This window comes from Muntiacus reevesi, chromosome 14 (genome assembly GCF_963930625.1).
Source record: "Muntiacus reevesi chromosome 14, mMunRee1.1, whole genome shotgun sequence".
In the NCBI taxonomy this organism is placed as follows: Eukaryota; Metazoa; Chordata; class Mammalia; order Artiodactyla; family Cervidae; genus Muntiacus; species Muntiacus reevesi.
Window position 1 is genome coordinate 66,922,735 of NC_089262.1, and position 143,114 is coordinate 67,065,848.

The window sequence follows — 143,114 nt, forward strand, 5'->3', positions numbered from 1 at the left end:
CGTGAGCTGGGACCCCAAGACTCATAGGCTAACAGGTGCGTTCTCGGGAGATTGTGCCCGCAGGCTCACAGGCTCCCAGGCGCGTGCACGTGAGCTGGGATCCCAAGGCTCACAGGCTACCAGGCCCCCAGCCTCCCAGGCTCCCAGGCTCCCAAGCTCCCAGGCGCTGCTAGGGTGCTGCGGACCCCAGGCTCCCAGGCTCCCAGGCGCGGGCTAGGATGCTGCGGACCCCAGGCCCCAAGCCTCCCAGGCTCCCAGGCTCCCAGGCGCGGTCTATGGTGCTGCGGACCCCAGACTCCCAGGCCCCCAACCTCCCAGGCTCCCAGGCTCCCAGGCTCCCAGGCGCGGGCTCGTGTGCTGCGGACCCCAGGCTCCCAAGCGAGGGCTCGGGAGCTGAGGGCCCCAGGCTCCCAGGCTCCCAGGCTCCCAGGCTCCCAGGCGCGGGCTCAGGTCCTGCGGACCGCAGGCTCCCAAGCTCCCAGGCTCCCAGGCTCCCAGGCGCTGCTAGGGTGCTGCGGACCCCAGGCTCCCAGGCTCCCAGGCGCGGGCTAGGGTGCTGCGGACCCCAGGCCACCAGCCTCCCAGGCTCCCAGGCTCCCAGGCGCGGTCTATTGTTCTGCGGACCCCAGACTCCCAGGCTCCCAGGCTCCCAGGCTCCCAGGCGCAGGATAGGGTGCTGCGTACCCCAGGCCCCCAGGCTCCCAGGCTCCCAGGCTCCCAGGCGCGGGCTCGTGATCTGAGGGCCCCAGGCCCCCATCCTCCCAGGCTCCCAGGCGCGGGATACGGTGCTGCGGACCCCAGGCCCCCAGGCTCCCAGGCTCCCAGGCGCGGGCTCGGGAGCTGAGGGCCCCAGGCTCCCAGGCTCCCAGGCTCCTAGGCGCGGTGTAAGGTGGTGCAGACCCCAGGCTCCCAGGCTCCCAGGCTCCCAGGCGCCGGCTCAGGTGCTGCGGACCCCATGCTCCCAGGCTCCCAGGCTCCCAGGCGCGGGCTAGGGTGCTGCGTACCCCAGGCTCCCAGGCGCGGGCTAGGGTGCTGCGGAGCCCAGGGCCCCAGCCTCCCAAACTCCCAGGCTCCCAGGCGTGGTCTAGGGTGCTGCGGACCCCAGAACCCAGGCTCCCAGGCTCCCAGGCTCCCAGGCGCTGCTAGGGTGCTGCCGACCCCATGCTCCCAGGCTCCCAGTCGCGGGCTCGTGTGCTGAGGATCCCAGGCTACCAGGCTCCCAGGCTCCCAGGCGAAGATCGAAAGCTGCTGAAAACCAGTATCCGGCCTCCCGTGTGTTTGCTCGGGAGATGCCTGCCCCAGGCTCCCAAGCGCGTGCTCGTGAGCTGGGACCCCAAGGCTCATAGGCTAACAGGTGCGTTCTCGGGAGATTGTGCCCGCAGGCTCACAGGCTCCCAGGCGCGTGCTCGTGTGCTGCGCACCCCAGGCTCCCAGGCGCGTGCACGTGAGCTGGGAACCCAAGGCTCACAGGCTACCAGGCGCGGGATCGGGGGCTGGGCTTCACAGGCTCCCAGGCGCGGGCTCGTGTGCTGCGCACCCCAGGCTCCCAGGCGCTGGCTCGTGAGCTGCATCTCCATGGCTTCGAGTGCAGGCCCGGGAGCTGCCTCCCCCAGGTTCAAAGGCAACCAGGCGCGGGTTCCGGTGCTGCGGCCCCAGGATCCCAGGCTCCCAGGCTCCGTGGCGCGGGCTAGGGTGCTGCGGACCCCAGGCCCCCAGCCTCCCAGGCTCCCAGGCGCGGGCTCGTGTGCTGCGGACCCCAGGCTCCCAAGCGCGGGCCGGGAGCTGAGGGCCCCAGGCTCCCACGCACCCAGGCTCCCAGGCTCCCAGGCTCCCAAGCTCCCAGGCTCCCAGGCTCCCAGGCGCTGCTAGAGTGCTGCGGACCCCAGGCTCCCAGGCTCCAAGGCACGGGCTAGGGTGCTGCGGACCCAAGGCCCCCAGCCTCCCAGGCTCCCAGGCTCCTAGGCGCGGGCTCAGGTCCTGCGGACCCCAGGCTCCCAAGCTCCCATGCTCCCAGGCTCCCAGGCGCTGCTAGAGTGCTGCGGACCCCAGGCTCCCAGGCTCCCAGGCGCGGGCTAGGGTGCTGCGGACCCCAGGCCCCCAGCCTCCCAGGCTCCCAGGCTCCCAGGCGCGGTCTATTGTGCTGCGGACCCCAGACTCCCAGGCTCCCAGGCTCCCAGGCGCGGGATAGGGTGCTGCGGACCCCAGGCTCCCAAGCGCGTGCTCGGGAGCTGAGGGCCCCAGGCCCGCAGCTTCCCAGGCTCCCAGGCTCCCAGGCGCGGGATAGGGTGCTGCGGACCCCAGGTCCCCAGGCTCCGAGGCTCCCAGGCTCGGGCTCGTGTGCTGCGGACCCCAGGCTCCCAAGCGCGGGCTCGGGAGCGGAGGGCCCCAGTCTCCCAGGCTCCCAGGCTCCCAGGCTCCCAGGCGCGGGCTCGGGTGCTGCGGACCCCAGGCTCCCAGGTTCCCAGGCTCCCAGGCTCCAAAGCGCGGGCTCGGGAGCTGAGGGCCCCAGGCTCCCAGGCTCGCAGGCGCTGGCTAAGGTGCTGCGGATCCCAGGCCCGCAGCCTCCCAGGCTCCCAGGCTCCCAGGCTCCCAGGCGCGGGCTCGTGTGCTGCGGACCCCAGGCTCCCAAGCGCGGGCTCGGGAGCTGAGGGCCCCAGGCTCCCAGGCTCCCAGGCTCCCAGGCGCGGGCTCAGGTCCTGCGGACCGCAGGCTCCCAAGCTCCCAGACTTCCAGGCTCCCAGGCGCTGCTAGGGTGCTGCGGACCCCAGGCTCCCAGGCTCCCAGGCGCGGGCTAGGGTGCTGCGGACCCCAGGCCACCAGCCTCCCAGGCTCCCAGGCGCGGTCTATTGTTCTGCGGACCCCAGACTCCCAGGCTCCCAGGCTCCCAGGCTCCCAGGCGCGGGATAGGGTGCTGCGGACCCCAGGCCCCCAGGCTCCCAGGCTCCCAGGCTCCCAGGCGCGGGCTCGGGATCTGAGGGCCCCAGGCCCCCATCCTCCCAGGCTCCCAGGCGCGGGATACGGTGCTGCGGACCCCAGGCCCCCAGGCTCCCAGGCTCCCAGTCTCCCAGGCGCGGGCTCGGAGCTGAGGGCCCCAGACTCCCAGGCTCCCAGGCTCCTAGGCGCGGGGTAGAGTGGTGCGGACCCCAGGCTCCCAGTCTCCCAGGCTCCCAGGCGCGGGCTAGGGTGCTGCGTACCCCAGGCTCCCAGGCTCCCAGGCGCGGGCTAGGGTGCTGCGGACCCCAGGCCCCCAGCCTCCCAAACTCCCAGGCTCCCAGGCGTGGTCTAGGGTGCTGCGGACCCCAGAACCCAGGCTCCCAGGCTCCCAGGCTTCCAGGCGCTGCTAGGGTGTTGCCGACCCCATGCTCCCAGGCTTCCAGGCGCGGGCTCGTGTGCTGAGGATCCCAGGCTCCCAGGCACCCAGGCTCCCAGGCGAAGATCGAAAGCTGCTCAAAACCAGTATCCGGCCTCCCGTGCGTTTGCTCGGCAGATGCGTGCCCCAGGCTCCCAATCGCGTGCTCGTGAGCTGGGACCCCAAGACTCATAGGCTAACAGGTGCGTTCTCGGGAGATTGTGCCCGCAGGCTCACAGGCTTCCAGGCGCGTGCTCGTGTGCTGCGCACCCCAGGCTCCCAGGCGCGTGCACGTGAGCTGGGATCCCAAGGCTCACAGGCTACCAGGCGCGGGATCGGGGGCTGGGCTTCACAGGCTCCCAGGCGCGGGCTCGTGTGCTGTGCACCCCAGGCTCCCGTGCGCTGGCTCGTGAGCTGCATCTCCCTGGCTTCGAGTGCAGGCCCGGGAGCTGCCTCCCCCAGGTTCAAAGGCAACCAGGCGCGGGTTCCGGACCTGCGGCCCCAGGATCCCAGGCTCCCAGGCTCCCTGGCGCGGCCTAGGGTGCTGCGCACCCCAGGCCCCCAGGCTCCCAGGCTCCCAGGCTCCCAGGCGCGGGCTCGTGTGCTGCGGACCCCAGGCTCCCAAGCGCGGGCTCGGGAGCTGAGGGCCCCAGGCTCCCAGGCTCCCAGGGGCGGGATAGGGTGCTGCGGACCCCAGGCCACCAGGCTCCCAGGCTCCCAGGCTCCCAGGCGCGGGCTCGGGAGCTGAGGGCCCCAGGCTCCCAGGCTCCCAGGCTCCTAGGCGCGGGGTAGGGTGGTGCGGACCCCAGGCTCCCAGGCTCCCAGGCTCCCAGGCGCCGGCTCAGGTGCTGCGGACCCCAGGCTCCAAGGCTCCCAGGCTCACAGGCGTGGACTAGGGTGCTGCGGACCCCAGACCCCAGGCTCCCAGGCTCCCAGGCTCCTAGGCGCGGGCTTGGGTGCTGGGGACCCCAGGCTCCCAGGCGCGGGCTCGTGAGCTGCATCTCCCTGGCTTCGAGCGCAGGCCCGGGAGCTGCTTCCCCCAGGTTCAAAGGCAACCAGGCGCGGGCTCAGGTCCTGCGGAACCCAGGCTCCCAGGCTCCCAGGCGCGGGCTCGGGTGCTGCGGAACCCAGGCTCCCAGGCTCCCAGGCTCCCAGGCTCCCAGGCGCGGGCTCGGGAGCTGAGGGCCCTAGGCTCCCAGGCTCCCAGGCGCGGGCTAGGGTGCTGCGGACACCAGGCCCCCAGGCTCCCAGGCTCCCAGGCGCGGGCTCGTGTGCAGCGGACCCCAGGCTCCCAAGCGCGGGCTCGAGAGCTGATGGCCCCAGGCCCCCAGCCTCCCAGGCTCCCAGGCTCTCAGGCGCTGCTAGGGTGCTGCGGACCCCAGGCTTCTAGGCTCACAGGCGCGGGCTAGGGTGCTGCGGACCCCAGGCCCCCAGCCTCCCAGGCTCCCAGGCTCCCAGGCGCGGTCTATGGTGCTGCGGACCCCAGACTCCCAGGCTCCCAGGCTCCCAGGCTCCCAGGCGCTGCTAGGGGGCTGCAGACCCCAGGCCCCCAGCCTCCCAGGCTTCCAGGCTCCCAGGCGCGGGCTCGTGTGCTGCGGACCCCAGGCTCCCAAGCGCGGGCTCGTGCGCTGAGGGCCCCAGGCCCCCAGCCTCTCAGGCTCCCAGGCTCCCATTCTCCCCGGCGCTGCTAGGCTGCTGCGGACCCCAGGCTCCCAGGCTCCCAGGCGCGGGCTAGGGTGCTGCGGACCCCAGGCCCCCAGCCTCCCAGGCTCCCAGGATCCCAGGCGCGGTCTATGGTGCTGCGGACCCCAGACTCCCAGGCTCCCAGGCTCCCAGGCGCGGGCTCGTGTGCTGCGGACCCCAGGCTCCCAAGCGCGGGCTCGTGAGCTGAGGGGCCCAGGCCCGCAGCTTCCCAGGCTCCCAGGCTCCCAGGCGCGGGATAGGGTGCTACGGACCCCAGGTCCCCAGGCTCCGAGGCTCCCAGGGTCGGGCTCGTGTGCTGCGGACCCCAGGCTCCCAAGCGCGGGCTCGGGAGCTGAGGGCCCCAGGCTCCCAGACTCCCAGGCTCCCAGGCTCCCATGCACGGGCTCAGGTCCTGCGGACCCCAGGCTCCCAAGCTCCCAGGCTCCCAGGCTCCCAGGCGCTGCTAGGGTGCTGCGGATCCCAGGCTCCCAGGCTCCCAGGCGCGGGCTAGGGTGCTGCGGACCCCAGGCCCCCAGCCTCCCAGGCTCCCAGGCTCCCAGGCGCGGTCTATGGTGCTGCGGACCTCAGACTCCCAGGCTCCCAGGCTCCCAGGCTCCCAGGCACGGGCTCGGGTGCTGCGGACCCCAGGCTCCCAGGCTCCCAGGCTCCCAGGCTCCAAGGCGCGGGCCCGGGAGCTGCGGGCCCCAGGCTCCCAGGCTCGCAGGCGCTGGCTAATGTGCTGCGGATCCCAGGCCCGCAGCCTCCCAGGCTCCCAGGCTCCTAGGCTCCCAGGCTCCCAGGCTCCCAGGCGCGGGATAGGGTTCTGCGGACCCCGGGCCCCCAGGCTCCCAGGCTCCCAGGCTCCCAGGCGCGGCCTCGGGAGCTGAGGGCCCCAGGCTCCCAGGCTCCCAGGCTCCCAGGCGCGGGCTCATGTGCTGCGGACCCCAGGCTCCCAGGCGCGGGCTCGGGTGCTGCGGACCCCAGACTCCCAGGCTCCCAGGCTCCCAGGCGCGGGCTCGTGTGCTGCGGACCCCAGGCTCCCAAGCGCGGGCTCGGGAGCTGAGGGCCCCAGGCTTCCAGGCTCCCAGGCTCCAGGCGCGGGCTCAGGTCCTGCGGACCTCGGGCTCCCAAGCTCCCAGGCTCCCAGGCTCCCAGGCGCTGCTAGGGTGCTGCGGACCCCAGGCTCCCAGGCTCCCAGGCGCGGGCTAGGGTGCTGCGGACCCCAGAACCCAGGCACCCAGGCTCCCAGGCTCCTAGGCGCGGGCTTGAGTGCTGCGGACCCGAGGCTCCCAGGCGCTGGATTGTGAGCTGCATCTCCCTGGCTTCGACTGCAGGCCCGGTTGCTGCCTTCCATGTTCAAAGGCAACCAGGCGCGGGTTCCGGAGCTGCGGCCCCAGGATCCCAGGCTCCCAGGCTCCCAGGCGCGGGCTAGGGTGCTGTGGACCCCAGGCCCCCAGGCTCCAAGGCTCCCAGGCTCCCAGGCGCGGGCTCGTGTGCTGCGGACCCCAGGCTCCCGAGCGCGGGCTCGGGAGCTGAGGGCCCCAGGACCCCAGCCTCCCAGGCTCACAGGCTCCCAGGGGCGGGATAGGGTGCTGCGGACCCCAGGCCACCAGGCTCCCAGGCTTCCAGGCTCCCAGGCGCGGGCTCGGGTGCTGCGGACCCCAGGCTCCCAGGCTCCCAGGCTCACAGGCGTGGTCTAGGGTGCTGCGGACCCCAGACCAGAGGCTCCCAGGCTCCTAGGCGCGGGCTTGGGTGCTGGGGACCCCAGGCTCCCAGGCGCGGGCTCGTGAGCTGCATCTCCCTGGCTTCGAGTGCAGGCCCGGGAGCTGCTTCCCCCAGGTTCAAAGGCAACCAGGCGCGGGCTCAGGTCCTGCGGACCCCAGGCTCCCAGGCTCCCAGGCTCCCAGGCTCCCAGGCGCGGGCTCGGGAGCTGAGGGCCCTAGGCTCCCAGGCTCCCAGGCGCGGGCTAGGGTGCTGCGGACCCCAGGCCCCCAGCCTCCCAGGCTCCCAGGCTCCCAGGCGCGGGCTCGTGTGCAGCGGACCCCAGGCTCCCAAGCGCGGGCTCGGGAGCTGATGGCCGCAGGCCCCCAGCCTCCCAGGCTCCCAGGCTCCCAGGCGCTGCTAGGGTGCTGCGGACCCCAGGCTCCAAGGCTCCCAGGCGCGGGCTAGGGTGCTGTGGACCCTGGGCCCCCAGCCTTCCAGGCTCCCAGGCTCCCAGGCGCGGTCTATGGTGCTGCGGACCCCAGACTCCCTGGCTCCCAGGCTCCCAGGCTCCCAGGCGCTGCTAGGGTGCTGCGGACCCCAGGCCCCCAGCCTCCCATGCTCCCAGGCTCCCAGGCGCGGGCGCGTGTGCTGCGGACCCCAGGCTCCCAAGCGCGGGCTCGGGCGCTGAGGGCCCCAGGCCCCCAGCCTCCCAGGCTCCCAGGCTCCCATTCTCCCAGGCGCTGCTAGGGTGCTGCGGACCCCAGGCTCCCAGGCTCCCAGGCGCGGGCTAGGGTGCTGCGGACCCCAGGCCCCCAGCGTCCCAGGCTCCCAGGATCCCAGGCGCGGTCTATGGTGCTGCGGACCCCAGACTCCCAGGCTCCCAGGCTCCCAGGCTCCCAGGTGCGGGCTCGTGTGCTGCGGACCCCAGGCTCCCAAGTGCGGGCTCGGGAGCTGAGGGCCCCAGGCCCGCAGCTTCCCAGGCTCCCAGGCTCCCAGGCGCGGGATAGGGTGCTGCGGACCCCAGGTCACCAGGCTCCGAGGCTCCCAGGCTCGGGCTCGTGTGCTGCGGACCCCAGGCTCCCAAGCGCGGGCTCGGGAGCTGAGGGCCCCAGGCTCCCAGGCTCCCAGGCTCCCAGTCTCCCATGCGCGGGCTGAGGTCCTGCGGACCCCAGGCTCCCAAGCTCCCAGGCTCCCAGGCTCCCAGGCGCTCCTAGGGTGCTGCGGACCCCAGGCTCCCAGGCTCCCAGGCGCGGGCTAGGGTGCTGCGGACCCCAGGCCCCCAGCCTCACAGGCTCCCAGGCTCCCAGGCGCGGTCTATGGTGCTTCGGACCCCAGGCTCCCAGGCTCCCAGGCTCCCAGGCGCGGGCTCGGGTGCTGCGGACCCCAGGCTCCCAGGCTCCCAGGCTCCCAGTCTCCAAGGCGCGGGCTCGGGAGCTGAGGGCCCCAGGCTCCCAGGCTCGCAGGCGCTGGCTAAGGTGCTGCGGATCCCAGGCCCGCAGCCTCCCAGGCTCCCAGGCTCCCAGGCTCCCAGGCGCGGGCTCGTGTGCTGCGGACCCCAGGCTCCCAAGCGCGGGCTCGGGAGCTGAGGGCCCCAGGCTCCCAGGCTCCCAGGCTCCAGGCGCGGGCTCAGGTCCTGCGGACCCCGGGCTCCCAAGCTCCCAGGCTCCCAGGCTCCCAGGCGCTGCTAGGGTGCTGCGGACCCCAGGCTCCCAGGCTCCCAGGCGCGGGCTAGGGTGCTGCGGACCCCAGAACCCAGGCACCCAGGCTCCCAGGCTCCTAGGCGCGGGCTTGAGTGCTGCGGACCCGAGGCTCCCAGGCGCTGGATTGTGAGCTGCATCTCCCTGGCTTCGACTGCAGGCCCGGTTGCTGCCTTCCAGGTTCAAAGGCAACCAGGCGCGGGTTCCGGAGCTGCGGCCCCAGGATCCCAGGCTCCCAGGCTCCCAGGCGCGGGCTAGGGTGCTGCGGACCCCAGGCCCCCAGCCTCCAAGGCTCCCAGGCTCCCAGGCGCGGGCTCGTGTGCTGCGGACCCCAGGCTCCCGAGCGCGGGCTCGGGAGCTGAGGGCCCCAGGCCCCCAGCCTCCCAGGCTCCCAGGCTCCCAGGGGCGGGATAGGGTGCTGCGGACCCCAGGCCACCAGGCTCCCAGGCTTCCAGGCTCCCAGGCGCGGGCTCGGGTGCTGCGGACCCCAGGCTCCCAGGCTCCCAGGCTCACAGGCGTGGTCTAGGGTGCTGCGGACCCCAGACCAGAGGCTCCCAGGCTCCTAGGCGCGGGATTGGGTGCTGGGGACCCCAGGCTCCCAGGCGCGGGCTCGTGAGCTGCATCTCCCTGGCTTCGAGTGCAGGCCCGGGAGCTGCTTCCCCCAGGTTCAAAGGCAACCAGGCGCGGGCTCAGGTCCTGCGGACCCCAGGCTCCCAGGCTCCCAGGCTCCCAGGCTCCCAGGCGCGGGCTCGGGAGCTGAGAGCCCTAGGCTCCCAGGCTCCCAGGCGCGGGCTAGGGTGCTGCGGACCCCAGGCCCCCAGCCTCCCAGGCTCCCAGGCTCCCAGGCGCTGCTAGGGTGCTGCGGACCCCAGGCTCCAAGGCTCCCAGGCACGGGCTAGGGTGCTGCGGACCCCGGGCCCCCAGCCTTCCAGGCTCCCAGGCTCCCAGGCGCGGTCTATGGTGCTGCGGACCCCAGACTCCCAGGCTCCCAGGCTCCCAGGCTCCCAGGCGCTGCTAGGGTGCTGCGGACCCCAGGCCCCAAGCCTCCCATGCTCCCAGGCTCCCAGGCGCGGGCTCGTGTGCTGCGGACCCCAGGCTCCCAAGCGCGGGCTCGAGCGCTGAGGGCCCCAGGCCCCCAGCCTCCCAGGCTCCCAGGCTCCCATTCTCCCAGGCGCTGCTAGGGTGCTGCGGACCCCAGGCTCCCAGGCTCCCAGGCGCGGGCTAGGGTGCTGCGGACCCCAGGCCCCCAGCCTCCCAGGCTCCCAGGATCCCAGGCGCGGTCTATGGTGCTGCGGACCCCAGACTCCCAGGCTCCCAGGCTCCCAGGTGCGGGCTCGTGTGCTGCGGACCCCAGGCTCCCAAGCGCGGGCTTGAGAGCTGAGGGCCCCAGGCCCGCAGCTTCCCAGGCTCCCAGGCTCCCAGGCGCGGGATAGGGTGATGCGGACCCCAGGTCCACAGGCTCCGAGGCTCCCAGGCTCGGGCTCGTGTGCTGCGGACCCCAGGCTCCCAAGCGCGGGCTCGGGAGCTGAGGGCCCCAGGCTCCCAGGCTCCCAGGCTCCCAGGTTCCCATGCGCGGGCTCAGGTCCTGCGGACCCCAGGCTACCAAGCTCCCAGCCTCCCAGGCTCCCAGGCGCTGCTAGGGTGCTGTGTACCCCAGGCTCCCAGGCTCCCAGGCGCGGGCTATGGTGCTGCGGACCCCAGGCCCCCAGCCTCCCAGGCTCCCAGGCTCCCAGGCGCGGGCTACGGTGCTGCGGACCCCAGGCACCCAGCCTCCCAGGCTCCCAGGCTCCCAGGTGCGGGCTCGTGTGCCCCGGACCTCAGGCTCCCGAGCGCGGGCTCGGGAGCTGAAGGCCCCAGGCCCCCAGCCTCCCAGGCTCCCAGGCTCCCAGGCGCGGGATAGGGTGCTGCGGACCCCAGGCCACCAGGCTCCCAGGCTCCCAGGCTCCTAGGCGCGGGGTAGGGTGCTGCGGACCCCAGGCCACCAGGCTCCCAGGCCCCCAGCCTCCCAGGCTCCCAGGCTCCCATTCTCCCAGGCGCTGCTAGGGTGCTGCGGACCCCAGGCCCCCAGGCTCCCAGGCGCGGGCTAGGGTGCTGCGGACCCCAGGCCCCCAGGCTCCCAGGATCCCAGGCGCGATCTATGGTGCTGCGGACCCCAGACTCCCAGACTCCCAGGCTCCCAGGTGCGGGCACGTGTGCTGCGGACCCCAGGCTCCCAAGCGCGGGCTCGGGAGCTGAGGGCCCCAGGCCCGCAGCCTCCCAGGCTCCCAGGCTCCCAGGCGCGGGATAGGGTGCTGCGGACCCCAGGTCCCCAGGCTCCCAGGCTCCCAGGCTCGGGCTCGTGTGCTGCGGACCCCAGGCTCCCAAGCGCGGGCTCGGGAGCTGAGGGCCCCAGTCTCCCAGTCTCCCAGGCTCCCAGGCTCCCATGCGCGGGCTCAGGTCCTGCGGACCCCAGGCTCCCACGCTCCCATGCTCCCAGGCTCCCAGGCGCTGCTAGGGTGCTGCGGACCCCAGGCTCCCAGGCTCCCAGGCGCGGGCTAGGGTGTTGCGGACCCAAGTCCCCCAGCCTCCCAGGCTCCCAGGCTCCCAGGCGCGGTCTATGGTGCTGCGGACCCCAGACTCCCAGGCTCCCAGGCTCCCAGGCTCCCAGGCGCGTGCTCGGGAGCTGAGGGCCCCAGGCTCCCAGGCTCGCAGGCGCTGGCTATGGTGCTGCGGATCCCAGGCCCCCAGCCTCCCAGGCTCCCAGGCTCCCAGGCTCCCAGGCGCGGGCTCGTGTGCTGCGGACCCCAGGCTCCCAAGCGAGGGCTCAGGAGCTGAGGGCCCCAGGCTCCCAGGCTCCCATGCTCCCAGGCTCCCAGGCGCGGGCTCAGGTCCTGCGGACCGCAGGCTCCCAAGCTCCCCGGCTCCCAGGCTCCCAGGCGCTGCTAGGGTGCTGCGGACCCCAGGCTCCCAGGCTCCCAGGCGCGGGCTAGGGTGCTGCGGACCCCAGGCCACCAGCCTCCCAGGCTCCCAGGCTCCCAGGCGCGGTCTATTGTTCTGCGGACCCCAGACTCCCAGGCTCCCAGGCTCCCAGGCTCCCAGGCGCAGGATAGGGTGCTGCGTACCCCAGGCCCCCAGGCTCCCAGCCTCCCAGGCTCCCAGGCGCGGGCTCGTGATCTGAGGGCCCCAGGCCCCCATCCTCCCAGGCTCCCAGGCGCGGGATACGGTGCTGCGGACCCCAGGCCCCCAGGCTCCCAGGCTCCCAGGCGCGGGCTCGGGAGCTGAGGGCCCCAGGCTCCCAGGCTCCTAGGCGCAGGGTAGGGTGGTGCAGACCCCAGGCTCCCAGGCTCCCAGGCTCCCAGGCGCCGGCTCAGGTGCTGCGGACCCCAGGCTCCCAGGCTCCCAGGCTACCAGGCGCGTGCTAGGGTGCTGCGTAAACCAGGCTCCCAGGCTCCCAGGCGCGGGCTAGGGTGCTGCGGAGCCCAGGGCCCCAGCCTCCCAAACTCCCAGGCTCCCAGGCGTGGTCTAGGGTGCTGCGGACCCCAGAACCCAGGCTCCCAGGCTCCCAGGCTTCCAGGCGCTGCTAGGGTGCTGCCGACCCCTGCTCCCAGGCTCCCAGGCTCCCAGTCGCGGGCTCGTGTGCTGAGGATCCCAGGCTCCCAGGCTCCCAGGCGAAGATCGAAAGCTGCTGAAAACCAGTATCCGGCCTCCCGTGTGTTTGCTCGGGAGATGCGTGCCCCAGGCTCCCAAGCGCGTGCTCGTGAGCTGGGACCCCAAGGCTCATAGGCTAACAGGTGCGTTCTCGGGAGATTGTGCCCGCAGGCTCACAGGCTCCCAGGCGCGTGCTCGTGTGCTGCGCACCCCAGGCTCCCAGGCGCGTGCACGTGAGCTGGGAACCCAAGGCTCACAGGATACCAGGCGCGGGATCGGGGGCTGGGCTTCACAGGCTCCCAGGCGCGGGCTCGTGTGCTGCGCACCCCAGGCTCCCAGGCGCTGGCTCGTGAGCTGCATCTCCATGGCTTCGAGTGCAGGCCCGGGAGCTGCCTCCCCCAGGTTCAAAGGCAACCAGGCGCGGGTTCCGGAGCTGCGGCCCCAGGATCCCAGGCTCCCAGGCTCCCTGGCGCGGGCTAGGGTGCTGCGGACCCCAGGCCCCCAGCCTCCCAGGCTCCCAGGCGCGGGCTCGTGTGCTGCGGACCCCAGGCTCCCAAGCGCGGGCTCGGGAGCTGAGGGCCCCAGGCCCCCAGGCTCCCAGGCTCCCAGGCGCGGGCTCGTGTGCTGCGGACCCCAGGCTCCCAAGCGCGGGCCGGGAGCTGAGGGCCCCAGGCTCCCAAGCACCCAGGCTCCCAGGCTCCCAGGCTCCCAAGCTCCCAGGCTCCCAGGCTCCCAGGCGCTGCTAGAGTGCTGCGGACCCCAGGCTCCCAGGCTCCAAGGCGCGGGCTAGGGTGCTGCGGACCCAAGGCCCCCAGCCTCCCAGGCTCCCAGGCTCCTAGGCGCGGGCTCAGGTCCTGCGGACCCCAGGCTCCCAAGCTCCCATGCTCCCAGGCTCCCAGGCGCTGCTAGAGTGCTGCGGACCCCAGGCTCCCAGGCTCCCAGGCGCGGGCTAGGGTGCTGCGGACCCCAGGCCCCCAGCCTCCCAGGCTCCCAGGCTCCCAGGCGCGGTCTATTGTGCTGCGGACCCCAGACTCCCAGGCTCCCAGGCTCCCAGGCGCGGGATAGGGTGCTGCGGACCCCAGGCCCCCAGGCTCCCAGGCTCCCAGGCTCCCAGGCGCGGGCTCGGGAGCTGAGGGCCCCAGGCTCCCAGGCTCCCAGGCTCCCAGGTGCGGGCTAGGGTGCTGCGGACCCCAGGCCCCCAGCCTCCCAGGCTCCCAGGCTCCCAGGCGCGGTCTATTGTGCTCCGGACCCCAGACTCCCAGGCTCCCAGGCTCCCAGGCGCGGGCTCGGGAGCTGAGGGCCCTAGGCTCCCAGGCTCCCAGGCGCGGGCTAGGGTGCTGCGGACACCAGGCCCCCAGCCTCCCAGGCTCCCCGGCTCCCAGGCGCGGGCTCGTGTGCAGCGGACCCCAGGCTCCCAAGCGCGGGCTCGGGAGCTGATGGCCCCAGGCCCCCAGCCTCCCAGGCTCCCAGGCTCCCAGGCGCTGCTAGGGTGCTGCGGACCCTAGGCTCCCAGGCTCCCAGGCGCGGGCTAGGGTGCTGCTGACCCCAGGCCCCCAGCCTCCCAGGCTCCCAGGCTCCCAGGCGCGGTCTATGGTGCTGCGGACCCCAGACTCCCAGGCTCCCAGGCTCCCAGGCGCTGCTAGGGTGCTGCGGACCCCAGGGCCCCAGCCTCCCAGGCTCCCAGGGTCCCAGGCGCGGGCTCGTGTGCTGCGGATCCCAGGCTCCCAAGCGGGGGCTCGGGCGCTGAGGGCCCCAGGCCCCCAGCCTCCCAGGCTCCCAGGCTCCCATTCTCCCAGGTGCTGCTAGGGTGCTGCGGACCCCAGGTTCCCAGGCTCCCAGGCGCGGGCTAGGGTGCTGCGGACCCCAGGCCCCCAGCCTCCCAGGCTCCCAGGATCCCAGGCGCGGTCTATGGTGCTGCGGACCACAGACTCCCAGGCTCCCAGGCTCCCAGGCGCGGGCTCGTGTGCTGCGGACCCCAGGCTCCCAAGCGCGTGCTCGGGAGCTGAGGGCCCCAGGCCCGCAGCTTCCCAGGCTCCCAGGCTCCCAGGCGCGGGATAGGGTGCTGCGGACCCCAGGTCCCCAGGCTCCGAGGCTCCCAGGCTCGGGCTCGTGTGCTGCGGACCCCAGGCTCCCAAGCGCGGGCTCGGGAGCGGAGGGCCCCAGTCTCCCAGGCTCCCAGGCTCCCAGGCTCCGAGGCGCGGGCTCGGGAGCTGAGGGCCCCAGGCTCCCAGGCTCGCAGGCGCTGGCTAAGGTGCTGCGGATCCCAGGCCCGCAGCCTCCCAGGCTCCCAGGCTCCCAGGCTCCCAGGCGCGGGCTCGTGTGCTGCGGACCCCAGGCTCCCAAGCGCGGGCTCGGGAGCTGAGGGCCCCAGGCTCCCAGGCTCCCAGGCTCCCAGGCGCGGGCTCAGGTCCTGCGGACCGCAGGCTCCCAAGCTCCCAGACTTCCAGGCTCCCAGGCGCTGCTAGGGTGCTGCGGACCCCAGGCTCCCAGGCTCCCAGGCGCGGGCTAGGGTGCTGCGGACCCCAGGCCACCAGCCTCCCAGGCTCCCAGGCTCCCAGGCGCGGTCTATTGTTCTGCGGACCCCAGACTCCCAGGCTCCCAGGCTCCCAGGCTCCCAGGCGCGGGATAGGGTGCTGCGGACCCCAGGCCCCCAAGCTCCCAGGCTCCCAGGCTCCCAGGCGCGGGCTCGGGATCTGAGGGCCCCAGGCCCCCATCCTCCCAGGCTCCCAGGCGCGGGATACGGTGCTGCGGACCCCAGGCCCCCAGGCTCCCAGGCTCCCAGGCTCGGGCTCGGGAGCTGAGGGCCCCAGACTCCCAGGCTCCCAGGCTCCTAGGCGCGGGGTAGAGTGGTGCGGACCCCAGGCTCCCAGTCTCCCAGGCTCCCAGGCGCGGGCTAGGGTGCTGCGTACCCCAGGCTCCCAGGCTCCCAGGCGCGGGCTAGGGTGCTGCGGACCCCAGGCCCCCAGCCTCACAAACTCCCAGGCTCCCAGGCGTGGTCTAGGGTGCTGCGGACCCCAGAACCCAGGCTCCCAGGCTCCCAGGCGCTGCTAGGGTGTTGCCGACCCCATGCTCCCAGGCTCCCAGGCGCGGGCTCGTGTCCTGAGGATCCCAGGCTCCCAGGCTCCCAGGCGAAGATCGAAAGCTGCTCAAAACCAGTATCCGGCCTCCCGTGCGTTTGCTCGGCAGATGCGTGCCCCAGGCTCCCAAGCGCGTGCTCGTGAGCTGGGACCCCAAGACTCATAGGCTAACAGGTGCGTTCTCGGGAGATTGTGCCCGCAGGCTCACAGGCTCCCAGGCGCGTGCACGTGAGCTGCGATCCCAAGGCTCACAGGCTACCAGGCCCCCAGCCTCCCAGGCTCCCAGGCTCCCAAGCTCCCAGGCGCTGCTAGGGTGCTGCGGACCCCAGGCTCCCAGGCTCCCAGGCGCGGGCTAGGATGCTGCGGACCCCAGGCCCCAAGCCTCCCAGGCTCCCAGGCTCCCAGGCGCGGTCTATGGTGCTGCGGACCCCAGACTCCCATGCCCCCAGCCTCCCAGGCTCCCAGGCTCCCAGGCTCCCAGGCGCGGGCTCGTGTGCTGCGGACCCCAGGCTCCCAAGCGAGGGCTCGGGAGCTGAGGGCCCCAGGCTCCCAGGCTCCCAGGCTCCCAGGCTCCCAGGCGCGGGCTCAGGTCCTGCGGACCGCAGGCTCCCAAGCTCCCAGGCTCCCAGGCTCCCAGGCGCTGCTAGGGTGCTGCGGACCCCAGGCTCCCAGGCTCCCAGGCGCGGGCTAGGGTGCTGCGAACCCCAGGCCACCAGCCTCCCAGGCTCCCAGGCTCCCAGGCGCGGTCTATTGTTCTGCGGACCCCAGACTCCCAGGCTCCCAGGCTCCCAGGCTCCCAGGCGCAGGATAGGGTGCTGCGTACCCCAGGCCCCCAGGCTCCCAGGCTCCCAGGCTCCCAGGCGCGGGCTCGTGATCTGAGGGCCCCAGGCCCCCATCCTCCCAGGCTCCCAGGCGCGGGATACGGTGCTGCGGACCCCAGGCCCCCAGGCTCCCAGGCTCCCAGGCGCGGGCTCGGGAGCTGAGGGCCCCAGGCTCCCAGGCTCCCAGGCTCCTAGGCGCGGTGTAGGGTGGTGCAGACCCCAGGCTCCCAGGCTCCCAGGCTCCCAGGCGCCGGCTCAGGTGCTGCGGACCCCAGGCTCCCAGGCTCCCAGGCTCCCAGGCGCGGGCTAGGGTGCTGCGTACCCCAGGCTCCCAGGCGCGGGCTAGGGTGCTGCGGAGCCCAGGGCCCCAGCCTCCCAAACTCCCAGGCTCCCAGGCGTGGTCTAGGGTGCTGCGGACCCCAGAACCCAGGCTCCCAGGCTCCCAGGCTCCCAGGCGCTGCTAGGGTGCTGCCGACCCCATGCTCCCAGGCTCCCAGTCGCGGGCTCGTGTGCTGAGGATCCCAGGCTACCAGGCTCCCAGGCTCCCAGGCGAAGATCGAAAGCTGCTGAAAACCAGTATCCGGCCTCCCGTGTGTTTGCTCGGGAGATGCCTGCCCCAGGCTCCCAAGCGCGTGCTCGTGAGCTGGGACCCCAAGGCTCATAGGCTAACAGGTGCGTTCTCGGGAGATTGTGCCCGCAGGCTCACAGGCTCCCAGGCGCGTGCTCGTGTGCTGCGCACCCCAGGCTCCCAGGCGCGTGCACGTGAGCTGGGAACCCAAGGCTCACAGGCTACCAGGCGCGGGATCGGGGGCTGGGCTTCACAGGCTCCCAGGCGCGGGCTCGTGTGCTGCGCACCCCAGGCTCCCAGGCGCTGGCTCGTGAGCTGCATCTCCATGGCTTCGAGTGCAGGCCCGGGAGCTGCCTCCCCCAGGTTCAAAGGCAACCAGGCGCGGGTTCCGGTGCTGCGGCCCCAGGATCCCAGGCTCCCAGGCTCCGTGGCGCGGGCTAGGGTGCTGCGGACCCCAGGCCCCCAGCCTCCCAGGCTCCCAGGCTCCCAGGCGCGGGATAGGGTGCTGCGGACCCCAGGTCCCCAGGCTCCGAGGCTCCCAGGCTCGGGCTCGTGTGCTGCGGACCCCAGGCTCCCAAGCGCGGGCTCGGGAGCGGAGGGCCCCAGTCTCCCAGGCTCCCAGGCTCCCAGGCTCCCAGGCGCGGGCTCGGGTGCTGCGGACCCCAGGCTCCCAGGTTCCCAGGCTCCCAGGCTCCAAAGCGCGGGCTCGGGAGCTGAGGGCCCCAGGCTCCCAGGCTCGCAGGCGCTGGCTAAGGTGCTGCGGATCCCAGGCCCGCAGCCTCCCAGGCTCCCAGGCTCCCAGGCTCCCAGGCGCGGGCTCGTGTGCTGCGGACCCCAGGCTCCCAAGCGCGGGCTCGGGAGCTGAGGGCCCCAGGCTCCCAGGCTCCCAGGCTCCCAGGCGCGGGCTCAGGTCCTGCGGACCGCAGGCTCCCAAGCTCCCAGACTTCCAGGCTCCCAGGCGCTGCTAGGGTGCTGCGGACCCCAGGCTCCCAGGCTCCCAGGCGCGGGCTAGGGTGCTGCGGACCCCAGGCCACCAGCCTCCCAGGCTCCCAGGCGCGGTCTATTGTTCTGCGGACCCCAGACTCCCAGGCTCCCAGGCTCCCAGGCTCCCAGGCGCGGGATAGGGTGCTGCGGACCCCAGGCCCCCAGGCTCCCAGGCTCCCAGGCTCCCAGGCGCGGGCTCGGGATCTGAGGGCCCCAGGCCCCCATCCTCCCAGGCTCCCAGGCGCGGGATACGGTGCTGCGGACCCCAGGCCCCCAGGCTCCCAGGCTCCCAGTCTCCCAGGCGCGGGCTCGGAGCTGAGGGCCCCAGACTCCCAGGCTCCCAGGCTCCTAGGCGCGGGGTAGAGTGGTGCGGACCCCAGGCTCCCAGTCTCCCAGGCTCCCAGGCGCGGGCTAGGGTGCTGCGTACCCCAGGCTCCCAGGCTCCCAGGCGCGGGCTAGGGTGCTGCGGACCCCAGGCCCCCAGCCTCCCAAACTCCCAGGCTCCCAGGCATGGTCTAGGGTGCTGCGGACCCCAGAACCCAGGCTCCCAGGCTCCCAGGCTTCCAGGCGCTGCTAGGGTGTTGCCGACCCCATGCTCCCAGGCTTCCAGGCGCGGGCTCGTGTGCTGAGGATCCCAGGCTCCCAGGCTCCCAGGCTCCCAGGCGAAGATCGAAAGCTGCTCAAAACCAGTATCCGGCCTCCCGTGCGTTTGCTCGGCAGATGCGTGCCCCAGGCTCCCAAGCGCGTGCTCGTGAGCTGGGACCCCAAGACTCATAGGCTAACAGGTGCGTTCTCGGGAGATTGTGCCCGCAGGCTCACAGGCTTCCAGGCGCGTGCTCGTGTGCTGCGCACCCCAGGCTCCCAGGCGCGTGCACGTGAGCTGGGATCCCAAGGCTCACAGGCTACCAGGCGCGGGATCGGGGGCTGGGCTTCACAGGCTCCCAGGCGCGGGCTCGTGTGCTGTGCACCCCAGGCTCCCGTGCGCTGGCTCGTGAGCTGCATCTCCCTGGCTTCGAGTGCAGGCCCGGGAGCTGCCTCCCCCAGGTTCAAAGGCAACCAGGCGCGGGTTCCGGACCTGCGTCCCCAGGATCCCAGGCTCCCAGGCTCCCTGGCGCGGCCTAGGGTGCTGCGCACCCCAGGCCCCCAGGCTCCCAGGCTCCCAGGCTCCCAGGCGCGGGCTCGTGTGCTGCGGACCCCAGGCTCCCAAGCGCGGGCTCGGGAGCTGAGGGCCCCAGGCTCCCAGGCTCCCAGGGGCGGGATAGGGTGCTGCGGACCCCAGGCCACCAGGCTCCCAGGCTCCCAGGCTCCCAGGCGCGGGCTCGGGAGCTGAGGGCCCCAGGCTCCCAGGCTCCCAGGCGCCTAGGCGCGGGGTAGGGTGGTGCGGACCCCAGGCTCCCAGGCTCCCAGGCTCCCAGGCGCCGGCTCAGGTGCTGCGGACCCCAGGCTCCAAGGCTCCCAGGCTCACAGGCGTGGACTAGGGTGCTGCGGACCCCAGACCCCAGGCTCCCAGGCTCCCAGGCTCCTAGGCGCGGGCTTGGGTGCTGGGGACCCCAGGCTCCCAGGCGCGGGCTCGTGAGCTGCATCTCCCTGGCTTCGAGCGCAGGCCCGGGAGCTGCTTCCCCCAGGTTCAAAGGCAACCAGGCGCGGGCTCAGGTCCTGCGGAACCCAGGCTCCCAGGCTCCCAGGCGCGGGCTCGGGTGCTGCGGAACCCAGGCTCCCAGGCTCCCAGGCTCCCAGGCTCCCAGGCGCGGGCTCGGGAGCTGAGGGCCCTAGGCTCCCAGGCTCCCAGGCGCGGGCTAGGGTGCTGCGGACACCAGGCCCCCAGGCTCCCAGGCTCCCAGGCGCGGGCTCGTGTGCAGCGGACCCCAGGCTCCCAAGCGCGGGCTCGAGAGCTGATGGCCCCAGGCCCCCAGCCTCCCAGGCTCCCAGGCTCTCAGGCGCTGCTAGGGTGCTGCGGACCCCAGGCTTCTAGGCTCACAGGCGCGGGCTAGGGTGCTGCGGACCCCAGGCCCCCAGCCTCCCAGGCTCCCAGGCTCCCAGGCGCGGTCTATGGTGCTGCGGACCCCAGACTCCCAGGCTCCCAGGCTCCCAGGCTCCCAGGCGCTGCTAGGGGGCTGCGGACCCCAGGCCCCCAGCCTCCCAGGCTTCCAGGCTCCCAGGCGCGGGCTCGTGTGCTGCGGACCCCAGGCTCCCAAGCGCGGGCTCGTGCGCTGAGGGCCCCAGGCCCCCAGCCTCTCAGGCTCCCAGGCTCCCATTCTCCCAGGCGCTGCTAGGCTGCTGCGGACCCCAGGCTCCCAGGCTCCCAGGCGCGGGCTAGGGTGCTGCGGACCCCAGGCCCCCAGCCTCCCAGGCTCCCAGGATCCCAGGCGAGGTCTATGGTGCTGCGGACCCCAGACTCCCAGGCTCCCAGGCTCCCAGGCGCGGGCTCGTGTGCTGCGGACCCCAGGCTCCCAAGCGCGGGCTCGTGAGCTGAGGGGCCCAGGCCCGCAGCTTCCCAGGCTCCCAGGCTCCCAGGCGCTGCTAGGGTGCTGCGGATCCCAGGCTCCCAGGCTCCCAGGCGCGGGCTAGGGTGCTGCGGACCCCAGGCCACCAGCCTCCCAGGCTCCCAGGCTCCCAGGCGCGGTCTATGGTGCTGCGGACCTCAGACTCCCAGGCTCCCAGGCTCCCAGGCTCCCAGGCACGGGCTCGGGTGCTGCGGACCCCAGGCTCCCAGGCTCCCAGGCTCCCAGGCTCCAAGGCGCGGGCCCGGGAGCTGCGGGCCCCAGGCTCCCAGGCTCGCAGGCGCTGGCTAATGTGCTGCGGATCCCAGGCCCGCAGCCTCCCAGGCTCCCAGGCTCCTAGGCTCCCAGGCTCCCAGGCTCCCAGGCGCGGGATAGGGTTCTGCGGACCCCGGGCCCCCAGGCTCCCAGGCTCCCAGGCTCCCAGGCGCGGCCTCGGGAGCTGAGGGCCCCAGGCTCCCAGGCTCCCAGGCTCCCAGGCGCGGGCTCATGTGCTGCGGACCCCAGGCTCCCAGGCGCGGGCTCGGGTGCTGCGGACCCCAGACTCCCAGGCTCCCAGGCTCCCAGGCGCGGGCTCGTGTGCTGCGGACCCCAGGCTCCCAAGCGCGGGCTCGGGAGCTGAGGGCCCCAGGCTTCCAGGCTCCCAGGCTCCAGGCGCGGGCTCAGGTCCTGCGGACCCCGGGCTCCCAAGCTCCCAGGCTCCCAGGCTCCCAGGCGCTGCTAGGGTGCTGCGGACCCCAGGCTCCCAGGCTCCCAGGCGCGGGCTAGGGTGCTGCGGACCCCAGAACCCAGGCACCCAGGCTCCCAGGCTCCCAGGCGCGGGCTCGGGTGCTGCGGACCCCAGAACCCAGGCACCCAGGCTCCCAGGCTCCCAGGCGCGGGCTAGGGTGCTGCGGACCCCAGAACCCAGGCACCCAAGCTCCCAGGCTCCCAGGCTCACAGGCGTGGTCTAGGGTGCTGCGGACCCCAGACCAGAGGCTCCCAGGCTCCTAGGCGCGGGATTGGGTGCTGGGGACCCCAGGCTCCCAGGCGCGGGCTCGTGAGCTGCATCTCCCTGGCTTCGAGTGCAGGCCCGGGAGCTGCTTCCCCCAGGTTCAAAGGCAACCAGGCGCGGGCTCAGGTCCTGCGGACCCCAGGCTCCCAGGCTCCCAGGCTCCCAGGCTCCCAGGCGCGGGCTCGGGAGCTGAGGGCCCTAGGCTCCCAGGCTCCCAGGCGCGGGCTAGGGTGCTGCGGACCCCAGGCCCCCAGCCTCCCAGGCTCCCAGGCTCCCAGGCGCTGCTAGGGTGCTGCGGACCCCAGGCTCCAAGGCTCCCAGGCACGGGCTAGGGTGCTGCGGACCCCGGGCCCCCAGCCTTCCAGGCTCCCAGGCTCCCAGGCGCGGTCTATGGTACTGCGGACCCCAGACTCCCAGGCTCCCAGGCTCCCAGGCGCTGCTAGGGTGCTGCGGACCCCAGGCCCCCAGCCTCCCATGCTCCCAGGCTCCCAGGCGCGGGCTCGTGTGCTGCGGACCCCAGGCTCCCAAGCGCGGGCTCGAGCGCTGAGGGCCCCAGGCCCCCAGCCTCCCAGGCTCCCAGGCTCCCATTCTCCCAGGCGCTGCTAGGGTGCTGCGGACCCCAGGCTCCCAGGCTCCCAGGCGCGGGCTAGGGTGCTGCGGACCCCAGGCCCCCAGCCTCCCAGGCTCCCAGGATCCCAGGCGCGGTCTATGGTGCTGCGGACCCCAGACTCCCAGGCTCCCAGGCTCCCAGGTGCGGGCTCGTGTGCTGCGGACCCCAGGCTCCCAAACGCGGGCTTGAGAGCTGAGGGCCCCAGGCCCGCAGCTTCCCAGGCTCCCAGGCTCCCAGGCGCGGGATAGGGTGATGCGGACCCCAGGTCCACAGGCTCCGAGGCTCCCAGGCTCGGGCTCGTGTGCTGCGGACCCCAGGCTCCCAAGCGCGGGCTCGGGAGCTGAGGGCCCCAGGCTCCCAGGCTCCCAGGCTCCCAGGTTCCCATGCGCGGGCTCAGGTCCTGCGGACCCCAGGCTACCAAGCTCCCAGCCTCCCAGGCTCCCAGGCGCTGCTAGGGTGCTGTGTACCCCAGGCTCCCAGGCTCCCAGGCGCGGGCTATGGTGCTGCGGACCCCAGGCCCCCAGCCTCCCAGGCTCCCAGGCTCCCAGGCGCGGTCTATGGTGCTGCGGGCCCCAGGCTCCCAGGCTCCCAGGCTCCCAGGCTCCCAGGCGCGGGCTCGGGTGCTGCGGACCCCAGGCTCCCAGGCTCCCAGGCTCCCAGTCTCCAAGGCGCGGGCTCGGGAGCTGAGGGCCCCAGGCTCCCAGGCTCGCAGGCGCTGGCTAAGGTGCTGCGGATCCCAGGCCCGCAGCCTCCCAGGCTCCCAGGCTCCCAGGCTCCCAGGCGCGGGCTCGTGTGCTGCGGACCCCAGGCTCCCAAGCGCGGGCTCGGGAGCTGAGGGCCCCAGGCTCCCAGGCTCCCAGGCTCCCAGGCTCCCAGGCGCGGGCTCAGGTCCTGCGGACCGCAGGCTGCCAAGCTCCCAGGCTTCCAGGCTCCCAGGCGCTGCTAGGGTGCCTCGGACCCCAGGCTCCCAGGCTCCCAGGCGCGGGCTAGAGTGCTGCGGACCCCAGGCCACCAGCCTCCCAGGCTCCCAGGCTCCCAGGCGCGGTCTATGGTTCTGCGGACCCCAGGCTCCCAGGCTCCCAGGCGCGGGCTAGAGTGCTGCGGACCCCAGGCCACCAGCCTCCCAGGCTCCCAGGCTCCCAGGCGCGGGATACGGTGCTGCGGACCCCAGGCCCCCAGGCTCCCAGGCTCCCAGGCTCCCAGGCGCGGGGTAGAGTGGTGCGGACCCCAGGCTCCCAGGCTCCCAGGCTCCCAGGCGCGGGATACGGTGCTGCGGACCCCAGGCCCCCAGGCTCCCATGCTCCCAGGCTCCTAGGCGCGGGGTAGAGTGGTGCGGACCCCAGGCTCCCAGGCTCCCAGGCTCCCAGGCGCGGGCTAGGGTGCTGCGTACCCCAGGCTCCCAGGCTCCCAGGCGCGGGCTAGGGTGCTGCGGACCCCAGGCCCCCAGCCTCCCAAACTCCCAGGCTCCCAGGCGTGGTCTAGGGTGCTGCGGACCCCAGAACCCAGGCTCCCAGGCTCCCAGGCGCTGCTAGGGTGTTGCCGACCCCATGCTCCCAGGCTTCCAGGCGCGGGCTCGGGAGCTGAGGGCCCCAGGCTCCCAGGCTCCCAGGGGCGGGATAGGGTGCTGCGGACCCCAGGCCACCAGGCTCCCAGGCTCCCAGGCTCCCAGGCGCGGGCTCGGGAGCTGAGGGCCCCAGGCTCCCAGGCTCCCAGGCTCCTAGGCGCGGGGTAGGGTGGTGCGGTCCCCAGGCTCCCAGGCTCCCAGGCTCCCAGGCGCCGGCTCAGGTGCTGCGGACCCCAGGCTCCAAGGCTCCCAGGCTCACAGGCGTGGACTAGGGTGCTGCGGACCCCAGACCCCAGGCTCCCAGGCTCCCAGGCTCCTAGGCGCGGGCTTGGGTGCTGGGGACCCCAGGCTCCCAGGCGCGGGCTCGTGAGCTGCATCTCCCTGGCTTCGAGTGCAGGCCCGGGAGCTGCTTCCCCCAGGTTCAAAGGCAACCAGGCGCGGGCTCAGGTCCTTCGGAACCCAGGCTCCCAGGCTCCCAGGCGCGGGCTCGGGTGCTGCGGACCCCAGGCTCCCAGGCTCCCAGGTTCCCAGGCGCGGGCTCGGGAGCTGAGGGCCCTAGGCTCCCAGGCTCCCAGGCGCGGGCTAGGGTGCTGCGGACACCAGGCCCCCAGGCTCCCAGGCTCCCAGGCGCGGGCTCGTGTGCAGCGGACCCCAGGCTCCCAAGCGCGGGCTCGAGAGCTGATGGCCCCAGGCCCCCAGCCTCCCAGGCTCCCAGGCTCTCAGGCGCTGCTAGGGTGCTGCGGACCCCAGGCTCCCAGGCTCACAGGCGCGGGCTAGGGTGCTGCGGACCCCAGGCCCCCAGCCTCCCAGGCTCCCAGGCTCCCAGGCGCGGTCTATGGTGCTGCGGACCCCAGACTCCCTTGCTCCCAGGCTCCCAGGCTCCCAGGCGCTGCTAGGGGGCTGCGGACCCCAGGCCCCCAGCCTCCCAGGCTCCCAGGCTCCCAGGCGCGGGCTCGTGTGCTGCGGACCCCAGGCTCCCAAGCGCGGGCTCGTGCGCTGAGGGCCCCAGGCCCCCAGCCTCCCAGGCTCCCAGGCTCCCATTCTCCCAGGCGCTGCTAGGGTGCTGCGGACCCCAGGCTCCCAGGCTCCCAGGCGCGGGCTAGGGTGCTGCGGACCCCAGGCCCCCAGCCTCCCAGGCTCCCAGGCTCTCAGGCGCTGCTAGGGTGCTGCGGACCCCAGGCTCCCAGGCTCACAGGCGCGGGCTAGGGTGCTGCGGACCCCAGGCCCCCAGCCTCCCAGGCTCCCAGGCTCCCAGGCGCGGTCTATGGTGCTGCGGACCCCAGACTCCCAGGCTCCCAGGCTCCCAGGCTCCCAGGCGCTGCTAGGGGGCTGCGGACCCCAGGCCCCCAGCCTCCCAGGCTCCCAGGCTCCCAGGCGCGGGCTCGTGTGCTGCGGACCCCAGGCTCCCAAGCGCGGGCTCGTGCGCTGAGGGCCCCAGGCCCCCAGCCTCCCAGGCTCCCAGGCTCCCATTCTCCCAGGCGCTGCTAGGGTGCTGCGGACCCCAGGCTCCCAGGCTCCCAGGCGCGGGCTCGTGTGCTGCGGACCCCAGGCTCCCAAGCGCGGGCTCGTGCGCTGAGGGCCCCAGGCCCCCAGCCTCCCAGGCTCCCAGGCTCCCATTCTCCCAGGCGCTGCTAGGGTGCTGCGGACCCCAGGCTCCCAGGCTCCCAGGCGCGGTCTATGGTGCTGCGGACCCCAGACTCCCTGGCTCCCAGGCTCCCAGGCTCCCAGGCGCGGGCTCGTGTGCTGCGGACCCCAGGCTCCCAAGCGCGGGCTCGGGCGCTGAGGGCCCCAGGCCCCCAGCCTCCCAGGCTCCCAGGCTCCCATTCTCCCAGGCGCTGCTAGGGTGCTGCGGACCCCAGGCTCCCAGGCTCCCAGGCGCGGGCTAGGGTGCTGCGGACCCCAGGCCCCCAGCGTCCCAGGCTCCCAGGATCCCAGGCGCGGTCTATGGTGCTGCGGACCCCAGACTCCCAGGCTCCCAGGCTCCCAGGCTCCCAGGCTCCCAGGTGCGGGCTCGTGTGCTGCGGACCCCAGGCTCCCAAGTGCGGGCTCGGGAGCTGAGGGCCCCAGGCCCGCAGCTTCCCAGGCTCCCAGGCTCCCAGGCGCGGGATAGGGTGCTGCGGACCCCAGGTCCCCAGGCTCCGAGGCTCCCAGGCTCGGGCTCGTGTGCTGCGGACCCCAGGCTCCCAAGCGCGGGCTCGGGAGCTGAGGGCCCCAGGCTCCCAGGCTCCCAGGCTCCCAGTCTCCCATGCGCGGGCTCAGGTCCTGCGGACCCCAGGCTCCCAAGCTCCCAGGCTCCCAGGCTCCCAGGCGCTCCTAGGGTGCTGCGGACCCCAGGCTCCCAGGCTCCCAGGCGCGGGCTAGGGTGCTGCGGACCCCAGGCCCCCAGCCTCACAGGCTCCCAGGCTCCCAGGCGCGGTCTATGGTGCTTCGGACCCCAGGCTCCCAGGCTCCCAGGCTCCCAGGCGCGGGCTCGGGTGCTGCGGACCCCAGGCTCCCAGGCTCCCAGGCTCCCAGTCTCCAAGGCGCGGGCTCGGGAGCTGAGGGCCCCAGGCTCCCAGGCTCGCAGGCGCTGGCTAAGGTGCTGCGGATCCCAGGCCCGCAGCCTCCCAGGCTCCCAGGCTCCCAGGCTCCCAGGCGCGGGCTCGTGTGCTGCGGACCCCAGGCTCCCAAGCGCGGGCTCGGGAGCTGAGGGCCCCAGGCTCCCAGGCTCCCAGGCTCCAGGCGCGGGCTCAGGTCCTGCGGACCCCGGGCTCCCAAGCTCCCAGGCTCCCAGGCTCCCAGGCGCTGCTAGGGTGCTGCGGACCCCAGGCTCCCAGGCTCCCAGGCGCGGGCTAGGGTGCTGCGGACCCCAGAACCCAGGCACCCAGGCTCCCAGGCTCCTAGGCGCGGGCTTGAGTGCTGCGGACCCGAGGCTCCCAGGCGCTGGATTGTGAGCTGCATCTCCCTGGCTTCGACTGCAGGCCCGGTTGCTGCCTTCCAGGTTCAAAGGCAACCAGGCGCGGGTTCCGGAGCTGCGGCCCCAGGATCCCAGGCTCCCAGGCTCCCAGGCGCGGGCTAGGGTGCTGCGGACCCCAGGCCCCCAGCCTCCAAGGCTCCCAGGCTCCCAGGCGCGGGCTCGTGTGCTGCGGACCCCAGGCTCCCGAGCGCGGGCTCGGGAGCTGAGGGCCCCAGGCCCCCAGCCTCCCAGTCTCCCAGGCTCCCAGGGGCGGGATAGGGTGCTGCGGACCCCAGGCCACCAGGCTCCCAGGCTTCCAGGCTCCCAGGCGCGGGCTCGGGTGCTGCGGACCCCAGGCTCCCAGGCTCCCAGGCTCACAGGCGTGGTCTAGGGTGCTGCGGACCCCAGACCAGAGGCTCCCAGGCTCCTAGGCGCGGGATTGGGTGCTGGGGACCCCAGGCTCCCAGGCGCGGGCTCGTGAGCTGCATCTCCCTGGCTTCGAGTGCAGGCCCGGGAGCTGCTTCCCCCAGGTTCAAAGGCAACCAGGCGCGGGCTCAGGTCCTGCGGACCCCAGGCTCCCAGGCTCCCAGGCTCCCAGGCTCCCAGGCGCGGGCTCGGGAGCTGAGGGCCCTAGGCTCCCAGGCTCCCAGGCGCGGGCTAGGGTGCTGCGGACCCCAGGCCCCCAGCCTCCCAGGCTCCCAGGCTCCCAGGCGCTGCTAGGGTGCTGCGGACCCCAGGCTCCAAGGCTCCCAGGCACGGGCTAGGGTGCTGCGGACCCCGGGCCCCCAGCCTTCCAGGCTCCCAGGCTCCCAGGCGCGGTCTATGGTGCTGCGGACCCCAGACTCCCAGGCTCCCAGGCTCCCAGGCTCCCAGGCGCTGCTAGGGTGCTGCGGACCCCAGGCCCCCAGCCTCCCATGCTCCCAGGCTCCCAGGCGCGGGCTCGTGTGCTGCGGACCCCAGGCTCCCAAGCGCGTGCTCGAGCGCTGAGGGCCCCAGGCCCCCAGCCTCCCAGGCTCCCAGGCTCCCATTCTCCCAGGCGCTGCTAGGGTGCTGCGGACCCCAGGCTCCCAGGCTCCCAGGCGCGGGCTAGGGTGCTGCGGACCCCAGGCCCCCAGCCTCCCAGGCTCCCAGGATCCCAGGCGCGGTCTATGGTGCTGCGGACCCCAGACTCCCAGGCTCCCAGGCTCCCAGGTGCGGGCTCGTGTGCTGCGGACCCCAGGCTCCCAAGCGCGGGCTTGAGAGCTGAGGGCCCCTGGCCCGCAGCGTCCCAGGCTCCCAGGCTCCCAGGCGCGGGATAGGGTGATGCGGACCCCAGGTCCACAGGCTCCGAGGCTCCCAGGCTCGGGCTCGTGTGCTGCGGACCCCAGGCTCCCAAGCGCGGGCTCGGGAGCTGAGGGCCCCAGGCTCCCAGGCTCCCAGGCTCCCAGGTTCCCATGCGCGGGCTCAGGTCCTGCGGACCCCAGGCTCCCAAGCTCCCAGGCTCCCAGGCTCCCAGGCGCTGCTAGGGTGCTGTGTACCCCAGGCTCCCAGGCTCCCAGGCGCGGGCTATGGTGCTGCGGACCCCAGGCCCCCAGCCTCCCAGGCTCCCAGGCTCCCAGGCGCGGTCTATGGTGCTGCGGGCCCCAGGCTCCCAGGCTCCCAGGCTCCCAGGCGCGGGCTCGGGTGCTGCGGACCCCAGGCTCCCAGGCTCCCAGGCTCCCAGTCTCCAAGGCGCGGGCTCGGGAGCTGAGGGCCCCAGGCTCCCAGGCTCGCAGGCGCTGGCTAAGGTGCTGCGGATCCCAGGCCCGCAGCCTCCCAGGCTCCCAGGCTCCCAGGCTCCCAGGCGCGGGCTCGTGTGCTGCGGACCCCAGGCTCCCAAGCGCGGGCTCGGGAGCTGAGGGCCCCAGGCTCCCAGGCTCCCAGGCTCCCAGGCGCGGGCTCAGGTCCTGCGGACCGCAGGCTGCCAAGCTCCCAGGCTTCCAGGCTCCCAGGCGCTGCTAGGGTGCCGCGGACCCCAGGCTCCCAGGCTCCCAGGCGCGGGCTAGAGTGCTGCGGACCCCAGGCCACCAGCCTCCCAGGCTCCCAGGCTCCCAGGCGCGGTCTATGGTTCTGCGGACCCCAGGCTCCCAGGCTCCCAGGCGCGGGCTAGAGTGCTGCGGACCCCAGGCCACCAGCCTCCCAGGCTCCCAGGCTCCCAGGCGCGGGATACGGTGCTGCGGACCCCAGGCCCCCAGGCTCCCAGGCTCCCAGGCTCCCAGGCGCGGGGTAGAGTGGTGCGGACCCCAGGCTCCCAGGCTCCCAGGCTCCCAGGCGCGGGATACGGTGCTGCGGACCCCAGGCCCCCAGGCTCCCATGCTCCCAGGCTCCTAGGCGCGGGGTAGAGTGGTGCGGACCCCAGGCTCCCAGGCTCCCAGGCTCCCAGGCGCGGGCTAGGGTGCTGCGTACCCCAGGCTCCCAGGCTCCCAGGCGCGGGCTAGGGTGCTGCGGACCCCAGGCCCCCAGCCTCCCAAACTCCCAGGCTCCCAGGCGTGGTCTAGGGTGCTGCGGACCCCAGAACCCAGGCTCCCAGGCTCCCAGGCGCTGCTAGGGTGTTGCCGACCCCATGCTCCCAGGCTTCCAGGCGCGGGCTCGTGTGCTGAGGATCCCAGGCTCCCAGGCTCCCAGGCTCCCAGGCGAAGATCGAAAGCTGCTCAAAACCAGTATCCGGCCTCCCGTGCGTTTGCTCGGCAGATGCGTGCCCCAGGCTCCCAAGCGCGTGCTCGTGAGCTGGGACCCCAAGACTCATAGGCTAACAGGTGCGTTCTCGGGAGATTGTGCCCGCAGGCTCACAGGCTCCCAGGCGCGTGCTCGTGTGCTGCGCACCCCAGGCTCCCAGGCGCGTGCACGTGAGCTGGGATCCCAAGGCTCACAGGCTACCAGGCGCGGGATCGGGGGCTGGGCTTCACAGGCTCCCAGGCGCGGGCTCGTGTGCTGTGCACCCCAGGCTCCCGTGCGCTGGCTCGTGAGCTGCATCTCCCTGGCTTCGAGTGCAGGCCCGGGAGCTGCCTCCCCCAGGTTCAAAGGCAACCAGGCGCGGGTTCCGGACCTGCGGCCCCAGGATCCCAGGCTCCCAGGCTCCCTGGCGCGGCCTAGGGTGCTGCGCACACCAGGCCCCCAGCCTCCCAGGCTCCCAGGCTCCCAGGCGCGGGCTCGTGTGCTGCGGACCCCAGGCTCCCAAGCGCGGGCTCGGGAGCTGAGGGCCCCAGGCTCCCAGGCTCCCAGGGGCGGGATAGGGTGCTGCGGACCCCAGGCCACCAGGCTCCCAGGCTCCCAGGCTCCCAGGCGCGGGCTCGGGAGCTGAGGGCCCCAGGCTCCCAGGCTCCCAGGCTCCTAGGCGCGGGGTAGGGTGGTGCGGACCCCAGGCTCCCAGGCTCCCAGGCTCCCAGGCGCCGGCTCAGGTGCTGCGGACCCCAGGCTCCAAGGCTCCCAGGCTCACAGGCGTGGACTAGGGTGCTGCGGACCCCAGACCCCAGGCTCCCAGGCTCCCAGGCTCCTAGGCGCGGGCTTGGGTGCTGGGGACCCCAGGCTCCCAGGCGCGGGCTCGTGAGCTGCATCTCCCTGGCTTTGAGTGCAGGCCCGGGAGCTGCTTTCCCCAGGTTCAAAGGCAACCAGGCGCGGGCTCAGGTCCTGCGGAACCCAGGCTCCCAGGCTCCCAGGCGCGGGCTCGGGTGCTGCGGACCCCAGGCTCCCAGGCTCCCAGGCTCCCAGGCGCGGGCTCGGGAGCTGAGGGCCCTAGGCTCCCAGGCTCCCAGGCGCGGGCTAGGGTGCTGCGGACACCAGGCCCCCAGGCTCCCAGGCTCCCAGGCGCGGGCTCGTGTGCAGCGGACCCCAGGCTCCCAAGCGCGGGCTCGAGAGCTGATGGCCCCAGGCCCCCAGCCTCCCAGGCTCCCAGGCTCTCAGGCGCTGCTAGGGTGCTGCGGACCCCAGGCTCCCAGGCTCACAGGCGCGGGCTAGGGTGCTGCGGACCCCAGGCCCCCAGCCTCCCAGGCTCCCAGGCTCCCAGGCGCGGTCTATGGTGCTGCGGACCCCAGACTCCCAGGCTCCCAGGTTCCCAGGCTCCCAGGCGCTGCTAGGGGCCTGCGGACCCCAGGCCCCCAGCCTCCCAGGCTCCCAGGCTCCCAGGCGCGGGCTCGTGTGCTGCGGACCCCAGGCTCCCAAGCGCGGGCTCGTGCGCTGAGGGCCCCAGGCCCCCAGCCTCCCAGGCTCCCAGGCTCCCATTCTCCCAGGCGCTGCTAGGGTGCTGCGGACCCCAGGCTCCCAGGCTCCCAGGCGCGGGCTAGGGTGCTGCGGACCCCAGGCCCCCAGCCTCCCAGGCTCCCAGGATCCCAGGCGCGGTCTATGGTGCTGCGGACCCCAGACTCCCAGGCTCCCAGGCTCCCAGGCGCGGGCTCGTGTGCTGCGGACCCCAGGCTCCCAAGCGCGGGCTCGTGAGCTGAGGGGCCCAGGCCCGCTGCTTCCCTGGCTCCCAGGCTCCCAGGCGCGGGATAGGGTGCTACGGACCCCAGGTCCCCAGGCTCCGAGGCTCCCAGGGTCGGGCTCGTGTGCTGCGGAACCCAGGCTCCCAAGCGCGGGCTCGGGAGCTGAGGGCCCCAGGCTCCCAGACTCCCAGGCTCCCAGGCTCCCATGCGCGGGCTCAGGTCCTGCGGACCCCAGGCTCCCAAGCTCCCAGGCTCCCAGGCTCCCAGGCGCTGCTAGGGTGCTGCGGATCCCAGGCTCCCAGGCTCCCAGGCGCGGGCTAGGGTGCTGCGGACCCCAGGCCCCCAGCCTCCCAGGCTCCCAGGCTCCCAGGCGCGGTCTATGGTGCTGCGGACCCCAGACTCCCAGGCTCCCAGGCTCCCAGGCTCCCAGGCACGGGCTCGGGTGCTGCGGACCCCAGGCTCCCAGGCTCCCAGGCTCCCAGGCTCCAAGGCGCGGGCTCGGGAGCTGCGGGCCCCAGGCTCCCAGGCTCGCAGGCGCTGGCTAATGTGCTGCGGATCCCAGGCCCGCAGCCTCCCAGGCTCCCAGGCTCCCAGGCTCCCAGGCTCCCAGGCTCCCAGGCGCGGGATAGGGTTCTGCGGACCCCAGGCCCCCAGGCTCCCAGGCTCCCAGGCTCCCAGGCGCGGCCTCGGGAGCTGAGGGCCCCAGGCTCCCAGGCTCCCAGGCTCCCAGGCGCGGGCTCATGTGCTGCGGACCCCAGGCTCCCAGGCGCGGGCTCGGGTGCTGCGGACCCCAGACTCCCAGGCTCCCAGGCTCCCAGGCGCGGGCTCGTGTGCTGCGGACCCCAGGCTCCCAAGCGCGGGCTCGGGAGCTGAGGGCCCCAGGCTTCCAGGCTCCCAGGCTCCAGGCGCGGGCTCAGGTCCTGCGGACCCCGGGCTCCCAAGCTCCCAGGCTCCCAGGCTCCCAGGCGCTGCTAGGGTGCTGCGGACCCCAGGCTCCCAGGCTCCCAGGCGCGGGCTAGGGTGCTGCGGACCCCAGAACCCAGGCACCCAGGCTCCCAGGCTCCTAGGCGCGGGCTTGAGTGCTGCGGACCCGAGGCTCCCAGGCGCTGGATTGTGAGCTGCATCTCCCTGGCTTCGACTGCAGGCCCGGTTGCTGCCTTCCATGTTCAAAGGCAACCAGGCGCGGGTTCCGGAGCTGCGGCCCCAGGATCCCAGGCTCCCAGGCTCCCAGGCGCGGGCTAGGGTGCTGTGGACGCCAGGCCCCCAGCCTCCAAGGCTCCCAGGCTCCCAGGCGCGGGCTCGTGTGCTGCGGACCCCAGGCTCCCGAGCGCGGGCTCGGGAGCTGAGGGCCCCAGGCCCCCAGCCTCCCAGGCTCACAGGCTCCCAGGGGCGGGATAGGGTGCTGCGGACCCCAGGCCACCAGGCTCCCAGGCTTCCAGGCTCCCAGGCGCGGGCTCGGGTGCTGCGGACCCCAGGCTCCCAGGCTCCCAGGCTCACAGGCGTGGTCTCGGGTGCTGCGGACCCCAGACCAGAGGCTCCCAGGCTCCTAGGCGCGGGCTTGGGTGCTGGGGACACCAGGCTCCCAGGCGCGGGCTCGTGAGCTGCATCTCCCTGGCTTCGAGTGCAGGCCCGGGAGCTGCTTCCCCCAGGTTCAAAGGCAACCAGGCGCGGGCTCAGGTCCTGCGGACCCCAGGCTCCCAGGCTCCCAGGCTCCCAGGCTCCCAGGCGCGGGCTCGGGAGCTGAGGGCCCCAGGCTCCCAGGCTCACAGGCTCCCAGTCTCCCATGCGGGGGCTCAGGTCCTGCGGACCCCAGGCTCCCAAGCTCCCAGGCTCCCAGGCTCCCAGGCGCTCCTAGGGTGCTGCGGACCCCAGGCTCCCAGGCTCCCAGGCGCGGGCTAGGGTGCTGTGGACCCCAGGCCCCCAGCCTCACAGGCTCCCAGGCTCCCAGGCGCGGTCTATGGTGGTGCGGACCCCAGGCTCCCAGGCTCCCAGGCTCCCAGGCGCGGGCTCGGGTGCTGCGGACCCCAGGCTCCCAGGCTCCCAGGCTCCCAGTCTCCAAGGCGCGGGCTCGGGAGCTGAGGGCCCCAGGCTCCCAGGCTCGCAGGCGCTGGCTAAGGTGCTGCGGATCCCAGGCCCGCAGCCTCCCAGGCTCCCAGGCTCCCAGGCTCCCAGGCGCGGGCTCGTGTGCTGCGGACCCCAGGCTCCCAAGCGCGGGCTCGGGAGCTGAGGGCCCCAGGCTCCCAGGCTCCCAGGCTCCAGGCGCGGGCTCAGGTCCTGCGGACCCCGGGCTCCCAAGCTCCCAGGCTCCCAGGCGCTGCTAGGGTGCTGCGGACCCCAGGCTCCCAGGCTCCCAGGCGCGGGCTAGGGTGCTGCGGACCCCAGAACCCAGGCACCCAGGCTCCCAGGCTCCTAGGCGCGGGCTTGAGTGCTGCGGACCCGAGGCTCCCAGGCGCTGGATTGTGAGCTGCATCTCCCTGGCTTCGACTGCAGGCCCGGTTGCTGCCTTCCAGGTTCAAAGGCAACCAGGCGCGGGTTCCGGAGCTGCGGCCCCAGGATCCCAGGCTCCCAGGCTCCCAGGCGCGGGCTAGGGTGCTGCGGACCCCAGGCCCCCAGCCTCCAAGGCTCCCAGGCTCCCAGGCGCGGGCTCGTGTGCTGCGGACCCCAGGCTCCCGAGCGCGGGCTCGGGAGCTGAGGGCCCCAGGCCCCCAGCCTCCCAGGCTCCCAGGGGCGGGATAGGGTGCTGCGGACCCCAGGCCACCAGGCTCCCAGGCTTCCAGGCTCCCAGGCGCGGGCTCGGGTGCTGCGGACCCCAGGCTCCCAGGCTCCCAGGCTCACAGGCGTGGTCTAGGGTGCTGCGGACCCCAGACCAGAGGCTCCCAGGCTCCTAGGCGCGGGCTTGGGTGCTGGGGACCCCAGGCTCCCAGGCGCGGGCTCGTGAGCTGCATCTCCCTGGCTTCGAGTGCAGGCCCGGGAGCTGCTTCCCCCAGGTTCAAAGGCAACCAGGCGCGGGCTCAGGTCCTGCGGACCCCAGGCTCCCAGGCTCCCAGGCTCCCAGGCTCCCAGGCGCGGGCTCGGGAGCTGAGGGCCCTAGGCTCCCAGGCTCCCAGGATCCCAGGCGCGGGCTAGGGTGCTGCGGACCCCAGGCCCCCAGCCTCCCAGGCTCCCAGGCTCCCACGCGCTGCTAGGGTGCTGCGGACCCCAGGCTCCAAGGCTCCCAGGCGCGGGCTAGGGTGCTGCGGACCCCGGGCCCCCAGCCTTCCAGGCTCCCAGGCTCCCAGGCGCGGTCTATGGTGCTGCGGACCCCAGACTCCCAGGCTCCCAGGCTCCCAGGCTCCCAGGCGCTTCTAGGGTGCTGCGGACCCCAGGCCCCCAGCCTCCCATGCTCCCAGGCTCCCAGGCGCGGGCTCGTGTGCTGCGGACCCCAGGCTCCCAAGCGCGGGCTCGAGCGCTGAGGGCCCCAGGCCCCCAGCCTCCCAGGCTCCCAGGCTCCCATTCTCCCAGGCGCTGCTAGGGTGCTGCGGACCCCAGGCTCCCAGGCTCCCAGGCGCGGGCTAGGGTGCTGCGGACCCCAGGCCCCCAGCCTCCCAGGCTCCCAGGATCCCAGGCGCGGTCTATGGTGCTGCGGACCCCAGACTCCCAGGCTCCCAGGCTCCCAGGTGCGGGCTCGTGTGCTGCGGACCCCAGGCTCCCAAGCGCGGGCTTGAGAGCTGAGGGCCCCAGGCCCGCAGCTTCCCAGGCTCCCAGGCTCCCAGGCGCGGGATAGGGTGATGCGGACCCCAGGTCCCCAGGCTCCGAGGCTCCCAGGCTCGGGCTCGTGTGCTGCGGACCCCAGGCTCCCAAGCGCGGGCTCGGGAGCTGAGGGCCCCAGGCTCCCAGGCTCCCAGGCTCCCAGGTTCCCATGCGCGGGCTCAGGTCCTGCGGACCCCAGGCTCCCAAGCTCCCAGGCTCCCAGGCTCCCAGGCGCTGCTAGGGTGCTGCGTACCCCAGGCTCCCAGGCTCCCAGGCGCGGGCTATGGTGCTGCGGACCCCATGCCCCCAGCCTCCCAGGCTCCCAGGCTCCCAGGCGCGGTCTATGGTGCTGCGGGCCCCAGGCTCCCAGGCTCCCAGGCTCCCAGGCACGGGCTCGGGTGCTGCGGACCCCAGGCTCCCAGGCTCCCAGGCTCCCAGTCTCCAAGGCGCGGGCTCGGGAGCTGAGGGCCCCAGGCTCCCAGGCTCGCAGGCGCTGGCTAAGGTGCTGCGGATCCCAGGCCCGCAGCCTCCCAGGCTCCCAGGCTCCCAGGCTCCCAGGCGCGGGCTCGTGTGCTGCGGACCCCAGGCTCCCAAGCGCGGGCTCGGGAGCTGAGGGCCCCAGGCTCCCAGGCTCCCAGGCTCCCAGGCTCCCAGGCGCGGGCTCAGGTCCTGCGGACCGCAGGCTGCCAAGCTCCCAGGCTTCCAGGCTCCCAGGCGCTGCTAGGGTGCTGCGGACCCCAGGCTCCCAGGCTCCCAGGCGCGGGCTAGAGTGCTGCGGACCCCAGGCCACCAGCCTCCCAGGCTCCCAGGCTCCCAGGCGCGGTCTATGGTTCTGCGGACCCCAGGCTCCCAGGCTCCCAGGCGCGGGCTAGAGTGCTGCGGACCCCAGGCCACCAGCCTCCCAGGCTCCCAGGCTCCCAGGCGCGGGATACGGTGCTGCGGACCCCAGGCCCCCAGGCTCCCAGGCTCCCAGGCTCCCAGGCGCGGGGTAGAGTGGTGCGGACCCCAGGCTCCCAGGCTCCCAGGCTCCCAGGCGCGGGATACGGTGCTGCGGACCCCAGGCCCCCAGGCTCCCAGGCTCCCAGGCTCCTAGGCGCGGGGTAGAGTGGTGCGGACCCCAGGCTCCCAGGCTCCCAGGCTCCCAGGCGCGGGCTAGGGTGCTGCGTACCCCAGGCTCCCAGGATCCCAGGCGCGGGCTAGGGTGCTGCGGACCCCAGGCCCCCAGCCTCCCAAACTCCCAGGCTCCCAGGCGTGGTCTAGGGTGCTGCGGACCCCAGAACCCAGGCTCCCAGGCTCCCAGGCTCCCAGGCGCTGCTAGGGTGCTGCCGACGCCATGCTCCCAGGCTCCCAGGCGCGGGCTCGTGTCCTGAGGATCCCAGGCTACCAGGCTCCCAGGCTCATAGGCGAAGATCGAAAGCTGCTCAAAACCAGTATCCGGCCTCCCGTGCGTTTGCTCGGGAGATGCGTGCCCCAGGCTCCCAAGCGCGTGGTCGTGAGCTGGGACCCCAAGACTCATAGGCTAACAGGTGCGTTCTCGGGAGATTGTGCCCGCAGGCTCACAGGCTCCCAGGCGCGTGCTCGTGTGCTGCGCACCCCAGGCTCCCAGGCGCGTGCACGTGAGCTGGGATCCCAAGGCTCACAGGCTACCAGGCGCGGGATCGGGGGCTGGGCTTCACAGGCTCCCAGGCGCGGGCTCGTGTGCTGCGCACCCCATGCTCCCAGGCGCTGGCTCGTGAGCTGCATCTCCCTGGCTTCGAGTGCAGGCCCGGGAGCTGCCTCCCCCAGGTTCAAAGGCAACCAGGCGCGGGTTCCAGAGCTGCGGCCCCAGGATCCCAGGCTCCCAGGCTCCCTGGCGCGGGCTAGGGTGCTGCGGACCCCAGGCCCCCAGCCTCCCAGGCTCCCAGGCTCCCAGGCGCGGGCTCGTGTGCTGCGGACCCCAGGCTCCCAAGCGCGGGCTCGGGAGCTGAGGGCCCCAGGCCCACAGCCTCCCAGGCTCCCAGGCTCCCAGGCGCGGGATAGGGTGCTGCGGACCCCAGGTCCCCAGGCTCCCAGGCTCCCAGGCGCGGGCTCGTGTGCTGCGGACCCCAGGCTCCCAAGCGCGGGCTCGGGAGCTGAGGGCCCCAGGCTCCCAAGCACCCAGGCTCCCAGGCTCCCAGGCGTGGGCTCAGGTCCTGCGGACCCCAGGCTCCCAAGCTCACAGGCTCCCAGGTTCCCAGGCGCTGCTAGGGTGCTGCGGACCCCAGGCTCCCAGGCTCCCAGGCGCGGGCTAGGGTGCTGCGGACCAAGGCCCCCAGCCTCCCAGGCTCCCAGGCTCCCAGGCGCGGTCTATGGTGCTGCGGACCCCAGACTCCCAGGCTCCCAGGCTCCCAGGCTCCCAGGCGCTGCTAGGGTGCTGCGTACCCCAGGCTCCCAGGCTCCCAGGCGCGGGCTAGGGTGCTGCGGACCCCATACCCCTAGCCTCCCAGGCTCCCAGGCTCCCAGGCGCGGTCTATGGTGCAGCGGACCCCAGACTCCCAGGCTCCCAGGCTCCCAGGCTCCCAGGCTCCCAGGCGCGGGCTCGGGTGCTGCGGACCCCAGGCTCCCAAGCGCGGGCTCGGGAGCTGAGGGACCCAGGCTCCCAGGCTCCCAGGCTCCTAGGCGCGGGCTCAGGTCCTGCGGACCCCAGGCTCCCAAGCTCCCAGGCTCCCAGGCTCCCAGGCGCTGCTAGGGTGCTGCGGACCCCAGGCTCCCAGGCTCCCAGGCGCGGGCTAGGGTGCTGCGGACGCAGGCCCCCAGCCTCCCAGGCTCCCAGGCTCCCAGGCGCGGTCTATTGTGCTGCGGACCCCAGACTCCCAGGCTCCCAGGCTCCCAGGCTCCCAGGCGCGGGCTCGGGAGCTGAGGGCCCCAGGCTCCCAGGCTCCCAGGCTCCCAGGCTCCCAGGCGCGTGCTCGGGAGCTGAGGGCCCCAGGCTCCCAGGCTCCCAGGCTCCCAGGCGCGGGCTCGTGTGCTGCGGACCCCAGGCTCCCAGGCGCGGGCTCGGGTGCTGCGGACCCCAGACTCCCAGGCTCCCAGGCGCGGGCTCGTGTGCTGCGGACCCCAGGCTCCCAAGCGCGGGCTCGGGAGCTGAGGGCCCCAGGCTCCCAGGCGCTGGCTTGTGAGCTGCATCTCCCTGGCTTCGAGCGCAGGCCCGGGAGCTGCCTTCCCCAGGTTCAAAGGCAACCAGGCGCGGGTTCCGGAGCTGCGGCCCCAGGATCCCAGGCTCCCAGGCTCCCAGGCGCGGGCTAGGGTGCTGCGGACCCCAGGCCCCCAGCCTCCAAGGCTCCCAGGCTCCCAGGCGCGGGCTCGGGTGCTGCGGACCCCAGGCTCCCAGGCTCCCAGGCTCCAAGGCGCGGGCTCGGGAGCTGAGGGCCCCAGGCTCCCAGGCTCGCAGGCGCTGGCTAAGGTGCTGCGGATCCAGGCCCGAAGCCTCCCAGGCTCCCAGGCTCCCAGGCTCCCAGGCGCGGGCTCGTGTGCTGCGGACCCCAGGCTCCCAAGCGCGGGCTCGGGAGCTGAGGGCCCCAGGCTCCCAGGCTCCCAGGCTCCCAGGCGCGGGCTCGTGTGCTGCGGACCCCAGGCTCCCAAGCGCGGGCTCGGGAGCTGAGGGCCCCAGCCTCCCAGGCTCCCAGTCTCCCAGGCGCAGTCTATGGTGCTGCGGACCACAGAATCCCAGGCTCCCAGGCTCCCAGGCGCCCAGGCGCGGGCTCAGGTCCTGCGGACCCCAGGCTCCCAAGCTCCCAGGCTCCCAGGCTCCCAGGCGCTGCTAGGGTGCTGCGGACCCCAGGCTCCCAGGCTCCCAGGCGCGGCTAGGGTGCTGCGGACGCCAGGCCCCCAGCCTCCCAGGCTCCCAGGCTCCCAGGCGCGGTCTATTGTGCTGCGGACCCCAGACTCCCAGGCTCCCAGGCTCCCAGGCTCCCAGGCGCGGGATAGGGTGCTGCGGACCCCAGGCCCCCAGGCTCCCAGGCTCCCAGGTTCCCAGGCGCGGGCTCGGGAGCTGAGGGCCCCAGGCTCCCAGGCTCCCAGTCTCCCAGGCTCCCAGGCGCGGGCTCAGGTCCTGCGGACCCCAGGCTCCCAGGCGCTGCTAGGGTGCTGCGGACCCCAGGCTCCCAGGCACGGACTCGTGAGCTGCATCTCCCTGGCTTCGAGTGCAGGCCCGGGAGCTGCCTCCCACAGGTTCAAAGCCAACCAGGCCCGGGTTCGGGAGCTGCGGCCCCAGGCTCCCAGGCTCCAATGCGCGGCCTCAGGTGATGCGGACCCCAGACCCCAGGCTCCCAGGCTCCCAGTCTCCTAGGCGCGGGCTTGGGTGCTGGGGACACCAGGCTCCCAGGCGCGGGCTCGTGAGCTGCATCTCCCTGGCTTCGAGTGCAGGCCCGGGAGCTGCCTCCCCCAGGTTCAAAGGCAACCAGGCGCGGGCTCCGGTCCTGCGGACCCCAGGCTCCCAGGCTCCCAGGCGCGGGCTCAGGTCCTTCGGAGCCCAGGCTCCCAAGCTCCCAGGCTCCCAGGCTCCCAGGCGTGGGCTAGGGTGCTTCGGACCCCTGGCTCCCAGGCTCCCAGGCTCCCAGGCGCGGGCTAGGGTGCTTCGGACCCCTGGCTCCCAGGCTCCCAGGCTCCCAGGCGCGCGCTATGGTGCTGCGGACCCCAGGCCCCCAGCCTCCCAGGCTCCCAGGCTCCCAGGCGCGGGCTAGGGTGCTGCGGACCCCATGCCCCCAGCCTCCCAGGCTCCCAGGCTCCCAGGCGCCGGCTTGGGAGCTGAGGGCCCCACGCTCCCAGGCTCCCAGGCTCCCAGGCGCGGTCTCGGATGCTGCGAACCCCAGGCTCCCAGGCACGGCCTCGGGAGCTGCATCTCCCTGGCTTCGAGTGCAGGCCCGGGAGCTGCATCCCCCAGGTTCAAAGGCAACCAGGCGCGGGCTCCGGTCCTGCGGACCCCAGGCTCCCAGGCTCCCAGGCGCGGGCTCAGGTCCTGCGGACCCCATGCTCCCAGGCTCCCAGGCGCGGGCTCGGGTGCTGCTGACCCCAGGCTCCCAGGCTCCCAGGCTCCCAGGTGCGTGCTCAGGTCCTGCGGACCCCAGGCTCCCAAGCTCCCAGGCTCCCAGGCTCCCAGGCGCTGCTAGGGTGCTGCGGACCCCAGGCTCCCAGGCTCCCAGGTTACCAGGCGCGGGCTAGGGTGCTTCAGACCCCTGGCTCCCAGGCGCCCAGGCTCCCAGGCGCGGGCTAGGGTGCTGCGTACCCCAGGCCTCCAGGCTCCGAGGCTCCCAAGCGCGGGTTAGGGTGCTGCGGACCCCAGGCCCCCAGCCTCCCAAGCTCCCAGGCTCACAGGCGTGGTCTAGGGTGCTGCGGAACCCAGACCCCAGGCTCCCAGGCTCCCAGTCTCCTAGGCGCGGGCTTGGGTGCTGGGGACACCAGGCTCCCAGGCGCGGGCTCGTGAGCTGCATCTCCCTGGCTTCGAGTGCAGGCCCGGGAGCTGCCTCCCCCAGGTTCAAAGGCAACCAGGCGCGGGCTCCGGTCCTGCGGACCCCAGGCTCCCAGGCTCCCAGGCGCGGGCTCCGGTCCTTCGGAGCCCAGGCTCCCAAGCGCCCAGGCTCCCAGGCTCCCAGGCGCGGGCTAGGGTGCTTCGGACCCCTGGCTCCCAGGCTCCCAGGCTCCCAGGCGCGCGCTATGGTGCTGCGGACCCCAGGCCCCCAGCCTCCCAGGCTCCCAGGCTCCCAGGCGCGGGCTAGGGTGCTGCGGACCCCATGCCCCCAGCCTCCCAGGCTCCCAGGCTCCCAGGCGCCGGCTTGGGAGCTGAGGGCCCCACGCTCCCAGGCTCCCAGGCTCCCAGGCGCGGTCTCGGATGCTGCGAACCCCAGGCTCCCAGGCACGGCCTCGGGAGCTGCATCTCCCTGGCTTCGAGTGCAGGCCCGGGAGCTGCCTCCCCCAGGTTCAAAGGCAACCAGGCGCGGGCTCCGGTCCTGCGGACCCCAGGCTCCCAGGCTCCCAGGCGCGGGCTCAGGTCCTTCGGAGCCCAGGCTCCCAGGCTCCCAGGCTCCCAAGCGCGGGCTAGGGTGCTTCGGACCCCTGGCTCCCAGGCTCCCAGGCTCCCAGGCGCGGGCTAGGGTGCTTCGGACCCCTGGCTCCCAGGCTCCCAGGCTCCCAGGCGCGCGCTAGGGTGCTGCGGACCCCAGGCCCCCAGCCTCCCAGGCTCCCAGGCTCCCAGGCGCGGGCTAGGGTGCTGCGGACCCCATGCCCCCAGCCTCCCTGGCTCCCAGGCTCCCAGGCGCCGGCTTGGGAGCTGAGGGCCCCACGCTCCCAGGCTCCCAGGCTCCCAGGCGCGGTCTCGGATGCTGCGAACCCCAGGCTCCCAGGCACGGCCTCGGGAGCTGCATCTCCCTGGCTTCGAGTGCAGGCCCGGGAGCTGCCTCCCCCAGGTTCAAAGGCAACCAGGCGCGGGTTCGGCAGCTGCGGCCCCAGGCTCCCAGGCTCCCATGCGCGGGCTCGGGTGCTGCTGACCCCAGGCTCCCAGGCTCCCAGGCTCCCAGGCGCGTGCTCAGGTCCTGCGGACCCCAGGCTCCCAAGCTCCCAGGCTCCCAGGCTCCCAGGCGCTGCTAGGGTGCTGCGGACCCCAGGCTCCCAGGCTCCCAGGTTACCAGGCGCGGGCTAGGGTGCTTCGGACCCCTGGCTCCCAGGCGCCCAGGCTCCCAGGCGCGGGCTAGGGTGCTGCGTACCCCAGGCCTCCAGGCTCCGAGGCTCCCAGGCTCGCAGGCGCGGGCTCGGGAGCTGAGGGCCCCAGGCTCCCAGGCTCCCAGGCTCCCAGGCGCGGGCTCGTGTGCTGCGGACCCCAGACTCCCAAGCGCGGGCTCGGGAGCTGAGGGCCCCAGGCTCCCAGGCTCCCAGGCTCCCAGGCGTGGGCTCAGGTCCTGCGGACCCCAGGCTCCCAAGCTCCCAGGCTCCCAGGCTCCCAGGCGCTGCTAGGGTGCTGCGGACCCCAGGCTCCCAGGCTCCCAGGCGCAGGCTAGGGTGCTGCCGACCCCAAGGCCCCAGCCTCCCAGGCTCCCGGGCTCCCAGGCGCGGTCTATTGTGCTGCGGACCCCAGACTCCCAGGCTCCCAGGCTCCCAGGCTCCCAGGCTCCCAGGCGCGGGATAGGGTGCTGCGGACCCCAGGCCCCCAGGCTCCCAGGCTCCCAGGTTCCCAGGCGCGGGCTCGGGAGCTGAGGGCCCCAGGCCCCCAGCCTCCCAGGCTCCCAGGCTCCCAGGCGCGGGATAGGGTGCTGCGGACCCCAGGCCCCCAGGCTCCCAGGCTCCTAGGCGCGGGGCAGGGTGGTGCGGACCCCAGGCTCCCAGGCTCCCAGGCTCCCAGGCTCCTAGGCGCGGGGCAGGGTGGTGCGGACCCCAGGCTCCCAGGCTCCCAGGCTCCCAGGTGCCGGCTCAGGTGCTGCGGACCCCAGGCTCCCAGGCTCCCAGGCTCCCAGGCGCGGGCTAGGGTGCTGCGTACCCCAGGCTCCCAGGCTCCCAGGCGCGGGCTAGGGTGCTGCGGACCCCCGGCCCCCAGCCTCCCAAACTCCCAGGCTCCCAGGCGTGGTCTAGGGTGCTGCGGACCCCAGAACCCAGGCTCCCAGTCTCCAGGCTCCTAGGCGCTGCTAGGGTGCTGCCGACCCCGTGCTCCCAGGCTCCCAGGCTCCCAGGCGCGGGCTCGTGTGCTGAGGATCCCAGGCTACCAGGCTCCCAGGCTCCCAGTCGAAGATCGAAAACTGCTGAAAACCAGTATCCGGCCTCCCGTGCGTTTGCTCGTGAGCTGCCTCCCCCAGGTTCAAAGGCAACCAGGCGCGGGTTCCGGAGCTGCGGCCCCAGGATCCCAGGCTCCCAGGCTCCCAGGCGCGGGCTAGGGTGCTGCCGACCCCAGGCTCCCGAGCGCGGGCTCGGGAGCTGAGGGCCCCAGGCCCCCAGCCTCCCAGGCTCCCAGGCTCCCAGGCGCGGGATTGGGTGCTGCGGACCCCAGGCCACCAGGCTCCCAGGCTCCCAGGCTCCCAGGCTCCTAGGCGCGGTCTATGGTGCTGCGGACCCCAGGCTCCCAAGCGCGGGCTCGGGAGCTGACGGCCCCAGGCACCCAGCCTCCCAGGCTCCCAGGCGCGGGACAGGGTGCTGCGGACCCCAGGTCCCCAGACTCCCGGGCTCCCAGGCGCGGGCTCCTGTGCTGCGGACCCCAGGCTCCTAAGCGCGGGCTCGGGAGCTGAGGGCCCTAGGCTCCCAGTCTCCCAGGCGCTGCTAGGGTGCTGCGGACCCCAGGCTCCCAGGCTCCCAGGCGCAGGCTAGGGTGCTGCGGACCCCAGGCCCCCAGGCTCCCAGGCTCCCAGGCGCGGGCTCGGGAGCTGAGGGCCCCAGGCTCCCAGGCTCCCAGGCTCCCAGGCGCGGGCTCGGGAGCTGAGCGCCCCAGGCTCCCAGGCTCCCAGGCTCCTAGGCGCGGGCTAGGGTGCTGCGGACGCCAGGCCCCCAGTCTCCCAGGCTCCCAGGCTCCCAGGCTCCCAGGCTCGGGCTCAGGTCCTGCGGACCCCAGGCTCCCAGTCTCCCAGGCTCCCAGGCTCCCAGGCTCCCAGGCGCGGGCTCGGGAGCTGAGCGCCCCAGGCTCCCAGGCTCCCAGGCTCCTAGGCGCGGGGTAGGGTGGTGCGGACCCCAGGCTCCCAGGCTCCCTGGCTCCCAGGCGTGGGCTCAGGTTCTGCGGACCCAAGGCTCCCAGGCTCCCAGGCTCCCAGGCGCGGGCTAGGGTGCTGCGTACCCCAGGCTCCCAGGCGCTGGCTCGTGAGCTGGGACCCCAAGGCTCACAGGCTACCAGGCGCGGGATCGGGGGCTGGGCTTCACAGGCTCCCAGGCGCGGGCTCGTGTGCTGCGCACCCCAGGCGCCCAGGCGCTGGCTCGTGAGCTGCATCTCCCTGGCTTCGAGTGCAGGCCCGGGAGCTGCCTCCCCCAGGTTCAAAGGCAACCAGGCGCGGGTTCCGGCGCTGCGGCCCCAGGATCCCAGGCTCCCAGGCTCCCTGGCGCGGTCTCAGGTCCTGCGGACCCCAGGCTCCCAGGCTCCCAGTTTACCAGGCGCGGGCTAGGGTGCTGCGGACCCCAGGCTCCCAGGCTCCCAGGCTCCCAGGTTAACAGGCGCGGGCTAGGGTGCTTCGGACCCCTGGCTCCCAGGCTCCCAGGCGCGGGCTAGGGTGCTGCGGACCCCAGGCTCACAGGCTCCCAGGCTCCCAGGCGCGCGATAGGGTGCTGCGGACCCCAGGCCCCCAGCCTCCCAGGCTCCCAGGCGCGGGCTAGGGTGCTGCGGACCCCAGGCTCCCAGGCTCCCATGCTCCCAGGCTCCCAGGCGCGGGCTTGGGAGCTGAGGGCGCCAGGCTCCCAGGCTCCCAGGCTCCCAGGCGCGGCCTCGGGTGCTGCGGGCCCCAGGCTCCCAGGCACGGCCTCGTGAACTGCATCTCCCTGGCTTCGAGTGCAGGCCCGGGAGCTGCCTCCCCCAGGTTCAAAGGCAACCAGGCGCGGGTTCGGGAGCTGCGGCCCCAGGCTCCCAGGCTCCCTTGCGCGGGCTCAGGTCCTGCGGACCCCAGGCTCCCAGGCTCCCAGGCTCCCAGGCTCCCAGGCGCGGGCTAGGGTGCTGCGGACCCCAGGCTCCCAGGCTCCCAGGCTCCCAGGCGCGGGCTAGTGTGCTGCGGACCCCAGGCCCCCAGCCTCCCAGGCTCCCAGGCTCCCAGGCGCGTGATAAGGTGCTGCCGACCCCAGGCCCCCAGGCTCCCAGGCTCCCAGGCGCGGGGTAGGGTGGTTCGGACCCCAGGCTCCCAGGCTCCCAGGCGCGGGCTAGGGTGCTGCGGACCCCAGTCCCCCAGCCTCCCAAGCTCCCAGGCTCCCAGGCGTGGTCTAGGGTGCTGCGGACCCCAGACCCCAGGTTCGCAGGCTCCCAGGCTCCTAGGCGCGGGCTTGGGTGCTGCGGACCCCAGGCTCCCAGGCGCGGGGTCGTGAGCTGCATCTCCCTGGCTTCCAGTGCAGGCCCGGGAGCTGCCTCCCCCAGGTTCAAAGGCAACCAGCGCGGGTTCGAGAGCTGCGGCCCGAGGCTCCCAGGCTCCCCGGCGAAGACACGAGAGCTGCTGTAAACCAGTCTCCGGGCTCCCGGGCGTTTGCTCGGGAGCTGAGGGCCCCAGGCTCCCAGGCTCCCAGGCTCCCAGGAGCGGGCTAGGTTGCTGCGGACCCCAGGCCCCCAGCCTCCCAAGCTCCCAGGCTCACAGGCTACCAGGTGCGGGCTCAGGTCCTGTGGACCCCAGGCTCCCAGGCGCAGGCTCGTGTGCTGCATCTCCCAGGGTCCGAGGGGCCGTCTCGGGAGCTGCCTCCCCCAGGTTCAAAGGCAACCAGGCGCGGGCTCGGGTGCTGCTGAAAACCAGTCTACGGGCTCACGTGCGTTTGCTCGGGAGCTGAACGCCCCAGTCTCCCAGGTTCCCAGGCTCCTAGGCGCGGCTCGGGTGCTGCCGACACCTGGGTCCCAGGCGCGGGCCGTGAGCTGCATCTCCCAGGCTCCGAGCGGTTGCCTTTGAACCTGGGGGAGGCAGCTCCCGAGCCTGCCCCTCGGAGCCTGGGAGATGCAGCCCAGGAGCCCGCGCCTGGGAGCCTGGGAGCCTGAGAGCCTGGGGCCCTCAGCTCCCGAGCAAACGCCCGGGAGCCCGGAGACTGGTTTACAGCAGCTCTCGTGTCTTCGCCTAGGAGCCTGGGAGTCTGGGGCCCCAGCTCCCGAGCCCGCGCCTGTTTGCCTTTGAACCTGTGGGAGGCAGCTCCCGAGCCTGCCCCTCGGAGCCTGGGAGATGCAGCTCACGAGCCCGCGCCTGGGAGCCTGGGGTCCGCAGCACCCGAGCCCGCGCCTGGGAGCCTGGGGCCCCAGCTTCCGAACCCGCGCCTGGGTGCCTTTGAACCTGGGGGAGGCAGCTCCCGAGCCTGCCCCTCGGAGCCTGGGAGATGCAGCTCTCGAGCCCGCGCCTGGGACCGTGGGGTCCGCAGCACCTGAGCCCGCGCCTGGGAGCCTGGTGCCATCAGCTCCCGAGCAAACGCCCGGGAGCCCAGAGACTGGTTTACAGCAGCTCTCGTGTCTTCGCCTGGGAGCCTGGGAGCCTGGGGACCCAGCTCCCGAGCAAACGCTCGGAGCCCGGAGACTGGTTTACAGCAGCTCTCGTGTCTTCGCCTGGGAGCCTGGGAGTCTGGGGCCCCAGCTCCCGAGCCCGCGCCTGGTAGCCTGTGAGCATGGGGACCCCAGCTTCCGAGCCCGCTCCAGGTAGCCTGTGAGCCTTGGGGTCCTAGCTCCCGAGCCCGCGCCTGGGAGCCTGGAAGCCTGGGAGTCTGGGGCCCACAGCACCCGAGCCCGCGCCTGGGAGCCTGGGAGTCTGGGGCCCCAGCTTCCGAGCCCGCGCCTGGTAGCCTGTGAGCACCAGTTCCCGAGCCCGCGTCTTGTAGCGTGTGAGCCTGGGGGCCCAGCTCCGGAGCCCGCGCCTGGTAGCCTGTGAGCATGGGGACCCCAGCTTCCGAGCCCGCTCCAGGTAGCCTGTGAGCCTTGGGGTCCTAGCTCCCGAGCCCGCGCATGGGAGCCTAGGGCCCTCAGCTCACGAGCCCGCGCCTGTGAGCCTGGGAGTCTGGGGCCCCAGCTCCCGGGCCCGCGACCGGGAGCCTGTGAGCCTGGGGGCCCCAGGTCCCGAGCCCGCGCCTGGTTGCCTGTGGGCCTTGGGGTCCCAGCTTACGAGCCCGCGCCTGGTAGCCTGTGAGCCTTGGGGTCCCAGCTCACGAGCCCGCGCCTGGGAGTCTGGGGCCCCAGCTCCTGAGCCCGCGCCTGGGAGCCTGGGAGCCTGGGAGCCTGGGTCCCTCAGCTCCCGAGCAAACGCCCGGGAGCCTGGAGATGGTTTACAGCAGGTCTCGTGTCTGCGCCTGGGAGCCTGGGGGTCTGGGGTCCCAGCTCCCGAGTCCGCGCCTAGTAGCCAGTGATCCTGGTGGCCCCAGCTCCCGAACCCGCGCCTGGTTGCCTTTTAACCTGGGGGAGGCAGCTCCCGAGCCTGCCCCTTGGAGCCTGGGAGAAGCAGCTCACGAGGCCGTGCCTGGAGCCTGGGGTCCGCAGCACCCGAGCCCACGCCTGGGAGCCTGGGGCGTCAGCTCCCGAGAAAACGCCCGGGAGCCCGGAGACTGGTTTACAGCAGCTCTCGTGTCTTCGCCAGGGAGCCTGAGAGCCTGGGGCCCTGAACTCCCGAGCAAACGCCCGGGAGCCCGGAGACTGGTTTACAGCAGCTCTCGTGTCTTCGACTGGGAGCCTGGTAGCCTGGGAGTCTGGGGTCCGCAGCACCCGAGCCTGCGCCTGGAAGCTTGGGAGACTGGGAACTTGGGAGCCTGGGGCCCTCAGCTCCCGAGCAAACGCCCGGGAGCCCGGAGACTGGTTTACAGCAGCTCTCATGTCTTTGCCTGGAAGCATGGGAGTCTGGGGCCCCAGCTCCCTAGCCCGCGCCTGGGAGCCTGTGAGCCTGGGGGCCCCAGCTCCCGAACCCGCGCCTGGTTGCCTTTGAACCTGGGGGTGGAAGCTTCCGAGCCTGCACCTCGGAGCCTGGGAGATGCAGCTCACGTGCCCGCGCCTTCGAGCCTGAGGTCCCCAGCACCCGAGCCCGCGCCTGGGAGCCTGGGAGCCTGGGAGCCTGGGGCCCGCAGCTCCCGAGCAAACGCCCGGGAGCCCGGAGACTGGTTTACAGCAGCTCTCGTGTCTTCGCCTGGGAGCCTGGGAGTCTGGGGCCCCAGCTCCCGAGCCCGCCCCTGGTAGCCTGTGATCCTGGTGGCCCCAGCTCCCGAACCCGCGCCTGGTTGCCTTTGAACCTGGGGAAGGCAGCTCCCGAGCCTGCCCCTCGGAGCCTGGGAGATGCCGCTCACGAGCCCGCACCTGGGAGCCTGGGAGCCTGGGAGCCTGGGAGCCTGGGGCCCTCAGCTCCCGAGCAAACGCCCGGGAGCCCGGAGACTGGTTTACAGCAGCTCTCGTGTCTTCGCCTGGGAGCCTGAGAGTCTGGGGCCCCAGCTCCCGAGCCCGCGCCCGGGAGCCTGGGAACCGCCACTCCCGAGCCTGCGCCCGGGAGCCCGGGGGTCGCAGCTCACGAGCCCGCGCCTGGGATCCTGGGGGCCGCAGCTCCCGAGCTCGCGCCGGGGAGCACGGAATGAGAAGTTTGGATGATAAGGCAATTCATCAAGGCTTTTGTGTTTTTACGTGACTATCTGATCTCATAGCAGTAACGCCCAGAATTTTCACGGCTTACTTTACTTTCGATATGTTATAAAGCATAGTCAATACATACTCTGCTATCTAATGTGCTCAAGTGAAATGAACTGCGCTGATTGGTCATTTGGATTTGTCAATGTTTTAAAAATTAGTAACATAATTCTAAATTAAAAAAGACATAACGTTGGCAGTCTGATTAAAATGAAGGATGAGACAAACCAACCTAGTGAATAGATTACTGGTGTTATGAGTAAGAAACAGGACCCAGTTCATATCTAGTTTTCAGGTTCAGTGAATGAGGTTCTTTCCCAGGTCATTTAGCAGAATTTGTTGAAGATGTCTAAGATATTAACCTTATTAACATTTCTCAGAAGGCTGGTTGAGGCTTGAAGCCTTCTTCTCTGCTTTGCCTCACAGGATTTGGAAAGGCTGATGAAACAACATTAGCAAGTTTCTAAGGACTTTGTGGGTAATGGCTTCGCACACAAAGGCCTGGAGAGACTTCCTCTGTCCTGGGAAGACGCAGGTGCGCCTGCCCGGTGGGTGACTGGGTCAGGGTGAGGAACGGACCCCAGTGAGGTGTTGTCATCTTTCGGCCCAAGGATGTTGCTCCATTTCATCCACTCACCCTGGAGAGCAGAGTCTGATTGCTCAACCGTTGCTCAGAAATGCGTCGTTGATCCATTTCTTCTTAAAATTGAATGCTTATTAGCACCGTGCTAAACATTTTACAAACACCATCTGATTTAATCCTTACAATGAACCTATGAGAGAAGCACTACTCTTTCCCTTTTACAAATTAGGATCCTGAGGCCCAGAACTAACTTACCTGCACAAGATCAGACAGCCCGAGAGAGGCAGGGTGTGAGGCCTGTGCTAACTTCAGAGTCTGAACTCTCAGCTCAGGTTACACTGTTAACTGATCTTCACGGGTGCTGCCCAATGGGTGGGTGGCAGCAACTCAATGATGCATGTCTCAATTCCTTGACTTTATCAGACTACAGATACATCTAACTCCTCTGAGCTATTACAACACTGTCTGTATCATTCATTTGGCAAATACCATTTATTGTCTTATACAGTTTATTTGATTCTGTGTATAAACATATTTTAGTTTGCATTAATTGGGGATCTTCGGTTGCAAGCTACAGAAACTAACTTCAACTAACTTAAGGGCTCCCTACTACTCCCCGACTGCAATATGGGAAGAATATCGGGTGATTCACAAAATCAGAAGAAAAAAGAACCACTTCATCTTGGGAAGATCACAAACAAGGGCAACTTTGGAGATCTTTATAGAAGACATTTATGGGTGTTCTCTTTTGGTGTGAAACGGGGAGGATTTAACTCTAAGTACCTTCATTCAAGCAGTGTCGCCTGCCCAAGATTCACACTCCCGGCAGAGATGGAGAGCCTGATTGGCCCAGTTAGACCAATCATCTGCCTAGTCTTTGCAGAGCATGGGGACTGTGATGGATAATCTTTCAGGATCCAAATGATCCTACTGTGATATGGGAAGAGACACAATCCATGTCTAGATTATTGTGATTAATTTTATATCCCCTGATGCAATACTATAATTTTTCAGGCAGAAAAGACAATCTATGGTACAAAGACAAGGCTAAGAGGCAGGAAATTATTAAGACAAAGGACCCAGAGAATAAGCAGAGAAATCACAATTCTTAGAATGATGATGCCCTAGGAAGAGGCACATAATTTCAGCCTCCATCAGTAAAAGTTAAAGTATTCATCTATTATACTCTTAGCTGTACCTCTGCTCTCTTCTACTTTCAGAACTGTTCCCTGTGATAAATTTTATGGTTTGAGCAATCTTACAGGAGATTATTCCTCCTGAATAAACAAATATGGAAATGAATTTTTATGAACACAAGTTAGATGTAGTTCATTTCATTTATAGCTGTAGCTAAATAAACTTGGCTTTAAAAAAGCTAAGTAAAATTATAATGAGTGAATTTTAATACAAACCACTTCAAGATATTTTTTTTTTTCAAATTTAAATTTTGGTTGGGCCTACAAACTGCCTTAGGAAAGCAGGTGGTGTTTTGGATTAAATTTTGTATTATTCCACTACGTAGAAATCCTTTTAGAAAGTTCTATTTTCCCTAAGTGCTACAGTATTGACTGGTCAACTTGACTTCAAAGTAGTTGCAGAGGATCAATGTTGGCTTAGCTACAGCTTGGCAAAGACTGGGAGGTAAGATAAGAGCTGTTGGTCCAGAAAAACAACCCATGATAAAGCGTTCTTTTAAACTATAGCAAATGCATATATTCTAACAAAACAATACAAAATTTCTTCCAAACAACTCTCAGATCTCTCTGCACGTATTTTAAAATCATCTGCAAAACCATAAGGATCATGGTTGTGTGATGAAAATTCAATAGAAACCTCTAAAGATTAATAGTAACATATGGATAATCATTAAAGAAATTACATTCAATACCCTAAATTTTCAAACACTTGCACCTACTCTGTTTATATACATATTTTTTTGACATGCTTGCATGTTTTAATACACATATATCATTGCATGCTTTACCTTTTTCTTTGATGGCTCTGGTAATCCTACTTCATGATCACAGCAGCCATGGCTCTCATCTCCTATCACAACATACCAAGAAGGAAGAAGATATAGAGGCTAAAGACCCTGTATGTCTTATGAACTTTCTTTTTTTTTCAGGATGGACAATCTCTTTCGAGATCTCTTAGCAGACTTCCTCCTAGATCTCACTGACTAGAGCTGGGTTTACACAAATATGTACTCCTCAATCAAACCTAGGCAAAGGAGAGCTGGACTGTCATGGCCTGCTGAGAACAGGCCAAGCATGCTGCCCATTATGGTTTGGGAGGCTTGTAAGAACCTGGGCCTCATCTTCAGAGATTCATATTTATTTGGCTAGAGTAGGGTGCAGATATCAGGAGTTTTAAACATTTCCACAACTCTAATATGCAGCAGGTCGGGATCCAAGAGTCTATGCCAGCTTTGGTGTTTCACTTTTGTCTGGCCTGTTCCTACTCTGTAAAAAGCAGAGCTCTGTTAGCAGGAGGAGCAGGCAGACCCCACAGCTCACAGTGTCTACCAGAGGAGCTGACAGTAGATCAGGTACACGGCCTCCCTAAGAGAGCATATCTGAAATCTACAGAAGACATTGTTCATTTAGGCCCTTCATGAATTTAATTCGTCAGTCTTTATAGAATGTATACCACTGTGGAGACCCTGTATATGTATAAGGTAAAAACTGGGAGTAGAGTATACTTTATCTTGTAAGTCCAATTTCCTTGTAACAACCTTCACTCAGCACCTAGAATGAGATCCACATTCTAGTTACATTAGGTGCTAGGTTCAAGCAGAGAACAGAGATTCTGCCCTAATGCAACTTACTTTCAAGAATACAGTTGTGCTCTAAACATTGAAGAGAATTGTAAAGAAATTCATGCAATGGTTTCCTCCTTCCATGAGTTAACAATTCAAGGCTGCCTGTTCACTTTCTACTGTTTAAACTCAATATTTAAGTACGTACATGTTCTAGACAGATACTGTTACACAAAATAATCCTAGTCATAAAGACTGCAGGCTTAGATATAGGGGAGATATACTAAAGAAGTAGTATATTATAGTTAAGTGCCATGAAGGAAAAGAATAGGCTCTTATGAGAGAGTTACAGGGCAACATAATTGAAATGAAAGGAGATCCAGAAAGGCTAACTGTTTAAAGTGAGATGGAGACAAATTTAAATTCAGATTAAAGCACATTCCTTCCATTTCTTAATTTCTGTTTTACTACCTTCTCTTCTAGCTGACTACCTGGAACTTCTTGAAAGACTCACCATCTTGCCAGTGAAATTGATCGAGATGTTATCTCAGAGAAGCTGCTTTCTCAAGATTTTTTGGGCAAGACATGTGCTCATAGACTCATGTTTGTCTTGCTTGCTATATTCTCCATTGTTTCTTATCACCTGATTTCCCTTTTTTTCATATATTCCTCTCCCCCCTTTCATCCGCCCCACTGTCTTTTTTCTTCCTCTTTTCAAAATATGAATTGCTCCTAAATGCACTTAGTACTCGGAGAAGGCAATGGCACCCCACTCCAGTACTCTTGCCTGGAAAATCCCATGGACAGAGGAGCCTGGTAGGCTGCAGTCCATGGGGTCGCTGAGCCGGACACGACTGAGCAACTTCACTTTCACTTTTCACTTTCACGCACCGGAGAAGGAAATGGCAACCCACTCCAGTATTCTTGCCTGGAAAATCCCTTGGACAGAGAAGCCTGGTAGGCTACAGCCCATGGGGTTGCAAAGAGATGGACACAACTCAGGACCTATGCATACCAGCATACCATATCATGGTGCTGCCAAATATTAAAAGCTGAGAACTCTTAAAGCCACAAGCACACATGTGAGCTGTCTTCCAAAAGACAAAACAACAACAACAAGAAACCCCAAATTATGTTAATTTGTTCAGAGGTATGAATGATGTAGCATACACCATTGTAATTGACTAAGCCAAAGCCTTTGACTGTGTGGATAACAATAAACTGTGGAAAATTCTGAAAGAGATGGGAATACCAGACCACCTGACCTGCCTCTTGAAAAATCTGTATGCAGATCAGGAAGCGACAGTTAGAACTGCACATGGAACAACAGACTGGTTCCAAATAGGGAAAGGACTACGTCAAGGCTGTATTTTGTCACTGTGCTTATTAACTTATATGCAGAGTACATCATGAGAATTGCTGGGGTGGATGAAGCACAAGCTGGAATCAAGATTGCTGGGAGAAATATCAATAACCTCAGATATGCAGATGACACCACCCTTATGGCAGAAAGCAGGGAGGAACTAAAAGGCCTCTTGATATAGAAACGAATGAAAATGAAAACACAACAACCCAAAACTTATGGGACACTGTAAAAGCAGTGCTATGGGGAAGGTTCATAGCATTACAAGCTTACCTCAAGAAACAAGAAAAAAGTCAAATAACTAACCTAACTCTACACCTAAAGCAACTAGAGAAGGAAGAAATGAAGAACCCCAGGGTTAGTAGAAGGAAAGAAATCTTAAAACTTAGGGCAGAAATAAATGCAAAAGAAACAAAAGAGACCATAGAAAAAATCAACAAAGCTAAAAGCTGGTTTTTTGAAAAGGTAAACAAAATTGACAAACCGTTAGCCAGACTCATCAAGAAACAAAGGGAGAAGAATCAAATCAACAAAATTAGAAATGAAAATGGAGAGATAAAAAAAAAAAGAAAGAAAATGGAGAGATCACAACAGACAACACTGAAATACAAAGGATCATAAGAGACTAGTACCAGCAGCTCTATGCCAATAAAATGGACAACTTGGAAGAAATGGACAAATTCTTAGAAAAGTATAACTTTCCAAAACTGAACCAGGAAGAAAGAGAAGATCTTAACAGACCAATCACAAGCACGGAAATCGAAACTGTAATCAGAAATCTTCCAGCAAAGAAAAGCCCAGGACCAGATGGCTTCACAGCTGAATTCTACCAAAAATTTAGAGAAGAGCTAACACCCATCTTACTCAAACTCTTCCAGAAAATTGCAGAAGAAGGTAAACTTCCAAACTCATTCTATGAGGCCACCATTACCCTAATTCCAAAACCAGACAAAGATGCCACAAAAAAAGAAAACTACAGGCCAATATCACTGATGAACATAGATGCAAAATCCTTAACAAAATTCTAGCAAACAGAATCCAACAACATATTAAAAAAATCATACACCATGACCAAGTGGGTTTTATCCCAGGAATGCAAGGATTCTTTAATATCCACAAATCAATCAATGTAATACACCACATTAACAAATTGAAAGATAAAAACCATATGATTATCTCAATAGATGCAGAGAAAGCCTTTGACAAAATTCAACACTCATTTATGATTAAAACTCTCCAGAAAGCAGGAATAGAAGGAACATACCTCAACATAATAAAAGCTATATATGACAAACCCATAGCAAGCATCACCCTCAATGGTGAAAAATTGAAAGCATTTCCCCTAAAATCAGGAACAAGACAAGGGTGCCCACTCTCACCACTACTATTCAACATAGTGTTGGAAGTTTTGGTCACAGCAATCAGAGCAGAAAAGGAAGTAAAAGGAATCCAGATAGGAAAAGAAGAAGTGAAACTCTCACTGTTTGCAGATGACATGATCCTCTACACAGAAAACCCTGAAGACTCTTCCAGAAAAGTACTAGAGCTAATCAATGAATATAGTAAAGTTGCAGGATATACAATTAACAACAGAAATCCCTTGCATTCCTATATACTAACAATGAGAAAATAGAAAGAGAAATTAAGGAAACAATACCATTCTCCATTGCAACAAAAAGAATAAAATACTTAGGAGTATATCTACCTAAAGAAACAAAAGAGATGGACAGGGAGGCCTGGTGTGCTGCAGTCCATGGGGTCGCAGAGTCAGACATGACTGAGCGACTGAATTGAACTGATACCACTGTAAAACTTTGCAATTTCAGCTGTGGGTTATAGGCCTGTAGCACTGATATTACCTGGGATCTTGCTAGAAATGCAGAGTCTTAGATCATACAAAACCTGCATTTCAACAAGATTCCTGGTTGTTTCATACGTACATTAAAACTGGGGACTTGCAGATGCAGAGGATCCTAGAACATAGAGTTATGAGAATTAATAATCTTACTTCCTAGACACCATTGTATATTTAACCTTCCTGGCATAGCCATTTTTGCTTTCTCAGCACTTTTTCATTTCTTTATATTCTCTAAGTTATCATATGTTGCTCTTCTCATTCCATCTGTAGCACAAAATATTACATATCTCTAAGATCTAGAAAATTGTAGCTGATCAGTCATCCACTGCCTTTTCTGTCTTCATTCAAAATATCTTATTTAATTTTGAAAAGCTGTATTAAACTTAGTTTCTAATTCCTTAGAATAAACAGATACTAACACAAATATAAACTGAGACATATTAATTAACCAATGTTTATCTTTAATAGGAATCATGTACATCTTACTTTCTCAAAATTTCTATCCAGTTATTTAGATAATTTTGTTATGTGACGTGCTTACTTTTCTAGATTCTTTTCTAAGAAGTATTTTGCTATCTGCCTTTTCTTTAAATAAGAGCCATAGCACCTCAGGTAAAATTAACCTTGGTCTGTTAACACAAACATTAGACAGTGTTTGGTCTTTAGATGTTTAAATATATTTATATCTGTAACATTCTGGAGAGGGAGGTCACTGTTGTGTGGAATATCAGCTCTGAAAATACTTGGCTTGAACCTCGAGCAATCCAACCAACCTTGGATCTTCTTTGTCTCCAGATCATCTACAAATGTTAAGGTTTTTTCCTATGTCAATAAAGAATATACACACACATATGAGTTTGATTTTGTTTTTAAATTAAACGTGGAGCTAATATAAAATAAGATTTATAAGGTATGTGTAAGGTATCAAGTATCATAGTACAATGAAATCCATGTAGCCACTGCCCAGTTTAAGTAACATAACATACCTTTAAAATCCTGCCCCTGCTAGATACCATAATCTTCCCTTCCTGCTCCCTAATCACTCTAGAATTTTATGATCATTTCCTTGCTTTTTCTCAGTTATACAACACTTGTAACTCTAAATACTGTTTATTTTGAACTTTTATATTAATAGAATCATATGATATATATTCTGTGACTTTTTTTTTTTAAACCTGACATTATTTTCCTGGTATTCATCTGCAGTAATTTTTGTAGATAAAATTCACTTATTCTCACTACTCTATTGGCAAATACTGAATACACCTTAATTTATCCATCTACTACTAATGGAAAGTTGGATTATTTGCAATTTTTTGCTATTACAACTGTACTGAGGGACTTTCCCAGCAGCCTAGTGGCTAAGAATCCGCCTTCCAATGCAGGGAATGTGGGTTGATCCCTAGCCCAGGAACTGGGATCCCATAGGCCATGGGACCTGAGCCTGAGCGCCACAACTAGAGAGAAGCCCACAGGCTGCAGTGAGGATCCTGACGTAACCAAAAGTAAAATAAATGCCAAAAAAGTGAAGCCGCTGCACTGACAGGGTCTTTGTGTTTATGCATTAAGGACACGAGTCTCTTTATGGCAGTGATTCAGTCCTCACTGAGTACCACTGACTGACTATGTTTTACGATAAATGACATGTAATAACTCTTCTGTATTGATTCTATAAGGACTTGCTTTCATACAAATGACAGCACATGATAAATTTAAGAATAATATTACCACATTTCAACTTTTTGGAAAATGTATTTCAGACTGTTACACAGAATCACATGATCCTCAAAATTCAAGTTTACAACTGATCTTCACAAGACCCTTATCCATATACACAATAGTTATTCAGAAGGAAAAATTCGATACAGTATTTTAGTAGTTACGTGATTTGCAACCAATACTGAATTACTGAAAGCCGAAGAACTCTCAATGAATTACATATAGGATAACCATTCTCAAATACAAGAAGCGAGACAATAAAGGAAAATTTTCTGTTCAGTCGTAGAAAAATGATAAAGGCATTTATGATGAGATAAATGCTTTAAGTTAGTACACAACCTACTGGGTGAATAAAACTGCCACACTGGTTGGTAGTTTTCCTCTTGAATATATGTGGTATGGCATCATCCATTTTGGAGAAGAAAACGGCAACCCACTCCAGTATTCTTGCGTGGAAAATTCCATGGACAGAGGAACCTGGTGGGCTACAGTCCATGGGGTTGCAAAGAGTCAGACACAACTGAGCATGCACACATTACCCAATTATCTGACATTAAGTAATACGTAAAATTTCAAGTCGGAGTTCTCAAAACGGTTGCTTGGTATTTTTGAATAGTGTCTGGTGTACTCAGAGTGTTCCTTTTCATTTATCTTTTCTTCTTTTATAAGGTTTAGTGGGACTGTGCAATGCTGGAGCAATAGTCCAGAATGTCCTGAATAGTGAATTCCATTGTAACACCAGATCCAGGATAACAGCGAGCTATCAAACCTTCAAAATGCTTGTACTGGCGAATGAATTCATCCTGCATGGAGTGCCACACCACCTACAAAATGAAAATGAGAGTCGCTAAACTGCAAGAGGAAACAATACATAACAAGAATGTAGAAATACTGTCAAGACATATTCTAAGCATTTAGGATAGCATAATTCACTTTCACACATTGGAGAAGGCAATGGCAACCCACTCCAGTGTTCTTGCCTTGAGATCCCAGGGACGGGGGAGCCTGGTGGGCCGCCGTCTATGGGGTCGCACAGGGTCGGACAGGACTGAAGTGACTTAGCAGCAGGATAGCATAATAGTTAATCACTGTGGATGGTGACTGCAGCCATGAAATTAAAAGATGCTTGCTCCTTGGAAGAAAAGCTATGACAAACCTAGACAACATATTAAACAGCAAAAACTTCACTTTGCTGACAAAGGTCTGTAGAGTCAAAACTATGGTTTTTCCAGTAGTCATGTAGAGATGTGAGACTTGGACCATAAAGAGGGCTGAGTGCCAAAAAACTGATGCTTTCGAACTGTGCTGGGGAAGATTCTTGAGTCCCTTGGACTGCAAGGAGATCCAACCAGTCAGTCCTAAAGGAAATCAACCCTGAATATTCATTGGAAGGATTGATGCTGAAGTTAAAGCTCCAATATTTTGGACACCTGATGTGAAGAGCCGACTCACTGGAAAAGACCCTGATGCTGGGAAAGATTGAAGGTGGGAAGAGAAGAAGGTGGCAGAGGATGAGATGGTTAGGTAACATCATCGACTCAATGGACATGAATGTGAGCAAACTCTGGGCAGTCCATGGGGTCGCAAAGAGTCGGACACGACTGAGCGACGGAGCTGAACTGGGAGAGAGTGAAGGACAGGGAAGCCTGGCGTGCTGCAGTCCACAGGGTCACAGAGTCACGTCTGAACGACTGAACAACAACAGTTAAGAATGTACATCCTGAAGGAAGATTCGTAACTCCTCGAGTGACCTTGAGTATGTTACACCACTCTTCTGTGCCTCAAGGCCCTCCTTATCTGTAAACTGGGTCGTGATAATAATACCTTCCCCACAGGTTCAAATGAGATTAAATGAGTGAATGTATGTAAAGTGCTCAGAACAGTGTTTGACAACACAGTAATGTTTATTACATTTCAGCTGTTATTGTATCTGTTCCAATAGCCAACACAGATGTGGCTATGCACTACTATGTATGAAATAAGACTAAGGATTAAATGAAACTTCACAGCAGATGAAAGTTTAATTTATCTAAAATTAAGGATGCAAAACACTTCTTGATGACATGGAGAACACCAAGATGAGTCAGACTAATCATGAGCAGTCAAAGGGATCTATAGTCTAGAAGTGGAAACTAAATTGCTGACAGATATAAGCAGAAATCAATACGACACTGTAAATCAACTGTACTTCAGTCAAGAAAAAGTAAACAAATGAACAGTCCCATCAGAAAATAAACCTTAGACAACTATCAAGGCAGAACCTGACACACACACACTGACACGGCAGCGCTGTCAATAGGCTACACTTACTCGACTTGTTTCACATCAGCACAGTGCAAAGGGCTTTATGCACGTATTATTCTATTTAAGTCTCATGACAACCTGGTGAGGGCGGGTACTATGAACGAACACCACTTCTATCTGCCAGTTCAAAGAGTGCCTTCTTCGAGGATTTTTCCTTGTAAATCCTAAATGTCACAAACCTTAAATTCCTAACAGTCAGCTTAAGACTATTTTACTAAACAGCTTTACTTACACTTTTTGCTTCTCATCTTTTAGCTCACAGTATTTCTTCCACTGGGAATGCCACTTCTATTTTATCTGTTAAGTTAGTATCTGACTTCCAGAGACTAACATAAATGCTTTCCTTCATGAAGCCTTCCATGATGCTAAAATCAAGAGTGATTCTTACTCATCTCTAACTGAGGTTTAAACCTGACTCTATCATACATTAGCTATGGGATCGTGGTCACATTACTCTACCTCTCTAAGCTCTGATTTTCACATGTATAAAATGGCAATGGCAATAATATTAGTGCCCACCTAGAGAGTACAGGTATTATTTCTGCTTTTCAAATAAGGAAACTGAGGCTCAGAGAGGTGAACTAACTTGCTCCAAACCAGGCAGTTTTACCTGGAGGCAGATTATGAACCCATATCCAGGCTCCCATGCTCACAATCACTCCACATTCCATTCCCTTACTACCTTCCAAACTAAAACAAAACACAGAAAGTCATGAAAAACCCGTCCCCAAACAAAAGCAAAACAACTTAATGTCTCAAAATGATACCACAGAAATATAAAATACACAGAGATAGCCATATAAACTTGTATAAATATTCCTTTTTTCCTCACAATTTACTAATCTTGTCTGCATTTTATATGGCGCTTTCCTCCTGCACTAAAATTAGAAAATGTATAGCATTTCTAGAGGAATATTTAGGGGAAAATAGATATATAAAAGGATGTGCAATCTAGGTAGGTTAAGAGAACTAAAGCATACCTGAAGTAAGTTCTCCTCTTCACATAAATGTTTATCAACCTTCTTGTAGAGGTTATCGAGACCTTTTTTCACTTCTTTTCCAGGAGACTCTTTAATAACTTTTCGGAGTTCTTGCTTGTTAAACGCAAGTTGATAGCTCACTTCCTCCTCTCTTATACCCTGTGCCACCCGAGCTTCCACACCTTCAAACAAATGCTTCAAGGAAATGAAAAGAAACAACGGCTAAGAACGGCTCTCACTACCACTTAAATTAAAAAAAAAAAAAAATCTGATTATAAACTAGTATATATCCACTGTGTAAAAATCAGACGGTGTGTGAAAATATAAAGGATAAAATAATAATCAGCTATTATCACACTACTCAGAGATAAGTACTGTCAAAAGACTAGAATTCCCTCTAGTCTTTTGATGTGTGAGTATGAAAATGAGATTAATTTTGTATGCTATATTTTCCATTTAATATTTGATATGTTTTTCCCAAAGTATAAATTTTAATGGCTGCATCATGTTCCATCCAATGACTATACTATGTTTATTCATTCCTTCAGTATTAAGTATTTAATATTTTTTACTTTTTCTCTTGAAGTTGGCAAAATCTACTCATCAAAAACAAAATCTATTATAAATACAGCTATAAATAACTTTCATACATAGGTATTTACCCACATTTTTGATGACTGTCCAGCATAAATTTCTAGGACTATAATTCTTCAGTTGAGGAGTGTAATTGTTAAGCATTCTGAAGACTCTTCATATACACAAATTGCTTCCCAGAAAAGTTCAGTTACTTTATATTTCTGTCAGCAGTATATGACACTATTTAATCTTATCATACTATCATCAGCATTATCATAACTAAAGAAAAATCTTTGTCATTTTGAAAAGTGAAAAAGGGGGACTTTCCTGGCAGTCCAGTGGTTAAGACTCTGCCCTTCCAATGCAGACGGCATGGATTGGATCCCCGGTGGACGGACGGGGATGGGGAACTAAGATCCCACATGCCAAGTGGTGTAGCCAAAAAAAAAAAGTAAGAAAGGTTTATTTGTCATTTTATTTCAATATTCTTCAGCTAGCAATGAAGTTTATCTGCTTTTCATATGCTCAGTAAGTACATTCAGAACCCATACCCATTTATATATTGGGATCCTAGTGCTTTCCTGACTGATTTTAAAAAGATCTTTTATATTTAGCATCCTGACTCTTGTACTGTTATAAATATTCTTCTCAGGCTGCCTTTTAAGTGTAAGTGGTTTTTTAACATGTATATTGGCAAGTCTTTACTTGAGCACAACATGATTTAATACTGACAAGTCAAATCCCCTCTCTACTATTCTCTAAAATTTTCTTAGCAATTATTTATTTATTCTTCATTAAATTACTACATTTTTAATAATAATTTTCTAGACAAATCTGTTCCAGATATTTAAATTTTTTTTCTACACAGATTTTAATTAATGTATTTATTTTTCTACACAGATTTTTAATTGGTTATTATAACATATAGGAAACAAACTGTTTTTTGATATATATATATACCTTGACTAGGTTAAAAAACCTACTTTACTTTACCAGATGAAATAACTCCCACAGGTCACACACAGGTGATTGTAAGCCCGAGGGCCTCCCAGGTGGCGCAGTCACAGACTCCGCCTGCCAGCAGGAGACACAAGAGGCCCGGATCTGACCCCTGGGTGGTAGGATTCCGTGGAGAAGGAAATGGCAGTCCATTCCAGTATGATTCTCTTTCCATATGTCTTTATGTTTCGGTCTTACTGCATTGGCTAGAGCTTCTCTAACAATGTTACATAATAAAGGATTTATCAATGTGTCTGCTCTAAATTTGATTTCAAAGGAAGTTCCTTTATGTTGCAGTTACGCATCATGCAGGCTTTAGGTCTGAGACAGACCCTTTACCCTAAAGGAACATCTGCCTGTTCTTCAGTTTACAAGGCACTGGTTCTGCATTTGAATTGCTGACAACAGACAGACAATTTTTATTTGACTCTAACTTCAAAACAAAGATGACGAATCACACTGTGGACCTAATTTGTTAGAAGGGTCCATTTAAGCTTCTACTATGTTGCAAAGTTCTCTAAAACTACCATTTCTCATGTTTAAAGATCAGATTTGCTCTGGGGAATGACAAGTCAAGAAAAGAAGGATAAAGAAAAGGCAATGAATAAAACAATTTTTTATTTTCTTTTTATCTTGATAGAATTTTCAAAATCTTCATCTGAGCTAGGGATAAAGGTTAGCCATTTACGAGGTAAGAAATGGAAGACTGGTATAATGGAAAAGGCTAAATCTATGGTTAATCCCCCTGCTTTGCTACCTGTCAATTACTATAACTTTTTATTTACTTCCAATTTCTTCATTTGTAAAACAAGGATAATGCTATCTTACCCCACATCATCGTTTACAAGAATTAAAAGAAATAATGTATATAAAACATCTAGCAGTGTCTGAGCAGCTTCAATATCTCAGTCCATCCTTCCTTATCCTCCTGCACCCACCAATGAATGAGCAAATTTAAATGTCTGTTGTGTTACTCACATCTAAACACAGGTTCAAAACCAAGAAAAAAATACTGAATGAAAATATGCTGACATTTAGCTTTTCAAGAGGTTGTCCTAAAGAGTATATGACATAAGACTGAAGGTGATCTGTGTTTTTTTGTTTGGCTTCTTTTTTTTTCAGCTTCTAGACATGAGATTTTCAAACGAGAAAGTGTTGCAAAAATATGGTGGAAGTTTTCCATCATGAGGACATCCCTGGGGGTCTTCTGGCTTTCGTTCGCTACTTTCTCCACTAAAACAAAAATGGAAAAAATGTAACGATGACCTGGTATGACTATGACCACATTTAGCTATGGAAAAATTACATGATTTTTTTCATTTATAACTTTAAGAAGTAAGCACATTTCTGGACTTAATCAAATAAAACATACTGTATTGAAGGATCGACCTAAACCTAAATAAAAAATCATTCTAAAACAGTTATATATATATATATATATATATATATATATATGGCTAAATTTGGATTCCTATTTCACATCTTTTAGCCAACCAAATTCTAAATTGTTCAAGTGCTTAAAATGTCAAAGGCAAATAAATGAATGCAATTGTAAGTACTAAGAAAAATAAACCTAATTAAAGAAATAATTCTGTGGTAGTACGAACTTTCTAAGAATGGCCCAAAACTGAGAAGTCATAAAGAGAAAGATGAATAAACTTAACATATAATTTGGAAGCTCTTACACAGTAAAACATACCATAAGCAAAACTGAATTATATCCTTCTAGGTTAACAAAGGATAACAAGACTGATAATACCGAGAAATACTGGGTCTTGAGGCAGATGTGACAGAAACTTTCACCAAACACTCAAAGGACCAAACTGGTATAATCTTTCTATGTGGTTATTTGGCAGAAACTCAACAGACACAAAACTTCTGACCCAGGAATTATTTCTAATAACTGATCCTAGGGAAATCATTGGACAATATACAGAAATATACAGAAAACTGGAAACAAACCAAATGCCTGTTAACAGAAGATCTGCTAAGTAAACAATGACAGATGGAACTCTATGTAATCATCAGAAGTGACTACGGTTATCTGTATCAGGAGACAAGGACAGACACTAGAATCACAGAGTCTAGCAGGTTCCAAACAGGCTGTAAGGTGTGAGAAACATTTCAAATTACAGAACACACAATATGTGCATGTCTGTCAGGGAGAGAGATATACTGAAAAGTTCACACAGGTAAAAATTAAATGTTAACCTTTGTATGATGAGATTACAAATTACCTTTAGTTTCTTCTTGATTTTTAAAGTCAGTGTGCTGATTTTGGGGGGTATGTAATGAGCATATACTACTTTACAATCAGACAAAGCAAAGCTACTTTGAATTTTAAAAGAAATATCAACCATATAAACATTCAATCATGTAATTTATCATCTTTCCCCTAAACCTGTTTCCACCAAAAATGTATTATCTCTAACTGTTGAGATAATTCTACTTTGGTCATTTTTTTTAGTTTTAAAAATTCCTGAATTGATGCAGTCAGATCATTTATTTCAAATTAAACACATCCACACTGTTTCTGTAACTTAACTGTGTGATCTGACATAGCTAGATGATGAATTACACTATTTTAGCATTAATTTGGGCTTCCCTGGTAGCTCAGCTGGTAAAGAATCGGCCTGCAATGCAGGAGACCCAGATTCAGTAACTGGCTCGGGAAGATCCCCTGGAGAAGGGATAGGCTACCCACTGCAGTATTCTTGACCTTCCCCGGTGGCTCAGATGGTAAAGAAACCACCTGCAATGTGGGAGGCCTGGGTTTGATCCCGGGGTTGGGAAGATCCCCTGGCTGATTGCACGGCAACCCGTGCCAGTATTCTTGCCTGGAGAATCCCATGGACAGAGGAGCCTGGTGGGCTACAGTCCATGGTGTTGCAAAGAGTCGGACATGACTGACTGACTAAGCACACACACATACAGACATCACTGTTGATCAGCTCAAGAAGACTCCTGCTAAAATGCGAATGTAATCCACAAGGTCATTTTTGTGTTTAAAAAATGAATTTCAACTTTGCATACTGATAGCCCATATGAACCCTAAAATATAAGTAGTTCCTGGTAAATACAAAAGGGTTTTACACACTGTTTTTCAAATTTAAGAAATCTTTATTATTATTATTATTTTTAATATATATATATATTTTTATTTACTTGTGCCAGGACTTCATCGCTGCATGTGGGATCTGGTTCCCTGACCAGGGATTGAACCCAGGTTCTCCACATTGGGAGTGTGGAGTCTTAGCCACTGGACCACCAGAGAAGTCCCAAATTTAAGAAATCTTTAATTTCAGAAAACTTAAAAAAGACTAGAGACTATGGAAAATAATGAACACATCTGTCTCCCAACTTCTAACTTAATCAGAAATAATGAAAACAACTGACCAAAAACACCAGAAATAAGGAAAACCACCACCAAAAACTTCTTCATAATGTAACAAAAGTTTACCATTAACAAATACTCCTCTGATAAGTTTAGTATATGCTTTATCTAGATCTCCACGACACTCAGCATTTTTAAAGATTGATTCTGCGAGTCCAGCAAATTCTTCAAATTCAGCAACAAACAGGAGAATTCCTACTTTACTCTTCTTTGAGATCTTTACTTCTTCCATTTGCCTTATTTGGTTACTCTAAAGTTAGGCAGAAAGCAAGGGAGAAAAATAGCTAAGCAACTTAGAAACAACGTACAATTAAAAGTAAATATATATACCACAAAGGCATGATGTAATTTAATACCTAGAACATTTCGGACATTTACTAATCAAAGATTAACACAATATGGATAACTATGAAAAACTATTTCTAGAGATTAAAAAGTACATAGATATCATTGAAGGAACTAAAATCAAGGGAAAAAATCCAAATTATTCAAAACAAAATGCACTCAAAGCTTGTGAACCTCAGGTCTTTGTTTCAAGTAAAAACAACCAATGAACACTTCTATCATTTATAAAAGGTAAGTATATAATGATTGCCCACTTTGGGGCAGAGCAGATACCAGAGCACACACAGGATCTCTCAAGATTATTTCTGGTTGGTGTCTATATAGTCAAGTTGAGAACCACAACCATTTCCAAATCTCATCAGCCTAAAATTTGTTTGGATAGAGAAGTTCTATGTTTTGGGGGTATGAGCACAGAGGAGAACAGGTACTTCTACTGTGGATTTGCATTATATAGTTTTCCATGTACCTATTAGTCATTCACTCTAAATCAGTATAGCAAAGTACTTGTGTAAGATGGATACAAAGTAACAAATAGACAAATAGACAGAATATAGACACTTTGGTTCAAAATAATCAATTATGATTCTGTGTACTTCCAGGGGATCTAGTTCTATTCCCAGTAAGAAGTACATTGCCAAAGTGTTGAATCATTTTCAACTCCTACCTAAAATTTCATTGTGCTGAGATTCTGGGGGTATAACCTGAAAACCATATGACATGTAGAGATTAGAAAAGTAACCGTTCTTTTGTTCAATATGGTATTGGAAGTCCTAGACATAGCAATCAGACAGGAAAAATAAATAAAAGGAATCCAAATTGGACAAATCATTCTAAAACCTGTATGGAAACACAAAAGATCGTAATGCCAAAGCAAGCTCAAGAAAGAAGAACAAAATCAGAGGTATTATGCTCCCTGATTTCAAACTATACTACAAAGTTACAGTCATCAAACAATATGGTACTGGTACAAAAACAGACATGTACATTAACAGAACAGAGCGCCCAGGAATAAACCCATCCTTATACGGTTAATTAATCTATGACAAAGAAGGCAAGACTATACAATGAGGCAGAGACACCCAGATCATACCATTTTCAAAGGTTAAAGGGTACAAAACCACATCACTGTAGTGTGAGGAATCCTGAAAAGCAAAGTAAATGCAGGTAAGAAATGTACTGGAGTGCATGTCCAGCTTGGTAGTACTTGATATGTTTCTAATTTTATCCCTAGTTCTTGGCAGGCTAATCTTTTTAGCCCCGTTCCTTGAAGAACACTTTGGGCTTGGCCACCAGATGAAAGTACTAAACTCAGATACCATCTATTCCACTTTCTGCAGTTGTCTGACATTCATTCTTTGGCTCAATACACAGAGAACCATTCACTACTCTTTCGAGGTATGCTTTAGGTCCAGATCTTGTCCCAAGTACCAAAAACATGTAACACTTACTGAGCACACACAACTGACGACACTGTGAAAAGACTTGATTTAAATTAAGAAACAGATTGATGATAACCAACAGAAGGAACCATCCTCTTCCCTTTAGTGACAAGGTCCATCTTTTAGAAATACATGCAATTTAGGGAAAAAACACGACTTTATACCTTTGTCTAGGTTAATTTAACTAAATTTCTTCACTTCCCAGTTTTGAGAGGAACACGAACATTCTTCAGCAAACTATTACTAATTACCACTATTGTTCCCTGGTGACTCAGATGGTAAAGCATCTGCCTACAATGTGGGAAACCTGGGTTCGATCCCTGGGTCGGGATGATCCCCTGGAGAAGGAAATGGCAACCCACTCCAGTACTCTGGCCTGGAAAATCCCATGGACGGAGGAGCATGGTAGGCTACAGTCCATGGGGTCGCAGAGAGTCGGTCACGACTAAGCGACTTTACTTTCACTTTCATTACTGTCATCATCATCATCATCATCATCACCATTACAAGCAATTAGTTACAAGCTCTTATTCTGTACCAGGCAATGTGCTAAGCACTTCATTTGAACCCATGTCTACATCTCCCTGACACTATTATATCTTACACTTCTAACAATTACATTCAACTGGATTGAGAGGTATTATATTAAAGTTTTATATACTAGCTTTATTCACTGATAAGAGCAAGAAAATCTTCATATTCTAAAAATGTACAGTGTTCTCATGGTTAATGTTCTAGCTATTCTTATTCTATGTCACATAGGACTCATTATCTTAGACTTTAGTAATTCTTTATTTTCTTTTTGGCAATCAGCTTACAATCAGACCTTACAGGTTTATCATCACTTCTGAAGAAAGCTGGGCAGGGAAGAGGATAAGTGGCCAAATTTCATAATATTTCAAATGCCAGTGCAATCATTTGGTGGGGAAGGAGGGTTAACAAGTCTGTTGAGGTGACATTTACGTTTCTACGGATGGCTTTTAAACTTTCAGAAATCAGTAAGCATTATTTTTAAAAAGTATAAAAGATGAAGTGGATTTTAATCACCCTTAATATTTTTATTATTCTCTCATTATTCTATGGGCTTCCCTGGTGGCTCAGCCGGTAAAGAATCTGCCTGCAAAGCGAGAGACCTGGGTTCGATCCCTGGGTTGGGAAGATCCCCTGGAGGGAATGGCTACCCACTCCAGTATTCTTGTCTGGATAATTCCATGGACAGAGGAGTCTGGCAAACTACAGACCATGGGGTCACAAAGACTCAAACATGACTGAGTGACTTTCACTCACTCATTATTCTATGGCTATTCAAGCACTGGATTTAACTTAGAGGTTACATAGTAGAATAATTCAGATGATAAATACCTATTTTTACATATTAATACTAAATATATTCATAAAATGAAACTCTTTTTAGAACCTGGCCCAATCCTCTTCATATCTATAAGCTTACCAAAACCTAACAGAAAAAATAAAGTTAATGATTTTTTTCCCTATTAGGAGAAAAATGATAACTACCAAAAGTTGTCATAAGAACAATTTATTCTTAAAGCAATATGATTAAAGCTATTGAACTGAAAAAAATACTTTAATCAATTAAAATAACCCAAATATTAATTACCCTATTGTGATATATTAAAAGAAGAAAAACAATAAATTCAAGTTTCAGTTGCTTCATTAAATCTATGGTCACTAATTGGTCACCTGGGATTTCAGTTACTTAGTGGATCTCGGGTGTAATCGCTGCTGCCTCTGTGTCAGTCACTCCAGGACTGGCCATGGTTCACAGTGTAGACGGGACACAACTTGGCACTAGCCTGCTCCTGGACACTTCAGCCAATACCCTGCTGCAAGGCGTGGGGACAGGAACAGTAGGTCCCCTGGTGGGAAGCCAGAAGTCTTTGAAACACACACACACACACACACACACACACACACACACACACACACACACACAGATACTCTGCAATGGTTAAGAGTTCTAAGTTACTGAAAAAAAAAATACCCAACTTACAATACATTTGTCAAAGTTCCTTTTGACAGTCACCAAAACATTTCCCAGTGTAGTGCTCAGAAAAGAAGCGGGGTCCACGTTCTGTGCAGTCCACACATGGCGACTCATTTTGACTAGCATGTCAAGGGAGTTAAAGCTATCGATTTTGTCTCCTAATGCAATCAAGTTGTTCAGTTCTGGCTCAATGCAGCGAAATATTTTAATCATCATCTGGCGGATCATATCTTTCCTGTTCAGAAATACAAAACAGAATAGTTAGTACAAGCTTCAGGTGCATTTACCTTTAACTTTAATCCACTCGGTATACACAAATGACTAAAATTTGATATATCAACTAACACTGTCCAAATAGTTAATTATTCTAGAGTGGTTTCCAACATAAACATATTTTTTTGAGGTTGCATTTTTATCACTCAAAATAACGTCCTTTGTAGAACTGGGTCCTGAAATGTGCTTTGTGATTTCTGAGAAATACACTACAATTCAAATGCAACTTCCTACCAGCAAACATCAAAATTGACTGCATTTGTGTGATTACAAGAGCAAAGAAAAGCCAAAGAGCCATAAAGGGGACCAAGTTTACTTCATTGAGAAGCTCTGTAACACACTGGGCACACAGATCGGTGCTCTGAGTGTTGTCAGCTATGGACAGTAATCTGGACTCCTCACTGGGCAGCATTCCTTCCTGCTCAATTGAAAGTTTACTTTTTTTTCACAATAAACAACAGATAGTAACAAACACATACTCAGATGAAACAGGCAGCGGTGGGCCAGCATTATGTTGCTGTGACAAAGTTCCTCCATCTGTGTCCTCTGCTTCAGTCTGCAAAAATTATTCAGATACTTCACATAATAAAAGGCTAACAAATTGAAGAGTTTAGTTTATATAGCAATAGCCTGCTCAGTCTCCAAATTCTTAGGAGAGAATGTATGATGAGAAATAATGATTTTTAAAGGTAGTATTATCAATGAAATTATATAATTTAACATGTTGCTTCAGAATGTTCAGGAGAAGCTTTGTTTTCAGATTTTATCTGAGAATGAGAAGCTGTGTTTGCTTCTGAGCACATTTAGGGGGGGTGGGGCGGGAGAGAAAGGTAGAGGAGACTCAGAGGGAGTGCAGGAACGAGGGGACAATTTAATAAAAAGCTGAAAATATCTAGGGACATGTTCAAGGGAGAATTTTGAAAATTAAAATCATTCTAATAAAACTAATCATCCTAATAAAACTTGAGCATAAAAAATGCTGTCAGAAGTTCTTACAGAAACTAACAAATTTACTAGCAATTACCATCTACAAGAACAAACCCCCTAACCATCTGAAAGACTTAATTTTGAGCACTGTTTTTATATGCTAGTTCTTTTAAAGATCATCTTAATTTTAAAAAAATCACTCGATTTGCATTGTGTTTTTAAGTTCTTTAAAATACTCTAGCAAATGGCTCATTTTATTTTCTTACATTTATGCCACCAGAGAGCCATGTTCAATAGGCATTATTATACCCATTACATAGATGAGGAAAAGTAGGGATTAAATAATTAGTTTATGGTCTTGAAAGGTTGTTGCTGAACGATAAGACGCGGGATTCTTGGCCTCCGGAGGAGACGAATTCAATCCGGGGCCAGAGACGAGGCTGGATCGCTCAGAGCTTTTGTGTAATAAAGTTTTATTAAAGTATAAAGGAGATAGAGAAAGCTTCTGACATAGGCATCAGAAGGGGGCAAAAGAGTACCCCCCTCCTAGTCTTTAGCTGTATGGTATATAGTCACTCACAGTCCGTTAATGAAAAGAAAGGAATGTCATAAAATCTAGAATGGCACCAGATAATTCATCCCAGGCCATAAAACTATTGACTTGCACCTTGTACCAACAAATAGTTTCGTTTACATAGATTAGGGGAACAATACCTGAACAAGTAAGTTAGGCCCTTTGGCGGAACCAACTTGAAGATGGAGTCTGGGGTTCATTAACATAGCTTAAGACAACATTTCCATACGAAAAAGAAATGTATTGGTTAACTCAAGGTTTGGGAGTAGTTAGCTTTAGGTGAGACCAGGTGTCATGGCCACACAGAATGTTAGGAGAAACCTCCTTTTAATTTTGTATAGAGAAGGAAAAACAGATCGCTGGTTTGTTCTTTTCTGCCGGTTAAGAGAGATAAAAATGTCTGGCACTTACAGTCTCATACCTCCATTTGGAGACCCCTGGCCTTCCTGCCTGTTACTCTCTCATTCCCCCCTTTTCTTTTAGGAGAATTATGTTGCCTAGGGAAAAGGGGCGTCGTTTTCATTCCATAACTGCTTCTGAGCTGACAAGGGGCGTTGTCCCTAAATTGGTGAGGCAACATATTCTCCTAAATCCTCATAGTGAGGATGTCTGATCCAGGGGCCCCAAATAGTAATCGGAAGAAGCTGCAGTGATAGCAGGAGTTTGAGCAACCATTTGTAACTTAAAAGCTTTCATGCGACTAGAAACAAATCCAGTTACACAGTTACAGATGCAGGGAGCAAAGAGCAAAAACAAAACAATCAGAATTATTGTAATTAAGATAGTTTTCCACCATGGGGAACTAGTTAATGTCTCCCAAAGTGAGGCGATTGAGGCTTCAGGAGTATCCATGGCCCCAATCATCTTGTTCATGTGTTTAGTAAAATGAGTAACATTAGTGCTCATATCAGGTATATATGTACAGCATTGAGTATGAATGATGGCACAAGTTCCTCCTTGTGCAGCAAAATAGTGATTAAACTGAGACAGTGTATAATCAAAATTAAAAGTCACATTATGTCCATAGTTAAGGTACAGAGTATTACACCAGTCCATTCTAGGGTTGTTAGATGTCATCAGACGAAGAAGAGGCATCACATGTGATTGTTGTCGAAGGTATTCGCAGACTTGGAGAAAGTCTTTTCCTTGAAGTGGAGATGTCCACCATGGGAAGCCTTCCACTGATGAAGAGGGGAGTGCTCCGCAGACCCAACAGTTAGACCGATTGTGGAATGCAGCATAGGAGTGAGCCCAGGACAGGAAGGCACTGTCTTGAGGATCAAAGGGCAGACTCAGGATTTCTGGAGTCAGCAGAAGTAGGCTCACATAGATTATCAGGCCCATCTGAAACATACAAAGTCAGAGCATAGAAAGTAAAAACAAAAAATGACATCACTTAGTTCTGGTCAGGGTGCCACCTCTTGACTCGAGTGTGATGTACCCAAGAATCAATTCCTGGCACTTTGACAGCTGTGGGAGAAGAAAGAATAACCTGGTAAGGGCCTTCCCAGAGGGGCTCGAGGGATGAGCCCCCAGATCCCAATGTTTTTGTGAGGACCTCGGTTCCTGGCTCAAATAGAGGCTTGCTGGATTCAGAGGCTGGGTCAGGAGTCGTCTCCCGGAGTTCTGTTAATGCCTGTTGAAAAGCTGAGAGCTGAGTTACATAATTAGTTAGCTCTAAGGCTTCAGGATCTATAACAATGTCTGTGCGTAAGAAAGGCCTTCCATAAATACATTCAAAGGGGGACAGTCCCTCCTTTTTGGGGGCAGTTCCAGCCCTCATTAAAGCTATGGGTTTCTTGAGTTAATTTGCGCAGATGTCTTTTGATAATGTCATTAGCTTTTTCAACCTTTCCTGAGGATTGGGGTCTCCAGGAACAGTGTGAGTGATACTCTATTCCTAGAGCTTTAGACACCCCCTGAGTTACAGCAGCTTTAAAGGCGGAGCCATTGTCACTCTGAAGGCTCCGTGGCAGCCCAAACCTGGGGATGATTTCATGGATTAAAATCTTTATAACTTCCTTAGCTTGTTCACTACGACAGGGGAACGCCTCAATCCATCCAGTAAAAGTATCCACCCAAACTTGTAAGCAAGAATATCCATTAGGTTTTGGCATATGAGTAAAATCAATTTCCCAGTCCTCTCCAGGATACTTTCCCTTTCGTTGTAATCCAGATTTTGCTAGCCTTTCCGTCTTTGGGTTATTTTTCTGACAAACCTCACACCGTTTGATAATGTTTTTTAAAGTTTTCATTATATTTTTACCTTCAAACAAACGAGAAGTCATCTGGCAAGTACTTTCTACACCCAAATGAAAACTCTGATGTAAACCCTTAAGAATTTTCCACTGAGCATTTTCAGGAATTATTAATCGTCCATCCTCGGACTGTAACCATCCTTTATCAGTAATCTTTGCTCCTCTTTTCTCATATCTTTTTAATTCTTCCTCAGTATATTGTGGTTTTTCTTGTTCTACAGGACCTGTCCATATCAAAGGCGTCTGTAGGGAGGGGGTTTCATAAAGTGCCGCTTTTTTGGCTTGAGAGTCTGCTAACAGGTTACCGGTGGCTACTTTACTCCCATCCCTGCTGTGCCCTTTGCAATGCATAACCGCTACTTCTTTAGGACAATAGATAGCAGTTAAAAGTCTCTGGATCTCTCTGAAATGCTTAATAGGTTCCCCTGTTGCTGTTTGAAACTGTCTTTCTTTCCATACTGCAGCATGAGCATGCAAAGTCAAATAAGCATACTTAGAATCAGTGTAGACATTTACTCGCTGCCCTTTGCTTAACTCTAGAGCTCGGGTCAGAGCCACAAGCTCCGCTAACTGGGCGCTGGTTTCCTGGGGGAGAGATTTTGCTTCTAAAACCTGTTCAGCCGTCACCACAGCATAACCTGCTTTACGCTTTCCATCCCGAACAAAAGAACTGCCATCTGTAAATATTTCCATGTCAGGATTGTCTAATGGGGTATCCATTAGATCTTCCCGAGCTGCATAGTTTAAAGTTAGAAATTGGGAACAATCGTGATCAGGTGTTTCATCTTCCTTCTCAGGAAGGAAAGTAGCAGGATTTAAATTTCTACAAACTTAAAGCTTAGTTACTGGTCCTTCTAACAACAGTGACTGATATTTAAGAAGCCTACTGTCTGTCATCCAAATGTTAACCTTAGAATTTAAGATTCCACTCACATCATGAGAAGTCAGTACAGTAAGGTTTCGTCCAGTAATTATTTTTAAAGCTTCAGGTGCTAATAAAGCAGCTGCCCCAATTACTCTTAGGCAGTGGGGCCACCCACGTGCAATTACATCTAATTCTTTGCTTAGATAAGCAATAGGTAGCTGGTGAGGCCCCCGGGGTTGTGTCAAAACTCCCAAGGCCATACCTTTCCTTTCAGTGACAAACAAGTTAAATTCTGACCCTGTGGGCAAACTCAAAGCTGGAGCTTGCAGGAGAGCAGTCTGAAGAACCTTAAAAGCCTTTTGAGTATCTGGAGACCAAACCAGTTTGTCAGTTTGGGCCTGCTGAGTTTCAGCTATAAGTTTATATAAAGGCCGGGCAAGTTCTCCATAACCCGGAATCCAAATACGACAGTAGCCTGTGATTCCCAAAAATCCTCTCAATTGCCTTAAAGTCATAGGTAGGGGATGGTTTAGTATAGGTTTAATTCTCTCGGGGCCTATGGCCCTAGTCCCTTCTGATATGATTAGGCCCAGATATCTAACAGATTGTTGACAAAGCTGAGCCTTTTCTCTTGATGCCTTGTAACCGCAGCCTGCCAGAAAGTTTAAGAAATCTTCTGAGGCTCGTGAACAAGCTTCCTCTGTCTCAGCACAGAGCAAAATATCATCTACATATTGTAACACTACTGCTTTAGAGCTATTAAAGTTTTGTAGATCCCGTGACAAACTTTGTCCAAATAAGTGGGGACTGTCACGAAATCCCTGGGGCAAAACTGTCCAGGTTAACTGAGAAGCTGGCTGAGTAGGGTCTTCAAAGGCAAATAGAAATTGACTTTCCTCTGCCAAAGGCACTGAAGAGAAGGCATCTTTTAAATCAATTACTGAAAAATATTTGGCTCGTTCAGGAATTTCAGACAGTAGCGTATAAGGATTAGGCACCACGGGGTGTAAAGGAACCACAGCCTCATTTATTATTCGTAAATCTTGAACTAATCTCCACTTATCATTTGATTTTTTTACACCCAAAATAGGAGTGTTGCATGGACTGTTACAGGGAACTAATAGTCCCTGCTCCTTTAAATTTTCAATGATGGGTTTTAACCCTTCCTTAACTTCAGGTTTCAGTGGATACTGCTTCTTATGTGGGAATAAGTGTGGGTCTTTGGAGCTTGACAACTACAGGAATAGCATTTTGTGCTCGACCCACAGATTTTCCATCAGCCCATACTCTAGGATTCACATTTTCTTCAACTAAAGGGAGAGAAAGGGAGGGCTCCATATTCATGAAAACAGAGGCATGGACCTTGCTCAGTATATCTCTCCCCAAAAGGGGTGAGGGTGATTCTGGCACGATAAGAAACTCGTGTGAAAATAGCACAGAATCCCAGTTGCACGATAGAGAATAACTGAAGTAATACCTTTTGGCTCGTCCAGACAGTCCCATTACGGAAGCGGATCGGGAAGAAAGTGGGCCAGGGGCTTCAGTAAGCACGGAGTAAGTTGCCCCAGTATCTAAAAGGAAATTGATGGATTGGCCTCCCACCGTTATCAATACCCGGGGCTCCTCAGGTGTAATTAGGACGGGAGCTTGTGTGGGGACCCCCGGGCACCTTCAGTCCTGATTGTCTTGAGAGTCAGACCCCTGAGACCTACACCTCTGGGGGCAGTCTCTCCTCCAGTGTGGTCCCTTGCAGACCGGACATGGAGCCGGGGGCGGCTCAGACGCCTGAGGGCAATCCCGCTTGAGATGCCCCTCCTTTCCACAGCCATAGCAAGCCCATCCCTTTTCACCTGGGTCCCTCTGGGCATTTTTCTCAGGCTGTTTAAGAACGGTTTTCATAGCCATTGCGAGGGCTTCCGCCTTTTCCTTCGTCTTTCTCTGCCTTTCTTTCTTTTCCTCATATTCCCTACCATAATAGACTGTCTGAGCCAGTTGTAACAGATTATCTACAGACTGATTTGGTCCATACGCCCGTTTTGATAACTTACGGCGAATATCTGGAGCCGACTGAGTGAGAAATCTATCCTTTAAGATCACTTTCCCCTCTTCACTTTCGGGATCAATCTCAGTGAATCTGCGAAGGGCTTCTCTCAGTCTGTCTAGGAATTTACCAGGAGCTTCCTTCTCTTCTTGTTCTATGTCTGCCAGTTTGCCATAGTTTAAAGGCTTAGAACGCGCCTGCCTGAGTCCTTCAAGAATACATCTGACAAAATGACTCTGATCCCATCTTCCTTTAGCAGTGTTAGAGTCCCAGTCTGGTTCTGTAGCTGGGACCGCCTGACTCCCAGTGGGGAGGGCAGTCATCTCGTCCTCCCTCTTTCCCACTGATTCATTACCAAGCCATTCATCTCCATAAGCAACCGCTTTACCCAAAACTCGAGGCTTTGAGTCGGCAGTCAACGTTTGTCCCAAGATATACATCACATCCTTCCAAGTAAGGTCATAATGCAGAGTAACACCTTTAAAAGCTCTAATACACTCTAATATACACTACTTCTACCCAATTCCCTTGCTTTTTACAGAACTGTTTTAATTGTAAAACAGTATTATACTTAAGAGACCCTCCAACTGGCCACCGTTCGCCATCCTCCAGTGGGTACCGCGGCCATGCAGTATCACATAGGAAGACCAGGTGTGTCTTCTTTAAGCCCTGGGGATCACATCTATCCCAGTTTTGCAGGATACAGTTCAAAGGAGTGAGGCTGGAATTGTTAGCTCCCATCTGTAAGAGAGAAAAAAAGCGACCAGCGCCATTTTTCTACCGGAGGCGTCCCTCCCTGCTCTAGATGGGGGTGTAGACAGACATTACACCAAAAGCTTTTCCTTCCTGGTCGGACTTAGTCTGTCCCTTACCGACGCAGGCGTCACACTCGTCCCTCCCGGTTCTACCACCGAGACGGGGTGGGGATGCACCCAGGGTAGACCTGATGGCATCCCTGACTGACGTCCAGCTCTTCACCTCACTTGCCTCTGATGCCACCCAGGGTGCAATCAGAGTAACCTTCCGGAATGCCTCCCAAGCCAAGACCTCTGGGGGACACATTCGTCACCTGAGTGCCTGTGCACGACCCGGAGTATATTCCTGACCACAATAAGACTGATACAAACATGAAACTGAGATGTTCCTTCCAAGAGTCACCACACCGGTATAAGAGCCTCCTCTGCTCCAGTAAGAGCCAGTGTTACCAAAAGAAAAAAACCATTGCAGTTCCAATCCAAGTAACCTTTAACATCAGAGATGCTCTGGGAGTTAGAGCTCCATCTAGCTTCCAAACTTTCCATGCCTAGCGAGGCTAGGCGCTTCCTAACTACCAATCCAAGTTTGAGACCTAGACCACAGTAGAGTAGCAACATAGGTTACAAGTCTCTTGAAAGCCTAAGATCCGAGAGATAAGGTTAGTACTTTTAATTCCCAAGGAGTTATGAAATGGTCAGAGACCGAAAAGTTTGACCGAGAAAAAAGAGTTCGGTCCACATGCTTTGCCCGTTTCTGGTCGGCTCCCAAAGGGGACACTGGTTGCCTCTTGGCATTGGCAGGTCGGTATAAACCCCCGACAAGTTTCTGCCATAAGCCTTATGAGGTCGCCGAGGAAGCGCAGAGCAGGGCCTTTCATTCATTCACACAAGCACACCTTAGAGTTAGTAAAGAACAGCGGAAAACGTGTTCGCTAGGAGAACAAAGAAGTAGAGCTCCAAGCATCCTTACCTTGTCCTGAAGGATCCCGGACGAGCCCTCAAGATGAAAGGTTGTTGCTGAACAATAAGACGCGGGATTCTTGGCCTCCGGAGGAGACGAATTCAATCCGGGGCCAGAGACGAGGCTGGATCGCTCAGAGCTTTTGTGTAATAAAGTTTTATTAAAGTATAAAGGAGATAGAGAAAGCTTCTGACATAGGCATCAGAAGGGGGCAAAAGAGTACCCCCCCCCTAGTCTTTAGCTGTATGGTATATAGTCACTCACAGTCTGTTAATGAAAAGAAAGGAATGTCATAAAATCTAGAATGGCACCAGATAATTCATTCCAGGCCATAAAACTATTGACTTGCACCTTGTACCAACAAATAGTTTCGTTTACATAGATTAGGGGAACAACACCTGAACAAGTAAGTTAGGCCCTTTGGCGGAACCAACTTGAAGATGGAGTCTGGGGTTCATTAACATAGCTTAAGACAACATTTCCATACGAAAAAGAAATGTATTGGTTAACTCAAGGTTTGGGAGTAGTTAGCTTTAGGTGAGACCAGGTGTCATGGCCACACAGAATGTTAGGAGAAACCTCCTTTTAATTTTGTATAGAGAAGGAAAAACAGATCGCTGGTTTGTTCTTTTCTGCCGGTTAGGAGAGATAAAAATGTCTGGCACTTACAGCCTCATTCCTCCATTTGGAGACCCCTGGCCTTCCCGCCTGTTACTCTCTCAGTCTCATAGTAAGAAAGCCATAAGAAAGATTCTGATTTGAGGCTCTCCATTTTTCTCTTGCTTGCTTTCATTTATTTTTTAAGACCATGGGAGCTTCCCTGGTGGCTCAGCAGGAAAGAAATCTGCCTGCCAATGCAGGAGCCACGGGTTCAATCCCTGGGTTGGGAAGATCCCCTGGTGAAGGAACTGGCAATCCACTCCAGTATTCTTGCCTGGGGAATCCCATGGAGAGAGAAACCTGGTGGGCTACAGTCCACGGGGTTGCAAAGAGTCAGACACGACTTAGTGACTAAATAACAACAAATATACATTAAAACATCATTGTAATTTTTTAATTCTATTTACTTTTTCTTGATCACTAAAACAATAAATTTGCTTTTTAAAAATATTTTTTGCCAAGTAAACTCAGACATTTCCCCCACTCATCAATTTGGAGAATGTTTAGGCCTAAGATAGTCTAGAATATTAGATTAGATGCCCAAACACTATCCTTTTTTTTATTATCTTATATGATAAAAATTACTTAAAAAATCCTTACAATGTAAATTCTTTCTGTTCTGATATTGAAATTATGACAACATAATGATTAGGCTAATTATGATATAGATCACAAATATGAGCTAGTAAATAAATGTCACCCATACCACAGTTCCAGGCATACTCTGATGTCGCTGTAGTTTGAAAAATTTACTTATGAAGTCTTGTTCTGCCAGACACAGGGGCTCCAGTTCACTCAGTACCTGTTCAAAGATCTGAAGAAAACCAAAATGATTCTACAAAGAACTGAACAAAACGCTTAAAATAACATTCCACATTTAATCACTTTTCTGCAGCAACCAGGGAAGCTTTATCTATAATCTTAATAGAATCCCCCAAACAAATACTTCCAAGATTGACAAGACAATGCAGTATTGATGAGGCATAACAGGGTCAGAACATACCTAAAACAAAACTGACAACAATTACTCACTTGGAATCTGGAAAGAGGAACAGAGTGATAAAACTTTATTTAAACAATTTAGCTTCATAAAAGTTGTTTCCTCTTTGTAGTCACTCAAATAACTGGATTGACAATGCAAGCTCTTTATGATTTATAACAAATTTTAATAAAGCTGTTATGTCATTTAATTGATGAATCACATTTCAGTTGCCATTTGACCAGTTATTTTTTTTTTTTTTTAGATTCAGAAATGGAAAGTAAGACACGGTTAATTAAAAGAGTCAATAGAGCCCAAATCTTTGAACACAATTAAAGCAGTAACAAACTGGTGCTAGAAAACTGACAGTAATGTTTAAGAAACATGCGTCATTTTATCTTACCTTATCAAACCTGGCTCTGTCGGCGACATCGAGATCAGAGGCCGACATGTTTCCCATGTCCAGCAAGGAAGATGACTGAGACCGGTGGTTCCCGGAGCTCTGAACACTGAGCTTATTTAGACTGGAAGTAGACCCGGTTAATTTCCCGGAACTCCCGTGAAGACCTGGGAAATGATAAACCTTTAAAAGCTGTGACCTTCACGAATGAAAGGTTCATGGCATCCATCAGGGCTCCCTTCTGCTGTCCTGCTCTTCTGGGGCTCATATGGGTTAGGGCACAACTCTGCCACATGAAGAGGATGTAGAGTGTCTTCCTCTTTCATTAAGATTTGTGTTCTACTTCTGAGCCTATGTAAAGACAGGTGAAATCATACAGAATCACAGAATAAGACTGAAAGGGATCTTAGAGATCACACTGTGCCCTGCCCAGTCTCATCACAGTTGTCTGATGATTTTTCAAAAGTAGATGAGGAGTTCTTTTCCACTCAGAAGACATGACTATGGATGAAAGTCACTGACCCCCTAGAATACTAGCTAACATAATGATTGTATTTCTAGAAAAAAACTGCCATATTCCAATATTATTTGCCTCTACATTGAATCAACATATTAGGCTGAACCAAATGAAACTACCAACACTCAATTAATCTTGTCCTACTAAAAACGTCAATTACACATGACTCAACTTAATACATTCCTGAACTCAGACATTCCTGTTTTTTCAGCAAGTGAATTGATTAAAGTTCTTTTAAAAACTAAACAAAACGAAAAGAGAAAAACTAACAACAAAAACAAAACCCTGAATATTTGTTGTATTTAAAATACAACTAACATAACACATACATAGTTAACTATATTAATATGGGACATCTGAGTTTAGGTATAAACATAGGTATCTATCATAGCTATGAGGAAAAATGAGAACAATATGTCTGCACAATATCCTACATACACCAAACTATTAAAGGATTCTATTTTTACAAGAAAATGTGATGTTTCTATTCAGAATTAAATTTAAACAGTAAAACATTTTTATTCTTCTTGACTATTTCTCAGCTAAACCTGTATTATTCACTGATGGTCAGAAGGGACAAATAATAAAATAAGTGATAAAAAATATGATATACAAATCATATTTGTATATGTAAAGTAAAAAATAACAACAACAAATATGATGTACAGTTAGTTAGAGACAAACTTTGGTTTCATTATGCAAAATCTGACCATACGTACAAGAAATTTTATAGTTTCTAAACACAGCCTGAAAACAAAAGTATAACGGTTAAGACTTTTTATAAGTTTCTGACTACCCACCATACATGTTTAACCATGCCACACATTTCTTGGATGCAGTCATCCCACTTCCTTTCTGTTGGTTTTCTTTCTGGCCAAGCCCTGGCAACCCAGAGCAAGCAGTGTTTCTGGCGCAGCTTCTCCAGGATGAACGACTGGCTCCTAGACACACACACGCACTGAGAGCACCTGCTGACACGCCGAGCACGCCCACTCTCGGCTTCCCGTCTGACAGCACTGCCTTTCCAGGCAGTGTGGCTGCGACGGGTTAGGCTGCAAGCGTCACAGACAAAGACAAGTTAGCAAGCTGCAATCTGCACAAACCGCGCACAAGAGGAAGTTAAAGCTCTAGTTGAAAAGACACATGCAAAGAACCAGGAGCACCAAGCAACGAGAGAGGCAACATATGTTTAGTTGGTCAGCTACTGCTTGAGAAATTACATGACAGAAAAACCTTTACTAGTCTTTTAATGTACTATTTGATGCAAATATTCAGGTAAAAATATCTACATTTGTAAACCTCCCCCACACTTTTAAGTCTCCTAAGCTGATGTACTTAAATTTAAAGACTACACTTCCAAGTTCTGATTTCTGAAGAAAACAGAGTTCAAGTAAATAATTTAATACAGTGAAAATTTAATAGAATGAACTTGCACATTTATACATTAAATGCATTAACAATCCTGTATTCACTGAAAGCTCTTGGAAGGAATCTCCACTGTACTAAATAATTTTATACTCCCTCTGATAAAAAAAATTATGAGTGGAGTTTTAAAACCATTTTAGAAATAATAAGCTAAACTGTTTAGTAACTTAGCTGGCTCTGTGAACACTGAGAATAAAACACATGTATCAAAACACTAATTATTGGGAGATGGGTAGGTAGAAGGGTAAAGCTGAGAGACAGGTCTAATGTGGGAATTGGAGTTCTTTCAGGGTCATTTGGCATTTCCTTTATCTAAAACCTCTCTTTAGTATTTGTTCGATCAATTGTAGAGATCGTTTTGTGAAACATTCTAAACCCAAATGAGAATCTAACTTGAATGGCAAAGAAAGAAATTATAGAATAAAACAGAAAATTAATGAATATAACTCTAGAAATATTTAAGAAACGGAAAACAAGGTGTCAACTCCTGCCAAACAGGGATAGTGATAGTTGCTATTGCTAGGCAAAAGCTCGAGTATAAACTAGTAATTTGCCACACCAAAAACATGTCAATCTTCCTAGCCTTGTCTGCCTGAAGTTTAAAGGAATATGAAATGATAAGGCTGGACACACAGCAACCAGGAGCGGGGGATGCACTGGAGCCACTAGCTTGTCAATCTGAACAGTACCTGCTGGCGATCTTAAGGTGTCACTCTACTAAGTTCACCAGTTTCAGAGCAAAGCCTGATTCTGCATATAGTTTTCTTTTTTAAAGTAGTTAATAAATACTACTAGTGCCCTATTTGGGCTCATAAAAAAGTCTATATTATTTATCAGCAAGAAGTAACAATATTCTGGTAAATTTTAAATATCCTTAAACAATTTCTGCTAGAGTACAAGCACCAAGAGGGTAGGGTCTTTGCTCATTGCTGCATTCTCAGTATCGAGCAGCGATTATCATGTAATAGGTAATTAATAAACATTTACTGAATGAATCATCCACTCAGGACTGAATGTAGTCTTGTGTTCAAGACTCCCTTTGGAGTCAACAAGATTTCTTAATTTCAGTGGAGAAACACTGGAAAAAATGTGCTTGGCATATCATTTTTTAAGTTCTGGATTACTAAAGATAAGGAAGTTATTATGTAAATGGACTCAACTAATACTTGTGTGTCTTATCTTAGTAGTAAAAAGAAAAAAAATGGGCAATTTAAAAAATTATTACTAGATATCCTTTGCCTGTCTTTTCATTCAGTACATCTGAGGAATACAGAAGAAAAACAAAACACCAAAGTATCAATCTCGGGAGGACAATCCCACACCTCTGAGAGTATCAGGGTAACCTTCTGACCTTAGAAAGGCAAAGGTTTTATAAAAACCTTACCACAAAGAAAAAGTGCTTTACTGGCATTTTAACATTGTTTTAAATTATCTAAACTAAGTAGATGTTAAAGACTTGAGTAAAGAATGGTTCAAAAAGAGAGAATTCCCCTGAATCTCTATGACTATACACAATTTCCTTTTGTAAAATACATTCAATCTGACTTTCTATTCTTTTTTTTTTTAACCGCCCGCCGCTGACTTTCTATTTTTATTAGTATCTCGGATGCAGCATTTTCAGAGCAAGGAAAAAACAAAACAAATTTAAAATTTTATTCATAATTCCTTAATTTTGATCCATTGAAAATTTACCTTCCCCAAATTTTAGGTTTCTCTTTTAACTGTAATTACTATTAAGAACTGATTTAAACATAATTCGAATCCTTGAAAAGGTATCTTTAAAAAGTTTACATTCTATCTATTTAGAACTTCTGAAGTCATTTGTATTTAACTTGAAATTTATTTTTAAATGTTGACCAACAAGCTACATTTTCAAAGATGAACAAAATAGTTTTTATCCTCTGAATTCTGTTTATTATTTAGTTTTTCCTTTCTTGTAACTGATAACATCAAAGTAATAGAAACTATAATTTTTTGGTTACTCTCCTATTTCTTACTACTTAATGGATACATACGAGAGATGTAATTTTAACCCTGTTTTAAAAGTATCTTCTAAACTTGTCTTAGGTTAATTAAAAATTTTTTAACAAGATAATTTAAGAACTTCAAAAAATAAGAAAAAAAATTAAGGTTTTAGGTTAATGCAATGATACCATTAAGATAGTATTGTATTTGATTTAAATTATATTCCAATTATGTCATTTATCTCAATGAGAATCTTAAGCTTGATAAATTAATATTATGACAGGGGCATTAATAACCTCCCAAGGAGGTAGTTTTAGAAAGATTTCCCTTTTACTGCAGTAGCAAGTGATGACAAATATACTAAATGAAAACATTAAACATGTAACTGTATTAATATGTTGTTTACTAAAAAGAAAAACTGATTTTGTTATAGCCACGCTTTCCGGGAAACAGACTCACTCAGAAGGACAATGCAGATAGTGGAGTGCAGTTTATTACACCGGCGGGCCCAAGGCAGAGTCTCCTCTTAGCCAAGGACCCCGTCCAGCATTTGTGAAAATCTTTTATACCCCATGTGTACGTGTCCAAATCCACCACCTACCCCATGTGTACGTGTCCAAACCCCACCACCTACCCCATGTGTACGTGTCCAAACCCACCACCTCAATTCCGTTGAGACGTACATAAACAAAGGTAGGGTAAATACAACTACAATAACCCCATCATTCAAGTGTTGTGTGTTCAAACAGTCAATAGTCAATAAGCCCGGAGTTACATTCCAACCAGTTAATAATCGATAAGCCTGTGATTACATCCTGATAGATACAGGAAAAGTTTATGACCTGTCCGGAGACAGGGGTGATTACGGTATGCTTCCTCTTAGGCAATGAGCAACCTGGATGTGATCTTCAAGATTCCCCTGTCTGGAGGGGGTCTTATCCTTCCATTGTCGTTCCCACAGGCACTAAGCAGAGAGTTCAGAGTCCACTGGAGAGGCAGCCGAGCACGATCAGCACGGACAGGCCTGAGATGGAGTCCAGGCCCTATGAATTCCTTCTTCAATTTAACATATCCATGGTGAAACATTAACAAGGATATAAACACACCGTTTAAGAACAAGTAACCTTTAGGATGAGTTAGCATTTCTGTTTCCAAAAGCCTATTGTCCCAATATTTTTATCAGTATCTTTACCAAAGTGTAATACACAGATTCAAACCATTTAAAAAATCGGAACTAGTATCACCAATATATTAGTGTTGTATTAAAAACAAAAACAAACCACAAACCAGTGAATCACAAAATAATTACCCACTACTAAAGATAGTCTTCTTTGTCCTAAAGAAAAGAATGGAAAGACGAGCTATCAATTTCAATCAGGGCACAGGCTCCTTTCAACAAGCAAATGCTACACTCATGGTTCTAAAGGGGAGCTATGCAGACACAGAGGACACACTGTAGCCATTTAAGGCCAGGTTCTGACTCCGACAGGCACAGAACTCCATCCAAAAAGCCCAGAGATGGGTACATGCAAGAGCAGAACGTGGCCTCGGCAAATCATTTCCTTGCAACTTGATACTTTCACTGGTTATCCTTTTAAATCAAGTTTTTTGTTTATTTAACATATTTAGAAGCAACAAAAACCCCTCTTGTTTCAAAAATAACTCTTTGGAAAAATAAAGTATAATTACAGGAGAAATTTTGGTGACATTTTTACAGCCCCTTCACAGGGGAGAAAACACTTAGCAACTTTCTTTTTGATTCAAAATAGCCAGTGACAAGTAAGAAGCCAGGCATCACTTCACTTCCCTGTGGAGTGCAATGACTTAAGAGATCACAGACTTGCCTCCAACTGGTACAAAAGGTCTTTTAGGAAATCAGAAACTGAACTTCCAACATCTGTCTCTTAATCTAGTACTTTCTCTCCAGACTGCACTTCATTCTCTGGCCAACTGCTGCTGCTGTGACTATACACAGCTGTCCCTGGTGTCTGTGCAGGGTTGGTTCCAGCACCAGTGGTGGACACCAAAATCCATGGATGCTCAAGTCCCATGGTTGGTCCTCCGTATTCACGGGTTCCGCGTCTGCGCTGTACTTTTATTAGACACGGCATGTATATACAATTGCTGTCAAGTTCACATACTGCAGAATTTTAATTAGTAAAAATAAGGCTTTAGAGACATACTTGTTCCATGAAAAACCTATAAATCAAACCAATGCATTAGATTTATTCTTTTACTAATTCTATTGTATCTCCTTCCACCTTGCCTAAAAAGTCTTAAAATTATGTGTCACAGATAAATAATTTTTAGTAGAAGAGAAAACAAGGGGACTGAGGTGCCTAAGCTTACCAAGCTTCTTGCTTTCTTTAGTTGTGCCAGTCATCTTGATCTTTGCAACTTCAAAGACATCTTTAATTTCTCTCTCACAGAGTCATGATAAATAATCCATGCAATTCTTAAAAGTGAAAACAACACATACTCATTAATAAAACAAGTATAACAATTTCCATTTCTCAATCCCCCCATATCCTTTGTGCTTGTTTTCAATTTTGTGGTCTGAAAATATTTGATGCATTTCATAGGACACAAGAAGGCTATTTTCCATCTTTTAAAAAAACTGAACTGGCATCATAATATTAACAGTTTGTAAAAATATGAAGTTGAATAATCACACTCACATTTTCACTTTTATACTTTCAGTTCAGTTCAGTTGCTCAGTCAAGTACGACTCTTTGCAACCCCATGGACTGCAGCATGCCAGGCCTCCCTGTCCATCACCAACTCCCGAAGCCTGCTCAAACTCATGTCCATTGAGTCGGTGATGCCATCCAGCCGTCTCATCTTCTGTTGTCCCCTTCTCCTCCAGTCTTCAATCTTTCCCAGCATCAGGGTCTTTTCAAATGAGTCACTTCTACGCATCAGGTGGCCAAAGTATTGGAGTTTCAGCTTCAATATCAGTTGTTTCAATGAATATTCAGGACTGATTTCCTTTAGGATTGACTGGTTGTATCTCCTTGCTGTACGAGGGACTCTCAAGAATCCTCTCCAACACCACAGTTCAAAGGCATCAATTCTTCGGTGCTCAGCTTTCTTTACAGTCCAACTCTCACACCCATACATAACTACTGGAAAAGTCATAGCCTTGACTAAATGGACCTTTGTTGGCAAAGTAATGTCTCAGTTTTTTAATATGCTGTCTAGGTTGGTCATAGCTTTTCTCCCAAGGAGCAAGCCTCTTTTAATTTCATGGCTGTAATCACCACCTGCAGTGATTTTGGAGCCCCCCAAAATAAAGTCTCTCACTGCTTCCATTGTCTCCCCATTTATTTGCCATGAAGTGATGGGACCAGATGCCATGATCTTAGTTTTCTGAATGTTGAGTTTTAAGCCAACTTTTTCACTCTCCTCTTTCACTTTCATCAAGAGGCTCTTTAGTTCTTCACTTTCTGCCATAAGGCTGGTGTCATCTGCTTATCTGAGGATTTTGATATTTCTCCTGGCAATCCTGATGCCAGTTTGTGCTTCACGAAGCCCAGCATTTCAAACGATGTACTCTGCATATAAGTTAAATAAGCAGGGTGACAGTATACAACCTTGATATACTCCTTTCCTGATTTGGAACCAGTCTGTTGTTCCATGTTCAGTTCTAACCGTTGCTTCCTGACCTGCATACAGATTTCTTGAGAGGCAAATAACGTGGTCTGCTACTCCTATCTTTTGAAGAATTTTTCACAGTTTGGTAATCCACACAGTCAAAGGCTTTGGCGTAGTCAGTAAAGCAGCAGTAGATGTTTTTCTGGAACTCTCTTGCTTTTTCAATGATCCGATGGTAATTTACACATTACCTTTCATGTATTTTAAACATAGCTGCATTCATACGATACTGGGTGTTTGGGGCAGCACAATCACGCTTTTCCAGGTCATATGCTAATGACTGCACAGTATTATGCTCTGCTGATGTTCAGTTTAGTAAACCAACCTCCTAACACAGACTACATAATTGGTTTTGATGTTTTCCTGTGATAGACAATGTTACAACAAGCTTTTCATCTCTAATGAACTGCTTTCTTGGAATAATTTCCTAAGGGTAAAATTACAGTGCTAAAGAATAAGGGAATCTTTTAACTCTTCTTCCATAATGCCATGCTGTTTCAAAAATTATTATACCAACAGACAGGATCAATGACACTGAAGCAGGACACTGAGTTTTACCATACCTTGCCAGCATGGGGTAGTAAATTAGCCCCAAATAGGTTACTCTCATAAGAATTTAATTACCACATCTTACAGTTTTCATAATCAAATGATTTCTTTTTAAAAAACAAAATTTATTCTAGTTCAAATGAAAACATCTATTATTTAACATGCAAACTCATTCCCTCATCATCTATGCTTATTATCATACAAAAATATTTTATACCCTGACGAAAGAGTCAACAGTGGGAGGCCATGTATTTTTCCAAATCCTATGTTAAATGCCTTATGTAGAGTTTCACTAAATTTAAATAAATCCGCAGCAGAAAAACTCCTATGCCTAGTTATTCTTTTAAATTTATCATGAAATCTACACTTCAATTTCAAACACATCCAGTTTTAGAACAGTTTACTTTGCTTTAAACATCAGATGTAACTTTCAAAGGTATATCACTTAAATTATTTGTATACTGACTCATAGTTCATTATTGATTTTTTTAAGTTATTTTATAAGTATATAAAAATATATTAGATATATTTATATATATTTAGATATTTTATTGATAGATACGTCCTTATAAAAAATTTTTGGATGAAACATAATATAGAGCCTTCTTTTTTCCAATTTGCATGCCACATACATTTCCCACAGATTCTCCGTAAGGAAAGTTAAATAGGAAATTTTTTCCTGTGATCTTTGTGTGTAGCTTTAAAAGCAAATCTAAAGCTAAACAGACACTAAAATTATTCCTATTTCGTTCAGCTATTTCACTTTTCAGCATCTCATTCGTTGAATTTTAAATTATCACAAAAACACTGATCACTGGAAATCAATGTAAATGGCTGACCAATTTATAATTCATAAAATCTTCATTAGATTTCTACTCAACTCACTCAATATAACAGACTGCATTCCAATACCCAAACTAAGTGCACACTACTACCCAAGCAATTTAAACAGTCGCTATTTCTAAAACAGTGATTTGAGCAGACTACTGAAAATCACCTTCTTTTTCAATACAATTGAAATGACTGAACACCTTCCCCCAGGTGCTCAACAGAACCCACAGGTGGGGAAGCCCACAGACAGGCGTGACTCCCAGCTCATTCACTTACTGAATTCAGAGAGAAGCTTCTCACTGGGAGTATTTATTTCTCTTAGCATCCTGTATACAGCACCTAACTTAAAATCCAACTATCTTGAGCTTAAATACTGTTATCTCAGGCAGTATTTCCAACTTTTTCTTGTGCTCACTTTAGAGTCTTACAGATAACACCATGTTTTATTTTCTATATTTACAAATATAGGACTGAGGCTGAGACAATGTGTGAGCAGTCTTAAAGACTGTCGGCCTCAAGGGGCTATTGGGAGAGGAAAGATTGTTCCTACCTAAACAAGGATAAACCATCTCCCTGCTCAACTGCTCTACATGCTCTACTGCCCCAGCTAGGCAGAAGGGATTCTGGGCAGCCGAGCTTATTACATGCCCAACGCACCTCTATTTTCCTTAGGCTCTAAATTACATACACCCCCAAATCAGGGGTTTGCTTAGATTCAGCCGTAAGTAGAGTTGGGGCAGGGCCTAGTTATTCTTTTCCCTAAAGAAATGAAGACAAGCTTTTCCTGGTCCTGCCAAAAAGTGTGAGCTGGGTACAAATAACCAAGTACAAAGGTGAGTGCTACGTCACTTCAATCAGGTTCAACTCTTTGCAGCCCTATGGACTAGAGCTCACCAGGCTCCTCTGTCCATGGAATTCTCCAGGCAAGAATACTGGAGTGGGTTGCCATTTCCTTCTCCAGGGGACCTTCCTGAGCCAGACACTGAAGCTGAATCTCCTGTCTCCTGCATTGGCAGGCGGGTTCTTTACCACTAGCACACACTACATGGAAAGGATCAAGTACAAATAGCATCTGGATTTAATTATTATTTCTTACCAAAGAAACACTGATTTGTCAGGTTCCTTTTTTCATTCCTTTCCTTCCATTTCCTTTCATTCCTTTCTTGGTCATATTAATAAGATTCCTATTTTTGAAAACACTTGAGCAACCAAATTAGATTATCAGGCATAAAACTGCATGGTCTGTCACAAGTTCAAACACAAGATAAAGCAAGATTCTTTGGAAATAAGATAATTTCATTTAAAAAAGCACATCAATACTGTCAATTGAAAATATACCATGAGCAGAGAATGATTCCATACTTCAGCACTAGACTGGCTACTGGCTTGCTTCTTCACTTTAAATTACATTCATGACGCTACATATATATAAAGATACGGCAATAATACTCACTGAGAACACAATCAGGCAAAAAGCTTATTGATTATTTTACTCATTTGAATATTCACTAGGGGACAAAGCACTTGTTGGCACAAAACTCTTAAGATGTAACAATATTTAATCATTCAAAATACAGTATTAATCCTCTTAAAACTTCAGAAGGCAAAGATTCCAGTCATGCAAATATTCTTCTGTAAACTATCTCCAAATCAGAATTCTGCTGACTCAAAACTAATCAGAATACAACACAACAGTAGAGTCCTGAGCCCAAGGGTTCCTGCTACAATGGCCGTTTACTAAATGAGAGCATGTCATTCTGCTACTCAAAGCCCATCAACACCCCTCCCTCATCTCTCTGCAAGTAAAAACCAAATTCTCAACACCGGTGCCCAGTCCCTTCCAGATCTGCCCTGCCCCGCCCCCCGCCCCCCACCGCACCTCTCACGCCCGCCCTCCCATCCTGAACCTGACTCGCCGTGCTCCCACCACCACGGCCTGGTTGCTCCTCCAGTGCTCCAGGTTGCTCTTGCCTTGGGGCACTTGTGCTGTGCTGGGAAAGCTTTCCTCGGAAATTCCCACTGCGCACCCCTGCTTATCTGTAAAATTTGTGCTCAAATGTTGCCTTCTCGGACCACCCTTTTTGAAACCGCAACCTTTCTGATGTCCTAGCATTCCCTGCTTTATTTTCTCTAGAGCTCTCAGCAGTACCTTCCAGCAGACTATGAAGTTGACTTTTATGTTGGTCCTTCTCCACTGGAATATGTACTCTGAACAGGCAAGTGTTCGCCTGTCTCCTTCAGCGCCGTTCTCTTTCGTGCATACAACAGTGTCAGCACACAGCAGATGCTCAGCGCGTTTGCTAAGGGAACGTGTGAATGGCTCTTTCTTGTCCAGCTGTGGCCATCCGTGTGTGTGTGTGCTCAGCCACTCAGTCGTGTCCCACTCTGCGACCCCACGGACTGTGGCCACCAGGCTCCTCTCTCCACGGGATTCTCCAGGCAATGGTACTGCAGTCGGTTGCCATTTCCTTCTCCAGGGGATCTTTCCAACCCAGGGATCAAGCCTGCATTTTCTACATTGACAGGTGGATTTTTTTTTTATCATTGCGCCACCTGGGAAGCCCAAGTGGTATTTATCACTGTTGTAATCTCTGCGTCTCACAAGTCTGGCACCATCCTGTCCCTTGTTTTGGGATTCTCTCTTGTGACTTATAATCTCTATTCCTACTATCATCCTCTTCGTCCAAGATTTCATTTCAGTTCATTATTGTATTAGGTTCTTAGTTTCCCCTATCAAGTCTCTTCCTGTGTCTGAAGAATGCTGCTAGGACTCACGACTCAGATTTTTCAACCTAACTTCTCACTCTTCTAGAATATGGAATTTCAGCTTCAGTCAGGCTGGTCTTCTTAAAGTCCCGGGAAAAGAGTCAAGTCCAATGTTTTCTATGAAGTTTTCTCCTGTGGCTACAGGTCATGAATTTCCTTTCTCTAACATGCTATACATTTAAACTCATATCCAGTTCAGCACTTAACTCTGGCCGGCTGCTAAGGATAGTTGCTCTTCCCGGGCAGACCTGACGCTCTCTGGAAGTAGGAGCATGTGTGGGAGCCACTTCTTATTCTTACATATGGATTAGTGAGTACAAAAGAGGCACACAGTGAAAATCTGGTGAGTGACAAAGAAATGTACCATAATATGATAATCCAATTTTTCCAGCTAGTGTGTCCCACAATCAGGAACAGAAATACCCATGTTCCTCTGTGCCTGGAACAGTGGAATGTCTGCTTAATAAAGAGGCACACTGCATGTGCTTAAAAGAACAGATTACAGGTTCTTATAAAGCAAATGCCTCATTGAAAATATAACTTCATACTCTCTAGTTTTTATATTGCACATAAAGCAACTCAGGAAATAATTATTTAACTAACTAAACTAAATGATGCTTCAAGCTACAGTATGGCCTAATACTATATTGAAGTTCAAAATTTAGCTATTCTCCATCTAAGTACATAAAATAAATGTTCTCCAGAATTTTAGACTCTGTGGGAGAAGGCGAGGGTGGGATGTTCAGAGAGAAGAGCATTGAAACAAGTATACTATCAAGGGTGAAAGAGATCACCAGCCCAGGCTGGATGCATGAGACGGGTGCTCAGGGCTGGTGCACTGGGAAGACCCAGAGGGATGGGATGGAGAGGGAGGCGGGAGGGGGGATCAGGATGGGGAACACATGTAAATCCATGGCTGATTCATGTCAGTGTACGGCAAAAACCACTACAATATTGTAAAGTAATTAGCCTCCAACGAATAAAAATAAATGAAAAAGAAAAAAAATGTTCTCCATAGCTAATGAGCACTAAGAAATTCAACTACTTGCTGCTTTTTTAAGAACATACAACAGTGCTTCAAATGTCACTTGCGTAACTGAACACACGACCTCTCGATTCTAAAAGATAATGCTCTATACTCAGTGAGTAACTGACGTCAAATCCATACCTTTGTTAGTCCCTCATATTTTCGATAATCCGTACTCTCTAGCCACTCCATCAGCTTGGCATATCGGAGTAAGTCTCTATGAAATGCATGATGATTAGGTAAAGTCAGTTCAATAGAGCGCTGAGCAAGAGTTGAACTCTGATCACGACCCTAGAGTGAATAAATAAGGACATAACTATCACTGACAGTATAAAGAAACACTGTTGTAACTAAATATCCTTAATAATGATCAAGCATGGCCAAGCAAAAACAACAGAACATAGAAATATAAGAACTGAGTACTTACTTGTCTTTTTTTAATCATCCTGTGTATACAAACTGAACACCACCACCATAAAATAGTCATAAACACACAAGAATGACTCTCTGATAAATCGACTCATTTTATCTTTTAGAGTAGTTGAGAATGAATAGTTTAATCAACTTTACCTCTCCCATAACATTTTACAATTGACTAAGCAAATAAATATCATGATATAAACTGTTACTAAGAAACACACACCGAACAGGGGAAGTCATTCAAAAGAAATTGTCTCCATCTATGATATCTCCATTAGAGTCTACGATATTTAAACAGCAGGTGAAAATGCACAGGACACAGAATGTCAGAACTAGGAAGGACTGCAGATGACTGCTTCCTGGGCTTTCCAGGACAGCGCTCAGTGCTCAGTTGCTGGATCATATCCTATTCTTGGCCAACCCAATAGATTGTCTGTAGCCTGCCGGGCTCCTCTGTCCATGGGAGTTCCCAGCAAGAGTACTGGTGTAGGTTGCCATTTCCTCCTCCAGGGGATCTTCCCCACCCAGGGACTGAACCTATGTCTTCTGCACTGCAGGCGGATTCTTTACCACTGAGCCACCTGGGAAGCCCTTTCCAGGATAACCCCTAATAATAATGTAATTTTAATTTTTCCATTAATTTTCTACAGAAGCAACTATATAATTTTGTTTTTAATCCTTGACATGACTTATATAAATGAGCACGTTTTCAATCAGCCTGAGGCAGACGATGCATCCTGACTTTTGTTCTAGAGTATATGGATCCAGTAGATCAGCTGACCCAACGGAACAAACTGAAATTCAAAGGGCTAAGTGATCCACACAGGCCACACAGGCGGAAGGCTAGAATCTGAACCTCAGCCATGTGAGTCTCACTTCTGTTTTCTTTTAAAAACATGCCAAACAAAACCATTCTAACCAGACTCAAAAACTGCTGAAGGTCATTACAAACATTACATTTCAGAAATGTTTACCACATCAGAAGGATGACTGAGATTCCACTGACTCACAGATATTAGATACTGTACACAGAGAGAGATTAGTTTTAAGTCTGCTAATGTCTCCAAATTGTGCCTTAATTAAGTTACACTAACTAAAAGGAAGGAGTATTTGACAAACTTGTTATTGCTGATAAATGTTTTCCAAATATTTTACCCTTATTAACAATAACATTAGATATATTTCCATTATCCTTCCTCATTAATTTTTTCAATAATTCAAGACTCAAAATCATGGTTTATGTTCTTCTATAGCTGTTTACTCAGGTCACTGCATGTTAAGTTGTACTATTTAATTTAATGTCAGGAAAACTCTTCAATTAAAAACCTTCATCTCTCCTGCAAAATGGAAGAACCAACATTTATAGAGAATTTTACGGTTTACAAAGCTCTTCTACATATATTACTATTCAAAACTTTCTACTGTAAGTAGCATTTCCAGATCATCATCATGTGAAAATTCACTGATATAAAAACATTATTACCTTCAGACTATTAGGATATATTAAATATTGTTAGTGTTAACAGAAAGATTTTAAGAGAAACTGGTTTCAAAATATATAGGAAGGAGAAAAAATACTTAAATTGCTTAATTCAATCAATAATATAGATAACTATCATATCTAGAATTCAATCGTGCTAAGAATTTTACTCTTTATATACTTTAAAAATTAAGACATTGTTTAAAGTTTCTTATTAGAGATAAATAAATTAGTAATGATGACTGAAAACCTTTTGAAAAGGACTGGCCATTCTAGATGCCTTTAAGAACACCATGATTCATGAGAAGAGGTCAAAATATCAACATTAACAGGAGTTTTGGAAGAAGCGGATTCCAACCCTCATGAATGACTTTGAGGGGTATGACTTCAGTACAGGAAGTAACTATAGATGTGGTAGAAAGCAGAACTAGAATTAGAAGTGGAGTCTAAAGATGTGACTGAACTGTTATAATCTCATTTAACAGATATTTAATGGATGAGAAGTTGCTTCTTACGGATGAACAAAGAAACTGGTCTCTTGAAAGAGAATCTACTCCTGATGAAGATGCTGTGAAGGCTACTGAAATGACAACAAAGGATTTAGACTATAATTAATACATAAACTAAGTTGATAAAACAAGTAGCAGGATTTGAGAAGACTGACTCCAATTTTGGAAGAAGTTCTACTGTGGGTAAAATGCTATCAAACAGCATTGCATGCCACAGAGAAATTGTCTGAGAAAGGAAAAGTTGATCATTACAGCAAACTTCACTCTTGTCTTATTTTTAAAAATTGCCATAGCTACCCCAATCTTCAGCAATCACTGCCTTGGTCCTCCAGCACCTTCAACATTGAGGAAAGACCCTCCACCAGCAAAAAGATGATGACTCAGATGGTAGGCTCAGAGGGTGCTTAGCAATTTTTAGCAATGAAGTATTTTTAAAATAAATGTGTACATTCTTCTGTTAGACATAATGCTATTGCACACAATAGGCTACAATACTGTGTAAACATAGCTTTTTTACGCACTGGGAAACCAAAAAATTTGTGTGACTTGCTTTACTGACACATTCACTTCATTGTGGTGTCCCTAAGGTAGCCCCTATACACTGCTGTAGAGTTTTAAGTACATTACCTTTACCACATCCTCACAAGCATCTTGAGGGTAGCAGCCATTTCTTACTCTTACATATGGAGGACAGTGAGTCCTGTCACACAATGTAACACACAAATCAGACACACAATCAAAATTTGATGGTGAACAAAGACATGTAACCCAGTGCAGTAATAGAATCTTCCCAGTGTGTCCCACAACCAGGAACAGAAATCCCCTTGTTTCCCAACTCTTTGCTAGGTGACACGAAGTATTCAATTTAACACACAGAAAATCTCTTTTCTGCACTTGGGACACTGTCTTTCATCTTCATCAGCACATTCCAGGTTGTTGCAACATTCTGGTTTTTAACATGCATTACTCACATGTAACAATGCATATTAGATTTTCAGAACTGGGATGCATTCATTTTAAACAAAGCCATTAGTTTATAAGGCAAGGAAGCAAAAATCACAAATAATAGCATGTTATAACAAACAATTAAGGGTGGAGAAAGGATTATCATTTACTGACTGGTATTTTCCATACCATTTACAAATGTGGACTATAGCCTGTCAACAGGATAATTTAAAAAAACTAGGGAATTGTGTAAAAATAGATATTATTGAAATAATAGTGTAAGAAAAATGTGCATTAGTATTTCCTATGTGATTCCTAGGTTTACTTTTTTCCTGAAGCTTTTCAAGTCAAGTGGAATGTTAAGAGAGTCTTCCCCTGGTTCCCCCTTGCACGGTTAGTTAGCTGATCTTCCTTTACTCCCATGGTACCACCATAACATACACCCTCCCTCAGTCTGTTTGTCGCCCTTCTCTAGATCGTGAGCAACTAGAGCAAAGAATCAGCCTCTCATCTATTCCAATGAAATGTCTGGAATGCATCTTTAATCACTTGGCAAATGACTTCCAAATAAAGGAGTGAGTGAGTGAATGAAAGAATGACAGAAAGAAAGGCAAGCAGAATGAGATTAAATGCCTTTGGATCTAAATAAACTTTCTGTTATGGGACATTAAAAAAACTGCCACAAATATGGTTAACAGGTAGCTCAAATCAGTAAATTATAACTATAAAGATTCTGCTGCTATTAAGCTTAGTAAACCTTACAGGGGAAAAAAAAGAATCGGAGAAGCTGGAGCCAAAGTTGATGTACTCACAGGCACGGAAAGAAAGTAGGACCTGTTATAGAGTTGAAGGAGGGCCTGAGTAAACTAATCAGAAATAAAATAGAGTAAATACAATTGTTTCAGAATACTACAAAGTGAAAACAAAATAAGAACCTGGAATATCAGTCAGCATTTCTTGATGAACAAAATTTCACTCAACTTTTTTTTGGCCCCAAATCCCTATTAAAGAGATCATAAATACACAAAATCTAATTTATGACACCTAATTTATTCAAGAAATATTAAGTCTAATTTATTATTTATTAAAAAAAGCACCTTCTAGTCAAATCCCTCTAAGGTATACTTAACAGTAACATTTATATCATTGCCACAACCTTAATTATAACACCCTTTCCACATAGAAATAGAGATAAAGGTTTTCTATAAGATTAAATCAACTAGAATTTACAATTGAGTTAGTCATTTTTCTCATATTTATAAGTATATGGAGCCAATGAAATACTGAAAACATGGAATCAAGTCCCTGTTCTCACTTGAAAATACTGAAAAATAAAACAGGCCAAACATTAAAAACGTAACAAGTTTGGACTTATTTTTAGAAACAAGATTGTCTAAATGGGGTATATGTAACATGCAAGCACAATTATTTAAAACTTAGGGAATTTTGGCTAAAAGGAACTGTCTTCATAGGAGACCACTGAGGCCCCCAAAACATCTATGAGCAAATACATACATATCTAAAAATATTAAAATCAAATAAATATAGAAAGGAACATATTGTGCTCCCAATTAAATACATTAAAATTTTTTTTCTGTGACCATTTCATTTCAAGCTACAGGAACATGCCAGTACTATAATAAGATAAAATTACCTGTCGAACAAAAACATTGTTGAGGTGACTGGCCAGTCTCCGGGCAAAATTCTCTCGCAAATCACTGAAACGCTGCTGCTGCTGCTGCTGCTGCTGCTGCTGCTGCTGCTGAACTGCCAGAAGCACGTCATGGCCTGAAATCGTGACAGCTTATTCAACGGGTTAGAGAGCTCCCGGATGTCTAAGGAGTGCATTCATAACAGAAGCCGTATTTCAGTTCTGAAGAACTCAACCTTTTGCTGGTTTATGCGTGTGTTTATAAAAGAAAGGTAAGGGGGAAAAACAGTGTAACTCAGCGATCCTCACGCTGCGGTCTTGCCTCAGCCTCACCTGGGAACGGTCAGAAACATGGATTCTAAGGCCTCAGAGCGGACCTACTGCTTCTGCGCTGGCCCCTAGCCGTGATCCCGATGCAAGCTCAAGTTTAGGAACCGCTGGTCTAGCAAAGCCTTACGGCATCTACTTTGTGCTAGGTCCTGTGAACAGCGCTGAAGAAAAATGCTGGTGTTAACGCAGAGTCACTGATGGTCAATCAGAAGGTACTGAAATGAACAAGTTCTTCGTGCCGATATAAATTATGTTTGAGAGTAAGTGAAACTTGTTTCAATAGCTAATAATCTAACCCTAAACCACCTGCCTCATGGACTTCTTGTCAAAAGCTTTACACTAAGTCAGAAGCTTAGTCCCAGGTTCTTGGGCAGATTTTATGGTCATACCTGGTCGAAGAGCTACATTCACGCACTGCAGCAGGGCATCTGCAGCATTGGTGCAGGCCTCAATGCCCCTGGAAGAAGAAAGATCTCCTTCCTGAAGTGCCTTTATATGACCTTTGGCCAGGTCCATGTGGCTCTGGAAAGTAAACAAACACACCATTTGTCTGTGTACTCTTAGGAAGTTTACAGGTAAGATGCTACGCAATCCTATTACTGGGTGTTTGAAACTTCAGTATTTTTAAATCTTGCTCTCCTAAGGAAACTAGAAAATACTTGCAAATGGGCTTTAGAGATCATTAGTTTTGTTTTTTTTTTTTAATTGTTGCTAGTAGTTTATAACCATGCTTACCACAAGAAACTCTATCTCAGACAGGAGTTTTACGTTATTAGTGTTACTGAGATGAATGAGGTGGTTGCTTTCGGAGATCTGATCCATCTGTTCTTTTACACTTTGGAGCATTTCCTCATAACTGCTCAGTTTCAATTCAATCTGATCCACCTCCTTGAGAGGCTCATCCAGTAACTTCATTAGGATGTTGACTTGCTTTTCAGAGGCCATGATAGACTGGATGTTGGCCTACACAGTTAAAAAGAGAAGTAATACTTCATATTCTTCAAATGAAATATCCATAAATCTTTGACAGCAGCGTGACTCAGCAGCAGCGGCAACAAAGGCTGACACACACATCTACACGTCTACTTTAATTGGCTGCTTTGTGTTTACACTCCACTTTTTCACACAGTATTTCAGGGAAGCACACGTCCCCTTATGTGGAGGTTAGGGACCAGATCTCAATACCGCATATTTAGGGCATGCGCCATGATGTATCATCAGCAATGGTGGACTCTCATTAGTGCCGTTAGGTTATACCATCTCTGACGCTGCTTCCAGCTCTATCAACTATAGACATTTTCTATAATCTGCAACATTTATGTAAAACCCTAAACAAAAGCATAATAATCACCTATGCTAATACCTTAGTTAAGAGGGTAGCAGTAGCATGCCAGTCTTTAACAGATACATGGAACTAATTTATAACTGTAGCATGATTGGTACTAATAGGATGTGGAAGAGTCTATTGCCATAAGATAGCTCCTTCTACAATATTCTTTCTTTTCTCTTTCATTTGCAACTACTTTTTTTTTCCAGACAAAGTAGCAACAAACCACCGACCCCTTATTAATATTTTCTAAAGACTCTATTGATTCTCAATTCCCTGAAATATGGAAGCTTTCAAACCCAAAATTAAGCTGCAAAGTAATATGATGACTTGAAACACAGAGGCAACATTAACTAGAAAATACAAACCACAAAGCCACATTAAGAAGGCAGATAACATGATATGAGGAAAAAATTTGGATAAAGAGTTAAAATAATATCATTGTATGGGTGATGCTAAAATTTCACATGTTATTTTATATACTATTCATAATAACTCCCATGGAGGTGCAGCCCAACTGTAAAGCAGCAGAGCTCTGACCCACTGAATCTTAAGCAGCAGAGCTGTGACTTGAACTGATCCAGGACAATTTTCACTTCAACATCTTGAAGTCTCTTCTAGGCTTTACTTCCAGAGAGTTCTACAAATTTGTAAGCTTGGGCTATTGGTGTAATCTCTGGACCTCAGTTCAACCTTACAACTTCTGTACCTTTCATGTATAAAATGCCAACACTCTTTTAAGTCTTAAAAACATTCCTTATTCTCAGAGTTTTTCTTAAATTCATACTTTGCCTAACAAAATGACACCCCCCTCACAAAACACTCTCATTTTAGATTTTTCTCATAAGACAGGTGCTACTTGTAGCTTTTTACTTCCTAAAGATGTACATGTAGGTACAAGCTCAGATATGTGCATACAAATAAACAGCATCTATTCCACAGCAGTTCAGAGGAGTCGTCAAACATCCTTTTGCCCTGGCTCTCCTGTTTTCACTACACTATTTTGCTCTCTTTGGGTAAAGGATTCGCTTCTTTCAGCTCACTCTCTCTCCTTCTAACTTGTACCTATTTTTTTCCCCCCAAACCACAAAAATGTTATTCTCTTGCCTTGAACTATTCTGAAGTGTTCCAGAGGCTGGGGGAATCAACCCCCAGGGTGGTTTCAGGTTGGCTACTTTCTACTTCCATCACTTCATATCAAGAACCTCCCCAAATCCAGAACCTCAGCCAACTGCCTTCACTGGCCTAATAGGAATGGTTCTGTCTCTGGACCAAGAACAGTGAAAGACAGAGGGAGGCAGCTGGTGATGCGCTTCTAGGGAAAGACAGCAACGATCCCACCGTCTAGGCTCAAAGGCAGCGGCAGCAGAATATGAACATCACCAGTCTCCTCAGCTTACCACACATCACTAGCCACATGTTACAAGAAAGGCTGACCCCATCTAACACCTGCAGCTCTCTGGACAACCTTTCTGCAAAGGCCTCGGCGCTAGAAATTGCATATTCACAGCCTTCCATCATTATCTCAATATCCCGCTCTTCTCTTGCATTTAACTCTTGGCATTCATCCACTGCCTCTTCCTCACCTCCTGTCACACTCTGATTTTCTCCACTTGGAACAGATTCTTAAAAGAGGGTAAAAATTAAAAATAAAGTAGTAAAAAACTAGGAAGGACAACAGCATTGTACTTACAGGTAAGGTCAGTTATAAGCACAGGTCACATTTAGAGGCTGAAAAATAGGAAAAAAATGATTCAAAATATATGAAAAAAAAACTTATTTTATGAAGAACCGCATGTGTTAACATGTCTATTATAACAAAAGCATGCAGTCTAATTTATTGACTTGTGTTAAAACAGGCCTTAGTCACACTTTCCCAAAACATAATTAAACTATAAAACAAATATACAACCGGAAACGAAACACGTGTACAAGCCTAACCTTTTTTTTTCTCTACCTGAGATAACTGTTGCTCTAATACAATAATGCTTATAATTCAGGACACATGAGGAACAATTTGCTTTCCTTTTTTTTCCAGGTAACACCTTCTTCTGTTATTTTTGTTCTTTCTATCTTTGTTATGTTTTGTGTTTTCCTCCAAATAACTTTCAATTGAAATTTTAAAAATGCATCTACAATTCATAATTTATTTTGGGCAATGAAAATATTAACTGAACTTTCCATTTCTCTCTGTAAAAATTTTTCACATGTGTTTATAAAATTTCTAAGGATCAGCTAATAGAAACTTTCTCAATATCTGTATAGTAAGAACAACATCATGGCTGTGTAAAACTACAAAAATTTCAGCTGTCTTCCTGCTTCAAAACAAAAGACCAGGAGGTCAGAACTGAGATGCTTTCTAGATAAATGTTTCAGTTCACTTTCTGGAAAGAACAGACTCAGCATATGGGATTTTACATAAATCTTGAGATCGAGAGATAAAATGAAAAAAATAATTTTACCCTTAAATAAACCTCGAAACAAAGTTACTGATTTTCAACAATTCACAGGACACGCTTTAAAACACAAATTCCAAGTGTTTTAGATATTCATTATTTTGTATGAAAATGAGAATCTACATTCAGCATGACTTGACATATGTTAACTTGTCCTTGAACAAAACACACCTAATTCAAAGTAACAAATGATCTACTCTTAAGAATGCTAATTAGCCAGCTTTAGATAACATGCCAGAAAAAAAAGAGGGGCTAAAACTTTCGGCACAGGCAATTACAGACTGCAGTACACAAATGCAAGTCCCTTAGAGCGGCGTCTCCCAGCTCTCAGCCCTTTCCAAGTCACTCTGGAAATGTTAAAAGTGTTTTGTGTGCAGCTTTTTAGCCACTAGGGGGCAGGGGATGCCCAGTTCATTCTGCACAGCTCCTTACACAAGTAAACATTTAAAATAAACAAATATTTTAAATGATCATAATTGTTTCAGAAGGCATCTTCTCACATAAGCAAGGTCATGAATCACTGTCAAGTAAAACTGAAGTAGCACCAAATCAATAACAAGAAACATTTTTATGGACTTTGAAACTTTAGAAAGCATTTGTATGTTCATTATCTAATGTAATCCTCAAATAAATTCCATGAAATAGTTATTATTTTCCCATTAGAAATTACCACATACTATGTCCTTAGTGACTGCCCAAGAAAAGCTGAAATCTTGAGTGTTACACCTATTAATGCCAAGGTCCCCGCCCCACCCCATGGGAATGCTGGATGCTAAAACTGACAGGGATTTTCAGCTCAAGATGGCAGACTAGGACACATTTACTTTCTGTTCCTTCTGAAACCATACTTAAATAAAAGTGTAGAAATACCAAAATTAATAAGCCAGTAAAAGCCAAGAGGTTGTGGAAGTCATCAACTACAGAAAGATTTCAACATATTTCGAGAAGGCAAAAAATGAAACCGAGTGATGAATAAAATAACTAAGGAAAGACTGTCCTAAGGAGGGTCTGCACAAAGCCAGTTAGCTTTCAGTGAGTTCTGGTTATAGCAAAGGGCAAGGAAAGAAGAGGAGCTGAAAAACAAGGAAATTAAAGTTATTTTAGGGAAAAAAGTTAATTGTATGAGCTCCAGAGACCACTCAGCCTGCTGCCATATCAATCCATGGATTACAATGGATTGTTGGTAAGCAAGACAAGAAAATAAGGAAGAAACAAAAATGAAGAGATTGTTCCTTACTGAACTCTTCTCAAATGAGATCAAGGAATTATGGTTAAATGCCACAGCTGTAAATCATTTCTGCTCCTAGAGAGGTCAGATAGGGCTTATGATATTTCTCGCTTTTTTCAGACATAATTTAGGTCTGAGAAAAACCTTTTGTGTCCTCCAATCTCAAATCTTCTTGGGGATGGAAGTCCAAATTTACTCTGACATACTATAAAAAGAATCTCAAGAGCAGAGGGCAAACTAATTTATAATATATGAATTATGTCCAGTGTTATTTTAAATAGATTTTAAACTAAAATATATAAATAAAGTTTCACTGATCAATACAATTCTGGGTTCTGAAACCTCTACATGTCACATGCCTGCTGTGTAACACACAATGTCAGCCCAGGAGAAAGAAAACACTCCAATGAAGTAAGCCAAAGAAACAAGATTCAAACTCGATAAAGCCATGTTAGACTAGGAGTTTTCAGTCCTATCCTATTCTTTTGAAGCTTCTACCTTGTGAATAATAACATGTCTCCCTTGTCCTAGACACCCAAGAGTGTGACTTCTCTCCTGGGCATAAGAATCTTTAGAATTATATATGGTAGTAAAGAGTGGACCCAGCTGACATGCTCACAGTGACCAAACTGTACTGACTGACTGAAGCTGACACAGGGCTCCACTATGAAGCTGCAATAAGTGATGTGTTTGCTTTCTCAACATGAATGAGCTGCCTTACTGAACACACTCCAGGAAGGCCACAGAAACAGGCTTCTAATCCATACAGAATAATGCACTGGTAAATTTCTTTCAGGAAAGCCCATGATTTATCTAGACTATCATCTTTACATATCTGGATCCTTCAAACTATCCCAAAGGGAAAACCTCCGCTGGTGCTATGCTGACAACTGGTGGTCCTTAACCTGCCTCTTCTGAGATCAGAACCCAACGCAGCAGGTGATCAATTCATGAATTGAGCAAAAGAAAACCTACAGGGTAGGATATAGACTCATTATAGGTATGACACTTAGGGCTAAGTGCCATAAGGAGGACAAGAAAAGAACAGTAACACGTGAAGCATGTATGGCGGGGAGGCACCACAGCCCAGAGCAGGTTTGGGTCACATCCTGGCTAAGCCATTACCATCTGCACACCCTGAAGAACAGTCTAAGATTTAACTGTTGTACCAAATTTCTAAAAAGAAGTGAAGAAAGAGGCTTACCCGCCAGAAAAGGACGTGGTGGGGTGCAGCACCTGGCCAGGTGAGGGCTCTGCATTCCGGCTGGTGATGATGGCAGAGGAGCCGCGGCGGAGAAGCTGCTCCTGGCTCCTGGCCTCGCAGAGAAGCTGGAGAGGTCCCCACAGGTGCTGGACCACCCCCGGGAGGGTGGGTGGCTCCTGCAGTCAGCTTTGCACAGGTCTCTGAGACCCAGGCAGGGAAGGGCCGGCAGATACACACGCAGGCACCAAGGGGGCTGCATGATGAGGAGCTAGATGGGATGAGCTCTGGAGAAGGAGGCCCCCACGGTCCTGAAGAGTCTCTGCACGGTGGCCCATCTGGTGCCAAACACCTGCCACCCACAGTGGGAGGTCTCAGCGGCTAGAGAGCCCGGGAGGGGTCGTGCACTGGGCCCCGCCCTTTGCCCCGGAATTTGCAGTTTCTCTGTGACACGTATACCATGGACGCGTCACAATTGCCAGGCTGAGTCCTCCTCCCTCCAGGGCGTGTTTGACCGCGAGAGGAGTAAGAAGCTAGGGAGACGCTCTCCCAGTTTCACATTCTATTCTCGGGTTATTTGGCGCACAATCTGTCCTATACGGGCAATTTACTGTGTAAACTTCTTTCTGGGCTCCGCCGCCGGCGCCGGCGCCCGCTGGGCCGGCGCTCGCTGGTTTTGCGCCCTCGGGGTGCCACCACATCTGGCCGGGGTCACCCCGCCGCCCCAGCTCCTGCTTTACAACCTGGTCGCAGGCTGCTCAACCAGGATCCAGTGCCCTCATCGTCCGGGTTTTACAGCATGCCGAAAAGGTGGTACCCAATCCAGCAGGCTGGGTACTCCCGTGTGGGCGGGCTACCCCTGGCGAACTTGAGGGAGCGGCAGAAGCAGCAGCCCGTCCTGTCCACTCGTAATTCCATGATGTTCGGACCTTCGAGCACCGTCAGAATTCCTCCACCGGGGCGCAAAATTACTCTCCTGCGTTCACTCCCTGAGCTACCTGTTCAGGTAGCCAAGGCTGGGAAGCCGGTACCAACCAGTCACCGCCCACTTCCTCGCGCAAAGGAGAGTAAGGCCATGGTCCAGGAAGATCAAAGGGAAGGCGTGACAGAGGAGGAAGGTCACACAGAGGCCGAAGGAGAGGACAACGGAAAGATGAGTCCGGACCGCAGCGGGGCTATGACAATGACACCTAGGCCCCAGGAGACCGGCGGGCTCCTCCCGCCCCTCCACTGCCCTCCCGAGCCTCCAAACCTCCTTCCGGGGCACCCAGGAGGCAACTTCAGTGAGAAAGCCCAGGTGTCTCGGACGAAGTCTTCCTCCCAAAGCCCCGCCATCTGCTCAGACGGCACTGCTGGAGACGGCCGGCCTCCCTCGCAGCCTGGCCCCGTGGCCACGGTGCTCTCTGCCCCAAGTCCGCGCTGCAGCCTGCTGCCCGAGAGGCCAGGAGAAGTGGTGCTGGGTGAAGACCACCAACCCGGCTGCCCAGAGTCACCGATGTCCGGGAAGGCGCTGCAGCGTGAGCCACCTTCAGACACCCCGCGGAGAAGCTCTTCTCCCCTGGGAGCCGCCGGCAGTGGGCGCCCCCGCAAGAGGACGATGCCCCCGCCGCTTTTTCTGCCACTGCCGCCCCCGCTGCCGCCACTGCCGCCCCCGCTGCCGCTGCTCTGGGGTCGCAGTGACCTTCCCCCGCCTCCGAAGCTTCCAGCCATGACTCGCGCCAAAACCCGGGGCACCCTGAAACAAAACAGGGACCGTCAGAGGAACAGAATCCTGAGGGATCCAAGGCAGGCCATGCGACGCCGCACCGCCGCCCCGCCTGCCCCAGGGACCACAGGCTCCCTGCCTCCGGTCAGTCACACGTTGCAGGTCCCTCCTACCACCACCAACTTGGCCGACCTGTCCTCCAGATTCCCCAATCTGGCTGGCCTTCCACCTTGCCTGACACCTTATGTGGATCGGGTGGCAAGACACACAGCCCCCGTGGACTCTCATTCTGCTAGTCCTGCAGATGCTCTGCCTCCAGTTTCCAATCCCACTGTGGGAACTGCCCTCAAGGAGGATGCGGGCACTGCGTGTGCAGTCAGAGCAACACCACCTTCTATTTCTGACCTCTCCACACCCCTGAGCACCCCAACCCTCCCCTTCCAGCCACCCTCCGACAAAAATGAATCCCCAACACCCATGTGTGTAGATTCTCCCCCTCCCTCATACTTACTCACCCCTCTTCCAGACCGCCCCATCGCTCCCCCTGCTACAACTTCTACTGGAGTCCCTTTTACCACCACAGTCACAGCATCTCCAAGTGTAACCTTCCTGTCTCCTTCAGATCAGGACGTCACTGACATGGACACTACTCCCCCGGCTCATGCTGTAACCTTTCAGTCTCCCCCAGGTATTGGGGTGGAGCAGACACGCACTGCAGGGAGACCAGACACCACCAGCGCCATTTGTGCCGACGGTCTCCTGCCCTGCTTCAATCTTTAACTATGCCTTTCACTCCCAAACCAACCCTCACCCTACATCTGCAGCCACTGATGGGCAGCAGAGAGCCTCTGTTTTTCCCAAGCCCCCATCTGGGGCTCCGGCTGCTGTCTTCCCCGGGCCCCCACCTGGGGGTCAGGCTGTCGTCTTCCGCGGGCCCCCACCCGGAGGTCAGGCTGCCGCCATTCCCGAGCCCTCATCTGGGGCTCCGGCTGCCGCCTTCCCTGGGCCCCCACATGGTTATCAGGCTGCCGCCTTTCCCAGGCCCTCATCTGGGGCTCCGGCTGCCGTCTTCCCCGGGCCATCACCTGGATATCAGGCTGCCGCCTTTCGGGGGCCCTCATCTGGGGCTCCGACTGCCATCTTCCCCGGGCCCCCACCTGGGGGTCAGGCTGTCGTCTTCCGCGGGCCCACACCCGGAGGTCAGGCTGCCACCTTTCCCGGGCCCCCACCTGGGAGTCAGGCTGCCGCCTTTCCCGGGCCCCCATCTGGGGCTCCGGCTGGCGCCTTCCCCGGGCCCCCACCTGGGGCTCCGGCTGCCGCCTTCCCCGGGCCCCCACCTGGGGGTCAGGCTGTCGTCTTCCCCGGGCCCCCACTCGGAGTCAGGCTGCCGCCTTTCCCGGGCCCCCACCTGGGGCTCCGGCTGCCGCTTCCCCGGGGCCCACCTGGGTATCAGGCTGCTGCCTTTCCCAGGCCCTCATCTGGGGTTCCGGCTGCCGCCTTCCCCGGGCCCCCACCTGGGGGTCAGGCTGCCGCCTTTCCCGGGCCCCCACCTGGGGCTCCGGCTGCCGCCTTCCCCGGGCCACCACCTGGGTATCAGGCTGCTGCCTTTCCCGGGCCCCCACCTGGGGGTCAGGCTCTCGTCTTCCCCGGGCCCCCACCTGGGGGTCAGGCTGCTACCTTTCCCGGGCCCTCATCTGGGGCTCCGGCTGGCGCCTTCCCCGGGCCCCCACCTGGGACTCTGGTTAATGTCTCCCTTGGAACCCCATCTACGGCCTTGGGTCCTGTCTTCCCCGGCCCCACTGTGTAGGACTCCAGCCAGTGTCTTCCCCTTCCCTCCATCTAGGGTTCTGCCCACTCTCTCCCCTAGCCCCCCATCTACAGCTTTTGGTCCTGTCTTCCCTGGCCCCCTCTCTAGGGCTTTGGCTCTTTCCCTCAGTCCCCAAATTATGGCTTTAGGTCCTGCCTCCCCCAGCCCCCCATCTATTGCTTCAGCTCCTGTTTTCCCCAAACCCCCATCTATGGCTTCGGCTCCTGCCTCCCCCAGCCCCCCACCTATGGCTTCGGCAGTTATCTATGCTTCAGCAGTCAGCATCTCTACAGATGTCAAACCAGTCTTTGACATCAAAGCTATGGATGCACCTCCTCCTCAGACTTTACTTTCTAGTCTACCTCTGACTCCAAGGACAACCACTACTCATACCACATGGCTCTTCCTGGTTCTGAGAACACAGCACCCAGTGGCAGCGATGCCTGGACCCGAGCCTCGACTTATTTACCTGTGGACGTGGTCAACAGAGGTACCCATGTTTCAAGTGAAGCTTGAAACCCAGAACTCACCATTGAACCCACATCTGGGGCCAACAACAGGAAGAAGCCTAACAAGTCTATTCCACTGGGAAACCCATTAGCCCTAGCACAAGATGAAAAGCTAACCTCTTCTGCAGTCCAGCCACCCAGAGGAAGGATAATGGATTCGGGTTTACCAGATCCCCTGTCTTCCACCACCACCATCAACATGCAGCCGCCCTCTGTCTACAGCTCAGGTATTTTCCCCAGGGATGTATCTGCTACTTCTGGTTTTGGAATGGATACCACAGTGCCCAGTCCTGGAGACAGTAGCTTGTTGTCTTGCTAGTACCACATGAGGCCCACTGTTGATGGGGCTGCAGCCTCTATGGCTGGTGGGAGTTTTGGGTTGGTGTGAATGCCCTAGGCCTCACTTATTCAGAAGCATCTGGCCCACCTCACTTTTGCACAGAACTGTGTGGGACACCCAGCACCACCTGTGTTCCTACTGTGGCCAGATCACCTTGGGCTCATCTCATTGCAGCTGGCTGCTGCAGTAGGAACAGCAAGCCCCCATCCCAGCATCCAGGCACATATCTGGTTCCAACTTGAATCCAAACGCCTGGGGTCTCCTTCAGCCAAGTCCAGGTGGTAGAGTCACGGCAGGGGAAACTACCATCCTTATGGTTAGAGGTCGGGGTGTTACCACTTCCCATCACTGCACCCAGGACCCACATGAGTGTAGACAATCTACAGTTACAAATCCCATCACCATGAAGAAGAAATTTGTGTCAAGGGACAAGTCAATTTCAACTTTTCACTAGAACAACACTGCATCCATTGGATTTGCAACTGTGAGACCCACCCCTGGCTTGAAACCCACTAGAAGTTCCACCTGACTTCCAAACACAAGGGGTCCACCTGTCCAAGATCCAAGTGGTGGTGGTATAGGAGGGAACGTCATCATTCCCAGGAATGGAGGACCTGGTAGCCACACTTCCCATCAGTACAACTGGGACCCACCTGGCCAATACACCATGGGTGAACACATGGAAGGAGCCACATCTCATCTCGGATGGGAGGCCCCAGTGTCAGCACCTGCCACTGGGCTCGGAACTCATATATGCAAAGCACAGAGCGGGTGACGGGGGCCAGCACCTCACCCGCTGTGACTGGGTACACTTCTGCTGTCCCATTCACACAAAGCACCCAGGCCTCCCCAGCCCAAACCCACGTAGTACGATGGGGGATAGCACCATATATATTTAGAGAGGAATGTCTGCACTCAGAACTCCTGGGACCCCAACTCAGGGCACCCCTCTGACTTTGGAGGAGCACGATGTTGCCTTTAGCAGCAATGAGCCAAAGGACCACACGCTCAGCGATATGCACGAGTAGGTGTGTGTTGTATGTGCATGGGTGAGGAAGGTGGGTGTGTGTGTCGTGCAGGCTGAGAAGTATCTGAGCCCAGTTCAGAACTACATACCAGAATTGAGAAGTTCCATGTGGAGGATGGAAAGTAATCTGCATGTATCATCCACTATGCCATCCCTGGTTTGACTGTAAACTTGGCCGACCCAAACTTCTGGATATTTTCCCTACACTTGGAACTGGCAAGTTCTACAGCTGTCTTTAGCTGCTTCCTCTCCCCCTACCCATTTGCCTCAATGGACACTTATCTTTCCCAGCTTTATTGACAAATATGTATATAGGTAATTTATATATAAGTAAAAACTTATTCCTGTTAATCTACTACTGTTTGTGTGTCTTTACCCATTGATATATATGAGTCATGATGTGTTGAGGCAGACTTAAGGTTGCAAAATTTTCTGGGTCCCAGTGACTGGGTTGTGGAGCTAGGCATACATTATGACCATGTGTGCTGACTTCTGAAATCTGCTTTGAGTGTAAGGAGTGACAGTCCAGGAAGAACTAAGGTCCAGAGGAGGGAGAGACAGGGCAGCTCATCCTTACTTCTCTATGTCTCTCTCTCTCCCCCTGCACCACTCGAACCACACCAGAGGCCAGACAATCCCTGATGTGTGAAGAGGAAACACACTTGATGGTTTTCGTTTTTGAAAACATTTAAATGTCTCTTTTGTGCATCTTTTGATCCAATTGAAACTGAGGCCAGTCATCTCTGTATGTTCCCACTTCACCCAGAGAGGATGGACTTTGTATCCAGGTTCATGTGTCTGGAGAAACAAAGGAAGAGTCCATGCCTGCTCTGTAATTGTTGAAAATTTAAGTTTACTTCAAGTTGATCATACTGCTTAAAGTATCAGAAAAGATTCTCTTCAATAACTGGCTTGGCTCTGAGATAGGCTGCTAAAATACCAAACATAAGAGGTATAACTGTGTCCAGTTCTTGCAGACCCTAGAGTTTTGCTGGGCCTCCAGGAGGTTCAATAAAGGCAAAACTCCTGACTCTCTGTAGCCTATCCTGTAGTCAGAGGGGAGAACAGAAATCAGTGTAAATTATCTGACAAGCTGGTGGTGTGGTTTAGTTGCTAAGTTGTGTCAGACTCTTTGCAACCCCACGGACTGTAGCCCACCTGTAGGCTCCTCTGTCCACAGGATTTTCCAGGCAAGGATACTGGAGTGGGTTGCCATTTCCTTCTCCAGGGGGTCTTCCTGACCCAGAGATCGGGCCAGGTCTCCTGCATTACAGGTGGATTCTTTACTGACTGAGCCTCCAGGGAAGCCTAGTAACAAACGCAACAGAGATTGAGCAGTGTATGGGCAGAGAAACAAGGTGTTCCAGTTAAACAGTAGAACAGGATAAGTCTTACTGGGAAGGTGGAGTTTGAACAGTGTAGCGGGAGGGAACTGAGTCAGATATCTGAGGAAAAAGCATTCCAGATAATGGGAATAACCTCTGCAAGGCCCAGAAGAAGGACACCAATGTCCTAAGGGAAAAGCTAGTAAATAATGCGGCTGGAAGAAAGTCAGAAAGTGGGAAGGGAGAAGAGAAGAGGAAAGGAGGGTGGAGAAGATGTGGATTGAATTGTGGCATCATCATTTATTGATTGTGTGATCACAAAGTTAATCCAACCTTCAAACGTTTCAGTGAAATCAGTGATTTTCCTATGGCCAATTTACCTCACACGAGTTTTGGAAGGATAAAATAACACAGGGAAATGAATTATAAGCCACTGTTATTATTCTACACATAAAGACAGATAGACAGACAGATATAGAGAGTTAAGACAATTTTTTTGTCCCCCTCCACAGATTCATATATTGAAGCCCTATCCCCTTATGTGTGATGGAATTAGGAGATGGAGTTTTTAGGAGGTAACTAGGTTTAGAAGAGGCCATGAGGGTAGAGCTGTCATGATAGGATTAGCTCTTATAAGAAACAGAAAAAACACGAAAGCTTTCTCTCTCCACCATGTGAGGAGGACACAGCAAGGAGATGGCCATCTACAAGCCAAAAATGGAGGACTCACCTGGAAGTGTTTCTGCCTTGCTCTTAAGACTTCCCAGAAGTGTGAAATGTCTCTTGTTTAAGCCACTTAGTCTATGCTATTCTGTTATAGCAGCCTGAGCAGACTAATACAGGCAGGTGAGTAGGGAAAGGATAACTGATAGCTACATAGATGGAGATAGAGCATGCATATGTATGCTTAATGAATTACTTCAAATGTCCTCACCAGGCAATTCAAATAGGAGATTCCCATTTTAAAGGGAGCATAAAAGTGCTTGCTTTCATGAAGTATACAGATGGAAAAATACTGCAGCCTAAAAATGCACAGCACTGAGCCTAATGCAACATTTCTGAGATTAGTCCTGCAAAACAAAGAACACCATCACAGAGAGGCCGACAGCCTCCTCCCGGCACCCTGCCGCCTGATTCATTTACTCCAAGTTGTTCCTTCCGACTCCAGAGGATCAAAGCTCCTGTTGCCTGACTTCAGACACTCTCCTTCCCTACCAGAAGCAGGGTTGAAATACAGTTTGCTTCTAATAGTTCCACACCTTCTCTCGGCCATGCAGGACAACATCACCAGGGACAATTTTTAACTTTTAAAATTTATAATGCTTTTCATTAAAAAACAAAAATCCTTCAAAGCTGAAAACAACAATTCTGATAAGGCAAGCACTTAGCAAATGTATGAGATATAAAGATGATTTTGAATTTCATGTTTTAATGCATTTACACAGTTGAAGCTTCATCTAAATAAATGGAAATATTGTTATGAAAATACTATGTGGACATGATAGCATCTCAAATACAGAAATTCAACTTTTCTAACCCCAGTTCCCCTCTCCAGAGACAGTTTTTGGCCACAGGAATGTTGCCCCCATAATTCTAGACATTATGTTTATCTGCTGTATCCATTGTAGATCCATTTTAGCACCCTAGCATGAGGCAGGAAGATAAACTCCTACCCCCACTACTTCTCATCCCTCTTCCCTCCAATACATCATATTCATTTCATCACTTCTGCTGCCTCTCTTCTGTAATGCCATGCAATTTTTGCTGGCTTTTATTGAAGGGAGAAGTAGTAGTCTAGTGGCTAAAAGCCTTGGTTCTGGAGATGGACCACTTGGCTTGGAAGCTTTGTTCTTCAGTATATTATTAGCTCTGCAATCCTGAGCAATTTACTCAACCTTCCTGGGCCTCTGTTTCCTCACCTGTATGATGAGGAACTGGATGATAACCACCACTGCGTGGAGTTGCTCGTGATGATGCAAATAATAACACATCTGCAGCCTTCAATGTCCAACACACGGAAGCTCTCAAGAAATATTAGCTATAGGACATAGCTACAGTACTCACTTTCACTCTAATCTCATCATTTTCTTTATGCCTGAGACTGCTTGTGCCCCCAGGTCTGTCTTTCCCCTTGTACAGCTCACCTTTGGGCAATAGCATGTTTGCTTTACCTGTGATGATAATATTTATAATTTGTTATGCAAACACAACAAAGTGTCCTGTGTTTTATTTACAGGTTGATGCTATGGGTTGAAAACCAGTAAGTTAAATTAACTAAGTTCTGCTCGGTCCTGGGGACAACAGAATGGTAGAACTGTATTTCCCTCTCTGTAGGCATGATGCTCCTACTTCTGTCTCTATCATCAACTGTTTAAACTCATGCTGTATTTCAGTTTGCTTTTTCCTTCAACTGCTATTTTCTCACAAAATGTCATCACTTCTCCTAAAATCTGACCCACCTTCTTTTGTTCTCTTGAACCATTTCCCCAGAATAAACTATTTTTAAAATGTTCAAAGGCAACACTGTTTCCTTGCCTGGATCCCCTCCTCTTTCAGAACCCTTGCCCCTCCCCCTCCTCAGTTTGAAGCTCTAAGACCAAAGGAAGCATAAGACCCTGAAAGAAAAGAGACCAAATTGCTTTCAGGTTAGACTGGAAATAACCACTAGTTACTGATCATGAAAACGGCATAATTCTGGCCCCATCACTCCTAATTTCCTTGCCTTGTGGGAGAGTTAACAATCTGGATTTCAACCAGTACTTCAGGTCATTATGAGCCAGGTAGTCCTTATTCCATACTGTGCCCAATACTGGTCTAGGCCACGAGTGAGATCTCACCTAGGGCCTCTTACATTTCTTAAGATTAGAAATTTTGTGTGGAACTTCAGGCTAAAACTCTCGTTATTATCAAGCAGGGCATTTTCCCCACATATACCTCTCAAGAATTAGCAGGCGGCTTGTGGAAGATTTGAGAATCCCAGACTCATGAATGCATGTCTTTCTTGTCGCCGATATTTTCTTCTCAGAGATCCAGAAACACCCTTGCCTATGCTGAGCCCACCCAGGCCCTCCCTGGACCGGGCGCTGCCGTCACCCAGGGTGACGAGAGGCGAGGGGCTGCCTGAGCAGCAGCTGACGCCTCACGTGAGACGGAGCCGGGCGCGGTCCCTCAGCAGCCCCGGGACAGGGGTGCCGCCCTCAGACGCTCCTCTCAGGCCTGGAGAACGCCGCGGGTGCTAAGTGTTGGAGCCACAATGTGGACCTCCCGTATTTGCCCAAGGTGGAAAGGCTAGGAGAGACAGAAAAACAAAACAACCTTGAGAAACAGAACCAGGCTTGAAAAGTTGTCTCTCTGAGACAAGTGGCACTATTGTCTTAAATTCACGCTAAGTTGGAGATCACACACCTTTGGTTTTTAAACTGGCAGATACTTGTTTTACAATGTTGTGTTGGTTTATGCCATACAACAAAGCAAATCAGTCATAATTATATATACATATATAATATATACGTTATATATAATATAAACATATAATTATCTATATCTGTATCTCCCCTTCCTCTTGAGCCTACCTCAGCCCTCCCCTCACTCCCCTCCAGGCCATCACAGAGTACCAGGCTGGGCTCTCCGGGTTATCCGGCAGCTTCCCACTAGTAGCTATTTCACACGTGATAGTGTCTATATGCCAATGCTACTTTGTGGCGACATGGATGAACCGAGACACTTTCTTAGAAGTAGGTTTTCAGAACATGGAGGAAAAATGAAAGCTTATGTCCAAAGAGATGGGGATGTGTGTGGGGGAGGCGGGGGGACAGTGAGATAAAGGGTGCAAAACATAAGCTCTGTCCATTTTTAATTTGCTGCTGGACTAGCCCAGGCTGTTGTACAGAAATCTGAAAACACTAAATGTGGTGAAATAGCCACATGGACAATTGCTCAAAAATACTTTTCTGTTCCCCTTGAAACAGAATGATTTTACTGATTTCATCAAATACATACCTCAAAGTGATGACAGAAAGTTGAGTAAGTTATGTGCTGGGAATTGCACTTATGATTATTAGCAAGCACAATTACAGTGCTTACACTACAACAAGTACTATTTTAAGTGCTTAGCAAGTGCTTAAGCCCATTTAATCCTCACAATTGCAATCTTAGGTAGGTATTATTTATAATACTGACTTATTTTTTTGAAACTGAGGCCCAGAGAGGTTAAAGAGCCTGTCCAATGTCGCACAGTAAGTAGATGGCAAAAACCCAGGATTAAAACAAACCATCTATACTTTCATCACTTTGCTATGTCACCTTATTACAAGTTATGTTTAGGGAAGGGACAAAAATGACAAGACTCAACTAAAAGGAAAAGGGAGAAATGAGAAAATGACTGATCCTAGAAGCTAGGCAGGGTTTAGGCTCAGGAATTTCTGGTGATGAGGTCTAGAAATAAGAATAAGAACTTTTGGGGAATATTAATTTGGGGTAGTATCTGAATCCATTGAGAAATGACTTTGTTTTCTTTAAAATTTATAAAGACCAGTTGGATGAAGAGTCATAAAGGAGAGGAAAAGAAGATGGTGGCTTAAGTAACGTCTTACTTAAGTAACCTCTTCCCTCTCGTTAGGACTTCCTGGGTAGCTCAGTTGGGAAACAGTCTGCCTGCAATGCAGGAGACCCCAGTTCGATTCCCGGGTCAGGAAGATCCCCTGAAGAAGGGAAACTGCCCACTCCAGTACTCTTGGGCTTCCCTCGTGGCTCAGTTGGCAAATAATCCGCCTGCAATGCAGGAGACCTGGGTTCGATCCCTTGGTTGGGAAGATCCCCTGGAGCAAGGTATGGCAACCCACTCCAGTATTCTTGCCTGGAGCCTCCCCATGGACAGAGGAGCCTGGGGGGCTATGGGGTCTCCAAAGAGTTGGACATGACCGAGCAACTTTTACTTTCCTTCTAATTAATAGAGGTGAGAGGACCTGTGGAGAAGGACAGAGCTCTCTCTACTAGCTGTCCAGACATGTAACCAGAATGAACAAGGAGAAAAACGGCAACCACTGTACTGGATCTGATGATCCCGCAAAGCCAAGGATTCAGGTTTTTAAGAATGGCTTATGATGGCAAACCTGCTGCATGCCGCTATTCCACTAAGTGTGCTTCCAGGCACACATCTTAACTGGGGTAATAGTTCCTAAGAGGTGCACATTTGTTCGGTACGGTTGCTGTAATATTACTACAAACTTGGTGGCTTAAAACGAAACACATTTTCTTACGGTTCTGGAAGACAGAGGTCCAAAACCAGTTTCACTGGACTGAAATCAGGAGTTGGTAGGACCATTCATGCCCCCTCTAGAGGCTCTAAGACAGAATCTGTTTTCTTGTCAGCATTCCTTGGTTTCTGGCTGCATCAATCCAAACCTAGCTTCATCATCACTTTCTCTTTGGAGTCAAATCTCCCTCTACCTCTCTCTCGTGAGGACACCAGTGATGACTGAGTGCCCATCCAGGTAACCCAGGAGAATCTTCCTATCAATAACCTTAATTTAATCCCATTGGCAAAATCCCTTCTGTCATTTAATGTGACATTCACAGGTTCTGGGCATTAGAATATGGATATTTAGGGACAAGGGTATTATTCAGTACACAACAAGGAAGATACAGTTATGTTTCTCGGTTGCAGGAAATGAAGTTTAGGAGAGCAATTTTTCCCAGGTTTTACAATCTCCAGAGTTGAGGTTTAAATCCTGGCAGTCAGAGTTTAGGACACACTCTAAACAATTTCAATCTGTGTCCTTAACTACTGCAGACTACTTGGTTAAGAGTCACACACAGGTATCAAGACCCAATTGAATAAAACATGATGTACTGTCTCATCTTTCACTTGTGTATTTCTGAATCTGGCCCAGCGCAGAAGAGTCCAGAAAATTGTTAAGCAGGGTTACTAAGAGAAAGCATTTCCTGTTTGATCTGCACTGAGTAATGAAAGGTTGCTATTTTTTTTTAATTGAATATGCCACCAAGTAGTGTTATCACCATTTTATATACTCAAACAACCAAACAACAACAAAAAGCTATGGATGCAAAGGTGTCAGGGTCATGTCTAAAGGCATCCTGCTGGAAAAAGAGCTGGGTACCAGATGCCGAGACCCGGATTCAGCCCATCCGTCCTGACTAAGCACCTATTCAGAGATTGTGACTCACCACCCAGCACCTGAGTCTTTATATCCCAGCTTCAAGATGGAAATTAGTTGAGGGATCACAGACACTTGTACTAATCACCAATTCATAATCTGCTAACCCCTTCCTTTGTGGGAGAGAACCTGACATTTCTAAAATCCTTTTCTGCCTGAGAGCGAGCAGAGCTGCCCTTGCTCCTCTGGCCATGACCTACTGTGCTTTGAAAAGGAGATTTGGCAAGTGCAGCTGCAAACACATCTCCAATATCACACATCTATGGAAAATTCCAACCAGGTTTTAGGCCCAGTCACATTACATTTTTCTGAGGATCAGTAATGATTTGCTGCCGGGGTCCAGCCTCGGCAGGATCCAGGGGATACCCTCAGGATGAACGGCGTCGGCGAGAGAGAGAGAGAGAGAGAGACGTGAGACTAGCATTGATAGGGCCAAGTCTGCGAGAGAGAGAGAGAGAGAGAGAGAGAGAGAGAGACAGAGAGAGAGAGAGAGAGAATGACCAGACGCGGGTGCAGAGAGTCTGGAAGAGTCTGGCAATGCTTTATTTTTTACCATAGCTTTTATACCCTAAGTTTGTACATTTCTAAGGGGAAGATAGTTTAACATTACGTCAGCTTGTCCTTCACGAAACCAGGGTGTTTTCTGCATACTTCTTTGTTTATGAGGGTCTTGTACATTATCTTCTGGCCTTGGGGCCTATTGACATTTTATGACCTAGGTGAATGCAAAGCTGTTTTCCGTAATCTATTCTTTAATGAACACAAAGGTCAATCCTTTTGCAGAAGTTATCAGTTAAATTTATCTAAAAGGTTTACCACACAAAGACTCTGCAGCTCCAGTGAGGCAGCCCCTGTTTAGCATTCCTGGTTAAAATTAACAAATTTAAACTCTTATTTTTCTAAATCTTTAACTATAACCACTTTTAGAATAATATTTTTATGTTCTCTCATAGGGCTTCCTCACCCCCGAAGGGCTCTGTGCCTACTAAAGACTTTAGGTGATCAGGTTCTTTATGCTGTTTTATGATTAGGATATTATAAGCAATCATGCATATTAGTACCAAGGACCTAAACGCATTTGCCAAACAAACTAAAATACCAGCAAAGGAGTTTAAATTAAAACACTCCTTTCACCCTAAATAATCTCATAAAATACCACCACCTGGGAAACTTATTGATTAAAATTCTAAATTGATTCTTATTTGGGAAGAGATCGGGGAAGGCCTTCCTGCCTGTGTCAGAGAAATTAGGGAGTAGTCCATTGAGGCAGGCATCAGAAAGACAGATATCATCTTTAAGGTGAGAGCCGGGGGCAGCTTTCCAAAACCCCTGAAAACCTGATTCGCCTTGCCCGTCAGGTTTTCTCCCCTATGGCCTCTTTAGGGGTAGGGTCTCGTGTGTTGGCTCCCGGCAATTTGCTGAGGATCAGTAATGCTCTCCGTATGCTAGCTGACAAGGGCATGATCTCTGTGCTTATTATATTCCATTTGTCAGTTCCTCTCTGACACAGTTGTCCGCAGGATTCCTTAGGAATATTTGAGTTATTTAGGCACTATTTCAGGAGTTGCTCCTGCCTGTATCCTCTCATTTCTTAATCAACAATTCCCAATAAGTAATTCAGCTGAGGTAGGTTATGAGAGGCATTCTTCCCTACTCCATGTGAATCTACACCCTGGACATCTGAATCTTCATGCCCTGTAAGTTTCAGATATGTGACATCTCATCCTCCCCATCATCACTATTTTCAGGAGTCAGGACCACAACGGTGACTGGCAAGTTCATCAACCTTTCCATTTCTTTCCCTCTTGATTGTTTCAGAGTGATTGGCGAGAGACTGTGCGTTTCGATTTTTTGAAAAGCTCAGTGGTCCAGAGACAATACTAGAATTCGGCCCTGGAGAAACACACATTCTGCTCATTGTTCTCTCCCTCTTATAGAACAGAAAAGAGACTCACCCATCACACAGTTACGCAAGGTTTACCTGCGTGCACTGCTAAGGATTTGGATAAGACTGCTAATACTCCGTGTTTCCTGCAGGAAGATACTTTGCATTCCATAAAATTAAATCCACACCATATGAGAAATTTAGTCTAACCTCTTATCTATTGATTCATGAGGTTTGGCTCACTGAGATTTCCCCCTCATTCTACGGTGAAAAAAGGGAATTGCTGGCCAAAGACATCATCAAATGTTTATGTTTCCAAGTTTGCCAGTTATCTTTAACTCTATTTGGGTTGCCTTTTGCTATGCAGAATTCTTTCATTTTTCTGAAGTCAAAGCAACTCTCTTTTTCCTTTATATCTCAATTTCACACTCCGCTTAGAGAAAGACTTCCTCATAACAAGATACAAATTCTCATCCTACAGGCCTCTAGGTATTTGTTTCTTACCATGGGACATTACTCAACATATGCTATACAGGCAGTTCTCACTCTGAACAGTTTGCTCATGCATGAATTTCAGTTCAGTTCAGTTCAGTTCAGTCGCTCAGTCATGTCCGATTCTTTGCAATCCCATGGACTGCAGCACGCCAGGCCTCCCTGTCCATCACCAACTCCCAGAGTCCACCCCAACCCATGTCCATCGAGTTGGTGATGCCATCCAACCATCTCATCCTCTGTCGTCCCCTTCTCCTCCTGCCCTCAGTCTTTCCCAGCATCAGGGTCTTTTCAAATGAGTCAGCTCTTCGCATGAGGTGGCCAAAGTATTGGCGTTTCAGCTTCAACATCAGTCCTTCCAAAGGACACCCAGGACTGATCTCCTTTAGGATGGACTGGTTGGATCTCCTTGCAGTCCAAGGGACTCTCAAGAGTCTTCTCCAACACCACAGTTCAAAAGCATCAGTTCTTCTGCATTCAACTTTCTTTACAGTCCAACTCTCACATCCATACATTACAGTTATTTAATTAAATAATGCCTATCCCACAACAGAACAAACAAATTTCAGATACCGGCATGTATTAACTGTGAGGAAGTGCCAAACTTCACAGCTGTTATCAAGTTCACAAACCACCACGGTGATGATAGATGTATATCACAATTAGAGAACAGTCAGGCCCCATCTTTCAAAGTCTCTGGGCTAATTTGGCCTTGGAGTACAGAATGAAACAGGGCAAAGGCTAACAGAGCTTTGCCAACAGAACACACTGGTCAGAGCAAACACCCTCTTCAAACAACACAAGAGAAGCCTCTACCCATGGACTTCACCAGATGGTCAATACCAAAATCAGACTGATTATATTCTTCACAGCCAAAGATGGAGAAGCTCTATACAGTCAGCAAAAACAAGACCAGCAGCTGACTCTGGCACAGATCATGAACTCCTTATTGCCAAGTTCAGACTGAAATTGGACAAAGTAGGAAAAACCACTAGACCATCCAGGTGTGACCTAAATAAAATCCCTTAGAATTATATAGTGGAAGTGACAAATAGATTCAAGGGATTCGATCTGATAGTGGCTGTAGAACTATGGATAGAGGTCTGTGACATTGCAGGGAAGGCAGTGATCAAGAACATCAACAAGAAAAAAACGCAAAAGGCAAAATGGCTGTCTAGGAAGGCCTTACAAACAGCTATGAAAAGAAGTGAAAGACAAAGGAGAAAAGGAAAGATATCCCCATTTGAATACAGAATTCCAAAGAATAGCAAGGAGAGATAAGAAAACCTTCCTCAGTGATCAATGCAAATAAATAGAGGAAAACAATAGAATGGGAAAGACTAGAGATCTCTTCAAGAAAATTAGAGATATCAAGGGAACTTTTCATGCAAAGATGTTATAAACAGTGACACATCCCAGAAAAGTCAAGTCAGAAGCACTTCTAGAATAGTGATGTGAGGAACTCTGTGGATCCTCTTCCCAATAAAAAACAAATGATCAAAGTATGGAAAACAATTTAAATATGTCTGGAAGCCATCCTAAGGTCATATAACAAATGGAGAAATACTTATTCAAGAAAACCTGCTAACTTTTAGAAGAACAGAGTCAGTGCCATCTGAACCATGCCTTGCCCCCTTCCTTTCCCAGGTATAGTGACAGGAGGTCTAATCTAGGCTTGGGAAGTTAAGAAGATGGAGTAAGTCTTTCATGACAGTCCAAGCCTAGGGTTATGGTATCTGCCAAGAGGAGCAGACCACCTATTTCTCATCCCTTCCTCTCCCAGCTTCATGTGGCTAAAGCTCTATTTCAGGCAAAAATGACTGAGAAGGTAGAGGCTCTCTTCCTCTACCTGGGCCTTGTTGTAGGACAAAAGTTCCACAGCAGCCATGACAGGCTGAGAATACTAGACCTTAAGCATCCTCGTCTTAGTACACGAGTATAGCTGAGGTTCCATGTTAGGAGGAGAAAGCCAAGACGACCATACAGTATCTTTGCCTAGAACTCTGCTCATAGAACATGGGTGTCTCTGCAAGAGAAACAGGGTGCTGTCCTCACCTTAAACTCTGAAGCAGTAGCAGGTACATTCTGCCCGGGAAGAAGAGGAAGCCTAAAAGCACAGAGCACTCCATACTTCTCCTTAAGAGGACTCATCTTATATTGAATGGAGTGTGGAGAAGTTCAAGCCTAAGGACACTGGAATCACCAGTGGTGATTTTGGTGATAAGTAAATTAGTTGGGGCTTATAGCTCTGTAACAGCAATACGAGAAAAGGCAGAACAGCTAGAAGGTTAGTAGAAATAACTGAGGAAAGAAGTAGCAGGGTCCTCCTGGGGGTGGCGGAAGCCTTAAAATGTGACCTCAAAGACAACTCCTACAGAAGTTGTAGAAGCACTGGAATCAGATTGTTTCTGTTCAAGCAGAATCAGATCAGACTTCAGAGTAATTTATTTACCAGGGTGTTGTCAAAACAATAGAGCAATCAGCTAGAAATTAGCATAGGCTAACTGTGGCATCTGATACCAATGCAGATATGCCATCTGCAACTAAAGCAGTATCCTCAAAGGGAGTTCACTGAAAGAGATAATCAAAGAGGACAGAGATAAAACCATTTTAACCCAGTGGGGTAGGAGGAGTCATACTCAAGCCTGCACTCTCTAAGCTCAACATTAAGGGTTGCACATTTGGGGAAAAACTAATTTCACTCAGCTAAAACAAGCAACTAACTAGAAAATAAATGCCAACAAACAAGTAGACTAGTTAACAATGATAGCCCTAGAAATAGGGAGTTAGTATCAGAACTGCTACAATGTATTATCAAATATCCAGTTTGGAACTAAAAAAGTACCAACTATGAGAAAGGCAAATAAACAAGAAAGCATAGTTTCAGGATTTAAAAGAACAGGCAAAGGAAACTGCATTTTAGAGAGCCCAAATGTACTTTGAGGAGAGAAACTCTAAAGTAGCTATTACAAACACCTTCAAAGAACTAAAGAAAGTCACACTTACAGAATTAAAGGAAGATATGATGATAATGTCTCATCTATTAGAAAAGATCAATGAAAAATAGAAATGATAAGTTGAACCAAAAGGAAATTCTGGAGTTCAAAAAGCCCAATAACCAAACAAAAATTCTGCTTCAGGGGTCAACAGGAAATGGGAGTTAGGAGAAGAATAAACCAGTAAACACGAAGACAGGCTGATAGAGATCACAGAATCTGAGAGCAGAAAAAAAATAAGAATGAGGAACAATGAAGAGAGCCTTGGAGAAATGTAGGACACTATTGAGCATACTAACGTACGGATCCATTCTTCATGGATTCTGCATTTGCAAATTTGACGACTTGCAAAATGTGTTTGTAACCCCCCAAACGGACACTCAGCGCAAGTTCACAGTCATTTACAAACTTATATAAAAAGTAATGAATCATCTGAGTCACCCAAAACATGTTCTAACTGAGGTCAAATCAGGCAACACACTGCCCTGTCATTTCAGCTCTCACACGGAACAAGTTTCTTTTCTGACGTATACTTAGTGTCAAGTTTTTCATGTTCTCGTGCTTTTTTTTGTGATTTTGCTATTTTAAATGGCCTCAAGTGTAGTGAAGTGCTGTCTACAAGCACAAGACGGCTGTGATGTGCTTCTTAGGAAAAAATGTGTGTTAGATAAGCTTCATTCAAGCATGACTTATAGTGCTGCTCACTATGAGTTCAATGTAACAAATCAACAATACTTTACGTTCAGGAAAAAGAAGAGGGGATTTGTTTTGTATGTGACACTGCTCCATAAAGTGCTAAGGTAATATCCATAGTATGTGATGAAGCTACGGAAAGGTAGAGTTTTACAGATAAACTTTTCAGATAACTTGTAGATTTGTGAGTTGATGAACAATTTTTTAAAAATGCAGTGTACAGATTGCTTTGAGGCTGAATTCCAAAGAATTTTATGGTCAAACAGTTAATGAAAACACGACCAATTCCTTACACAGTCTTCTAAAAAACAGAAGAGGACAGAATACTTCTCAACTCATTCTATTATTTCAATTTACCCTGATGCCAAAACTGGACAAACACAAGAAATACCCATACATAATTTGAGATAATGTGGGTGTGGGATTTGATCTATTCTCAAGAATGAGGACTATTTCTGGCTTAGAAGTGAACCACAGTTCTGATGATAATAATTCATATTAGTATGTGTCTGTGTTGTAGTGCTCAATTGTTTAATCTTCAGTCTTAAATATTGTTTCATGGCTGCAATTCCATCAAACAATATGTATATAATAAATTACCTGCCCCCCAATAGAGAAGAAAATCTTAAACAGCTGCAGTGATTATTATCAGAAACTTTATATGCAGCCATAACATCAAACAGTGCTGCTGGTGTTTAGTCGTTCAATCATGTCCTACTCTTTGTGCCCTGAAGGACCGCAGAATGCTTCCCTGCTCTTCACTATCGCCCAGAGTCTGCTCAGACTCCTTGAACTGGTGACGCCGTTCAACTGTCTCATCCTCTCTGGTCTCCTACTCCTCCGGTACTCAGTCCTTCTCAGCATCAGGGTCTTTCCCAAAGAGCTGGATAGCTCAAACAGTGATACATATATAATTTATCATGTGATCAGATGATAATAGTCTTCTTCAGCCAAAGCTGATAAATCACAAAAACGAAGGACTGAAACCTGATGCCAAAATAATTTTCTCTTCCTGTGTTAAACAATACAGAGACTGAGCAAACTTCCTCTGACTATGTTAAACAATACTGAGAATAAGCAAAGTAAAATTAGGTTTTTGCTCCAGGGAATACTCCCTCCTAGAAGAGAAGGCTGAGCAAATAAGAGCAGTTGACTTGTGGAGACGAGGCTTACTTGTCACACCGCACTTCAAAACCCTCACTTCCCTGTACGTGCCAACCCAAAGCAGTTACAGCATAAACTCTGCCCGGTCCCAGCTGGTTCCCTCTCTTGCAAGATTCACCTGAAAATTACTCTCTAAAATTCTAAAACCATGCAACTATTCCCCACCTCCCCGGTTTTCCCCTTCAGAGATGTTACCAAGAGTGTGACAGCTATAGTGTATTTTCCCTTATTGCAATATGTCAAATAAATTTAGCTTTACTGGATTCAGGATTTTCTGTTGATCTTTAGGGGCTGTTGGCACACCCCTTAAGATTTTTATATTCTATTGGACAGTGAGTTTTTAAAGACAGGCTCTTATACTCTACTCTCCAAGTATATGTCAGAAAGTACCTCCCAAAAGAATGACTGCATTCACCAGGCAGTTAAGAGAAACCTATGAAACTGAAACACTGCCTTTTATTTTAAAAATAACTATAGTGGAAGAACAAATGCACTACAGTCTCATGCTTTAGAGACTAAAAATAATAGTATGTTTTTCATTGCTTTCTAATTAGTGTAGAAATTATCTAAAATGGAAAAATGAAACTCAGAGGATCATATCAGCCTAGAGAAGCAGTAAAATTTGCCACATTTTATAAAGACAGCATTTTAAAGAGAAAAACAGAGGAACATGTAGAAGGGCTTTGAACTAAATCATTCATAATATGATAAGTAATCTACTCCTAAAAGAGGTTTAAAGGTATTTGACAGTATGGGAATGTACTTATTTATTCAATAAATATGTTTAAAAAAATTTTTTTTTAATAAATATGTTTTAATAACTACTATAGGTTGAGTCAAGTTTTTGGAACTGGTGCATAATGGTTAACAAAGCGAATGTTCTCTAAATACATGGGACTTGTATTCTAGTTGTAAGAAGGCAAATCTTTCAGAAGTTAATGCATACATAAATATAGAATTAACCACTTGCGGGAGGAAATACAAAAGTGAAATTTCAAGTATCTTACATAATGGAAATAATAGATGACAGGAATGAGATATGTTTCATCGATCTTAAATAAAACAACACACTCGATCTGAGGAGGAAGGACTGAGACCATGTGAAACTCAGCGCTCCACGGGGCCACAGAGAGCTGGACAAAACTGAGCCCACGACGCACAGGAGACACAGCTCAGCGCCCGAAGCTCTGTTTCCACACGGCGTCTCCAGAAGCGTCAGACAGAGTGACTCTGAGAGAAGCTGCAGCTGGGACTGGTTATGGAACCCTAACAGAGACCAGCTACTGCAGGAGACAGCATTCTAACTCACTGACTGCACTGGGCATTTTCAGTAAACACACATCACAATGCTTACCTAGAATGTACAGGACATAACCTGGTCTGCATTAATACATTTAGGTATCTAAACTCCAAAAGAACACACAAGTGGGATAAAAATCACTTAAGCATGAAACATACACACTTACCCAATCATAATTCAGTACTAAATAAAGAGTTTGAGTTGTCTCAAGGCCCTCTGTGCTGAACTAATTCTTAGAAAAGCACATTTTCCCAAGTCTGAGTCAGGAAGAAATACAAAATAGGAACAGGCCAATTGCCAGTAATGAAACAGAACAGATAATTTAAAAACTGCACCCAAAACAAAATGCCAAGACTAGATAGCTTTTACAGGTGAATTCTACCAAACAGAGAAAAGTTGTCATCTATACTTTTCAAGTAGACTCAAACACTGTTAGCCCACAGGCCATACTTTGAGCAACAAGTGTGTAGGGACTATAGCGATAGCTATGTGTAAGCCAGTGTCAGTCTCCAAGGAATTTCAATAGCAATCAGCAGGAAATGATTGAGCAGGTCTGCAAATCATTTTCGACTCTTCCTGCAGAGGTCTTAATCTTCACTGGGAACATGCAGGTACCCAGAGTCTCTGTCCTGGTCTAAGTAAGGCAGACCAGAGGAAACAGGCTTTACGTAGCGCAAGCTCAACCACCATAAACGCTGCGGATGAGGTCGGCAAGAGTCGGCTTTTTCTGTTTGTTTTCGTTTTATTCATCTATATATGCACAGTCTCTGAAACAGAACCTTCCTTTAATAAGAGTTCAATAAGTGTTTGTTGAATTAGATTGGAAGTAAATGAAATCTTTCTGGTCTTATTTTCTAGTTCACCTTAAATATTAAGACGTCTAGTGACATATGGGCTGATTCTCAAAGAGTGTATTTGCTGGAATTATGCTTTCAGATTCTTGCTGTTCATACAGATAAGAAATGGCTCAATATCTTTACTAACTTGAATTCAGCAGCTTACTCTTACTGGGTTTCTGACATCAGAAATACCTAACTTGACTACTTTTCAAAATCATAACATGGATAAATCTAAAGAGCTTTTCTATTTAGTATATCATGATCATAAAATTCTTGTTGGAAAGATTATTTATTAACAATCCAGCAGCACTCGGTAACCACATTAACACGTCTTAATAAAAAGTATAATTAAATAAGATTTTAATGATGCTAGTATCTCCTTAGAATTTTTAATGTGATAGAAAACTCAGTGCCCTGAGTTTATCATGGAAGCCTAGATTAAAAGCCTAGCTGTCTCATTCTTCAGCAGTGTAGACCCTCTGTAAAATAAGAAAACAAACATTATATATATGCATATATATTGGTCAGGGTCCGAGTGTCTGACACAGATCTCTTGAACTTGTAGAGAGAGATACTATCATTACTCTTTGACCCAAGTTCCTGACACAAAGCTCTTGAGACTTTCGTTAATTTACTGAGTGATGGAACCATCTGACACAGAGCTCCTAAATCCTCTGTGATTTCCTAGGTGATAGGAATATCTTTCTGTTCTCTTGGATGGAGGATGGTCACCAGAAAGAGCAAGCTGGGAGCAGAACTTTGGGACTTTTGGTCCCATCTCCTATTCTCCAGGAAGGGAAAAGTTTGGAAGTGCAGTTTGTGATCATGCTAACATTAGGAATCCTCCATAAAAACCTTAAAAGTACTGGGTTCAGAGTATTTCCCCGTTAGTGAACACACCTACGTGCCTGGAGGACAGCGCATTTCAATTATAAAAGGTAGACTCTTGCACTCAAGACCTTTCCAGACCTCATCCTATGTATCTCTTCATCCAGCTTTTCATTTGTAACCTTTATAAAATATAAAATCAGTGAACTGTTTTCCTGAGCTCTATGAGCTGCTCGATCAAATTACTGAATCCAGGGAGGGTACTGTGGGAACCTCCAATTTGCAGCCAAGTTGGTCAGAAATTTTAGGCAACCCGAGGATCTACTACTAGTGATTAGTATCTGAAGTTAGGGGTTGGGGGAGGGGCAGTCTCACAACCCTTAACCAGCAGCCTCTATGCTACCGCTGGTTAGTGTCAGAACTGAATAAAGGATATCAAGCTGGTGTTGGAGATTCAGCGTGGGAAAAATCCCAGACATCTGGTGTCAGAAATCTTATGAACGAGTTGGCCTCTGCTGCTGTTGTTGCTATTTAGTCGCTAAGTCATGTTGAACTGTTTAGAGATACCACCAGGTTCCTCTGCCCATGGGATTTTTCAGGCAAGTACACTGGATTGTGCTGTCATTTCCTTCTCCAGGAGATCTTCCCGACCCAGGGACTGAACCTTCAGCTCCTGCCGTGTCTCCTGCATTATCAGTGGGTTCTTCACTGCTGGGCCACCAAGGAAGCGCTCAACACCCACATATCAAGTGGAAATCACAGCTCACTTGAGACTCTCATGTCAAGCAAAAATAATCACAAAAGTCATTCTAAAAGTCAACAGATGTAAAGAGTATACCAAACTCAGGGGGGTGGCACAGGAGTCAAAGCTTTTTTTTTTTTTTTTTTTTAGCTTGCAAAGCACTTTAACATTCGTTATCCTGTTTGAATTACCCTAAGAGCATTTTCTAGTGGCAGTGTAAGGGAAGGAACAATATGAACAACCCTCTTTATTTGTAAATATACACATACAAGCATACCTCATTTGACTGTGCTTAGTTTATCAAGCTTCACATACATTGTGGTTTTCACATATTGAAGGTTTGTGGAAAGACTGCGTTGTCAAATGATGGTTAGCATTTTTTAGCAATAAAGTATTTTCAACTGAGGTATGTACTTTTTTAGACATAATACTGTTGCACACTAGACTACAGTATAGTGTAAGCATAACTTTTTTGTGCACTCAAGAGACCAAAAAAATTCATGTGACTCACTTTATCATATTTGCTTTACTGCAGTGGTCTGGAACTGAACCTACAGAATCTCTGAGGTATGCCTATATATAAATACACTGAAGCCCTAAAATCCTAAGGCTAAGGGCAGAGGACTTCTCTTTGAGAATTATAGCATTTTGGTGTTTTGAAACATGTGAGCAATGCCTTGTAATTAATTTTCCCACCATCATTATTTTATGTTTAAAAGCTTTAATGTGTGCCCAGATTTCTAAGTTCAATAAACAAATAATATATTCTAAAAAGAAATGGCCCTGAGACAAAAACTGCTTGCCAGTTTGTTTTCTATGATTGATATCTATTGACAAATATGCCAATGGTTGTGCTAATCAATGTCATTTCAAATTTGTATCCTTCCATTCTCAAACACAGACTAGAGTAGACATTTTATTCATATAAATGGAATCTTTTCAAGTACTTTTAAACTTGAAATCATAGGACTTATAATAGTGAGAAATCTACAGTTTAAGTAATTATAACACAATTCATTGAAAACTTTTTTTGAGAAACTCAATTTTTTGAAATGTTAGTGTGAGAATCATATAAATCAAGCTCCCCTCTCCTGTAGAATTTTGGCCTGGAGTTTTTAGTAATTATTTCAGGAAATATGATAAGTGAGAGAAAGTATAAACACATTTCACAGAACTTCTTATATATATGGCATTATAGTATATCAAACTAAGAAAACGATTCTGCAACAATAAGCAATAGTCTTATGACTTGAGATATGCTTACAGATCATTTCCGATCAAGTATGTAATATTTAGTATTTTGATAACAAGAATGGTATAAGACCATCTCTGTTCCTCTCTTAAAATGGAAAATAAAATATTATACATGTCTCCTTCTTATTTCTGTATAATGCTTCCCCCGCATGCATTGAGGAGCCACAACCTGACATGAAAGTTTATGACAGAGTGAGATTGTAAAAATATATTTTTTATCTGAGACAATTTTGCAATAAAAGCACATTTCAGTCCTTTAAAATAACAGTCGACAAGATTTGCTGTATCAAATGTAAGTGCCACACCTCAGTCAGTGGTTAAGATTTCAAACAAACCCCAGCCGCTAAGCTGAAATTGGCTTTTAAAATCTTTAAGTTAGTTTGTTCCCAGATGAACATTTTTTTTTTTACATGAAAAACCACACTTATCATACAGCTTGCAAATTCTCTGGTTTCCATTTACCCATTTTATTATCTTTTTATTACTGACAGAGACAGGAGCCAGGTCCAGAAACCAAAAGTAAGTAGACAATATTGTGAATATTAATGCAAGGTGGCAGCTCTTATTTTTCACCATCCCATCCTATTTTTCCTTGGAACCAATTTGTACAAAATGTATTTAAAAATCAGAAAGTTAAAGACAACCAATTTTCAACTCATTGACCTACAAATTTGTCTTTGATTGCAGGGGACTTCTGTTGTAGCAGGGAGATTAGGAGTGGGTGCTTGAAAGTTCAGGACCCTTGGGGAGGGTGTAATCACGGCTGACAATGCACCCGAGCCGTTTTATGTCTGGGGTAGAAATTGGAGGACATCTAGCCAGTTTATGAGTCCCAAGAGAGGGGGCAACGGATGTCCATAACCGTAACACCTCACTCTGTGGGGAGCCTGTCTAGTTCTTGGCAAGAATTTTAAGCTTCATTTTTCCTGGATAGCGTTCCCTTCTCTCTTTTTCTTTCACTCTCTTGTCTAACTAAATAAAAGTAGACCTAAAAGTACATTCATACACACACACACACACACACACACACAGAAAAGAAAATTAAATGAAGAAAATCTCAACAAATTCGACCTTAGATTTGTTTCAGCTATTATGAACACTCAGACTTAGCACCCACTTTCTTTGCAAGTTTATCCCTAATAATGACCAATATTTGTGTACTCCCCTTAGGATTACCAAAGGCATTCACAAATGTAACATCTGCACAAGAAAAAGTTTCTGCAGCAGGAATATAGCTCTATCATGCAGATTGCAAATTTTAGTCTTGAAGATGGTTTTTTTGAAACAAAGTCCCTGAGATAGAAATTAAATCTACTTTTCCAGAATTCAAAGTCCAATGATCTTTTCTGTATACTAAATTGATATTTTCAACTTTGAAATGCTTATTAATTGTTTTAATATTTTATATAAAGAATAAATTAAAATTAGACTTCCTACATTCAGCATACTCAAAAAGGTAAACCTATACAGAGTATCCAAGGAGTAAAAATACCAAAACACACAGTGTAAAATCAGATAGAAGGTGGATGCCAAGGGTCCTCTGGTTCCCTTTCCTTTAAGAGTCCGACCAGCGAAACGAGAAGGGCTGGGACGCAGGGGAGGCGGCAAGCAGGAGACACTGCGCCCTCTGGTCCTGTCACTTGTGTGCTCCCTTGGGAAAATGTGGGACTCACTGAGTATGATTATTTCCAATAAACCCAAAGTGAAGACTACCCAAGTGCCCGTGAGTAGAAGGATGGATTAACAGATTGTGATTTACACAAACAAGAAGAAAACACAAGCAATGAAAAAGAATCATCTTCACTTCACCCAACAGTGAGGCTTTCTTAAATACGCTAATCAGCCACAAAAAAAAAAAAAAAAAAAAAAAAAAAAACAAGAGCCAGACACCAAAGAATACACACTATATTACCAAATTTATATAAAATGCAATGCAGTCAAACTAGTCTCTAGGTTAAAGGAGGCGAGGAGCTGCTGAAAGGAACTAGTGCAGGGGGTATGGAGGGCTCCGCCTTCATCTGCATGATGGGTGCACAGTTGTGCTTTATTTGTCACAGTCTTTGAAATGAAACATTCATGATATTTGTACTTTCCTCTACATAGAATACACCTCAATAAAACTTGCAAAGGAAGGACATAGTTGGACCTTAAGACTGCATCTGTACCACCATGGATATCTTGGATTAACTAACTTGTAGGCTTTTTCAGGCTGAAGAACTTTGGAAAAGTGTGGGCTTTGGATCCATTTGCCTGAGTTACAAATCTCCACTGCACTGTGACACTCACTGGCAATGTGTTCTAAGGGAAGTCCCCTAAACCCTCGGTTTCTCCAGTAAAGTTTTTATGGATTTGTGCCCCTCAACTCCCCAGTAGGGACAAACAGCATAAACAGGACAAAAACATAAATGTAAACCATATAAACTGAGAGACTGCAAACAAATTGATGGTATCATTCTTCCTCAACCCTTAAATATCTTTGAGTTAGTGCTATCACTAGCAAAGAAAAAAAAAAGAAAAGAAAAAAAATCAAATTCTGTATTAGGAAGGTCTGGTAATAATTCAGTACGGCCAGCAACTCTCCACAGTTTAGTGCCTTCACACAACAGATGTTATTTCTGACACTTGAATGGCCAGGTGGGGTTTCCTCATTTAACGGCCTTCAGAAATCCTGTCCTCGGCTCAGTCTTTGGGATCCTCTCACTGTGTATTTGGAGAAAAGAGACCTTAGGAAAGGTGCATCTGTCCTTAACTGCTTCGGCCCTGAAGATGTGTGTGTTGGTCTCATTTACATTCATTTTAGGGGGAAGCAGCCACAGGGCCCCATCTCTCCGCAAACAAGCTCAGGAAAGTATGACTTTTCATTATCAGTCCATTAGCCACATCTGCCACATTGTCCTTATGTTCTCCTACACAAACTACAGGTAATTTCTGAGGCTCTATCAGTTAGGCATTTCACAACAAAGTCACAGAAATCCCAGGATCATTTGATCTACAAACGCATGTAACTTTGTGAAATATATATTCCAACTGGTTGACTTTAAACTCAATCTAAATACCAACGGATCTACTCACATTTCTGAGAGACAGCTTACATTCATTAACAAATGTTAGTTAGCCTGAGTCTCAACACCAAGGTGTCAGATCAGATCAATCTGAATTGAACACACTTTACTTTTTTGATCTTCAAGGTGAGAGATGTCTTGGTGTTGTAGAAAGTACCCAGCACTGGTAACTGGGGTCATGATCCACCTTCTAAATTTATAATCAAATGTCAATATAATCAAAACTAGAGGGAATTCTTATATAGGACTTTTAAAAAATCTTCATAAACTTAAACCCACTGTAAATATTGTTCTCTAAAACTTTGGAAATGGAAGTTTTACTTTTACAATAGAAGGCTTATATAAGATATAGGACTTATTCCAAATCACAAACTTGGAACCAAAACTTGAGGCTCTATATTACCAGTCTAATATATATTTTCTTTCTTAGCAAAGCAGGAAAATGTCAAAAGGAAAAATGTAATAATGGTTGCATGTAGGAGACACTAATGATCAAGTTTAAGAAAAAATTTGATAAATCTGATAAGACTGTTTTACTGCCGAAATTCTCCCTGCTCCTTGATAGTTGACCCAAGTAGTACCAGGAACTGCAATTATATCAATAATCATCATAAACTGTATCTATTTCTCACTCTTCAATCTTTTTTTGTACTTGCAGGCTTAGGATTGCAAAACATAAGGCAAAAGGTATCACTTTGAAGAGTTTTCATCATTATAACCTTTTGGTCCCAGGAAGTGGTTATTTCATTTTAATAGTCCTCTTTCTATATATATAGGTGTCTTATGCCTGAAATGAATTTTCAAGACTGTCTTTATGTGAAGTATTTGGCAATCCAAAAACTACTGTTTCTGAAAATATGTATAGACCAGGAATGAAGTGTTCCATTTTTACAATGAGATGCAGATTTCCCATTAAAAAGTAAAGCTTTCATCTCCAATGCTATCAAGGACAGTATTTGAGTTTTGGTGAATTAATTTAAGAGGCTATAGAAGTCCTATAAAAGAATTTTTGCTAGTCTATTTATTACTTACTGTTGATTATAAATTTGAACATTACTATTAGTGTCCAGCTTGTGACTTTGAATAGTAGCAGATAAATATTGCTAACTGGTATTTAATCATTTTCAGTAACACTCTTTTCAATTAAACTTAATCTCATACACGTTTATACAATTTTACAATTTAATTATACAATTATCTCATACTATTTGTACAATTTGAGGGATCAATTATCAAAATGCATTGATACTATTTTTTTACTTGTCTCTATCTCAATCACCCTGTTTACTGTTTTAAGTGCCCTTTCTTCCTTAAAGCAAAACAGGACCAAAAAAAAAAAAAAAGAAAAGAAAGAAAGATACAGGAGAAAATGTGGAGGTTATTTCAGGGCTGAAGTAAGATATGAAGAATTGTTCTAATCTTTCTTCCAGCTTTTAACAGTGTTTCAAACTCTATCAAGTAAGAAGAGATGACTGTTATGCGATGTAGGGCATTGTGGGCCTGGGGTCTTCAATATTTCTCTAAGTTTGTAGATTTCATGGTCACAAGTAAGCACAAGTAGTTAATAAGTTCTATGCACCATCTTCGCTAACCCTACATACCTATGAACCGGCACAATGCCTAGTACATAATACTTGATTAAAAATTAATGAAGTATGGTTGGCAGCAGTTCCTCTATCTCTTGGCCAATCCTGACTTGTACATTCTTCTCTCAATATTATAGGTAAGCCAAATAAACAATCACCCTGAAAGCTCCTCAAATGGCTAAGAAAACTTCTGTCCCAAACTATACTGTCATCTGAAATTCCACTTTTGAGTTTCATTCATTTAGCTAAAAATGTCGGTCTTGTTAAAATGCAAAACAAATGCAGCAACACAGAGTCAATCACACTTGAATCCCTTTTAAATTATTTAAACTCATGACAGATGAATATCAGATTTGTTTTTCCCTAGTGCAGTCTGGCCAGAGGAGGGAGTCATTCTGTGGTCATAGAAGTAGGATGAGAAAAACCCAAGTCAGTAAGATGAGTTTAGATGAGTCAGAACAAAGAAACTTATCTCACACTGTTGCCTATAGATGAAATAATACTAAAAGCATACATATTATCTGATTATTACCAGTACTCATACATAATGAAAGTGAGATCCACTGCTGTGAACTAGTTAAAAGCTAATCATTGTCAGAGTCAAGGTTAGTTTCTAAGAGACTTGACTTTTAGTTTTGTGCTCCTTCTTTCAACTTTGATTACTTCTTTATAAATGCGAATCCTACTTCAAAGTAACCTAAACCTTATAAAATATTTTGGAAATTCAAAAGAACCTTAAAAGGAGTATCAACAAATTTCCTGCCTCTGTAATTTTCTATAGTATACATAAATAACTACTTAGGCTCCTTAAGAGTGATTCAATTTTCCAAACATGTAAACTATGATTAATTAAGTGTGAAGGTTTATGATTATGTAATTGGAATTTGGTTTAAAAATATTCTCCATCATTTTCATCAATACTAAATCAGCTAATTGAAATAATCATTGGGATCTACATCTATAGCAAAAAAGAAAAATCTGTATTGCTGCAAAAAAGAAAATATCTTTCCTCCTACTTCAAAAATGTATTCAATAAGGTAATTACTGCTAAATAAAAATTATACCATGTTCCATAATAGAGTGCTGAGGTCAACAGAGTCAAAATTAAGAATATCAGGCAATGCATTAGAGTTCTCGAGAGAAATGGGACCAATAGGGCATAAATATGTATATATGTGTGTTTATAACAATATATGTATATATTTATACACAAACACATTCATTACAGGGAATTAGCTCCCATGATTAGAGAGATGCAGAAGTCTCAGTATTTGCAGGGTGGTAAGTCAGAGCTGAAGACTCAAGCCTAAGTCCACAATTCTGAGAATCAGGAAAGCCAATGATGATGTTCCATTCTAAAAACTAGCAGGCTTGAGATCAGGAAGAGCTAATGTTTTAGTTTGAGTCTAAAGGCAGGAGCAAAGTCAGTGTCCCAGTTCAAAGGACACAAGTTGGCAGAATTCCCTCTTCACAGGGGAAGGTCAGCTTTTCTGTTCTATTTAGGCATTCAGATGATTAAATGAGGCCCACTCACATTAGGGGGGGGGGGCAATCTGATTTACTCGATATGCCGATTTAAATTTTAATCTCATCCAAAAACACTCTTAGCAAATACTTGGTGTCTTAATCCACTTGGGCTGCTGTAACAAAATACTATAAATTGGACAACTTATAAATAACAGAACTTTCTCAGAGTTCTGAAAGTTGTACATCAAAAGATCAGAGTGATAACATGGTTGGCTGCTGACTTTTTCTGGATTGTAGACTTCTTATTGCATCCTCACATAGCAGGAAAAACAAGGGATCTCTGTGGGGCCTCTTTTATAAGAAAACTCATCTCATTCATAAGGGTTCACCTCTTGACTCTTAAGTCACTTCCTTACACCCTTAACTCTTGATACTATCATTCTTGTGGGTTGCCATTTCCTCCTTAGGGGAGCTTCCTGACCCAGGGATCAAACCTGTCCATCTTATGTCTCCTGCTCTGACAGGCGGGTTCTTTACCACTAGTGCCAGCTGGGGAGCCCCCTACGGTGCCTGGCATCTACATTAGTCAGGGAGCACTCTAAGGGAGCCCTCTGTGACATCCTAAAACAGTGGGGGCAGCAGGAACATTGTTCATAGTAGGGTGACTGAGTCATAATTTTACGTAGTGAAATAGTCTACTGATAAATCCATTTTCATTTTGTGTTTTACTGCTCTGTACTCACAAAAACATATAAAAATGAGCTTCCCTACAGTCTCCAACCCTAACTCCCTTCTCTCCAGAAGCACAGTCAGCCCCACAGTTCTAGTTCTTAACTCTCCATGTGACAAGGTGCATAGTAGACAGGATCCTCTTCACACCTCTTTAAAGAAATCAGACCCAGGACCATGGACCACGATGCTGTCAGTTCTTACAGCGGCTCTTTCTGTGTGGAGACTGGGGACACTCCAGGTCTTCCCTGGTAGCTCAGAGGGTAAAGCATCTGCCTGCAGTGCAAGAGACTGAGCTCCATCCCTGGGTCCGGAAGACCCCCTGGAGAAGGGAACGGCAACCCACTCCAGTGCTACTGCCTGGGGAATTCCATGGCGGGAGGAGCCTGGCAGGCTCCAAGAGAATCTAAGGAGAGAAAGACAAATGGCAGTGTACTACAGAGAGCTCATATTCTCTTGCTTATCTTTTTCAGGAATTTTGTGTTGTCAAATACAGTCATCATTAAAATTTAAATGATATAAACTTACTGTGAAACTAATTTTATTAACAACAATACTAACGGATATTCAAAACTCATCACTTCCTAATTATTATACTGCATTTTATTATAATCTGTGCTCTTTCTTGAGGTTATTTACATGTCTTAAATTTGTATGGTGGAAATAATAAAAAAAATCTGTTCCCAACTCTGCCTTCACTGACATCATGTTGGTAACATGAAACTGACCACCATGGGAGCAGTCCCACTACAGAAATTGGCAAACACTACACTGTGGCTTCAGTTTCACAGTGAGTCCATTACGAAGCTGGCATATCACTTGGCTGACAGAGTGAGTGCCAAGGTCTAACAAGGATGATCTGACCCTAGCTATTGTGAGGTCACTGAGGATGAAGCAGAGGACAGTGGTTACAAATTGAACATGGCACCCATGTATGGAAGGATTTCTAAACGTGCTGTGTCTATGGAGTGGATTCTAAATCATGATATTCTGGAATCCCCTCCACCTTCAAAGGGATCATTCCTGGTCTGATCAAAAAGTATTGGCAGGCATGACCTTTGCAAATGAGGACCAAGTCTCTCTTCACTTTTTCTGGTATAGAAGAAGCCTCCGATCTCGTCTACAAAATAATGGAAGGGTTTCCCACTATTAGATGACACTGTACATTTGCCCAACTAGGTGGTTTGTGTCTGGATCCAAAATAAATGGTATTTATATGAAAAATCTGATATTACTTGTACCCCTACGATTGTGTAATGATTCATGTTTGTTATTGCATGGGGAAATGCCTGGTTAGTAAAAATTAAATGTGGCAGTAGGCATATCTCATAGGGACATTGATTATAAATTGCATTTATTACTAAGTTTCATATAGGCCAAATATTTGAAATATTCATATTGTCTTAGAAAAAACAGGTGTGATTAATGTTTTAAATGTTTGCATCTGATTCCAGAAACTATGTTGCAGAGTTATAATTCCCCCTCTATCTCTCACATTTTGTGAGACTAAGAAATGATTATACATGTGACATTGGAAGGAGAATTGATGAAGTTGGTAGAAAGGTCCTACAACCTTTCTCAAGACCCCCCAAATCATGCTACCTTAAAGATACTCTAAGGATGGCTCAGATATTACAGTTAGTCAAATGCAGCTAATGAGTTAGTAAAATTAGGATATTAATGTTACTGGGAATTGGTTGATCCTCATTGATTAGTGAGTTAGTCATGAGAAAAACTGCCCTATCCATTGTATCCCAGGGGCTAGCCAAGGAAAGAAAACCATTTTCCAAGCAAGAATAAAGGGAATTAAGTACAGAGAATTGGTTATACCAGTCATGGAAGAGCCATGAGACCAAATAAGGGATGTGTGCAATCCACAGATTATCACCAACAGAAGACTACTATTCTCTTAGGCTGGAGGTCAAAGGAAACAGGTGATATCACCAAGAGTCAAGACAGCATCTATGGTCACCTGACTGACAGGCTTTTTAGGACCTGGAGTCAAAGAGTTGAAGACATTCCTGCCAGAGATGCCAGCAAGATCAAGATAGAGAAAAAGACTCTGGTTTCTCCCTTCCTCCTGCTCCTCAACTACATATCAAGGATTCTCATTAAATCTAATCATGTGAACAGTATGTAGCTTCTAGGGGTCAGCAGAGCAAGAAAGGGAGAGGGAATACATCTGAGGGGAAACAGGTACAGGAATAATAAATCTAGCAAATCCAAAATATGTATCTATATCTAGATGGATAGACAGATAAACACAGACTCCCCCCAACATCCATTAATGCTATGACAAGGTAAAGAAAAATAGGGTTTTTTTCCCCTTACCCAGGTATATTATCTAAAGGAGCACTCAATTAGTTACTGAATTAGAAGTTGGTACATTCACCTGCTATTTAGCGTCCTAAAGGAGCACAAGATTGGCCAACTATCATGAGAGTCTATTACTGATCCAAGAGACTCTTTTTTTCCCATTATTCCGAAGCTCTCTATCTGTTCTCAAACTGGGAGAGGTACTATAAAACAGAAAATGAGACTGATCTGACAGTTAACCCACTCTTTTCACCTTGCCTTCTTTTAAATATGCTGAGAAAAGTAAAATGGTCAAAAGGAAAGGAGGAGGAGAGGCACAAGTATGCTCACAAACTAGGTGATGGATGGCTGAGAGCTGACTCTTTCTCAAGTGCTTTTATTGTCCCACGTGCTTACCCCTGCATCCCAGGAGACAGCTTGATGTAACACGCCAGTATGAGTGTCACTTCCTTGCCATATCCTCTTTTCACCATCACAAAGATAAGAGTCCATCAGAAAATACATGTTTCCTAGGGTTACTTCTGTTTTACGCAGATCCTCTTTATGAAGCTATTCTTAGAGTCCTCTTCAGTATCATAAGCTTCAACTAAGAAAACTACCTTTCCTTCCTTTCTGAACATTGTTTCATGAGGAATGAGTCCTGTTACTTACAAAGATAGGCAGAGGTCTCTCAAAGCAGAAAAGTCATCTCTTTTGCTTGCTTTCCACGTGCCATCTAGGTACTACAGTTAAGAACTTCAAGCACACAAATTTGTTCTAGAGAACTGGCAACTCAAAAATACAAATAATCTTTATAGTATTCAAGTAACCCTTAAACTTTTTGAAAAATAACCTTGCTTTAAAAGTCAGAGTGCAAAAAAACTCAAAAGAGTTGGCACGTCCCTCCAAAAGATTCTCTAACGTTTAGCAAAACTGAATTCACACTAAATCTGTTTATGAGTAAAAGACAAGTCAACTTTAAAACCAATCATAGATGACAATGTTTCTTTTCAATGTGTCTGCTTTGGAGCCATATTTCTGCTAAACACTCAAAAATTTCTTCTTGAGTATTTAGTGATATATTAGAACCAGAAATAAGGGATGATAGTGCTAGAAGGCAGTCAACGGTCTGTAATTTAATTCACATATTCCTTCTGCACCAGACTCTGTAAGATCACTGAGTCAGCTTAAGAACTTTGAAGCTGTAGAGTCCAGGGCAGGCCATTACAGTATGCCGATATCACTGTCCTCCTGCTCTGACGTTCTCCACTGAGTGACAGGGGAAGGAGAAGGAAGCGCAGTCACCATCAACTGAGAGTGATGAGACTGGAATATTAAAATTCAGGCTTATCTGAGCTGACTGAATTGGCTGGCAGAATGTTCTCCAGTTAAAGGTGGGGAAAGGTTAATTCTGCACATGACACCGCTACTGCATTTATACAAGTCTCCTAGGACAACTGTTTGCCTTGAATTGTTTTCTTCCTTTATTTCAGTCAGACAGTTGTGTTGACTGATTTTTCTTTTTGATGTATGAAATGACTGTTTGACTGAATTTACCGTTTGATTTCTACTAACGCACTGTAAAAACAATAGTCAACTTAGACTGGCAGGTATGAAAAATTCTACCGCAGAACCAGACAGAAATATTGCGTTCTATAGGTACATATGTCATATGCCCTGGGTTTTGGAAAATTGTTCCAATTTCAACTATTTTGCCCCATGTTTCAAAAGAGTGGGGCCACTGATTTAATAGTAAAAATAAGATTTGTGAAGTTCATATAAAAATAATTTTGTGTGAACCTGAGAATCACATAATGGGATCAGAAAAGAACTATTATGAGAAATTTTACTGTTTCTTACTTATCAAGAGGTGTTTCTATGTCAAACTTTTCAGTCTTCTTCTAGAAGATGTTTAGGAACAAAAGGTTTGAATATATTCATAGCAAATCCTTATTTATAGTTTTGTTTTCCCAATAATTATAGTTACTAAGATAGGACATGGAAAATGGCCTATCTCATGATTCTAAGCTCCTATTGAACATGTGGGAATTGGTAACATGAGTAGGAAAGTGAAGCAACTTTTGAGATTGTTACTGAGTAATGCTGATTTTATAATGAGTGCTTCCTTACATATCTGACTAATTTATCATGGTGCAGATGGCTGATTCCCATGCTTAGAAATGACAAAGGTCTTAAGAAATTCTCCATATTCCATTCATCAATCTGTGTTCTTCTTCAAAGCAAAATTAATCCCTTGACTATTAACATATTAGCTTAATTATAATTTTTAATTTTAAAATTAACTGTGAGAATCGGAATTTCTGGTAGGAAAAAGTGATGGAAGATGGGACAAAAGAAAATAAATCAAAGAACTCATAGAAAGCTAAAACAGAATTTTTCAATAGTAGGTAAGGACTTCTGCTTCCAACTATATCAGTTTACCTTAGGAAACCATACTAGAAAGGTCAGATAAATCATAAGCAACATTTGACTGTGAGCATTATAAAGCTAATGAGGTAGCCATGACATAGAAAAATAAAATAGAAAAGAAACTCATAGAAGTAAGAACAGTATTCTGCACATGCTTTATCTAATCCAGTCATTTAGAAATTATTGATGAAAATCAAAAGCATGAGAAACCAAATATGGCTCCTAAGAGGCAGAAAAGCCAGTAGATCTTAGGACAATATTGGAGGACTGAGGAGAGAGCAGGGTTGGACTTTAGAAATAACAAGGCAGCTAGAATTTTAAGGATCAAAATCCCAGAGATGGGAAAGATTCAGAGACTCGAGCTCAATTCAGCAACAGTGGTCCCTTGACGTTATCACATTTTCCACGTAGGTAGACAAGGCAAGATGTTAAGAAGTCAAACAAAAGCTAACTGAAGTCAAAAGCAAAGACTCAGGAGTCTTGTAATGCTGAGGAGATAAAACTGAGGTTCAGAACCCACCAAAGAATAGTGGCCCGGTGGAAAGCTAATGATATGAATTAGGACACTGGAGGTTTCTATATGTATCTGTGTCCACGTGAATGTGTGTTAGGAAGGTTGATGAAACAGCTACCTTGATGGAAACATCTATAAAGAAGGAAAATGAGTATGAAGCTTGTGCAATGACTGAAGATCAATAAGCTGATCTTTCCTTCTGCTCCTTACCTGGGAATAGGAAATTCTCTCTTGAAAAAAGGACAGTTGACCGTTCAACAATACAAGACTTAGAGACACCGACTCCCTATGCAGTCAAAAATTCACATATCACTTGATAGGCGGCCCTTCCTATCTATGGTTCTGCATCTGAGGATTCAACCAACCACAGATCATGCAGTGCTGCAGTTGTTGGGAAAAAATCCATATATAAGTGGATCTGTGCAATCTAAATCCAGGTTGTTCAAAGGTCAACTGGAATGTCATTATGATTCTCTACAACTTGTCATATCCCAAGTCTGGTGTTCATCAAAGAACCACCAAGACTCCCAAGAAAAGGAGAATTAGAATAAAAAACAGAATCAGAATCATGGATGACCTAGATATTAAAGTTCAAATATATTTTGATAAATATTACCAAGTTCAGGAAAATAGATGACAAGGTAGAGAATTTAACTAGACAACTAGAAACTGATTAAAGTTGAACTGACAGAATTCAAAATTAAACTCAGTAGTGGGCCGAACACAGGTGAAGAAAGATAAATGAACTGGAAGACAGAGTAGCAGTAAAAATAGGAAGACTAAACGTGGAAAACAAAAAGGATAAAAAAGTACAGAAAAGAGCATTTGAAACATATGGGCCACAGTAAACATTTTCATCATATGTTTACATTGGAGTCCAAAGGGAAAAGAAGAGAGAGATTCGGGCGAGAACAATATTTAGAAATAATAGCTGAGAGTTCTCAAAAACTAAAAAGAATATATCAAGCCATAAATTCAACAAGCACTAAAAAACGCAACAAGAGTAAATATAAAGAAACCATATCTAACACCACCAGAGTACAATTTACAAATAGCAAAGAAAAACAGAACACCTTAGAAGTAACCAGAGGAAAAACAACAGTTGACCTTTCAACAACGCATGAGATTAAGATTACTGCTTACTTCTCAACAAAAATGATTAATACTAGAAAATAATGGAACGTGCTAAAGAAAATAACTGCTCACTGAGAATTCTAGAGGCAGAGAAAATGTTGTTTGGAAGATGAAATAAGGAAATCTGCAAACAAACAAAATTTAGAGAATATGTTCTCATCAGAACCAACTGAAAGGGAGACCCGCAGGCAGAAGGAAAATTATCATAGAGGAAAATAAGGACTTGACAAAGGAATTAAATAGAACAGAAAGGAAGCGTAAGTGAATAAATCTGAATAAAATCTAACTGCACATAAGAGTAATAATGAAATATATAAAAATTAGAATGCATTAAAACAAGAGGAAGAGGAAAAAGTAATAAAATAAATTTAAGGTCTCAGCACTGCTTGAGAAGCAGTAAAGGAGCTAATAAGTCACGGTGCATGTGTAACTGCTACCTATATAAGCATTGTGAGCTAATAAAGGGAAAATGGAGTTTGATGAATTTAAAAGGAAGAGCCAGAGGAACATAAAAAGGAAGGACAAGCAGAAAACAAGGAGTAAAAGGTCTATAATAAGATACGTTAACTGTAAATAGTCACATTAAAGGGCAGAGATTTTTTGAAACAAACAAAAATCTTAATTCTATGCCCCTTACAAGACACCATAGTCAGACTGCAAGTTAAAGGATGCAAAACTTATGTCATAAAAACAATAAGCAAAACTGAAAAAAAAAAAAATAATGGGAGATTTGAAAGCAAAAAGTATCACTGGAGATAAGACAGGATAATAAAACCAACCATTACTTTACAAGGAACATGTCATAAAACTAAACTTCGAGGCAATATATGAAGGGAAATTCTGAAAACTAACTAGAAATAAAATCTAAATTACCTAGATCAATAATTCAGAACAACAACAAATCAGTAAACTACAGAAGATCTGAATACCATTGTTAAAGTCTTTGGCCTATACACCCCGAGGAAACCAGAATTGAAAGAGACATATGTACCCCAACATTCACTGCAGCACTATTTACAAAGCTAGACAAGGAAGCAACCTAGATGTCCACCAGCAGATGAATGGATAGGAAAGTTGTGCTATATGCACACAATGAAATATTACTCAGCTATAAAAAGGAATGCATCTGAGTCAGTTCTAATGAGGTGGATGAACCTGGAGCCTATTATACAGAGTGAAGTAAGCCAGAAATAGAAAGACAAATACTCTATATTAATGCATATAGAGAGAACTTAGAAAGATGGTACCAACAATCCTACATGCATGGCAGCAAAGATGACACAGATGTAAAGAACAGACTTTTGGACTCAGGGGGAAAAGATGAGAGTGGGATGATTTGAGAGAAGAGCATTGAAACATGTACATTACCATATGTAAAATAGATGACCTGTGCAAATTTGATGCATGAACCAGGGCACCTAAAGTCGGTGCTCTGAGAAAACCCAGAGGAATACAGTGGGGTGGGAAATGGGAGAGGAGGTTCAGAATTGGGGGGGACACATGTATACCTGTGGCCATTTCATGTTGACCTATGGCAAAAACCATCACAATATCCTTAATGTAACTATATCCAATTAAAATAAATTAATTGAAAAACTCTTTGGCCTACATTTGCATAAAACACTGCATTAACAAGAATGAAATGCACATTTACATACAAATTTTGAGGTGTACATGGCACATTTTTAAGTTGACTGAATGCTGGGTATAAAACAAGACTCAGAATAATCAAGAAATTTTAAAATGTATAACCAATATTTTATCAAATATTTGGACATTAAAAACACACTTCTGGATTTCCATGGTGGTCCAGTGACTAAGACTCCATACTCCCAATGCAGGGAGCCTGAATTCCATCTCGAGTCAGGGAACTGGTTCCCACAAACAAAGAGTTTTCATGCCACAACTAAACGACCTTGCATGCTACAATGAAGACTGAAGATCCTGAAAGCCACAACTAAGACCAGGTGCAGCTGAATAAACAAATTAAATTAAAAAAAAAAAA

General features: G+C 51.1%; 1 protein-coding gene and 1 non-coding gene across 2 annotated transcripts; both read right to left on the reverse strand.

Moving 5' to 3' along the window:
- Nucleotides 1-54,509: 54,509 nt before the first annotated feature.
- On the reverse strand, nt 54,510-104,122 carry LOC136146597 (exocyst complex component 1-like). Its single transcript, XM_065905551.1, is given in 16 exon segments — nt 54,510-56,618; nt 59,079-59,273; nt 61,686-61,769; nt 61,771-61,886; nt 64,114-64,297; nt 67,843-68,071; nt 68,589-68,665; nt 77,857-77,964; nt 78,533-78,696; nt 84,786-84,891; nt 91,405-91,554; nt 96,272-96,405; nt 96,988-97,120; nt 97,334-97,561; nt 99,619-99,656; nt 102,814-104,122. Coding segments are annotated over 14 exon segments (2,043 nt in total). The 5' UTR covers nt 97,544-97,561; nt 99,619-99,656; nt 102,814-104,122; the 3' UTR covers nt 54,510-56,465.
- TRNAG-CCC (transfer RNA glycine (anticodon CCC)) lies at nt 63,855-63,927 on the reverse strand. Its single transcript has one exon. It is a non-coding gene; the product is annotated as a tRNA-Gly (tRNA).
- Nucleotides 104,123-143,114: the final 38,992 nt, after the last annotated feature.